The 122118-nt window shown below is 39.2% G+C and overlaps 2 protein-coding genes and 1 pseudogene across 4 annotated transcripts; 1 reads left to right on the forward strand and 2 right to left on the reverse strand.

Annotated features, from left to right (window-relative positions):
• Nucleotides 1-58295: 58295 nt before the first annotated feature.
• LOC115438220 (platelet glycoprotein Ib alpha chain-like) lies at nucleotides 58296-75837 on the reverse strand. Its single transcript, XM_030161664.1, has 6 exons — nucleotides 75670-75837; nucleotides 74742-74837; nucleotides 70872-71063; nucleotides 69512-69607; nucleotides 63662-63841; nucleotides 58296-61831 (listed from the first exon to the last, which is right to left on the reverse strand). The coding sequence occupies exons 1-6, from the start codon at nucleotides 75823-75825 to the stop codon at nucleotides 60542-60544; spliced, it is 2010 nt and encodes a 669-aa protein (XP_030017524.1). The 5' UTR covers nucleotides 75826-75837; the 3' UTR covers nucleotides 58296-60541.
• A 4759-nt stretch (nucleotides 75838-80596) lies between these two features.
• Nucleotides 80597-85998, reverse strand: LOC115438658 (serine-rich adhesin for platelets-like). Of its 3 annotated transcripts, XM_030162422.1 has the most exons (4): nucleotides 85896-85998; nucleotides 84005-85081; nucleotides 83302-83959; nucleotides 80597-81959 (listed from the first exon to the last, which is right to left on the reverse strand). In XM_030162422.1, exons 2-4 carry the CDS (start codon nucleotides 85064-85066, stop codon nucleotides 80698-80700), a joined length of 2982 nt encoding a protein of 993 aa, XP_030018282.1. In that variant the 5' UTR covers nucleotides 85067-85081; nucleotides 85896-85998; the 3' UTR covers nucleotides 80597-80697. The 3 variants fall into 3 exon arrangements, with proteins under 3 accessions (XP_030018282.1, XP_030018281.1, XP_030018279.1); XM_030162421.1 differs by having other exon boundaries at nucleotides 80597-81941; nucleotides 83302-85081; XM_030162419.1 differs by having other exon boundaries at nucleotides 83302-85081.
• An 8387-nt stretch (nucleotides 85999-94385) lies between these two features.
• LOC115438660 (protein phosphatase methylesterase 1-like) lies at nucleotides 94386-113942 on the forward strand (annotated as a pseudogene).
• The last annotated feature ends 8176 nt before the right edge of the window (nucleotides 113943-122118 follow it).

Consider the following 122118-nt stretch of genomic DNA (forward strand, 5'->3'; position numbering starts at 1 on the left):
GGACAGGACAGGACAGGACAGGAGGTCACTATATTTATAGTTTAATGGTTCATTATGTGCCAATCATTTTTAATGGAAATCTGTCCAAGAGATCATGAGATATCAAAGTTAATATTGGCCTCAGAGTAGTACAACAGATAATCCTATCAAGTCATGACAAACCCTGATAAATATGAACAAAACTGTAAACTGATATATGAACTCATAGCCCTGGATCCAAATGCTCTCAGAATATCCCAAAACCTGGATATGACAGTGACAATCCTCTCAGTGAAATCTATAGAAGAATTTGAATGTGAATGTATTTATTTACTGCACACAAATTAAACAGGGGCCTGCTACACTACATGCTGCTTGGTGGTAAATAATTGGCAAATATAGAGCAGCAGTTCTAAACTATTTTGAGGTGAGATCCCACTCACGTTATTCTTAAAGTGCCAAAATGAGTTGGTTTTCTTTTTGTGTCCAATCAGTATTCATATACCTACGCTCTTTGATTCTCACAAATATATTCAATTAATTGTATTTTAAGGCAAAAGATATATCTGGTACAGGCAACATAATGGATAAATATTTTATTTTTTTCTACACAACTATTTGGAGACCCCTAGAAATTATCTTGTGACCCTCTCAGGGTCACCAATCCCAATATGGAGAACCACTGATTTGACTATAGTCATATATATATATACCTTTAGACTAATTTTCAGAGATGGAATCAGTACCAGACTTATTTGTATTGAATTGTGTCTTACTAAATTTCACTGATTTGGTTATGCTATTTTTACAAGAGGATCTGCATTTAACTGAGCTTTAAGCACATGCATATACTGCTGACTCAAGTCAAACAATGCTCTACTGAGCTGGTATTTTTGTATTAGCTTAATCAATGATGTGTGTCCTTAAAGTCATTTGCAATGATTTTGACATTAGGTGTTCATCTGATTCGAACTACTACGATCAACCTCAGAAGGCTACTTGTCCTTAAAATTTAGAATAGCTGTCCGAATAATGTATTATATAATACACACACCCCAAAACTTACTGCAAGCTCTGGAAATATTGGATATCTTACCAAGTGAAGCGTGTAGTTTTTTCCCCATCAAGAGCCTGTCGTTGCTCTGCTGTGGGATCAACCTTGTTCAACCCTCCGGTCAGGTTGGAATTCAGGACATCAACACTAAAGAGGCCCATCAGTAGCACTCGTGCCATCCCACTGGGGGAATTTTGTGCTTTTGCTGTCTCAAAATCAATGGGTTGACACAGTTGTGGTGCCATCGTCCCCCAGTTTCACCTTATTAATTGTGAAAAAAGAAAAAGAAAATACAAAGAAAATCACCACAAGCAACAGAATGCTATTTTGTGGTTTCATTTCTACCCCAAACGTACCAATTGCAAAAAGAGTTACTTCTGTTTGGAGAGTGTCACAGTTTCCCCCTCACTTAGAATCTCAGAGACGTTGAGCTCTTTGGAGGAATTATTCTTTGTGAAAACCTTTCTCATGTCTGTTAACATGACTGGAATCTCTGAAAAAATAAAAAATAAAAATAAAAATGTAATATGATGGAAAAAAGGTACTTCACTTCAATGTTGTACTTTTTGCACACTCCGGCCAGCAAAGGGTATGTTAAGTAGTAAGTAAGTATTTTCTTGCCTGTTATGAGGGTTCAGATCAGGCAATAGCATTTTGTTTTCTGTAAAATTCCCTCAATCAAAAGTTTGGTGGTATCTCACTCCAGCAGAGATAATTAAGTTGCAGTTAGTTAACAAAAATGAAAACATGTAGGTCTTTTTATACAAATAAATATGTAATCTCTTACCCACTCCAGTGTTTCCTGTGGAATTGATCTGCGCCAGTGTAATGTGGGGTGGGGTGGCATACACGTGCGTTTCGGTCAGTAACCACGCACACGTGCATTTCCGTCCTACTTATAATACTATGGGGGTACAGGGTGGTGCAGTCCGTGCTCCCCTCCCCCCGCAGAATTGAAAGTGAAACTTTATGGTCATTTATCTTTTCTCTACCTCCTGAAGCTTCACAAACTTTCATTTGAGGTGGCAGGATGTTTGTCCTGGACTATCACATATGTATAATAAGTCTAATGCAACGGTGATGATTTTTTTTTGTATGAAATGTTTACTGCAGTCAAGTGGCAGCAAAGATTTTGCTGTGACAATGCGCCATGGCAAAACCTTACCAGCAGAAACACTGCACTGTAAAATACATCTAAGATCAAATAAATTGCCAATTACAAACAAGATTAATGTCACATTTAGCATGCTAGCTTACAGTTGAACTTACCTGCTAACTATATCACCACCGCATACTCAACTTGCCATCAGTTGACAGGCTTCTTCGTGTTAGCCATGCGACATTCCACAAGATGTGTCTGAAATATCAGTTGGGTCAAAGTCAATTATCCATTTTGTTGGTGTGATACTACACGCATCCTTGTCTGGTCCATTAGTCCAAGACACAAGGGCATACCGAGTCTTGGGGTGTATTCACACCTGAAAAGTCCTTTGGTCCGCTTATTTGATTCAGATCAAATGCAGACTTTATTTTTTTCATTTGGGTCGGATCGCATTCACATTGCACTTTTTGCTAGTGGACCAAAATGCGTGAACAGAAGCACGCATGTGACGAACTGCGCTAGCATTGGACAGAAAAGTCGGGGGCGGGGTGAATCAGAGACAGCCGGTGTTGATGAAAATAGACGTGGTGCTCCTACATACAGTTATCATTTATGGAATATAAATTGTATGTTTACAGACACCAATTTACGAAAATAATGTTAACACTCAAGAAAAGTTCAGTCAGAGCCAGTTTCATAATACGGGCATCTGACCAAATGTCAATGGCACATTCATTTTCCTCATTGCTCCACGTCTGTCCACAGCTCATAGCTGCCACTAGCAGCTCTGACCACCCGTAAACCTTGGCTACTTCCAGCGGCTACGGTGGCTCGTCAAGCACAAAAAGGCACAAGATTCCTTGGTTTGGTTCAGTTCGAGGTCGGTTACATTCACACCAGAAGTGAACCGGCCCAGAGTCCGTTTGGAAGCGGTCCTTGACCACCTCTTCTAGGTGGTCTGGGTCCGCTTGTTTGGTTCGAATCAGAGTTCGCATGTTTGTATTCACACCTAAAAAAAGTCCAGACTTTCTGGGGAAACGAACTCTGGTCCATTTTAAATGGACCAAACGTGGTAGGTGTGAATACACCCTTGGACAGTTTTTTAATTTAGCGGTCTTTATCCGACCTTTTCCAAAGACTGCCTGCTTACTCCCGCCCTACTGTGCTGTCATTGGCTAGTATTACTGTGCTGTGATTGGCTATCATTCATTAGTTCAAAAGTTTCTGCTTTTGCATTGGCCCATGTGTTGCATTCACAAATACTATACTAGACCAGGATACATACGTCTCAAGGCAGAAAAGAATGCACCGATTGAATAGAAAATATCCCTTTGTGGCTTGCTGTTTGACAGTCTCTTACCAGGTTGAACTGCACTTTTGTAGGCATTATCGGAGTGCACTGACAAGTGTCAAAGTGAATGTGTAAAATTCATATGCACAGCTGTATTTATGAGTAGAAGTTGGAAACTCTACTCTGCCCATAAAGGCATAAAATCACATCTTTTTCATCCTATGTTGCCGAAACGACTAACACGGCATCTTATTGAGCATTTTTTTCAGTTAACACTTTTTTTCATGTACACTATATTGCCAAAAGTATTGGCTCACCCATCCAAATAATCAGAATCAGGTGTTCCAATCACTTCCATGGCCACAGGTGTATAAAATCAAGCACCTAGGCATGCAGACTGCTTTTACAAACATTTGTGAAAGAATGGGTCGCTCTCAGGAGCTCAGTGAATTCCAGCGTGGAACTGTGATAGGATGCCACCTGTGCAACAAATCCAGTCGTGAAATTTCCTTGCTCCTAAATATTCCACAGTCAACTGTCAGCTGTATTATAAGGAAGTGGAAGTGTTTGGGAATGACAGCAACTCAGCCACGAAGTGGTAGGCCACGTAAACTGATGGAGCGGGGTCAGCGGATGCTGAGGCACATAGTGTGAAGAGGTCGCCAACTTTCTGCAGAGTCAATCGCTACAGACCTCCAAACTTCATGGGACCTTCAGATTAGCTCCAGAACAGTGCGCAGAGAGCTTCATGGAATGGGTTTCCATGGCCGAGCAGCTGCATCCAAGCCATACATCACCAAGTGCAATGCAAAGCGCCAGATGCAGTGGTGTAAAGCACGCCACCACTGGACTTTAGAGTAGTGGAGGCGCCTTCTCTGGAGTGACAAATCGCGCTTCTCCATCTGGCAATCTGATGGACGGGTCTGGGTTTGGCGGTCGCCAGGAGAATGATACTTGTCGGATAGCATTGTGCCAAGTGTAAAGTTTGGTGGAGGGGGGATTATGGTGTGGGGTTGTCTTTCAGGAGCTGGGCTTGGTCCTTTAGTTCCAGTGAAAGGAATTGTGAATGCTTCAGTATACAATGGACAATTCCATGCTCCCAACTTTGTGGGAACAGTTTGGAGCTGGCCCCTTCCTCTTCCAACATGACTGTGCACCAGTGCACAAAGCAAGGTCCATAAAGACATGGATGACAGAGTCTGGTGTGGATGAACTTGACTGGCCTGCACAGAGTCCTGACCTCAACCCCATAGAACACCTTTGGGATGAATTAGAGCGGAGACTGAGAGCCAGGCCTTCTCGTCCAACATCAGTGTGTGACCTCACAAATGTGCTTCTGGAAGAATGGTCAAAAATTCCCATGAACACACTCCTAAACCTTGTGGACAGCCTTCCCAGAAGAGTTGAAGCTGTTATAGCTGCAAAGGGTGGACCGACATCATATTGAACCCCATAGACTAGGAATGGGATGTCACTTAAATTCATATGCAAGTCAAGGCAGGTGAGCAAATACTTTTGGCAATATAGTGTATATCGCCATGCATATTTTTATGAAATATGTTATTATGCATACCAAGTAATGCAAATGTTGATAAATATCTGCTTTATGTAAACTTGTGTCAATGGAAAGAAACTGAGTTTCAATAAAACTATATGTAAAAATATAGGGCAGTTTTTGTTCATTCATTCATTCATTTTCTGAACCTGCTTTATCCTCACTAGGGTCACTTGGAGCCTATCCCAGCTACATAGGGGCGAAGGCGGGGTACACCCTGGACAAGTCACCAGTTCATCGCAGGGCTGACATATAGAGACAAACCATCACTCTCACATTCACACCTACGGGCAATTTAGATTAACCAATTAACCTATCAGTGCATATCTTTGGATGGTGGGAGGAAGCCAGAGTACCCAGAGAGAACCCACGCAGACACGGGGAGAACATGCAAACTCCACACAGAAAGGTCCACCCCCCCGTCGACTGGTGTTGGAATCGAACCCAGGACCTTCTTGCTGTGAGGCACGAGTGCTAACCACTGCACCACCGTGTTGCCTATATAGGGCAGTTTTTGTCTTCATTGCAATATATGTTTTATATGTATCAATATATGATTAAAGCATATATTACAGTATATTGGAAAATATATGCACTACTTTCCCATATATGGAAATGTATTTTTTAATATAATGCACAATATTTTTCAATCAATTGCCATATACTTTGTTTCATAAGGGTGCTTATAAGGTGATCTATTAAGATATATGTTTCCATGCCCTAAGTGTATAATCAGAATACAATACTTTTAGTCTGAGCAAAGAAGTGTCAGCGTGCCTGGAATATAAAGGAGGGAGAAGAGCATTTACGGTTGGACCCTTTTAACACACTTCTTTTTTTTCTTTAATACACGTGGACTTCAGAGCTCTCCAGCAGTTTCTGAATTAGTCATTGGTTTGATGGGTTCTGGCTTTGTTCATCTGTCCATTCACCCATAACGGTAGTTGAATGAAACTAACTTGGCTTCGGTTGGATTCACACCTACTTCCTTTGGTTCATTTAAAACAGACCAGAGGTTGTTTCCCTGGAAAGTCCAGACTTTTTTTAGGTGTGAATACCAACATGCGAACTCTCATGCAAATCAAACAAGTGGACCCAGACCACTAGACCCCAGAGGAGGTGGTTTGGGTCCATTTCCAAAGGGACTCTGGTCCAGTTCAGTTCTGCTGTGAACAGAACTGTCCTTCAGCCCAAACCAACCACTGAACCATGAGCCTTTTTGTTCTTGATGAGCCACCATAGCCTCTGGAAGGAGCCGAGCATCATGGGTAGTCAGAGCTAACAGCAGCAGCCATAAGCCGAGGACAGACGTGGACCAATGAGGACACTGAATGTCTCATGGACATGTGGTCACATGTCCATTTTACCAAACTGGATCCAATCAGCTGTTCTGGACAGTTCACAGTATTTATGTAAATGTGTGTCTGTACAAATAGAATACAGATTCTGAAAACCATAACTGCACGTAGGACCTCCATGTTTGTTTTCGTCAACACTGGCCATCTCTGATTAACCCTGCCCCCGACTTTTCTGTCCAATGCCTGCGCAGTTCGTCACATTCTGCTTCTGTCCACTAGAAAAAAGTGTAATGAGAATGCGATCTGACCCAAATGAAAAAAATAAAGTCCGTATTCGATCTGAATCAAATCAGCGGACTGAAGGACTTCCAGGTGTGAAGACACCCTCAGATAAATGAAGCATCAAGGACAGTGTTTAATGCTTCAGTTTATTTTGAACATTTAAAGTCAAAACATTTGAATATGTAGTTTTTCATGGGACACAACCTTTCTAGATAAGAGCATGCGTAGTGGTAGAAGTGTTGAGGAACTCAAAACTGGGTGGAAAAACCATTATAGTCGTTTATGTACTCATTAGTGTACACACAGAATTAATGTCACCAACCAAGGCAGCTGTTAGCTTAGAAATCAACTAATGCCACCAACTGACTAACATAGACTGTACATGTGACACCCCCCCATGTCTGAACTGCTACACTGAAGCTACTTGTTTGCTATTCGGTCATCATCACATTGGCTTTTGGCCATAAGTGATCCTATTTGGACAAAGGGGTGGAACTCTGGAAGCCAGAGGGGTCAGAGGTGAGCTAAAGAGGGAGAATGTGAGAGTGAATGAATAATGGATCCTCTGTACGCGCTTTGAGTATGCATTCATAGAAAAGCACTATATAAATCTAATCCATTATTATTATTACTAAATGCTAAAAAAGTAATTTTCCAGTAATATTTCTGTTTGACCTGAGAGTTGATCAACAGCTTTAAACAGGTTTAAACATGGACACCAGAGCATTTATTAGAGGTTTCACACACAGATGAAAGACTTACTTAGTATTATTAGACAGAAGTTCACTGTAGGCCCGTGGGTGTCAGAGCTTTTTGGAATCAACACAATAAGTTCAAGAAGGACGTGTTCTTAAAGATAAATGAAGCTGAAAACCCCTGAATGAAACTATAAGCCAATGGAAATGTTGACATGTTCTGTCCCTGCAAGATTAGACACTTAGATCCTGCTTATGTTGTACATTTGATTAAACACACTAGTCTGTGATTTCACACATATATTACAGAATATATTTCTTCAACATTTAAAAAGTTGGAGAATTACAAAAATTCTGTGTAAGGGTTGTGGAAATAATTAAACTATTGACTTGGTTCAGATTTCTATGGCTGACAACACCTTTTTACTGAGCAGACCTTATTTACCATCCACTTTCAGCCAGATTCAGTTTTGGGTTTGAAACACTGCAGTTTTCCCGCCCGTTGTAAGAATGACAGAGGTAAGATGTAGCTGCTGGGTAGAGCGAACCATGACCCACTCATTAAGACCACACATGTGTCCGAGTAGTCCACAGCTCCTGACATTTCCACTGCAACACAAAGCAATTGTCCCAGAAACCTAAACAGCAGAGCTCCGGTGATGACCATGATGGTGTGGAATGCCCTCCTCTTTGATTGGTTCATTTTGTCTTTGTCCCCTCCCAATTCACCAGGCCCTGGACGAATAAGCACATAGAGTATGGAGAGGCCGCAGAAGCAGGTAGCGACTAAAGAGCACACCAACAGCACGGCAAACGGGACCACTGAAAAGTCCGGGCTGTACCACGCTGTTAGGCCAATCCATCCCATAGACACCACCCAGACACAGATGATGCAGACGCTCCTTACTGCTGTCGACTTCTTTATCTGTAGGTAGAAGACCGGATGGACGACCGCCAGGTAGCGCTCCACACAGGTGAGGATGTGGAACAGCATCTGTCCAGGTGTGATGATGGAGAACACATAGACCCCCACCAACATTTTCAGCTGGTGCTTAGTGTAGACCCCTGCACAGTAGAAGCTGCAGCCCACCATGCCGATCATCTCCATGACAATGATGTTGTAGGTGTACACGTCGGAGGAAGTAGTCATCTGTTTCTGCCATCGCTGGTGTCCCAGGTATAGGATGAAGATGCAAAGAGGGAGGAAGAAGAGGACGTAGGTGCCAAAGAAAGAGGTGAAAATGTAAGAGCCAAGTGTGGAGTCGAAACAGTTATAGAGCACAAAGAAGGAGACATTCAATGAGGAGGAGGAGGTGGGAGGAGTCAGATCAGAGGAGGAGGAGCTGTTAGTGGCCATGTGTGGCTGATCAGGATCTGATGGAAACAGAAGGACCTGAGGAGGACAAGACGGTGACACAGAAACACCAAATATTACTTCTGCACTGCAGAAAAGGAATATCAGACTTAGATAAACTGACCTGAATGAAGAATATTTATCTGAAAGATCATTTTTTAGATTTATTTACTTATTGAGACTTAAAGATATCTTATGTAGGATTGTGGCTAAAAGTGGTACTACAATCACATTCAAAATACCGTAGAGCGTGGTACCCCCCCCAGACTAGGGGTTACCAGATCCAGCATGAGCGTCAACTACAACGAGTTACCATGGCAACAGACCAGTCCTACACTGGTACTTATACTGGGCCCAGTCTGTTCACCCAGTAAGAGCCTCTGAGGGCCATGGTAGACCACAGGAGAGCCGGGGTCGGTCTTCAAATTCTTCTGCTTTCATCCATCTCCATATTTCTAAACCTTCTCCTACAAATCCTTGTTCTGTTTCTGACTTTGTCCTATCTCTGTGTGAATAATCAGAGTCCTTTACACATATATATGGATTCAGTACATCTGCATACGATCATTACCATAGTTTAAAACATCTTACTATGAAGACTTGAAACAAGAATATTCTACTTAAAATAAGAATCTTGTCATTTTATAATCCTTTGATGACATCGTCTTATTTTAACAAAACCTGATAAGTGCGATTTCTTACTGCGCTGTTAGAAAACTTTACTTGAAATAAGACATTTAACTTAATAAGTTTAATTTTCTTATTTTTGTACAGGCCTTTTTCTCAGTTTGCTTTTTATTTGTAAAAGAGCTAAGACAGAGACAACCAATTTAAACCATAAAAAAATATGTATTTAAAAAGACATATTCAGAAATATTGATGATTTTAACCCTCAAAGACCCAAACAGCTGCCCACAACTAAAAGCATCTGCTGATGTCAAATGTTTAATAATGCTTTAACCACTAATCCCACAATTTATCATCTTTTCATGGTCTTCAGATACAAGCTGTTTGAACATCCAGAGGCTCTGTAGTTACCATGGAAACCCTTTCATCCTCTACAACATTGATTCACAATAAATGACAGTGGTTGTAGATGCTTCTTTTTATGTTCAGTTAATGATGTATTAATCTATTAATGATTTATTTTGCTGAAAAACTCACTTTGTCATCTGTTTTCTCTGTTTTGATAAGACAACCTTTGAATCAGCTCTGACCTTTGATGAACACCTGCATGATCAGTGAATTAAATACAGAAAAGAACCTGATTTTCCCTGAAAAATGCAAAATGTATTGTAGCATATAAGTAAACAACTTGTATGTTATTGAACATCTGGAGTGAATGGATTTTATTCCACCACTTCTTCAAGTCAATGACATGAAAACTAATGAATGACCTGAAATGAAATTTGCAACCTTGTGATATTTGCACAGTTTGTTAGTTAGCTAATTAGTTAGTTAGTTATTTTTTTTGCACATTTTATTTAAATAAATGTGCATCATACTTTACATCTTAGGAATACATCAGAACACAGGTGCTGTGTAAACAAATGGTAACTCGTCAGTCAGTACAGTAGAAGTCAGAGGAAATCCCTCAGTTTTGATCTACACATTCCCCCAAAAAAACAAAAAAACAAAACCAGACTGTGAGACTCACAATTTAATACAGCAGCCTAACAATTATTCAGACATAAAATTTGTCCAACTGAAATGGTTGATTACCGGGGCCCAAATATCACTAAACTGATTACATTTACAATGAATTGAAGCTGTAATTTTCTCCATTCAGTATAAATTCTTCAAACCCTTGGGCCTTTGCTTTAGTGTAAGGCAGGGGTGTCAAACTCATTTTCTTTCAGGGGCCACATTCAGCCAGATTTGATCTCAAGTGAGTCGGACCAATAAAATAATAACATAATAACCTGTAAATAATGACAACTCCAAACGTTTGCCTTTGTTTTAGTGCAAAAAACCACACCATTAAATTATGAAAATACTTAATTTTATAAACTATGTGAATAACCTGAAAAAACTGAAAATTTTTAAGAAAAATAAGTGCAATTTTAACAATATTCTGCCTCAACTTACCATTTTTACATGTGCATTATGGATCGGATCTACAAAGACACTAAACACTGATCAACAGTTAGAAAATTGTTAAAACTGTGCTTAATTTTCTTTAGATATTTCAGGTTTTTCATATTTGTTCAGGTTATTCACATTTAATTGTTACAGGATAGTTTGTAAATGTAAATATTTTCATAATTTAATGTTATTTTTTGCACTAAAACAAAGAAAAAATTTTGAAGTTGTTAATTCAAGATTTTTTGTGTAATTGAAGATTTTTTGCTAAATTTGAGAATTTTTGGCTTAATTCAAGATTTGTTTTACTTCATTGAAGACTTTTTTTTTTTTTTTTTGCTTAATTCAAGATTTTTTTCCTTAATTCAAGCTAATTGTTTCTTTGCTTAATTCAATTCAAGACTGCGGAATTTTTGCACTTGGCAAAAACATCCCTTGGGCCGGATTGGACCTTTGGCGGGCTGCATTTGGCTCCTGGGCCACATGTTTGAGACCCCTGGTGTAAGGGATCGGACTTTGAGCCATGACTTCGTTTTCATTTTCACTGCTACTAATGAAAGAATTAGTACCAGTTTGATATCCTTTTTACTTAGACCTTCTCCCGGGGGTACTCCTATCATACAACTGATGTTTGCACGGTTAATCTGAACACAGCTATTGTAGTTTTAGTCTTTTGTAGTTTACAAATGTAAGTAGGGGTGTAAGAAAATATCGGTTCTGCAACATATCGCGATATTTCATTTCACAATACTGTATCGATATTAAAAAGTACTGTATTGATATTTTTAGGTATTTATTCCAATGCAGATATTGTGGAGTTTCAATTTTTTGTTTGTTTTTCTTTTTTGGTTATATTTTATTTATTATTTAACACTCTTTTGTTAGATAATGTTAGTTCCTTTACTGGGATTGCACAAAAATAATGATACAATGTTAGTTATGAACTAATACAATATAAACATTTGAACAGGATCTTAAACTGTAATGTCTGTAAAACATAATTAAAGTTTTATGACAGGAACATTTTGTGATATAGTATTAGATCCTGTTCTGATTGAATATAAATGTGTTTAGTATTTGTGCATATTTTGGGTGTAATTCAGTTCTTCAAGGAAATAATCATTTAAAAAAAGAAACAAACAAAAAATTGCTTTTTTAACAGTATCGTGATATATCATGTCGTGATCCTAGGATTGTGATTTGTACTGTATCGCCAGATTCTTGCCAATACACAGCCCTAAATGTAAGTAACCTTTATGAATTATTATTATGAATTATTAATTTTGTACACTTAAATGATGCAGAGATCACCTAGAGCCATCATCAGACCAGAACTGTACTTCAAATCAGGTTTGTGACAAAATACTAAACTAAAAATATGCAACAGCTACAGGGAATGAATACTGAACACATTAGTTTTAAAGGTTATATTATATTTAAGACATGTTGGCTCACCTAAAAACCACCAGTCACACCAGAAATCTGGGTGTGGTGATGGACTCAGACCTAAATTTTGAAAAACACATCAAGGCAGTCACAAAATCAGCCTACTATCACCTTAAGAACATCTCAAGGATAAAAGATCTGATGTCTCAGCAGGACCTGGAAAAACTAGTCCATGCACTCATCTTCAGTTGGCTTGATTATTTTAACAGTGTCTTTACAGGTCTACCTAAAAAACCCATTAGACAACTGCAGCTCATTCAGAACTCTGCTGCGAGAGTCCTCACTAAGACCAGAAAAGTGGACCACATTAGTCCAACTCTGAGGTCCTTTCACTGGCTGCCTGTCTGTCAGAGGATAGATTTTAAAGTTCTGTTGCTTGTCTATAAAGCTCCGAATGGTTTAGGACTAAAATACATCAACGACCTCCTGATCCAGTATGAACCCACCAGACCCCTCAGGTCATCTGGATCCGGTCTGTTGTCAGTTCCCAGAGTCAGAACCAGATATGGAGAAGCTGCGTTCAGCTTCTATGCTCCACATGTCTGGAACAAACTCCCAGAAAACCTCAGATCAACTGAAACACTCAGTTTATTTAAATCCAGGTCAAAGACCCACTTGTTCTCGGCTGCATTTCAACAGAGTTTTTTTTTCATCAGTTCAGATCTGTACTGTTCCTTTTAAGCTAAAAGTTTTTATCTGTTTTGTCTGCTTGTCTGTTTTATCTGTTTATTTGTTTTATCTGTTTATCTGATTTTTGTTTGTTTGTTTGTTTGTTTTTCTCATGCCTTCTGCTGTAATGCTTTTAATATTTTATGTAAAGCACTTTGAATTGTCTTGTGCATGAAATGGGCTATATAAATAAACCTGCCTTGCCTTGCCTCATATATAGAAGGTGATATAGATACAAACCTTGTGAGGAGTTCAAAGTCAGGTCTTTTATCCACTTCTTGAACGTTACTGGACTGTGAGCGAGACTGGAGCCCCTTATAAACACATGTCTGTTTACGTATGTGATATGATGATATGTCTTCATGAAGATAAGAACAGGTGAGGGTTTTGCATTTTGGAAAATATATTATGTCACGTAACACAGCTAATTGGAACAGGCAAATGTTTAGGGAGGTCAAAGTGCAGGTCAGAAGTAGGTCCACTAGGTCCATATTCAAACACAACGAATCCAAATATACAGCAGTGGTACAGACACTGAAAAGGAAAAAAGATGGAAGAATGTAAAAGAAAAGAGACTGAAGAACAGAAAAGAAAAGAGACTGAAGAATGTAAAAGAAAAGAAACTGAAGAACGTAAAAGAAAAGAGACTGAAGAACTAAAAGGGAAAGAGACGGAAGAACGAAAAAGAAAAGAGACTGAAGAACGTAAAAGAAAAGAGGCTGAAGAATGTAAAAGAAAAGAGACTGAGGAAGGTAAAAGAAAAGAGAGTGAAGAACATAAAAGAAAAAAGGCTGAAAAACGTAAAAGAAAAGAGACTGAAGAACAAAAAAGAAAAAAGACTGAAGAATGGAAAAGAAAAGAGACTGAAGAAAGGAAAAGAGACGGAAGAACAGAAAAGAGGGTGAAAAATGTAAAGTAAAAGAGACTGAAGAACGTAAAAGAAAAGAGAGTGAAGAACATAAAAGAAAAGAGGCTGAAGAATGTAAAAGAAAAAAGACTGAAGAATGGAAAAGAAAAAAGACTGAAGAATGGAAAAGAAAAGAGACCGAAGAACAGAAAAGAGGCTGAGGAATGCAAAAGAAAAGAGACTGAAGAACATAAAAGAAAAGAGGCTGAAGAATGGAAAAGAAAAGAGAGTGAAGAACGGAAAAGAAAAAAGACTGAAGAATGGAAAAGAAAAAAGACAGAAGAACAGAAAAGATAAGAGACTGAAGAATGGAAAAGAAAAGAGGCTGAAGAATGTAAAAGAAAAGAGGCTGAAGACAAAGAAAAGAGGCTGAAGAACGTAAAAGAAAAGAGACTGAAGGACGTAAAAGAAAAGAGACTGAAGAACAGAAAAGAGAAGAGACTGAAGAACAGAAAAAAGAAGAGACTGAGGAACATAAAAGAAAAGAGATTGAAGAACATAAAAGAAAAGAGACTGAAGAACGGCAAAGAAAAAAGACTGAAGAATGGAAAAGAAAAGAGGCTGAAGAATGTAAAAGAAAAGAGGATGAAGAAAGTAAAAGAGGCTGAAGAACGTAAAAGAAAAGAGACTGAAGAATGTGAAAGAAAAGAGACTGAAGAACAGAAAAGAGGAGACTGAAGAACAGAAAAGAGACTGAAGAACAGAAAAGAAAAGCGGCTGAAGAATATTAAAGCCAAATGGACACACCTGATCTGTTTTTTTGTAGATAAAGGTAACTCTTTGGTTTTATTTATTTTTCTTTTTTCACACACTACAGACGTTGTCTTTTCCTCTGGATTTCCTTCCAAACCCTGAAGGTCCTTCAGCTTTTGTACCTTTTTCGGTGACACACACCATACACACACATGCACACATGGTAAATGTTTTCTGTAACAGTGAATGGTTCACACACATTCAGTAGGAAACACTGGGACTGTAATGTTTCATATATGAAAGTTTATGTGCACATTACAGATACACGCACATAATCAACAAACACATCTAAGAGTTAGGATTAGCCTTACATGTATTATTATTATTATTATTATTTTTTTTTTTTTTATTGTTGTTGTTTTGTTGTTGTTATCATCATTATATTATTATTATTATTATTATTATTATTATTATTATTATTATTATTATGGACCTCCAACACTCAGAGGTGTACTAACACAGCTGTACTCTAACCCTAACCCACAGCTGTACTCTGACTTTATTTCAGGGTTAGGTTGTGGTCAAATATTTCCCATTTATCTTCATCATGTGTCCGTCAGTGTTTGACAGGATGGAAATGAGCTGAAAGTAAAGTCTGGTGCTTATGAAAATCTCAGTGTCATTTAAGCCCTCCACCTGCACAGGTTTACCTTTCATACCCAAACACACTCAGTCCATCTTTAACGGCGGGGGCTGGGGGTGGGGGGGCACAGCTGGTGCAGTGGTGGCCTGTGATGTCATCAGCTTTACCACTACTAAAAAAAACATTCACTCACATTTCAAATATAAATGCTCATGTTTGACAAGATCTACCATAAAAATAATTTATCGGTACAAAAAGCATGTCTGCATTAATATAAGCACGAAATATGAACCAGGCATCTTTAAGCTGAAGTCTGTTTCTGAGAAACAGTGAAATCCAACTGGTTCTGTTTCAGACACAGGAACGCTGGTCTACAAACGTCACAGAACTAATGTTTATATCTGATGTCTTTATTCTTTTAAGTTTGACTGTATGCACTTCAACAATTTTAACAAACTGTATCATCATTTTTTTAAAATTGATTTATTTAGAATATGGAATGATACAAGCTTCCTGTTTGACTTCTTTGCACAAAATAATATAGAAATGAAAATTCAAGGAAGCATAAAATAATAATACACACCAAGGTTATTATCGTTAATGAAAACTAACAAAATGACAAAAACTAGGATCGAAAAAAACATTTTTGTTAACTGAAATAAATAAAAACTATAATTAAAAGAAAAAAACAATAACAAACTGAAACTGTATTGTGTGGTTACAAAACGCATAAAAACTATGGATAAAATTCCCTTTGTTTTCGTCTTTGTCAATGTCGGATTGATATGAAATCAATTTATTTCGCTTTAGCAATTTTGGCAAGTGGCACCATACAACACTTCACAGTCCATCACTTCTCTTCACTTGTGGTTTAGAGTCGTCTTCTGGTCCCCACTCTACCTGGAAACATGGAGACTAAAGTTGGGAGAAAGCAGTAGAGTCCTGTCTGGGATTTATTTGAATACGACAGCGAAGAAGATAAAAGATACAAAAAAGCTAAAATGAATAAAACTGAACTAAAACTAAGCATTTATAATACAATCAAAACTAATAAAAACTTGCAAACCTGCTCTAAAAATGAATTAAAACTAACTGAATTAGAGAGAAAAAGTCAAAACTAAATAAAACTAAACTATAATGAACTAGAAGCACTCGGAGAGCGCAGACCTCCGCCAAGGCTGATCAGTGGCCCCCCCCGTGGGCCCCCCCACCACCGATCACCACCAAAATTTAATCATTTCTTCCTTATCCCATTTCCAACAAACCCTGAAAATTTCATCCAAATCTGTCCATAACTTTTTGAGTTATGTTGCACACTAACGATCAGTGGCCCCCCCCGTGGGCCCCCCCACCCCCGATCACCACCAAAATTTAATCATTTCTTCCTTATCCCATTTCCAACAAACCCTGAAAATTTCATCCAAATCTGTCCATAACTTTTTGAGTTATGTTGCACACTAACGGACAGATAAACAAACAAACAAACAAACCCTGGCAAAAACATAACCTCCTTGGCGGAGGTAAAAATCCAAAACTACTACAACCTTGATACGCACAAAAAGAAAAAGAAAAAAAGTCATATTCGAAAAGCAGTGAGAAGAAAGCTCTCACCCCTTTGTCTAAACCAACAATATGTACATACGAGGGCTGTTCAATAAGTTCACGGCCTCACCCAGAAATACTGGTTGTTCTAATACAGGATGTTACATTCTTTCGTGATGGGATAGTCATGCTTGAACATCGATGGACCAAGTGCATTGCTGTAAATGGAGATTATGTTGAAAAATAAAATATAAATTATCAGTCTGTGTTGTTCTGTTCTGGGTGAGGCCATGAACTTATATACATACATACACATATATACACACATCTCTCTCTCTCTCTCTCTCTCTCTCTCTCTCTCTCTATATATATATATATATATATATATATATATATTTATTTATTTATATATATACACATACACATACATACATACATGTACACATGTATACATATACACATATACACATCCACATATACCATCATATACATCACAGGTGTCAAACATGCGGCCCGGAGCCCAAAACCGGCCCATCAAAGGATCCAATCCGGCCCACAGGATGAATTTGCAAAGTGCAGAAGTTATTAACAGTCAAGGGCGTCAAACTCAAAATAATAGCATAATAACCTTGAAATAATGACTCCAAATTTTCTTCTTAGTTTAATGTGAAAAAAATAATATGACGTTATGCCTATAAATAATGGCAACACAAATTTTTCTCTTTGATTTATTGCAAAGAACATTAAATTCTGATATCCTTTAATGATAAAACATCAATAACTAGAAGCACTCGGAGAGCGCAGACCTCCGCCAAGGCTGATCAGTGCCCCCCCCCGTGGGCCCCCCCACCCCCGATCATTTCTTCCTTATCCCATTTCCAACAAACCCTGAAAATTTCATCCAAATCTGTCCATAACTTTTTGAGTTATGTTGCACACTAACGGACAGACAAACGTGGCCCCCCCCGTGGGCCCCCCCACCCCTGATCACCACCAAAATTTAATCATTTTTTCCTTATCCCATTTCCAACAAACCCTGAAAATTTCATCCAAATCTGTCCATAACTTTTTGAGTTATGTTGCACACTAATGGACAAACAAACAAACAAACAAACAAACAAACAAACAAACAAACCCTGGCAAAAACATAACCTCCTTGGCGGAGATAATAAATAAATAATTATAAATAATATGTGTGCCGAGAAATTTGTAGCTGTGCACTATTTCCACACAGTCACCATTGCTGAAGATGGGGGATGGGTCAGCTCTGCGTTTCCTGATATCCAGTATGAGTTCTTTTGTTTTCTTTGTGTTTAAAATCAGGTTGTTTGCAGAGCACTACAGAGACAAATTTTGGACCTCATCATGGTAGGCAGACTCATCCCCCCCTGAGATGAGTCCCACAACAGTTGTGTTATCTGCAAACTTAATTATGGAGTTGGAGGGGTGAACTGGTGTACTATCAGAGGTGTACAGACAGTACAGGAGTGGACTCAGCACACAGCCCTGGGGGGAGCTGGTGCTGAGAGTGAGGGTGGAGGAGAGGTGAGGGCCGAGTCTGACAGTTTGAGGGTAGTTTGTGAGAAAGTCCATAATCCAGGAGCAGAGCTGTGAATGGAGACCGAGGTGAAGCAGTTTCCTGATCAGAATGTGTGGTATGATGGTATTAAATGCAGAGCTGTAATCGACGAAGAGGATCCCACTGCATGAAAAGTGGGGTTTTCGTCAATTAACGTCCCTGTAAATTTCTGTGGAACTTCAAATTAACGCCTACTGGTGGGAATTTGAAGTCACCACAGAAAATTCTCTCTAACTACCGAGAATTGCCATGAATTCCCCCCCTCTGGTTAGAGAGCCTTGGCAATAACCCCTCCCCAGCTCCTTGGGCTATGTGAGGTTTTCGTTTGTAAATGGTCCTGCTGTGAGGTATACAAATGCAAATGGAGTCGTACATGACACAGCAGTTTACAGTGGAGGTGAGACAACAACTCATTGACTTGAACCAGGCAGACACTGCTGGATGAGCCACCAGACTGTGGACAAGAACCAGAAAAAGGCTTGTGCATGATCCAAAAACTGTGGTAAGTATATATTCAACTAGAAGCACTCGGAGAGCGCAGACCTCCGCCAAGGCTGATCAGTGGCCCCCCCCGTGGGCCCCCCCACCACCGATCACCACCAAAATTTAATCATTTCTTCCTTATCCCATTTCCAACAAACCCTGAAAATTTCATCCAAATCTGTCCATAACTTTTTGAGTTATGTTGCACACTAACGATCAGTGGCCCCCCCGTGGGCCCCCCCACCCCCGATCACCACCAAAATTTAATCATTTCTTTCTTATCCCATTTCCAACAAACCCTGAAAATTTCATCCAAATCTGTCCATAACTTTTTGAGTTATGTTGCACACTAACGGACAGACAAACAAACAAACAGACAGACAGACAAACAAACAAACCCTGGCAAAAATATAACCTCCTTGGTGGAGGTAATTAATTATTTCATGTGTGCTATTTGGGTGGGAATATTATCTTTGTGTGACTTTCTTAGTTAATTGCACAGTGTATGATAGTGTGGTTTGACTTGTGGAACTGATTAAAGTCATGAATCTGTCACATTGACCTGCTTGAACCTGGAGGGGTTTGTTCCTCAAAGTGACGTCGTCTTGTATTTTTTTAGGAAGGTGTGCGCTGTCTGCAAAACAGTGAAGGAAACAACAGATGGTATGAACCAGAGCAAGGGTAAGATCTTAAAGAGCCTGGATCCATTCTGCTCTATAGAAGTAAATGTATGCCTTTAATGTATGCTTTTTCTGAACTATTTCTATTTGGTTTTCAGACTGAGCTCACCCCACAATGAAGCAGTGACTTCTCATTTAATGTCAGCTCCAGCTGCAAGTCCAGGCTTGAATGGAGTCGAAAGTGGAGTCCTGTTGATTAAGTAACTTTAATAGTTTGTTGTGTTTTGTTTCTCTATTGTTATAATCCTATGCATTTATTTTTTTACTCTTCCTAACTTGTATATTTTAATTCCAGTGGTCTGTAAGACATAAAGAAACAGTCCGATGGAACTCCACATACAGCCAACCAGATCTAACAGTCCAGGTAGAAGCCATGAACATTTCAGCCCACAGCAGAGAAGAAAGACGGTAAGATTTATAAGAATTTGTGTTTAATCTGAATCTGACACAAACACCACATTCTACAACTGTTAGCCTCACAGTGCAGCACTGATGGTACTTCTGTCTGTACAGCAGCTGGAGGCAAAAGAGGCTGAACTGGACAACAAGGAGGAGATTTATGGAGGGGGATCATAATGGATATGAGGTCTGATGAAGAAGATGGCACTGCTGATGGGACATCTGGGTTGACTGTAAGGCCTCCATCCTTCCAGAGTCTGGAGCTCTAACCTTTGAGCTGCACTCCAACACACACTACAGCAGAACCAACACATGTTCTACCACCACAAACACTACAGCAGAACCAACGCATGTTCTACCACCACAGACACTACAGCAGAACCAACACATGTTCTACCACCACAAACACTACAGCAGAACCAACACATGTTCTACCACCACAGACACTACAGCAGAACCAACACATGTTCTACCACCACAGACACTACAGCAGAACCAACACATGTTCTACCACCACAGACACTACAGCAGAACCAACACATGTTCTACCCACCACAGAAGACTGGACTGGACCACCCTCAGAGAAGATGGCACCAACACTTGTCTGATGTGATGTTTTTAGGTCAAAGATCAAACTTATTTCATAAGTTGTATAAATTAATTTCATAAGTTACAATAAGTTGATAACAGATAAATCTGTTAAAATCTGTTAAAATGCAGTTGGCTTAAGAATTGATAGGAGTGAGATGTCGCCTCCTTAAGGATCTTTGTGTTTGCTGTGCGCTAAGGTTGTATATAGAGTGAGTGCTCTTTTGCTAGAGATGATCTTTGACGTATATTTGCCGTTCGCTATTTTCTCTGCAGTTAAAGTTCAGAAAAAGTCATGTTCGCCAAGTGTGCTCTACTACTGTGTGCCTTGGAAAATTTTCTTCTTTGTAAGTGTATATATCCGAAAACAACATTAGGTTCTAGATGTTGGTTGATTGAAACTGTTCTGTGAACGTGTAATGAAGCTAACGCTTATGCTATTCAAGCTAGTGATGTGAGTGCATTACGTGTATAGCGTAATTAATAATAACTGTCTGTTAGTAATTTAAGTTGGATGTATTTTATATGTTGCAGTTACAAAAACATTACAGAAAAAGTCAAGTAAAGGAGAACCTCCAACTCAGAAGAGAAAGCCTTGTTTGGACTCTACTGTATTGTTATGGCTGTAGCTGCACAGTCACATGTTGTGAGGACAGCACATCTGACTGGGACTGACTTAAAAGTCTAAGTTTGTTTTAATTTGAAAGTGTTGGCACTGTTTTCTTAAATATGTAAGTGTGCTTTTTGCATTCTGCATTTTATTAAAGCTTGTCTTTATTTTTTAACATGATCTTGGCAGTCGTGTTCTTTCTTAATTGATATTGGTGGTAATGTTTTCAGTATATGAATTATTACCCTGCAACAATAAATAAATATGTAAATAAATATCTGAATAATAAACATAATAATAATAATAATAATAATAATAATAATAAAAACAATAATAATAATATTTTTAATGGGTGGGGCATATTATAATGCTGCACAGATGACCAATCACATGTGAGCTGTCCTTTGTGGATGCCAATGGGATGCTATAAAAAGAAAAAAAAAACAAAAACCATCCAATGGCTGTCTTTGTGGTCGGACATAGCAGGCACCAGTACAGACAGTACCTGGATGTCAGTGTCAGGAGGAGGGGGAAGATGAGGAGGAGGAAGAGATGAATGTGGTGATGTTGAGGTTTTTCCCTCGAAGTGTGCAAAACAGCAGTTTAGCTCCTCTGCCAGCATTGCCTCTGTGTTGAGGATGATGGGCGTGCTGCCCTTGAAGTTGGTAATTTGCTACACTCCCTGCCACGTCATCCTTGTGTTGTTGTTCGTGAGATGCTCCTCAATTCTCCTCTTGTTGGCCCGTTTGGCCTCTTTAATGTTCCTCTTCAGCTCAGCTCTTGCTACTGCATACAAGGCCCTGTCACCTGATTTAAAGGCCACGTCACAAGCTCTGAGGAGGTTGCAGATGTTTCTGGTCATCCAGGGTTTCTGGTTAGGAAAGACCCGGATGATTTTCTTTACTGTGACATTTTCTGTGCAGCTTGAAATGTAGAATAAGACAGTCTGTGTGTATTCCTCTAGATTGTGGTGGTCAAATAGGTCCCAGTTTGTCTCTGCAAAACAGTCTTGCAATTTAGGGAGGGCATCTACAGGCCAGATGCTGACAGTTTTTGTGGTGGACTTTGTTTTCTTCCTGAGTGGGGTGTAGGCGGGTACCAAGAGCAGGGATATGTGGTCAGACAGACCCAGATGTGGAAGGGGTACTGCTCTGTAGGCATGCTTAATATTTGAATATACATGATCAAGTGTATTTCCTCCTCTGGTGGGACATTTCACATGTTGGGTGAATTTGGGGAGAACAGTCCTTAAACATACCTGGTTGAAGTCTCCAGCAATGATGTGTACTCCCTCAGGGTAAGCCCTCTGATGTTTGTTTACAGTGTCATACAGGTGGCTAAGAGCTGTGCTAATCTTTGCATCAGGTGGAATGTAGACAGCTGTAATAACCACATTTGATAGCTCTCTTGGCAGGTAGAAGGGTCTGTGTATGATTGACAAAGTCTCTATATCCGGTGAACAATAGCTGTCAATAATTCAGCTCTGTGAGCACCAGTCATTATGGACATAGATACAGAGTCCTCCACCCCTGTTCTTACCGGAGTCTCCGTTGCGGTCTTGCCGGTGTAGCATACGCCCTGCTAGCTGGACAGCAGCATCGGGGATTGCTGGGTGTAGCCACGTCTCTGTGACTATGAGAAGACAGCAGTCTCAAACGGAGTGGTTTGCAGTGAGCAGCAGCTCCATTTTGTTCACGATGGATCTGGCATTTGAGAGAAAAAAATGCTCGGGAGCAGTGGTTTATGGCGCCGTCTCCGCAGCTTGGCTAGCAGGCCTGCCCGGCAGCCCCACTTTTGCTTCCTCTCTCTACGCTGACGGCACCGCTTAGCAGATCCGATAACAATCCATGGGGATCCACAAGGTCTTGTAATGTCCATGGGAATGTTGTGTGCCCGTCGGAAATCGGCTATGATAGCCACACTGGCTTGTAAGTCCATATGTTATCAGTTCCTGTCGGCTGTATCTAAACTCTGCTTGGTGACCAGACCATCTGTCTGATGGTCTGTCTCAAGCACACAGACAAGCAAACACACAAACAAACACCATACTGGGGATCGAAGATCCGCAGCACTAGTGCGCGCTGCCATCTTGTTGGCTGGTGAAGTCATATGACCCTTGGCCCCAGACTTGGCCCTTTTTGTTTGGATAGTTTATAAAATGTTTTCATAATTTAATGTTTTTTGGGTTTTTTTTGCATTAAAATAATTTGAAGTTGTCATTTTTTATAGACTACTATGCCATTATTTTACTGGTTCCGACCCACTGGACATCAGATTGGGCTGAATGTGGCCCCTGACAGAAAATGAGTTTGACCCCCCTGATATACATCATTTAAAGCTACATTTAACAAATGCTTCTAATAAATATAAATAATGATCATAATTAGACACCATTTGTTTGGTTGTCTGGTCCCGGCTCTTTCACTCCTAATCATTATCATGTTGTGAATGGTTGTTTTTTTTTTTCAGACATGGGTGTTTTCCTGCTCTGTGTTGGAACATCAGCTGTAACACCACTGTGCTGGGCAGAGAGAACCAGACCTCCACCAACCACAGGCCACAGCTCACAGACACACTGTCAACTGATGCACTGACCAGGTAGGACAGCAGGTCCCACCCAAACTTCAGCAGAACACTTACCGTTATGGCTGTGATGGTGTACAAGGCTCTGCGCTTTGATTGGTTGGCCCTCCTCTTGTCTGGGCCCCCACCCCCTGGTCCAGGACCAATCAGGGTGCAGAGAACAACAAGATTACAGTAAAGAATAAGGATAATGGCAAAGAGAAAGAAGCATAATATGTACATGTTTGTTTGATGTCCATCATGTATGATCATCAAAGAACCAGTCTGTGCGAAGCAGAGCAGCCAAACTCAAGTAGAACCGATGTTTCTGATCTGGATCCATCTGAGCGTCTTCAGGTTCAGGTAGGAGACGGGGTGGATGGCAGCCACATAACAGTCCAAACAGGTCAACATTTGAAAGAGGATTTGACCAGTACCAGTGAAGAAGAACAAGCAGATAGTCAACAGGGTCATCAGTGAATGTCCCACGAAGACACTGAGACAGCCGAGGACAGCCGCCAGGACACCGATCAGCTGTAGAATGGACATGTTGCAGGGTAAAAAATTCACTGTGACTCATTGTAATCTGCTGCCACCATCGTTGTTTGGCCAGGCGAAGGACGATGATGGACAGCGGGAGGACAAGGAGGACGTTGGTGATGGTGAAGGCAGTGATGCTGTAGGAGGCAGATGTGATGGACAGGCAGACTTTCATCAGATCATAGAGACCGAGAGGATGGAGAAAGGAGTTAGAGGAGGAGGAGGAGTGCAGAGACATATCTGTACACTGAAAAAAATGACTGTGGTGTAGTAATATTTACTAGGTTAACTGTCACAATTTTAATTTTCTATTTGAAAGTATCTGTGAGAACTGGAATTATTTAAGTAAATCCTATATATGCCATCCATGTAATAAGTAAACTGCGCGGGAAGAGTAAGTTTTATTATGCATTTTCACGTAATATTCAAAGGTTTCATAGTCATTACAATGAACTTAGAAATACCAAGTAGGTTTTAATTGTGCTGCGTGTATATGAGCCCCCGCATGCGCCTTGTGACGCATATTTGTCCGCCAAAACACAAGAAGACAACAGTCAGGTTTAAGGTAAGACATTTGGGATTTTTCTGCATATGTAACTTAACGAGTTAATGTAATAATATGATAATATAAACTGTAATATTTGCCATTATCGTACATCACCTAAATTTAAATTTTAATAGTATTTTGGAGTATGCTTGTGCAAACATCTTGCTAAATTAGCCATTAACAGTCAGACATGCTAACAACCAGCACGTTTACAATGAATACCCCCGGACCGGAGCAACACACAGCCTTCAACAACGATGACAGAGATCATTACAATGCCGAGGTGATTCCTGGTGGACTGACTGCTGCAGCTTCATTACTAAACTGAGAGCTAACTGCAGCTAAATGTAGCCGCGTCGCTAGCATTAGTTAGCACCGTCGGCGCTAATGTTAGTTAGCTCTGTGAGCACTCTCTCTCTCCTCTCTGACTCAGCTGAGTTGTCCGGAGCCAAACTCGGCAAGAAATCCACCTCGGCTCTGTATTCCCTTGTCATCAAATTAACGGCCGTCGTGTTGGAGGCTGTGTGTGTTTTTTTTTTGAGTGGTTTCACGGTCCCTGTCAGAAGATTAAACAGGAGGTGTAGGGCTTGCTTGTTTATGTTGTGCACTGGCTGGCTGTACCATATCGCACTGCCATGACGTCACGAGGCTATGTAGCTGCCGCGGTGGCGTTTACCCCGCCTTCAAAGTAAGGGTGCTGTCGGAAATGCAAGCTCAAATGAGACAAAGCCTCTTCTCAGTCCTCTCGGTGTTTCAGTTATGGAGCAAATCATTAAGAAGAAAATAATCATTGATTTTTAAAATCTTGAAATTGTCAACTTGGCATTCCAACTTCTTGATGTGATAAGTGATTGATACTGTCAAAGTGCACCAGATTAATTCATTTAGATTGCAAATGTTCAAAATTTGGTGGTTTGACAGTGGTGCAGTTTATTTTTGTTACATGATTCTCTAGTTTTAATGTATTATTTTGTCTTTGTTTTTTATCCTCCCCAAAGCAACAACTGTCTGCAGCTGACACAGTGCCCTCTCAAGCAGCATCTACAACAAGCAGTGTCACAAGCAAAGCGATCTGGCTACTCAGGTAAAAATAAATGTGTAGTGCTTTATATATCATAAGTACATCTGTGATATTTTAAAATATTTTGACAGCGGTACAGTTTCTTTTGGTTACAGTACACGATTCTGTAGTTTTAATGTAGTATTTCTTGCAGTGTTCTGTAGTTTTAATGTATTATTTTGTCTTTGTTTTTTATCCTCCCCAAAGCAACAACTTTCTGCAGCTGACACAGTGCCCTCTCAAGCAGCAACTACAGCAAACAGTGTCACAAGCAAAGTGATCTGGCTACTCAGGTAAAAATAAATGTGTAGTGCTTTATATTTCATAAGTACATCTGTGATATTTTTACATATTTTGACAGCGGTAGTTTATTTTGGTTACAGTACACAATTCTGTAGTTTTAATGTAGTATTTCTTACAGTGTTCTATAGTTTTAATGTATTATTTTGTCTTTGTTTTTTATCCTCCCCAAAGCAACAACTTTCTGCAGCTGACACAGTGCCTTCTCAAGCAGCAACTACAGCAAACAGTGTCACAATGTTCTAATAAGCATGTCTTTTAAGATGCACTGAAGATTCCTGAAGCATGTCAAATGTGTTATTTTTTTTCAGGGTGAAATATACCCTGTTGTTTTGCAATGCAAACCCTGTTGGACAATATTTTATTGAAAAAATATTTTTTCACTCAAGAAAAATAAAAGTGTTAAATTAAAACAGTTGCCTCATGTTTTTTTTAAAGTCATTGTTTCAATAAACAAAATAGTATGAACAAATTTAGGCAATTAAAACTGCAGAAAAACTGTGTAAAATGTTGTGTAAATGTTACTTATTTATAGTCCATAAGTAAAGTTTACAAAACTATTTTGAAATTACCTTAAAAAGCCATTGATTTTAGGTGAGATTTTTCAGTTTGAAGCAGTCAGAGTCTAAGTAAAACTTACAAAGAAGGAGAGAGTAAAATTCAATGACCATATTAATAATCAACAGTAAACTACCTGAGGTTTGCGAGTAAAATAAACTCACACCCGCAAGTAAAGTTTACTTGACGATCGCCCCTGTAGAATTTACTTGTAATATGTAAGTGCAAAAACTTTCCTAAGTTTTCTTAAGTAAATACTACCCCAGTTTTTTTTCAGTGTAGGACAACCTGAAGAAGAGAGAGAAGGCAATTAGAGGAGGAGGAGGAGCTCAGAGACATATCTGTAGGACAACCTGAGAGAGAAGGCATTAGAGGAGGAGGCGCACAGAGACATATGTGTAGGACAACCTGAAGAAGAGAGAGAGAGAGAAGGCATTAGAGGAGGAGGAGGAGCACAGAGATATATCTGTAGGACAACCTGAAGAAGAGAGAGAGAGAGAAGGCATTAGAGGAGGAGGAGGAGCGCAGAGATATATCTGTAGGACAACCTGAAGAAGAGAGAGAGAGAGAAGGCATTAGAGGAGGAGGAGGAGCGCAGAGACATATCTGTAGGACAACCTGAAGAAGAGAGAGAGAGAGAAGGCATTAGAGGAGGAGGAGGAGCACAGAGATATATCTGTAGGACAACCTGAAGAAGAGAGAGAGAGAGACAGAGAGAAGGCATTAGAGGAGGAGGAGGAGCGCAGAGACATATCTGTAGGACAACCTGAGAGAGAAGGCATTAGAGGAGGAGCGCAGAGACATATGTGTAGGACAACCTGAAGAAGAGAGAGAGAGAGAAGGCATTAGAGGAGGAGGAGAAGCACAGAGATATATCTGTAGGACAACCTGAATAAGAGAGAGAGAGAGACAGAGAGAAGGCATTAGAGGAGGAGGAGGAGCGCAGAGACATATCTGTAGGACAACCTGAAGAAGAGAGAGAGAGAGAGAAAGAGAAGGCATTAGAGGAGGTGGAGGAGGAGGAGCGCAGAGACATATCTGTAGGACAACCTGAAGAAGAAAGAGAGAGAGGGAGAGAGAGAGAAGGCATTAGAGGAGGTGGAGGAGGAGGAGGAGGAGCGCAGAGACATATCTGTAGGTCAACCTGAAGAAGAGAGAGAGAGAGAGAGAGAAAGAGAGAGAGAGAGAGAGAGAGAAGGCATTAGAGGAGGTGGAGGAGGAGCAGGAGGAGGAGGAGCGCAGAGACATATCTGTAGGTCAACCTGAAGAAGAGAGAGAGAGAGAGAGAGAAAGAGAGAGAGAGAGAGAGAAGGCATTAGAGGAGGTGGAGGAGGAGGAGGAGGAGGAGCGCAGAGACATATCTGTAGGACAACCTGAAGAAGAGAGAGAGAGAGAGAGAGAGAAAGAGAAGGCATTAGAGGAGGTGGAGGAGGAGGAGGAGGAGCGCAGAGACATATCTGTAGGTCAACCTGAAGAAGAGAGAGAGAGAAGGCGTTAGAGGAGCAGGAGGAGGAGGAGCGCAGAGACATATCTGTAGGACAACCTGAAGAGGAGAGGGAGAGAGAGAGAGATTCAAAGGGAGGAAATGGATGAAGTCATGAAACTCTCCTTTCACATAAACTTTTCAAGTGCTCAGATATGAACAGCTGTGTGTTCTTGCATCTTTTAAAGAAAAACTTTGCACGATTTTTTACCTTAATTAAACATTCATTCGTCTCAGGGTGAGCCCCGCCTTCCCCCAAAGGTAGGTGGGAGGGGCTCCAGCACCCCCCAGGACCTTAAATTCAACAGCTTCACAGTCATTGTGAGGGTTCAGTCTCCTCTTACGTTGAGATGTATAGAGTGAAATGATCATGGAAATGTGTGGTCCTCCACACCAAGTTGATAGCTGGCGTACGCACGTTTCTACTGCTTTTGAACCATTGGCGACACTTAGAGGTGAAATTGGGAAACTGTTAATAATGTGAAAAAGGTCATTCCACAGAGCGATGTGCCCATCAGAGATGCACAGATGAACAATGAACACAGCGGAACGTCATCCTACTGCCAGAGGAGCACATCCCCCCACTAGAACCAGACCCTGGACCCATCAACACCAATCCTGCCTGGGAGGACATTAAGCAACATCCATAGGCCACAAAATTCATTGGTTGATAAATGCATTTAATCTAATATTAATGTCTGTGGGAACATTTATTAGTCGGTCCAGTCACTCATTGATGCCGTCAATTGTCCTCACGATGTCCTCTGGTGACTCGGGTGGGTACAGATCCATGCCAGTAAGATGGGCATCAGCAGCTGGCTGGCCAGAGGATCAGCAAAACGCCGGGGAGGCAACAGGAAGCCTCTGTGACAGGAGGTTGATACTGCGTCTCACCATCTCCTGCCTTATGTTGGAAAATAATAAATTGAGTAATTAAACATGAGTCAAAGTCTTTGATGTCCTCTCTGATAACCTGGCATGATTATACATGAACCTTTATCTTGTTTGGCTGTGATCAGACTGTTGTATGACTCGTAGAATGAACACGTGTGAGTTACACAAATACTAAATCTATATTTACCTTGGGGGTGTTCTGAGTCAGCCCTGTAACACCAGTGTTACTCTCAATAGTGGCGACTCTCTGCTCAAAAACGTTTCTAGTGCTTTGGAACCTTTGGCGACACTTAGAGGTGACACTGGGAAACTGTTAATAATGTGGAAAAGGTCATTCCTCTGATTGATGGGCACATCGGAGATACACAGAAGAACAATGAACACACCGGCACGTCATCCTACTGTCAGAGCAGCACATCCACCACCAGACCCAGAACCAACCAGACCAACCAGAACCAGACCAACCTTGGACCCATCAATGCCAATCCTGCCCGGGAGGACATTAAGCAACAACCATATAAAGAGACAAGGACACAAAATTCATTGGTTGATAAATATAGTGTTCATGTCTGAGAACATTTATTTGTCGGTCCACTCGCTCACTGACTCCGCCGATTGTCCTCACGATGTCCTAATGTGACTCGGGTCAGTACAGACCCATGCTGGTCGGATGGGCATTAGCAGCTGGCTGTTGGACCAGAGGATCGGCTAACACTGGGGAGTCAACAGAAGCCTCTGTGACAGGAGGTTGATGCTGCGTCTGACCGTCTTCTGTCTCATTGTTGGAAAATAATAATTTGAGTGATTAAACAGGAGTCAAAGTCTTTGATTTCCTCTTTGATATCCTGACATGATTACTCATAAACCATTATCTAGTTTGGCTGTGATCAGACTGTTGTATGACCCGTAGAATGAACTAATGTGTGACTTACACAAATACTAAATATATATTTATCTTGGGGGTGATCCGCATCAGCCCTGTAGGAAAAGTGTCACAATATCTGCGACTCTTTCCTCAAACAGTCTCAGTTCGTCTCTTTTCTCCTTCCGCCTGTTTTTGCCTCCGCTTCGCGTCCACCTTGAGGTCATGTGATCATGCAGAGAGGGGAATCCCAGAGGGAATCCCACCTGCAGACCCTGTTTATATTAATTTGCATATTTAAATGTGGGCGTGGAGAGGGAGGAGTCAGGTACTCCAACGTTTACGGTCAATTCCAAGCTGATTGGGATATGTAAAGGAAGTGTGCTTGGATTTGGGCATACGCCAGGTTTCAGTATGAAATCCACGCAAGTCTTTATACATGAGGCCCCTGGTCAGAGGATCAGGGAGAGAAACCACACGACTGTACTTCACAGCTTCAGTAACAGATGAATGTAACCTGTCCCTGCTGTAATACTCAGGTCTGTGGTCAAAGAGGAGGATACAGGTACATGGAGAGGTGATATGTGCTGTGCTTATTTGATGTTGTTTCATAGAGAACATATAGAACATGGGTGTCAAATATACGGCCCTCAAGCCGAAAGTGGCCCAACAGAGGGTCCAATTTGGTCTGTGGGATGAATTTGTGACTTGCAGAAATTACACTTAAGGTATTAAGTGAGAAATCATTTTAATTCAGGGGCAACATTCAGCCCAATTTGATCTCATGTGGGTTGGACCAGTAAAATACTAAAATTACATAATGACAATGTTTGCATTTATAAACAATCCTTTCACAAAACATGGAATAACCTGAACAAATACGAACAACCTAAAATGTCTTAAGAGAAACAAGTGCAAGTTTAACAATATTCTGCCTAAATGTTGTGTGTATTTGTAGATCCACTGTGGTCTGTAAGTTGTAATGAACATGTGTAAATGATAAAATTGCACTTATTTTTTTGCAATTTTGAATTCACTCTGAGATTCTATATGAATATCTACATGATCAGTGAATTAAATATAGGACAATACATGATTATCACTAAAAATGCAGAGGATGAAATAATAATAAATGGTGATAAAGTTAGGAAAAGTTAAATGTAAAGAAAAAATAATTTGGAAGTTATCATAAATGTCGTTCTGAGTCTAAGGCATTTGGTCACGGCAACACTCCATTTACTTAGTTACTTAAGTTCTCCATGATGTATTCAATTCCAAGATGACCCAGCCAGCATGTCCATGTGGGCCCCAGAAGGGGCTGCATATAACGGTCCCATGTGGGTTTGTCCACAGTTTGGTGGCCCCACACGTGTTAGCCCATATCAGAATCAGAATCAAAATCAGAATCAGAATCTCTTTATTGTCATTGTACCAGGTACAATGAAATTGAGGCAAAGCTCTCAGGTTCAGTGCAAGAATTTACAGACAGACAACAAATATCAGTAAAACAACAACAAATATCAGTAAAAGGCACAGTTATTTACATTAAAAAATAAAAAAAGTATTACAAACTAAGATATTTGTAAAACATAGAATTTAAGTAGTGTAAATAACATGAGAAGTAGTGCAAATGACATGAAAGATAAATATTGTGGAATAAATAGTGTGAAGAATAAATAATATGATATATTCAGATCTCATTCTGATTCTGATATGGGCAAACATATGTGGGGCCACCATGGAAACTGCGGACAATCCCAAATGGGACCCTTATATGCGGGCCAAATGTAACCCTTCTGGGGCTCACATGGACATGCTGGCTGGGGAGTTTTGCACCAAAACATCATCCACTTTATCAAGTTTATTTTTGTAACAGAGCTGCGAATTACGATGTATTTCTGTAAAGTAATTTAAATGTGCTTTCAGATTATTAAAACTCAACAAATGGTGATCGTATTGTCAATTTGTGTCTCTTTGATTCATAAAACACAATGCATACAACGCTATGCACCGGCGGTACAAAATCGCTACCACCACCCGGATCACCAAAGTGGAGCCAAGTTGTAAAACGAGGTCAATGGCAACAAAGGGAGCTGACCGCTGCTAAACCAGCTTCCCGCATAGGACACCCTATACCTGGACAGAGGAAAGGTGGCAAAACTATCGTGGGTACGGGAGCAGCAGGGAGCATCAAAATGATTAAAACTAAATTGGTGAGTGTCTTTGCATCTAAGTTCTCACCTGACTCAGAGGCGGAAACTCTATGCATGTATCTGAAAGACAAACTCGGGCACAACATCACCTGCACAAAAATTACTACAGTAAACAACAGGTAACCATTCAAAGTACTTGCTGAATGCAGTGAAGTAGATGTCATGTATAACCCTGAACTATGACCGGAGGGGACTTTTGTAAGGTGCTATTATGAGCCGCGGAAACGTAATGATTCCGCTAATGCTGCTACTTTAACTGGAGGAATGAGTGTGCCTGTTGCTGAAGGGAATACAGACAAATAACCATATGGATATTAGAGTCATTTCATATAACTGTCATGGCCTGCGCTTGAGCCAGAGTGCGGATGATAATGCTCGCCGGATTGTTGTTGATCAGCTTTTAGAGCAGTGTGACATCTTGTGCTTACAAGAAACATTTCTTGCTACGCAGGACCTTAAAGGACCAAAACTGCATTCGTGACAGTTTCCTTGGGGCTGGGGAGTCTACTACCGACTTAAGCCTAGGTGTTAAGCGGGGAAGAATCCCGGGAGGTGTGGCTATTCTGTGGAATAAGAAGCTGAGCTCATTGATAAATGTCATTAGACTTGATGCAGACTGGTGTATTGCTATACGCCTGTCACAGCAAAATAGAGAATTTGTGATTTTAAATGTATATGCTCCATATTAATGCATTCAAAATGAAGAAGAATATTGGGAGAAGCTTGGTTTTATTAGCTCTTTTATACAAAATGACAAGTTTTACTAGTGTTTACGTTATTGGCAATATGAATGCAAATATCTTAGACAGTAAATCTGCCTTTGCTAAGCCTTTGGTTCATTTTTTGCACAGATAATAACTTAACTCAGTCCAGTAAAGTACTACCGTCTGCCCACAGCTACTCATACATAAGTGAAGCCTGGCACACTACCTCATGGCTGGACCACTGCATCATTACAGCTGATGCTCATGCAGCTCTGGGAGACATGAACATTCTGTATGAAATGTCCACTGCTTATCACGTACCTATATCCATGTCTATCAGATTTGATCACATACCTGCTACAGCGCAGCCCGTTAATGTAAGAAATAAACATCTGGACTGGTTTGCTCTCTCTACAGAAGACCTTATCTTTTATTATAATCAAACTGATCTATTATTGAGCAATGTTACATTACCAAGAGAGGCACTTATTTGTAAAGACAGGACAAAACACAGGACAGATATTTCATCTATGTATTGTGACATTATCAGTGTGCTGATGGAAGCAAGTACGCCATATTATAAATCTAAAGAGAGAGGTAAAATAAGGCCCCACTTATGTGGCCAAATTCCATGCTGAAGCCCGTGATGCAACACACTCCTGGGTTATAGCTGGTAAACCTCGACAAGGGCATATGAACATAAAAAGACTTCAAATGCTAAATATAAATATGCACTGGGATTTATTTGTAAAAAATGAGCAAACAATGAGGGCTGATTCTATGGCCAAAAAAATTCTAAGAAATGACTGTAAAGGTTGTTGGAAAGAGGCTAAAGCTGTTAACAACTTTAAACCCTCTCTACCTCATACAGTAGATGGAGTTACTGGTGCAAATATGATTGGTGATCTCTGGAGACAGCACTACTGCAAACTTCTCAATTGTGTCCCGAGTGAATTATATTGTGTAGACAATGTTGATTTTGTTGAAACAGTCAAAACTCATGAGGTATATCAAGCAATCAACAACCTGTCAGATAATAAATCTACTGGAGCAGATCAGATATCTGCTGAACATGTTAAATTTGCCAGTGGGAGGCTGACTCCTCTTCTGGCCTTTGTTGGACATGGGTTTATCTCTGACCCCATGATGGCTGTGCTCTTAGTACCTGTGGTGAAGGACAAAGCTGGAAAAGTAGGCTGCTCAGACAGCTATAGACTTATTGCTCTTGCCAGTGTAGTGTCTAAAGTTGTGGAACTTTAGACACCTCTTGACGAGGTTTGATAAGTTTGTCATTGTGACAGACAATCAGTTTGGCTTCAAAGCAAATCATGGCACTGATATGTGTATGTTTTCATTAAAAGAATTACTGACCAAGTACAAAAATACAAATTCCACAGTTTTTATATGCTTTTAAATGCCTCTAAGGCTTTTGATCATGTGAATCACAGAATATTGTTTCAAAAATTGTGTCAAGCAAATGTCCCTAAAAATTTGATCAGATGTCTTTCCTACTGGTATGCCCACTAGACTATGCAGGTTAAACGGGACAACTGTGTATCGGCTCCTTTTCAGATTAGTAACAGTGTGAGGCAGGGCAGTTTATTATCCCCTGCTCTTTTTAATTTTTATATGAATGACCTGTCCAAGCAGTTGAATATGGGCAGAACTGGGTGTATGGTTGGAGGTGCTATAATCAATCATTTAATGTATGCAGATGACCTGGTGGTGTTTAGTCCTAGCTCAGCTGGTCTCCAGCAGCTCTTAAAAGTGTGTTCCGTGTATGGGGAACTGTATGATGTGAAGTAAAACTTGGCTAAAAGTGTAATTATGATTTGTCAGACCAAGGAGGATAGATCTTGGAAGTTTCCTGACTTTAAGTTAACTGGGAATATCTTGAACATATGCAATGCTGTCAAGTACCTGGGTCACATCATTACAGATCAGCTGTCAGATGACGAGGACATACATTGTTAGTGCCGGATGTTGTACGCACAAGCAAACATACTGTCGCGGAAATTCTCGTCTTGTTCTGTATAGGTGAAACTGACTGTTTAGAGTGTACTGCAGCCCTCTGTACACAGCACATCTGTGGGTGAACTATAAAAAGGCCAGCTTCCACAGACTGACAGTGGCATACAATGATGCTCTAAGACTTTTATTGAAAAAGCTCAGATGAACCAGTGCCTGTGAATTGTTTATGTCTAATCATGTAACTTCATTGCATGCTGTGCTGAGAAATCTGATGTTTAAACTTATGTGTCGCCTGAATCACTCAGAAAATACTGTAATTGTATTGCTGACAAATCTTGCATATAGTGCTGTACGTTACATGTCTATAATAATAATGGACTGGATTTATATAGCGCTTTTCTGGACACCCAAAACGCTTTACATTATTGACCCATTATTCATTCGCTCTCACATTCACACTAAATAAATAAATAAAATATTAGATACATATTTAAAGTGAACTCCGGCCCTCGTGGTCTAAATATTATACCGGCCCACCGGGACTTGTCCCACTCCTCCCGATTAGCCAGTCTGGGCCTGCTGGTGGTGGTAAACTACATTTGTAGCCACAGCTGCCCTGGGGCAGACTGACAGAAGCGTGGCTGCCAATTTCTGCCTACGGCCCCTCTGCCCACCACCAAACATTCATACACCAGTGTGGGTGGCACTGAAGGCAGGGAGGGTGAAGTGACTTGCCCAAGGACACAACGGACTGACTAGGACAGAGCGGGATTGGAACCGCCAACCCTTCAGTTATTGGACGACCCGCTCTATCACCTGAGCCACAGCTCAGGGAAGCACTGGTATGACTGCCTCTTGAAAGTATAGAGGTTTTTTTTTTTATGTTTTTTATTGTGTTTGTATTTATCTGTCTGCTTTTTAATGTGGACCATGAGTCTGTAATAAAGCCCATCTATCTATCTATCTATCTATCTATCTATCTATCTATCTATCTATCTATCTATCTATCTATCTATCTATCTATCTATCTATCTATCTATCTATCTATCTATCTATCTATCTATTATATGCACCTATTAGTGCATATAGTGACCACTAGATGTCACTGTGGCCACATTCTCAGTGAGGCCTGAGAAACCATCAGATCCATGATCAACATTATTAGTTTGGTCAAAGGTTTTAAATGTTCAGTTCAAAGCAGCTGGATGTCATAAAAACCCTGGTTTTATAAGAAGGTGAAGGAATATAAAGCACTTTAACAAACAACTTTATTGACGCTGAACATTTATCTGCCCTAAGAATCAATTGACAGTCAGAATAGCAGTATCATCCTGTGCAATTGGGCACAAAATGCTACATTTTAAATTCTAGAGTACGTCTGGTGATACAGCATTTTAATTTTTGTGAGACTGATGCAAAATTAAAGTTGATATCTTAACGTATGTGTATGTGCAAGAATTGAATTTTATTGTTTTAAGATTGTATTTTTGAATTATATTTCAAAATGATCAGTATTTTGTTCGTTTTCTTTGAAACTTAAACAAGTAGTCTCATAGCAATATTGTTGACATTCACCACATTTTTACTTTTTCACCAGGTTGTGGAGACCTGTTTCTTTCAGATACAGTTATAGGTTATGGTGTTGAATTTGAACTTGAACCAGTTACTTAAACTCTACTTTATTTCATGTCTTTGTTAAACATGTTTTGAGCAGCTGATTAAGGAAAACAACCTCCTGTCTCACTCACTATTCTTTTACTGACCCAGTATTTTTATTTTAGACATGTAGGTTGATCTCATCTTCTCATTGGTTCCTTGGATAAGTGTTTCCATTCAGTGGGTTGGGTTTTCTCCAGCGGCTTCACGTTGCTCCTTGTGACTCCGCCATGTAACCTGTTTTGACGACAGTTAAGATGTACACACCCTAGTTCCCCTTATCTAAGCAACATATTTCATGCCTTTGCAAAACCGCTCTCATACTAGGTGGATTGTGTCACAAAAATGGACTGATACTACCTGACTCTAAGGTCAAGCAGATGCTTGACCCTACACTGACCATGTTTACATTTTATCTCCTGTGGTTTACGATTCTGGGTGGACATGTGTATTCAAAAGTGTAGCTAAGGTAAAACCTAAGTTCTGTGATCATAAATCTACCAGTTTAGTATGTTGACCAAGATGTGGCCCACTGCAATCACAAGAACTTTACCAATCAGTAGTGAAACAAAGAAATCTAGTGAAACAAAGGAATTATCTTAAAACATTAACTACTACTAACTAATATGTGATTTAGACTTTAACTATCTAAATTAAAATAATATAAAGTATCTTTTAATATGATTTAATTTTGATTAAATGTTGATTAAATATTGATTAATTCTAAAAATGCAAAGTGTAAATTTTTTTGCTGTTGTTTTCATGTGGTTATGAGAGATTGACTGCTCATCATTGAAACACCCACTTCTTAACCTACACTTAAAACTGCTCATGTGCAGTATGCATATGCAACATGACATGCAATTTGACAGTCTGATGTGTTGAATGTTCGTACTTTTAGCCACTGTCAGGGAGCACCTCCTCCCTGGCTGTAGCAGAGAACAGGGCTGACCTGACTGATGGCTACTGTCAGCTGGAAGGTGCTGAAAAATCTCTCATTAGCAGGTCCAGTAAAGGTACTTTCCACACAAATGACATCTGTCACAATGATAATATACTAAATGAGTGAAAAAAGCATCACAAGTACAGTGAGCAGAGATAGTTTACTTGGTTTTAGTTTTGGTTCATAATCATTATAATGACTAATAAGAACTTAGTCAGCATTGATTTTGTAAATGTTAATATTTCTGCTTGAACTTTAACTCTATGAATGAACAGTTTTACATTTTGGCTTCAAATAATCCAATCTGATGAACGGTTGTAACTGAAAACTTGAGTCAAAGCAGTTGGTAAATCCACCCTGATTTCGCTTCACAAAAGTGTAATCCACTTTATATAAAATCCTTTGAGATTTTCTTTGAGTAAAAACTTGTAAAGCAATTGTCTGCTTTTTACAGGAAGAAACATGAGGCTAAAACGGCCTGACATCCCAAAACCGTGAGTGTGTTTAGTGTTTTAATGAATCATATTGGAAAGTAGTGAAGTGAGTCATTACACTGCAGAGTGTAAAAAATAAATTTTATGCTGTACATGTAGCTTCAGAACTTATATTCTCTTTAATGTCAGGATCAGTGTTGACTTACTGTGACCACTGTTCATTGGCTCACATTATGGTCATGTTGCTTTTTAAAAATATGTTCTAGTTGTGCTCCCAGTGGTCGTGAAAAGATGTTTGAGTAAATCTAATCCCTGATTTTCTCATGATAACTTCAAGTAGTTTTATCTTCATATACATTTAATAATGTTGCTAATTTGTCTGATTTCAAATATTTTATCCCCAGATTCTGATATTTCTGTGGAGATTCCAGATGGTTCAGCAGATGCAAGTAAGTGCTCTGCAACTTTTTTTTTTTTTTTTTTTTTTAATACTTTGTCTTGTAGAGTTGAAATATTAGTTTAACTTAGATAGCTAATGCTCTATACCTAACGGGTTTAGCTAAATGTTATTGTCAGCAAAAACCAGGAACTATCTCTTTAACCTGTTTTAGTTTACCATCATTGCCAGTAGTTGTCAGCAGTTACAGCTCTCTAAAACAGGAAACGTCTGTAACCACTGGGTGACCTTTACCCTTTCAGTTGGAACTGCGTCAACAAAGACAATACACACACACACACACACACACACACACACACACACACACACACACACACACACACACACACACGCACGCACACATGTGCACACACACACACACACACACACTCTCTCTCTCTCTCATAAAATTGCTACATACAGGAAACGAGCTATAAACTGTTGGTTGGCACAACTTACAATAGAGACAAGGTCCCAAACCAGTTTGAACTGAATTAGACATTATGTAATTTAAAGTCCAAATCATTGTACGGGCAAGCCTGCCCACAGGAAATAAATGTAATGCACATTTGACAAGCTGTACTCATTCTTGTTGAGTCCTCAGCACTGAGGACATGCTTTACCTGTGACCACAATAAATTGTCTTAATTGAGACCAAGACGCATCCAGACTCAACCTTGGAGCTTCCAACAAAAGAACATGCTAACAGAGTTGAGGCCCAGGACACCTCAGTAGATACAGGCACATAGAGAGAATATCCTATCCAGGGAAAAAGTAGTGATTTTTGTTTTGATAACAATTACTAACGTTGTGATTAAGTTGATTCACTAAGTTGATTTAAACACTAACAGTTGTGAGATTATGTTGAATGAATGTAAATGACAAGGTTTAGAATATTTACAAAGATGTTGATTCTTAAATGATTAATTGAGATTAAATATGGTTGTCCTAAAGTAAAAATAAAAATCAATAGGGATATAACGATACATTGCGAGACAGTTAAAAATCGATAAAAATGTGTGATGATTCAAATCGGCTGAGATGAAAAATGAATCGCGATGCCCTTTTTAAACAGCAGAGGGTGTACTCTACTCTTGATTTCACTTGTTCGACGTCATACGCCACTACTCGTTCGACATCGTCCATCTTGATCAGATCTTTGGTGAGCTGATTGGATGTGCTCTAGCTCGTGATCTGGTTGGCTGAGGGCAATGCTTGTGCAGCCTGGAGCGATGGACACACACTGCGGGAAGAATACACTTAGACAGGAGAAGTACTCAGAGGGTGGGTTTGGTGGTTAACACTGAGTCACCATGATAATCAGAGAAATATATTTATCCACACACACCAACATTTTTGTGGCAAGGTAAAGTTTTTGGTTTAACTTATTTAAAAAAAAAAAAAAGTTTAAGCCTATGTGTTAATTCTGGTGCTGAGCTGCTGCTGGAACCTTAATTTCCCCAAGGAACCCTACTTAAGGTATCAGTAGGTTTGAAATTTGGAGCTATAGCGCCCCCTACAATTTTACCTTTACGAAAATTACTTCACTTCAGACATACGAACACCAATTTGGCTCAAATTTGAATCAGTTTTCAATCTCCCAGGCCTACACACATTTATCAAAAGAAATTGCCATTTCGCTCAGTAGCGCCCCCTACAAATTTACCTTAACGAAAATTGCATTAATTCGGACATACGAACACCAATTTGGCTCAAATTTGACTCAGTGGTACATCTCACAGGCCTACACCCATTCAATGGAAGAAATTAAATTTTAGCTGCATAGCGCCCCCTACAGATTTACTTATACAAAAATTTCTTTAGTTTGGGCATACAAACAAAGATCTGCCTCGAATTTGAATCAGTTGTCAATCTTCCAGTCCTACACCCATTCATTAGAAGACATTGAAATTTGGTGCTAGAGCGCCGCCTGCTGAATGATGGACATACTTCTACTGGACATGCCCGTGGCGAGGGCCTTTAGATGCTGCTTGTGGCTTTAATTTTTAATTTAAAAAAAAAAATTTTTCTTCTCCTGCTCTTTGAGCTCAAATTCGACCCCCTGAACATTTACGAAAACTCACCAAATTTTGCCCAAAATTCAGAAGTGCGAGAAATTTAATTTACATATAGGTTTCGTAGATGTCGGTAAAGAAATATTGCCGCAGCGCCCCCTTGAAAAGTGGAAATGCATTACGCCAATGGGAGCATGTCCAACATAAAGTTTGTTGTAGAGCCACGAAAATCGGTACACAGATTCATCATGAGGAGACAAACAAAAAATATTATTGTGGCCATGCCCCAAAACCAACCCTTAGTCGGCCATATTGGATTGAAATTTCCAAAATGCTGAGTCAGCGTTTTTGCTGACGTCATATTTGAACTATCTCCTCCTTGGCCGTTTGGCCGAATGAGCTCAAAATCGGTATACAGTATCTAGAGAAGTGGGGAATCAAAAGTTAGCCGAATTTTTTGGATAGGTGTCACCGTTTTTGTGTGACGACGTCGCAAACTTTGCAAAGTTTCTTCGTGAATTTACCATTACAAAAATTGCTTCAGCTCAGACATACGAACACCGATTTGGCTGAAATTTTACTCAGATGTCTATCTCCAAGGCCTACACCCATTTATTAAAAGAAATTGAAATTTTGCACAATAGCGCCCCCTACAAATGTACATTTACAAAAATGAATTCAGTTCGGACGTACGAGCACCAATTTGGCTCAAATTTGACTCAGACAGCTGTCTCCCAGGCCTACACCTATTTGTCAAAAGAAACTGAAATTTTGCACTACAGTGCCCCCTACAAAAATTTTGAATATTTTTTTATTAAAATTTCATCAGTTCGGACATACGAACACTGATTTGGCTCAAATTTGACTCAGACGTCTATCTCCCAGGCCTACACCCATTTATCAGAAAAATTTGAAATTCGGTGCCATAGCGCCCCCTACAATTTTACCTTTACGAAAATTACTTCACGTTAGGCACACAAATACCAATTTGGCTCAAATTTGACTCAGTGGTACATCTCGCAGGCTTACACCCATTCAATGGAAAAAAATTAATTTTGGCTCCATAACGCCCCCTACAGATTTATTTATACAAAAATTTGTTCAGTTCGGACATATGAACACTGATTTGTCTCAAATTTCAGTCAATTGTGTATCTCCCAGGCCTACACCCATTCATTAGAAGACATTGAAATTTGGTGCTAGAGCGCCACCTGCTGAACGATGAGCATACTTCTACTGGACGTGCCCTAGGTGAGGGCCTTAAGATGCCGCTTGCGGCTTTAATTTTTCTTTCTCCTGCGCTTTGAGATCAATTTTGACCCCCTGAACATTTACGAAAACTCACCAAATTTTGCCCAAAATTCAGAAATGTGCAAAATTGAATTTACATACAGGTTTCGTAGATGTCGGTAAAGAAATGTTGTTGCAGCGCCACCTTGAAAAGTGGAAATGCATTACGTCAATGGGAGCACGTCCAAAATAAAGTTTGTCGTAGAGCCACGAAAATCGGTACACAGATTCATCATGAGGAGACAAACAAAAAATATTGTTGTGGCCACGCCCCTTAACCAACCGGAAGTCGGCCATATTGGATTGAAATTTCCAAAATGCTGAGTCAACGTTTTCGCTGACGTCGTATTTTAACTATCTCCTCCTTGGCCGTTTGGCCAGATGAGCTCAAAATCGGTGTACAGTATCTAGAGAAGTGGGGCATCAAAAGTTAGCCGAATTTTTTGGATTGGTGTCACCATTTTTGTGTGACAACGTCGCAAACTTTGCAAAGTTTCTTTGCGAATTTACCATTACAAAAATTGCTTCAGCTCAGACATACGAACACCGATTTGGCTCAAATTACACTCAGACGTCCATCTCCCAGGCCTACACTCATTTATTAAAAGAATTTGAAATGTCGCTCTAGAGCGCCCCCTACAAATGTACATTTACAAAAATGACATCAGTTTGGAGATACGAACACCGATTTGGCTCAAATTTGACTCAGACATCTGTCTCCCAGGCCTACACCTACTTGTCAAAAGAAACTGAAATTTCACACTACAGCGCCCCCTACAAGTTTTTTTTTACATTTTTTTTTATTAAAATTGCTTCAGTTCGGACATACGAACACCAATTTGGCTCAAATTTGACTCAGACGTCTATCTCTCAGGCCTACACCCATTTATCAGAAAAATTTGAAATTTGGAGCTGTAGCGCCCCCTACAATTTTACCTTTACGAAAATGACTTTACTTCAGACATACGAACACCAGTTTGGCTCAAATTTGAATCAGTTGTCAATCTCCCAGGCCTACACCCATTAATCAAAAGAAATTGCCATTTCGCTCACTAGCGCCCCCTACAAATTCACCTTCACGAAAATTGCATCACCTCGGACATATGAACACCGATTTGGCTCAAATTTGACTCAGTGGTACATCTTGCAGGCCTACACCCATTCAATGGAAGAAATTAAATTTTAGCTGCATAGCGCCCCCTACAGATTTACTTATACAAAAATTTCCTTTGTTCGGACATACAAGCAATGATTTCCCTCAAATTTGAATCAGTTGTCAATCTCCCAGGCTGACACCCATTCATCAGAAGACACTGAAATTTGGTGCTAGAGCGCCACCTGCTCAATGATGTGCATACTTCCACTGGACGTGCCCTTGGTGAGGGTCTTTAGATGCCGCTTGCGGCTTTAATTTTTTAAAATTTTTATTAGGCCCGAGCCGAGTAAAGCCGGCGCAGGGCCTATTGAGTCTGCAGTGGGCGCATGGGGACGAAATCGCCAGTGACGCGGTCGCCTTTCGCCACTGTCGCCACTCTCACACATATTCACATTCACGGCACTGAGACCTTTCCGAAGATGTATATGACATGTGCACAAATCGCATATTTACACCTGCTCAGAATGAATGGGAGTCAATGGGACATGCTCAGTCGGGGTCAGTCACATGTGTTTAAGTGCACGACACGTGACCTCTGACCCCACAGACATGTGGGGGACCTCGAGAGCTTTCAAATAAAGTCAAATACGTGGTTGCCACGGAAACGCCTATATTGTTCTTGCTCAGATTATTATTATTATTATAATTTTTTTTTTGTTTTTTTTTTTAGGCCCGAGCCGAGTAAAGCCGGCGCAGGGCCTATTGAGTCTGCAGTGGGCGCATGGGGACGAAATCGCCAGTGACGCGGTCGCCTTTTGCCACTGTCGCCACTCTCACACATATTCACATTCACGGCACTGAGACCTTTCCGACGATGTACATGACATGTGCACAAATCGCATATTTACACCTGCTCAGAATGAATGGGAGTCAATGGGACACGCCCACTCGGGGTCAGTCATGTGTGTGTAAGTGCACAACACGTGACATCTGACCCCACACACATGTGGGGGACCTCGAGAACTTTCAAAAAAGGGCAAATACGTGGTTGCCATAGAAACGACTATATTGCTCAGATTATTATTATTTTTATTTTTTTATTTTTTTATTTTTTGTCTTATTTTTCTTTCTCCTGTGCTTTGAGCTCAATTTTGACCCTCTGAACATTTACAAAAACTCACCAAATTTTGCCTAAAATTCAGAAGTGTGAGAAATTGAATTTACATATAGGTTTCGTAGATGTCGGTAAAGAAATGTTGCAGCAGCGCCCCCTTGAAAAGTGGAAATTAATTGCGCCAATGGGAGCGCGTCCAACATAAAGTTTGTCGTAGAGCCACGAAAATCGGTAGACAGATTCATCATGAGGAGACAAACAAAAAATATTATTATGGCCACGCCCCTAAACCTACCCTTAGTCGGCCATATTGGATTGAAATTTCCAAAATGCTGAGTCAGCGTTTTCGCTGACGTCGTATTTTAACTATCTCCTACTAAGCCGTTTGGCCGAATGAGCTCAAAATCGGTGTACAGTATCTAGAGAAGTGGGGCATCAAAAGTTAGCCGTATTTTTTGAATCGGCATCACCGTTTTTGTGTGACGAGGTTGCAAACTTTGCGAAGTTTTTTCGAAAATTTCCCATCATAAAAATTGCTTCAGCTCAGAAATACGAACAGCGATTTGGCTGAAATTTGACTCAGACGTCCATCTCCCAGGCCTACATCCATTTATTGAAAGAAATTGAAATTTCGCACTATAGCGCCCCCTACAAATGTACATTTACAAAAATGACATCAGTTCGGACATACGAACACCGATTTGGCTCAAATTTGACTCAGACATCTGTCTCAAAGGCCTACACCTATTTATCAAAAGAAACTGAAATTTTGCACTACAGCGCCCCCTACAAAAATTTTTTAATATTTTTTATTAAAATTGCTTCAGGTTCGGACATACGAACACCGATTTGGCTCAAATTTGACTCAGATGTCTATATCCCAGGCCTACACCCATTTATCAGAAAAATTTTAAATTCGGCGCCATAGCGCCACCTACAATGTTACCTTTACGAAAATTACTTCACGTTAGACATGTGAACACCAATTTGGCTCAAATTTGAATCAGTTGTCAGTCTCCCAGGCCTACACCCATTTATCAAAAGAAATTGCCACTTCGCTCAGTAGCGCCCCCTACAAATTTACCTTCACGAAAATTGCATCAGTTCAGACATACGAACACCGATTTGGCTCAAATTTGACTCAGTGGTACATCTCACAGGCCTACACCCATTCAATGGAACAAATTGAATTTTTGCTTATAGCGCCCCCTACAGATTTATATATACAAAATTTTGTTCAGTTCGGACATACGAACACTGATTTGTCTCAAATCAATTGTCAATGTCCCAGGCCTAAACCCATTCATTAGAAGACACAAAATTTGGGGCTACAGCGCCACCTGCTGAACGATGAGCATACTTCCACTGGACGTGCCCGTGGCGAGGGCCTTTAGATGCCGCTTGCGGCTTTAATTTTGTCTTATTTTTCCTTCTCCTGCGCTTTGAGCTCAATTTTGACCCCCTTAACATTTACAAAAACTCACCAAATTTTGCACAAAATTCAGAAGTGTGAGAAATTGAATTTACATATAGGTTTCGTAGATGTCGGTAAAGAAATGTTGTTGCAGCGCCTCCTTGAAAAGTGGAAATGCATTGCGCCAGTGGGAGCGTGTCCAACATAAAGTTTGTCGTAGAGCCACGAAAATCGGTACACAGATTCATCATGAGGAGACAAACAAAAAATATTATTATGGCCACGCCCCTAAACCAACCCTTAGTCGGCCATATTGGATTGAAATTTCCAAAATGCTGAGTCAGCGTTTTCACTGACGTCATATTTTAACTATCTCCTACTAAGCCGTTTGGCCAAATGAGCTCAAAATCAGTATACAGTATCTAGAGAAGTGGGGCATCAAAAGTTAGCCGAATTTTTTGAATCGGTGTCACCATTTTTGTGCGACAAGGTTGCAAACTTTGCGAAGTTTTTTCGAAAATTTGCCATGACAAAAATTGCTTCAGCTAAGACATACAAACACCGATTTGGCTGAAATTTGACTCAGACGTCTATCTCGCTGGCCTACACCCATTTATTAAAAGAAACTAAAATTTCGCACTACAGCGCCCCCTACAAATGTATATTTACAAAAATGACATCAGTTCGGAGATACGAACACCGATTTGGCTCAAATTTGACTCAGACATCTGTTTCCCAGGCCTACACCTATTTATCAAAAGAAACTGAAATTTCGCACTACAGCGCCCCCTACAAAAATTTTGAATATTTTTTTATTAAAATTGCTTCAGTTTGGACATACGAACACCGATTTGGCTCAAATTTGACTCAGATGTCTATCTCTCAGGCCTACACCCATTTATCAGAAAAATTTGAAATTCGGTGCCATAGCGCCCCCCACAATTTTACCTTTATGAAAATTACTTCATGTTAGACATACGAAAACCAATTTGGCTCAAATTTGAATCAGTTTTCAATCTCCCAGGCCTAAACCCATTTTTCATAACAAATTGCCACTTCGCTCAGTACTGCCCCCTACAAATTTACCTTCACGAAAATTGCATCAATTCGGACGTATGAACACTGATTTGGCTCAAATTTGACTCAGTGGTACATCTCACAGGCCTACACCCATTCAATGGAACAAATTTAATTTTGGCTCCATAGCGCCCCCTACAGATTTATTTATACAAAATTTTGTTCAGTTCGGACATGCGAACACTGATTTTTCTCAAATTTGAGTCAATTGTCAATGTCCCAGGCCTACACCCATTCATCAGAAGGCACAAAATTTGGGGTGAGAATGCCACCTGCTGAACGATGAGCATACTTCCACTGGACGTGCCCTTTGGGAGGGCCTTTAGATGCCGCTTGCGGCTTTAATTTTTTTTTTGGTCTTATTTTTCTTTCTCCTGCGCTTTGAGCTCAATTTTGACCCCCTGAACATTTACGAAAACTCACCAAATTTTGCACAAAATTCCGAAATGTACAAAATTGAATTTACATATAGGTTTTGTAGATGTTGGTAAAGAAATGATACTGCAGCGCCCCCTTGAAAAGTGGAAATGCATTATGTCAATGGGAGCATGTCCAACATAAAGTTTGTCGTAGACCCACGAAAATCGGTACACAGATTCATCATGAGGAGACAAACAAAACATATTATTGTGGCCGCGCCCCTAAACCAACCGGAAGTCGGCCATATTGGATTGAATTTTCCAAAATGCTGAGTCAGCGTTTTCGCTGACGTAGTATTTTAACTATGTCCTACTAAGCTGTTTGGCCAGATGAGCTCAAAATCGGTGTACAGTATCTAGAGAAGTGGGGCATCAAAAGTTAGCCGAATTTTTCGGATTGGTGTCACCGTTTTTCTGTGACGATGTCGCAAACTTTGCAAAGTTTTTTTGCGAATTTACCATTACAAAAATTGCTTCAGCTCAGACATACGAACACCGATTTGGCTCAAATTTCACTCAGATATCTACCTCCCAGGCCTACACCCATTTATTAAAAGAAATTGAAATTTCGCACTATAGCGCCCCCTACAAATGTACATTTACAAAAATGACATCAGTTCGGAGATACGAACACCGATTTGGCTCAAATTTGACTCAGACATCTTTCTCCCAGGCCTACATCTATTTGTCAAAAGAAACTGAAATTTTGTGCTACAGCGCCCCCTACAAGTTTTTTAAATTTTTTTTTATTAAAATTGCTTCAGTTTGGACATACGAACACCAATTTGGCTCAAATTTGACTCAGACGTCTATCTCTCAGGCCTACACCCATTTATCAAAAGAAATTGCCATTTCGCTTAATAGCGCCCCCTACAAATGTACCTTTACGAAAATGACTTTACTTCAGACATACGAACACCAATTTGGCTCAAATTTGAATCATTTGTCAGTCTCCCAGGCCTACACCCATTTATCAAAAGAAATTGCAATTTCGCTTAATAGCGCCCCCCACAAATTTACCTTTACAAAAATTGCATCAGTTCGGACATACGAACACTGATTTGGCTCAAATTTGAATCAATTGTCAATCTCCCAGGCCTACACCCATTCAATGGAACAAATTGAATTTTTGCTCCATAGCGCCCCCTACAGATTTATTTATAAAAAAATTTGTTCAGTCCGGACATACGAACATTGATTTGTCTAAAATTTGAGTCAATTGTCAATCTCCCAGGCCTACACCCACTCATCAGAAGACACAAAATTTGGTGCTAGAGCGCCACATGCTGAACGATGAGCATACTTCTACTGGACGTGCCCGTGGCGAGGGCCTTTAGATGCCGCTTGCAGCTTTTTTTTTTTTTTTAATTTATTTTTCTTCTCCTGCTCTTTGAGCTCAAATTTGACCCCCTGAACATTTACAAAAACTCACCAAATTTTGCCCAAAATTCAGAAGTGCGAGAAATTTAATTTACATATAGGTTTCGTAGATGTCGGTAAAGAAATGTTGCCGCAGCGCCCCCTTGAAAAGTGGAAATGCATTACGCCAATGGGAGCACGTCCAACGTAAAGTTTGTTGTAGAGCCACGAAAATCGGTACACAGATTCATCATGAGGAGACAAACAAAAAATATTATTATGGCCACGCCCCAAAACCAACCCTTAGTCGGCCATATTGGATTGAAACTTCCAAAATGCTGAGTCAGCGTTTTCGCTGACGTCGTATTTTAACTATCTCCTCCTTGGCCGTTTGGCCAAATGAGCTCAAAATCGGTGTACAGTATCTAGAGAAGTGGGGCATCAAAAGTTAGCAGAATTTTTTGGATAGGTGTCACCGTTTTTGTGTGACGACGTTGCAAACTTTGCAAAGATTCTTCGTGAATTTACCATCACAAAAATTGCTTCAGCTCAGACATACGAATGCTCAAATTTCACTCAGATATCTATCTCCCAGGCCTACACCCATTTATTAAAAGAAATTGAAATTTCGCACTATAGCGCCCCCTACAAATGTACATTTACAAAAATGACATCAGTTCGGAGATACGAACACCGATTTGGCTCAAATTTGACTCAGACATCTTTCTCCCAGGCCTACACCTATTTGTCAAAAGAAACTGAAATTTTGTGCTACAGCGCCCCCTACAAGTTTTTTTAATTTTTTTTTATTAAAATTGCTTCAGTTTGGACATATGAACACCAATTTGGCTCAAATTTGACTCAGACGTCTATCTCTCAGGCCTACACCCATTTATCAAAAGAAATTGCCATTTCGCTTAATAGCGCCCCCTACAAATGTACCTTTACGAAAATGACTTTACTTCAGACATACGAACACCAATTTGGCTCAAATTTGAATCATTTGTCAGTCTCCCAGGCCTACACCCATTTATCAAAAGAAATTGCAATTTCGCTTAATAGCGCCCCCTACAAATTTACCTTTACAAAAATTGCATCAGTTCGGACATACGAACACCGATTTGGCTCAAATTTGAATCAATTGTCAATCTCCCAGGCCTACACCCATTCAATGGAACAAATTGAATTTTGGCTCCATAGCGCCCCCTATAGATTTATTTATAAAAAAATTTGTTCAGTCCGGACATACGAACACTGATTTGTCTAAAATTTGAGTCAATTGTCAATCTCCCAGGCCTACACCCACTCATCAGAAGACACAAAATTTGGTGCTAGAGCGCTACATGCTGAACGATGAGCATACTTCTACTGGACGTGCCCGTGGCGAGGGCCTTTAGATGCCGCTTGCAGCTTTATTTATTTATTTTTTTTTATTTTTCTTCTCCTGCTCTTTGAGCTCAAATTTGACCCCCTGAACATTTACGAAAACTCACCAAATTTTGCCCAAAATTCAGAAGTGCGAGAAATTTAATTTACATATAGGTTTCGTAGGTGTCGGTAAAGAAATGTTGCCGCAGCGCCCCCTTGAAAAGTGGAAATGCATTACGCCAATGGGAGCACGTCCAACGTAAAGTTTGTTGTAGAGCCACGAAAATCGGTACACAGATTCATCATGAGGAGACAAACAAAAAATATTATTATGGCCACGCCCCAAAACCAACCCTTAGTCGGCCATATTGGATTGAAACTTCCAAAATGCTGAGTCAGCGTTTTTGCTGACGTCGTATTTTAACTATCTCCTCCTTGGCCGTTTGGCCAAATGAGCTCAAAATCGGTGTACAGTATCTAGAGAAGTGGGGCATCAAAAGTTAGCCGAATTTTTTGGATAGGTGTCACCGTTTTTGTGTGACGACGTTGCAAACTTTGCAAAGATTCTTCGTGAATTTACCATTACAAAAATTGCTTCAGCTCAGACATACGAATGCTCAAATTTTACTCAGACATCTATCTCCAAGGCCTAAACCCATTTATTAAAAGAAATTGAAATTTCACACTATAGCGCCCCCTACAAATGTACATTTACAAAAATGAAATCAGTTCGGACATCCGAGCACGAATTTGGCTCAAATTTGACTCAGACATCTGTCTCCCTGGCCTACACCTATTTGTCAAAAGAAACTGAAATTTTGCACTACAGCGCCCCCTACAAAAATTTTGAATATTTTTTTATTAAAATTGCTTCAGTTCGGACATACGAACACCGATTTGGCTCAAATTTGACTCAGACGTCTATCTCCCAGGCCTACACCCATTTATCAGAAATATTTTAAATTCGGTGCCATAGCGCCCCCTACAATTTTACCTTTACGAAAATTACTTCACATTAGACATACAAATACCAATTTGGCTCAAATTTGAATCAGTTGTCAGTCTCCCAGGCCTACACCCATTCATCAAGAGAAATTGCCACTTCGCTCATTAGCGCCCCCTACAAATTTACCTTCACGAAAATTGTATCAATTCGGACATACGAACACTGATGTAGCTCAAATTTGACTCAGTGGTACATCTCGCAAACCTACACCCATTGAATGGTAGAAATTTATTTTTAGCTGCATAGCGCCCCCTACAGATTTACTTATACAAAACTTTCTTTAGTTCGGACATACAAACAAAGATTTGCCTCAAATTTGAATCAGTTGTCGATCTCCCAGGCTGACACCCATTCATCAGAAGACATTGAAATTTGGTGCTAGAGTTCCACCTGCTGAACGATGGACATACTTCTACTTCATACTGGACGTGCCTGTGGCGAGGGCCTTTAGATGCCGCTTGCGGCTTTAATTTTTCTTTCTCCTGCGCTTTGAGCTCAATTTTGACCCCCTGAACTTTTATGAAAACTCACCAAAGTTTGCCCAAAATTCAGAAATGTGCAAAATTGAATTTACATATAGGTTTCGTAGATGTCGGTAAAGAAATGTTGCTGCAGCGCCCCCTTGAAAAGTGGAAATGCATTGCGCCAATGGGAGCACGTCCAACATAAAGTTTGTCATAGAGCCACGAAAATCAGTACACAGATTCATCATGAGGAGACAAATAAAAAATATTATTATGGCCACGCCCCTAAACTCACCCTTAGTCGGCCATATTGGATTGAAATTTCCAAAATGCTGAGTCAGCGTTTTCGCTAACGTTTGTATTTTAACTATCTCCTACTAAGCCGTTTGGCCAAATGAGCTCAAAATCGGTGTACAGTATCTAGACAAGTGGGGCATCAAAAGTTAGCAGAATTTTTTGGATCGGTGGCACCGTTTATGTGCGATGAGGTTGCAAACTTTGCAAAGTTTTTTCGAAAATTTACCATCACAAAAATTGCTTCAGCTCAGACATACAAACACCGATTTGGCTGAAATTTGACTCAGACGTCTATCTCCCAGGCTTACACCCATTTATTAAAAGAAATTGAAATTTCGCACAATAGCGCCCCCTACAAATGTACATTTACAAAAATGACATCAGTTCGGACATACGAACACCGATTTGGCTCAAATTTGACTCAGACATCTGTCTCCCAGGTCTACACCTATTTATCAAAAGAAACTGAAATTTTGCACTACAGCGCCCCCTACAAAAATTTTAAATATTTTTAGGCCCGAGCCGAGTAAAGCCGGTGCAGGGCCTATTGAGTCTGCAGTGGGCGCATGGGGACAAAATCGCCAATGACGCGGTCGCCTTTCGCCACTGTCACCACTCTGACACATATTCACATTCACGGCACTGAGACCTTTCCGAAGATGTATATGACATGTGCACAAATCGCATATTTACACCTGCTCAGAATGAATGGGAGTCAATGGGACACGCCCACTCGGGGTCAGTCATGTGGGTGTAAGTCCACGACACATGACCTCTGACCCCACAGACATGTGGGGGACCTCGAGAGCTTTCAAATAAGGTCAAATATGTGGTTGCCATAGAAACGGCTATATTGTTCTTGCTCAGATTATTATTATTTTTATTTTATTAGGCCCGAGCCGAGTAAAGCCGGCGCAGGGCCTATTGAGTCTGCAGTGAGCGCATGGGGACAAAATCGCCAGTGACGCGGTCGCCTTTCGCCACTGTCGCCACTCTCACACATATTCACATTCACGGCACTGAGACCTTTCCGACGATGTATATGACATGTGCACAAATCGCATATTTACACCTGCTCAGAATGAATGGGAGTCAATGGGACACGCCCACTCGGGGTCAGTCACATGTGTGTAAGTGCACGACAGGTGACATCTGACCCCACACACATGTGGGGGGCCTCGAGAACTTTCAAAAAAGGGCAAATACGTGGTTGCCATAGAAACGGCTATATTGTTCTTGCTCAGGTTATTATTTTTATTTTTTTTTGTCTTATTTTTCTTTCTCCTGCGCTTTGAGCTCAATTTTGACCCTCTGAACATTTACGAAAACTCACCAAATTTTGCCTAAAATTCCGAAGTGTGAGAAATTGAATTTACATATAGGTTTTGTAGATGTCGGTAAAGAAATGTTGCGGCAGCGCCCCCTTGAAAAGTGGAAATGCATTGCGCCAATGGGAGCACGTCCAACATAAAGTTTGTTGTAGAGCCACGAAAATCGGTAGACAGATTCATTATGAGGAGACAAACAAAAAATATTATTATGGCCATGCCCCTAAACCAACCCTTAGTCGGCCATATTGGATTGAAACTTCCAAAATGCTGAGTCAGCGTTTTCACTGAAGTTGTATTTTAACTATCTCCTACTAAGCCGTTTGGCCGAATGAGCTCAAAATCGGTGTACAGTATCTAGAGAAGTGGGGCATCAAAAGTTAGCCGAATTTTTTGAATCGGCATCACCGTTTTTGTGTGACAAGGTTGCAAACTTTGCGAAGTTTTTTTGAAAATTTACCATCATAAAAATTGCTTCAGCTCAGACATACGAACAGCGATTTGGCTGAAATTTGACTCAGACGTCCATCTCCCAGGCCTACACCCATTTATTAAAAGAAATTGAAATTTCGCACTATAGCGCCCCCTACAAATGTACATTTACAAAAATGACATCAGTTCGGACATACGAACACCGATTTGGCTCAAATTTGACTCAGACATCTGTCTCAAAGGCCTACACCTATTTATCAAAAGAAACTGAAATTTTGCACTACAGCGCCCCCTACAAAATTCTTAAATATTTTTTATTGAAATTGCTTCAGTTTGGACATACGAACACCAATTTGGCTCAAATTTGACTCAGACATCTATATCCCAGGCCTACACCCATTTATCAGAAAAATTTTAAATTCGGCGCCATAGCGCCCCCTACAATGTTACCTTTACGAAAATCACTTCACGTTAGACATGCGAACACCAATTTGGCTCAAATTTGAATCAGTTGTCAATCTCCCAGGCCTACACCCATTTATCAAAAGAAATTGCCACTTTGCTCAGTAGCGCCCCCTACAAATTTACCTTCATGAAAATTGCATCAGTTCAGACATACGAACACCGATTTGGCTCAAATTTGACTCAGTGGTACATCTCACAGGCCTACACCCATTCAATGGAACAAATTGAATTTTTGCTCATAGCGCCCCCTACAGATTTATATATAGAAAATTTTGTTCAGTTCGGACATACGAACACTGATTTGTCTCAAATCAATTGTCAATGTCCCAGGCCTAAACCCATTCATTAGAAGACACAAAATTTGGGGCTACAGTGCCACCTGTTGAACGATGAGCATACTTCCACTGGACGTGCCCTCGGCGAGGGCCTTTAGATGCCACTTGCGGCTTTAATTTTTATTTTTTTTGTCTTATTTTTCTTTCTCCTGCGCTTTGAGCTCAATTTTGACCCCCTGAACATTTACGAAAACTCACCAAATTTTGGACAAAATTCAGAAGTGCGAGAAATTGAATTTACATATAGGTTTCGTAGATGTCGGTAAAGAAATGTTGCAGCAGCGCCCCCTTGAAAAGTGGAAATGCATTACGCCAATGGGAGCACGTCCAACATAAAGTTTGTCGTAGAGCCACGAAAATCGGTACACAGATTCATCATGAGGAGACAAACAAAAAATATTATTATGGCCACGCCCCAAAACCAACCCTTAGTCGGCCATATTGGATTGAAATTTCCAAAATGCTGAGTCAGCGTTTTCGCTGACGTCGTATTTTAACTATCTCCTACTAAGCCGTTTGGCCGGATGAGCTCAAAATCGGTGTACAGTATCTAGAGAAGTGGGACATAAAAAGTTAGCCGAATTTTTTGAATCGGTGTCACCGTTTTTGTGTGACGAGGTTGCAAACTTTGCGAAGTTTTTTCAAAAATTTACCATTACAAAAATTGCTTCAGCTCAGACATACAAACACCGATTTGGCTGAAATTTGACTCAGCCATCCATCTCCCTGGCCTACACCCATTTACTAAAAGAAATTGAAATTTCGCACTATAGCGCCCCCTACAAATGTACATTTACAAAAATTACATCAGTTCGGACATACAAACACCGATTTGGCTCAAATTTGACTCAGACATCTGTCTCCCAGGCCTACACCTATTTGTCAAAAGAAACTGAAATTTTGCACTACAGCGCCCCCTTCAAGTTTTTTTTAAATTTTTTTAATTAAAATTGCTTCAGTTCGGACATACGAAACCCAATTTGGCTCAAATTTGACTCAGACGTCTATCTCTCAGGCCTAAACCAATTTGTCAGAAAAATTTGAAATTTGGAGCTATAGTGCCCCCTACAATTTGACCTTCACGAAAATTACTTCACTTCAGACATACGAACACCAATTTGGCTCAAATTTGAATCATTTGTTAATCTCCCAGGCCTACACCCATTTATCAAAAGAAATTTCCATTTCGCTCATCAGCGCCCCCTACAAATTTACCTTCACGAAAATTGCATTACTTCGGACATACGACCACCGATTTGGCTCAAATTTGACTCAGTGGTACATCGTGCAGGCCTACACCCATTCAATTGAAGAAATTTAATGTTAGCTGCATAGCGCCCCCTACAGATTTACTTATACAAAAATTTCCTTACTTCGGACATACGAGCAATGATTTCCCTCAAATTTGAATCAGTTGTCAATCTCCCAGGCCTACACCCATTCATCAGAAGAAACTGAAATTTGGTGCTAGAGTGCCACCTGCTGAACGATGGGCATACTTCCACTGGACGTGCCCTTGGTGAGGGCCTTTAGATGCCGCTTGCGGCTTTAATTTTTCATTAAAATTGCTTCAGTTCGGACATACGAACACCGATTTGGCTCAAATTTGACTCAGATGTCTATCTCCCAGGCCTACACCCATTTATCAGAAAAATTTGAAATTTGGTGCCATAGCGCCCCCTACAAATTTACCTTCACGAAAATTGCATTAATTCAGACATATGAACACCGATTTGGCTCAAATTTGACTCAGTGGTACATCTCGCAGGCCTACACCCATTCAACGGAAGAAATTTAATTTTAGCTGCATAGCGCCCCCTACAGATTTACTTACAAAACAATTTCTCTTGTTTGGACATACGAACACTGATTTGTCTCAAATTTGAGTCAAATGTCAATCTCCCAGGCCTACGCCCATTCACCAGAATCAGTATCTAGAGAAGTGGGGCATCAAAAGTTAGCCGAATTTTTTGGATTGGTGTCACCATTTTTTTGTGATGATGTCGCAAACTTTGACAAGTTTCTTCGCGAATTTACCATTACAAAAATTGCTTCAGCTCAGACATACAAACACCGATTTGGCTCAAATTTGACTCAAACGTCCATCTCCTAGGCCTACAGCCATTTATTAAAAGACACTGAAATTTCGCACTATAGCACCCCCTACAAGTGTACATTTAAAAAAATGACATCAGTTCGGATATACGAACACCAATTTGGCTCCCATTTGACTCAGACATCTGTCTCCTACGCCTACACCTATTTGTCAAAAGAAACTGAAGTGTCGCAATACAGCGCCCCCTACAAGTTTTTTTAAAAAATTTTTCAGTAAAATTGCTTCAGTTCGGACATACAAACACCAATTTGGCTCAAATTTGACTCAGATGTCTATCTCTCAGGCCTACACCCATATATCAGAAAAAAATGAAATTTGGCGCTATAGCACCCCCTACAATTTTACCTCTACGAAAATTACTTTACTTCAGATATACGAACACCAATTTGGCTCAAATTTGACTCAGTGGTACATCTCGAAGGCCTACACCCATTCAATGGAACAAATTGAATTTTGGCTCCATAACGCCCCCGACAGATTTATTTATACAAAAATTTGTTCAGTTCGGACATACAAACACTGATTTGTCTCAAATTTGAGTCAGCTGTCAATCTCCCAGGCCTACACCCATTCATCGGAAGACACAAAATTTGGGGCTAGAGCGCCACCAGCTGAACGATGAGCATACTTCTACTGGACGTGCCCTTGGCGAGGGCCTTTAGATGCCGCTTGCGGCTTTAATTTTATTTAAAAATTAAAATTGCTTCAGTTCGGACATATAAACACCAATTTGGCTAAAATTTGACTCAGACGTCTATCTCTCAGGCCTACACCCATTTATCAGAAAAATTTGAAATTTGGAGCTGTAGCGCCCCCTACAATTTTACCTTTATGAAAATTACTTTACTTCAGACATACGAACACCAATTTGGCTCAAATTTGAATCAGTTGTCAATCTCCCAGGCCTACACCCATTTATCAAAAGAAAATGCCATTTCGCTCAATAGCACCCCCTACAAATTTACCTGCACGAAAATTGCATTAATTCGGACATACGAACACCGATTTGGCTCAAATTTGACTCAGTGGTACATCTCACAGGCCTACTCCCATTCAATGGAAGAAATTTAATTTTAGCTGCATAGCGCCCCCTACAGATTTACTTACACAACAATTTCTTTAGTTTGGACATACGAACAAAGATCTGCCTCAAATTTGAATCAGTTTTCAATCTCCCAGGCCTACACCCATTCATCAGAAGACATTGAAATTTGGTACTAGAGTGCCACCTGCTGAACGATGGACATACTTCTACTGGACGTGCCCGTGGCGAGGGCCTTTAGATGCCGCTTGCAGCTTTAATTTATATGTAGAACTGTTATTCCAAACCCCGCCTTACAATGAGTCCTCAATTTACTATGGCAGGGAGGATGTCTCTGATGAAGAACAGATGAAAATGAGCCTAAGTTTCATTGTCTTAAGTCCATTAGGCTAATTCCTTAAGATAATCTGTCTTCATAACTCATTTGCAGAGGATGTCCCTGCATTGACCTGATACCAACCAATCAGCATGGTTGTTCAGGAATTTGGTTTGACCCGGACAGAGAGGTGATCTGATTAAGAGTTTTTAATCTGTCCTTTGTTCACTGACTGCATGTCATGAGGCTACAGGGGCCTGGATACTAAACTGTCCTTCAGGAACAGGACAATTCTAAAAGTAGAATACTGTGAATGCAGAAGGCTGAAGCAGCTCACGCTGAACTGTAAATGCAGAATGATGAAGATGTTGAATAACTGAAGTCATCTATGAAAATGACTGAATACTTTGTGGAAAAGCTGGTGCATCTGTGAGTAACACTTCGGAGCTCCTGAGTAGAAGAGACATACAAGCAAGAATTGGACTTCCAGTTTGGTTTCACTTTCATTTTCACGCCAGTTACTAAACTACACTACAAATGGACTTCATGAAGTTTGCTAGTTGTCTCATTTCAAATGTCACTTTGCACCTGCAAGTTACTGTCTGGAAAAAAGAAATGCAGGGTTGCAAAGAGGATCTGCTCTTCAGTCATTAGGATGAGGGGTCGTATGGGACATTATTCAGAATTACCATGCCCACACGCATGTGAAATGCATTCACACACACGTGAAAATGCACACACACACACACGAAACATAAAAATACACATATGTAATGCATTCACGCATACATGTAAAAATGCACACATACTACGGTTGGGAATCTTAGTTGTAAGGCTGATACAATACGCATTTCAACACAGCATCTCTGATCCGATATATTAAAGATGCGTGTATGGCATCTCACGATGAGATGCAATACGATTCACACCCAAATCACTATACAGAGCAATTAAGCACATTCTGATTGAACACATTCATTCTGGAAAAAAAAATATGCACTGCAATTCAATGAGCTTGATTAGTTATTTATCAAATAAGACCATGACTTTTTACAAAGTGGCTTCAATATCAGAACACATGCCTCACATTCAGTCAGGTGAAAAAGGTAGGACTTTGTTTCCAAAGTTGTTTCTCTGTATGTTTCTAACACTCAACTTCTTGCTCCCTTGCCAAATCAATTTGTAATGTAATGTATTTGTAATGTAGGTAAAACAGAAAAAAGCTCTGTCACTTTAAGAGATACCTGCGCAAGGTATTCTGAGATACACTGTTGGATCTGTATGACACTGTTTAAGGAAGTATCTCGGGTATGTACAGCAGTATTCAATGCAGTTGATAATAGTAAGAAGTACACGTTCAGAAACGACATGTGGTCACCTCCCTTCTAAGTCTGTCAGATTCAGATACAGACATTACAGTATTCACTGGTGGCGCTTGTGCCACAGTCCATCCATGGAGCTCAGACTGTTTAGTGTGCAGTGTACACATCCATGAATCCGCAGCGCACATCAACGTGGGTCTGAAGGAAAGAAAAACTTTACCCAAATATATAGTAACACTTTTAAATGCAAGTAAAAATATTTTCTATTGAACGGATCGAATTTTATTGATATAAACATTCCATAACCAATGCATCACAATATCATTCCAGACTTTTCATTCACTCGCAGCTTCTCTACTGGTGCACTCAGACTGTGTGTCGGCGTATCGATGCATATCGGATAATCTTCCCATCCCTAATGCATACACATATAAATGCATTCACACATACATGTGAAAATGCACACACACACATATGAAAATGCACACATACACATATGAAATGCCACTTTCCTCCGACAAAAAGAGGAGTAGATGGCTGAAGTTGATAAGGTAAGTTGGATCTCAAATAATGAACAGTACAGCTTAGTGTAGGCTAGCGTCAGTAGCTAACATTAGCTACTAGTACTAGTGCTAAATGTTAGCTTATATAACGTCACTTGTCTATATGTAACTTTAAAGCAAAATTGTGTGTGTTGTCGGTTACGTTGTCAACTAACCATATGGTACTTATTCTAATTAAATGCTAACGTAGCTTTATTGCTAACACCTTTAAGTTCACTAGCTACTTGATCTCACTTATGCTGATTGCTTAAACTAGCTCTTATAACTAACTCAATTATCAGAGTTAGTTTAATGCCAGGTGGAAGTCTGACAGGAAAAGTTCAGGGGTCAATGAAAAAGAGGAGCTATGAGGTTGAAGTGAGAGCAAGTAGCTAGCGGACTTAAGGGTGCTGGCATTGGCAATAAAGCTAACGTAACTGTACCTGGGTAACATTAGCGTTTAATTAGCTATATTCAAATAAGTACCATGTGGTTAGTCGACAACATAACCAACACACATAATTTTGCTTTAAAATTACATATAGACAGGTAACATTATACAAGCTAACGTTTAGCACTAGAATTAGTAGCTAATGTTAGCTACTGACGCTAGCCTACACTAAGCTGTATTTATCATCTTCGGACCCGTAGACAACTGCCTAGCAACATCCAGGCATATCTGCAGATTAAGGTAGAAGGACATCCCCGTGGAGCTGTGGAGCCGTTGCCAGCTTGACATGAGGGAAAAAGTCTTGTTAGGTGGTTGTCTACGGGTAAAACCGACTGTGACAAAGTAGTCGGTTGCTGGCTGTCTGTAGACCTATTTGTCAGAGTTGTCAGTGGGTGTGCAGTGGCCAACAAATTAGGGGGCAATGTCGCTGCTTCAGATAAATCATTTGCTGACATCAATACGAGGTGGGCCTGCAACTGTTTAATCTTCTGCTAGCCGAATAAAACAGGAAATACACCAGTAAACAATATAAAACTGGGGGAGGGTATTCTGGTTTCCTCTCCTCTGCCTTCCTGTTCAAGTGAAATGCCTTCCTGTTCAAATGAGATGCCTTCCTGTTCAAGTGAAAAATATATGTTTGAGAGATTTCATGGGCCATGATACATTATTATGTTGCTGTCATGTTACTGAGGGATGAGGGTTACATAAACAAGTCTGCCACATGTGTAGTGGACAGTTGTAACAGAAGGTAAAAGGTTATTGCACTGATAAGACATAGACAGATAAATTCTGTGTGCTAGATTTTGTAGAAATAGCAAACACTTAGACAATATACTCAACAGTTTCCTACACAAGATCATTCTTTATTGTAACATATTTTGAGTGGAGGTGATTATATTATAATCCTGGCCTGATGGCACATGAAACATTTGCTTTACAAATTAATAATAAAAAAGAATGTATTGAAATGCATGACAACAAAAACCCAAACCCTGTTTAAACCCTGTCTTTGAGATCAACCTCATAGATATTCTAATATTCAAGAACAATATATCAAAAGGGGATGTTGGAGGGTTGTTAGATTGAAATGAAGTGGTAATTGAATTCATAATCATGATAATATGTTAATTGTCTGAGACATACATTGTACAGCTGTATATGAGCATGATGTATCTGTGCTTATTTGGCTAACTGATGACATCTCTGATCTGCCTCAACCTCAGGAGGTATAGTTACTCCCCAGGGCATGCTGGGTAGGCAGTGAGCCAGCCATTCCCCCCAGCTGCTCCTGGGCTCTTCATCTCTCCCCTCTCCACTCTTTTTCACTTCCCACCCCCCCACCACCCAGTCCAGCTCCTCTTTGTCTCCACTAGCCACCTCCCTCTCTTCCCTCAAAATCACGCTGTACCGCTTTCTGGAAACTCCTCCCCCTCCTCCTCCTCCTTGTTCTCCTATCTTTACTCCATCTCCTGGACTACACTGACACTCCTCCATCACTTCCCTCCACCCCTCTATCTCCTCCTGTTTGCTTATCAGACGGTACAATGTCTTCTTGTACACTCTTCTCTCCTCCCTCTCAACTCCTTCCTGTCTCATCACTGCTCCTCCTCCTTCTTCTTCTCCTTTGGACTCCAGAGTTAGCCTTTCCCTCCCTACTTCACCTCTTTTACCTCCTTCCTCTTCATTACCCCTCTCAACACCTTCTCTTCCGTCTTTGGAGATGAACAGCACTGACCGATACAGCGCTAACACCCCTTCACTTCCTCCTCCGCCTTCCTTCTCCTCCCTCCTGGTGCATGTTATTAGCCTCAGTCTCTCCTTTCCTCCTGCCGTTCTCCTCTTTAATATTTTGTATGCCCCCCTATACAACAAAAACAGCCTCACTACAGTCATCACAGAGCATGCCGCTGACATTACACAAAGCAAGAGGTTACCTGCAAATAACCAAACGCAGAACACTCCTGCAGCTCTGGCTGTGGCTACCTTACTCTGCCACTTAAATTGTGTGATGTTATTGTTCACTGATGAAGTGGTTATAGGTGTGGTTACCTCAGTGGGTGGGTTTAGTACCATTACTTGTGTGGATGGTGTAGGGGTTTTAGCAACAAGGCTTTGCAGTGTAGTTGTGGTCCCACTGTCAGGCAGGTCAGTGGTTAGTTCTATGATTAGTGGTGTAGTGACACTAGAGGCTGGACTGGTAACTGTAGGGTTAGATGTAATAGTGACAGGAGTAAGTGGAGTCATGGGTTTGGATGTAGTAGATGTGATCGTGGGAGGGGGCGTAGTAGGTGTGGTAGTGGGAGGGGGTGTAGTAGATGTGGTTGAGGAAGGGGGTGCAGTAAGTGTGGTCGTTGTGACAACTGGCTCATTGTCTCCACGTGGACCGGAATCTGGCTGAGATGAGCACAGATCAGACTCCTCTAGGCTTATCACAAACTGACCCTGAAGCCTGTTGGGAGAGTCACACACCTGGAAACAGATACAGACAAAAACAAAATCAGGTGCAGCGTCATGACCCACTTTTTTGGTTTGGTTTGGTTGTCTTCTGTTTCCTCCCCTCCCCCTCTGTGATTGACCAGGTAATGGCACACACCAGGAGCTGATCTGCAATCAAGCTCTCCTGCTTATAAGCCCTGCAGCTCCTGTGCTGTGTGCCAGAATGTCTTTGCTTCCATGCTGGTAAGGTGGTTTCTCTCATTTTGGTGTACTTTGTATGGTGGTTTCCTGGTGCTTGGGTTTTTGTTAATTGAGTCTGTATCTGAGTTCAGACCGTTGCATATATCTACGTTTGGTTTACATCCTGTGATCTTTTCCTGGTGTGTGTGTTTAAGCTCCACACTCTGCTGTGTTTCAGGTCCGGTTCCCTTGGTTTAGTTCATGTTTATCTCCTGGTTCGGTGACGCCCTTGGTTCTCCTTTGTCAGAGTTTGTTTTCCTTATATATATATATATATATATATATATATATATATGTATATGTATATATATATATATGTATGTATGTATGTATGTATGTATGTATGTATGTATGTATGTATGTATGTATGTATGTATGTATGTATGTATGTATGTATGTATGTATGTATGTATGTATGTATGTATGTATGTATGTGTGTACAAATAAATTTTAATTTGCATTCACACTTATTCGAGTCAGTCTATCGTTCACCACACGCTATTGGGTTCCACTTGTCTCAGATTGTAACATGCACAACCATCCATGTGGTTTGTCTCCACCATAAAGTTTATACAAAGAAAGACACCAAAATCCAAGTACAGGATGTGTAATAATATGGATCCGGTTTTTATTTTTCGAATAATTTCTTGTTTGTGCTGGAGAATAAATGTTTTTACACACTGGCAGCACACATAATAAATATTTTAAGGAAAACTAGTGTTTCTTTTAACTATTGCACTGTGACTAAAGGCATTGACCAATTATGGACATTATGTCAAAACAACCTGTTGATTTCTATTCATCCTGTTTTTTGTGACAAATTATATATAATATTCAGGAAATGTTATGGACTGAAGGACAAATCCATGGAGCAGCGCCACCAAACAACTGGATGATAAGGATTGTAGCATCAATGTCATAGGAATCAGATCCACTTTGCTCTGTGTCTGTTTATTTGGACAGTGCACACAGACTGCAGATGAGACACAACATGTGACAGTGACTCCATTACTTACCCCGATAAATGAGCCAATGTGCTGCAACTGATGGTTATTTTTCTCATTGTTAATAGTAATTGATTTTGTGTAAAGTATCTGAGGCTACCCTCAGATACTTCACATCTTACACTTTTGTACTGTTTAAATGTAATGCACATGTTACATAACTCTGAAGTAATTTAACAGTTACATTACTTATTAGACTAAACAATTAGTCATCAATCATCTTTCATGAGCAATGATCAGGTGAGGGGAGCTCACTTTCACTTTCTTACAGCTTTATCTACAGCTATATAATCCACCATGTCCTCCACACACAGGGCAGTCGCATTACTTTTAGAATTACCCCCCCCCCAAAAAAAAAAAAAAAATTGTGGGCATGGGGGGCCGCTAGTAGGCTCATGGTGCTGTTAATGAGACATGGTTCAAAAAAGATTGAGAAACCCTGTCTAACTGATTTCAGCTATCTGATTGTAGAAATAAAATATTTATAATGTTATATAATAGATTTAACAAAAATTATTTTTCATACCCAACTTTTTTTTGTTCTCATTAATGATGATACATTTCCATTTTTCTGGTTGTCCTTTAATGGTGCTTCAACTGTAACACAGGCTGGACTCACCACACTCTCAGCATCACTCCTGATGATCAGACCGTCCCGGACATAGATGTTGAATTCATAATTGTCGAGGTATCTGCGCAGGTAATCAAGGGAACAGGAGCAGGCCCAGGGATTGGATGACAGGTAGAGGTATGGCACCTCCTCTTTCTTGCTGAACCAGTCATTTGGCATCACCGTGATCTATAATTAAGATAAAACCTGTAGTTTTAAACCCTCACCCCTGACAGGTAAGCAAGATAAGGAAAAGTTACTGAACCAGAGGGAAAACATGCTTCTGTTCCTGTAGAATGAGCCGAGGCGAGTTTCTTTTATAACTCGGCTTTATTAACTGGCCACTCATTCAACATACAGTTCGTACAACACAACGTGTGGCTTCTCTCATGCCAGGTTCCATTCTTCCGTAAAGCATGTTGTAACACTGCTGTAACACACTCAACTTGGAGACCTGCTCTCTACATATATGCATATGTGACATCTCCCTGTTTTTCAAAGTTATTTTCAATAACTACAAAATGCATATAAACTTAAACAGTGACAGCTCAATAATATCAAACAGTACCTCTAAACTGTTTTAACACACAATTGTTTGGTCTTCTAGTCAAACTAGAAATGTCTTACCCATTCAGGTTTACTTCACATCTCTTGTTAACTTAGATTTCTCTATAAAATAAACTCAGGGTGCAATTTCTCTTTGCAAAACATTGGCAAATCTCACTTTAACTCAAATTACTCAACATGACTCATATTACTTAATGCTTCATGTAATTACTTTTGCCCCCCCCCCCCCCAAAAAAAAAAGGCTTAGATACCTTCTTTTCACCCGAGTGTTAATTGTCATTGTTAAAGACCCATAAAACCTTTTCCCTTGTCCAATTTAACAACTGGCTTACTGACATGTCCATATCTGGTGAGGGTCCGTCTTGGTGTGTGTGTGTGTGTGTGTGTGTGTGTGTGTGTGTGTGTGTGTGTGTGTGTGTGTGTGTAGGGTTTGTCACCTCACATGGTTTAGAGGGGACTGTCTCTAGAGTGGTGACACTGGCAGACAGGGAATCACCACTGCACTCTCAGTGGAAGCAGGTTGGTAGATCATTGTAGGTCGAGGACTTGGCTCTGCCCGGAGATGACGTCTGTTCCGCTGCAGCATCGCTCCTCCCTGCGTGTCAATGAAGTAAGACCTTGGAGTGACAGCCTCTTTTAAGATGACTGCTGGTGTCTTCCAAGCCTTTTCATGGTTCAGCTTTGTGTAGACGGTGTCTCCCGGTTGTAAAACTGATAGATGTCTGGCACCATGCCAGCGATTGTAATAGAAAGCTTGTTTAGCCTTCTCCCTAGCATCTTTTTGTTTGACAGTCTTTCTGTTCGGCAATTTGGGCCTTAGATTTTTCTCAAGCATAGGGAGCATTGTTCTTATTTTCCTCCCAATCAGCAGTTCCACTGGGCTGACCCCCGTGGTGGTGCATGAAGTTGACCACACATGAGGGCAACCAACTGGTCTTTCTGCTGAAGGATTCTCTGTGCGGTCTGCACTGCCCTTTCAGCTTGACCATTTCCCTGAAGGTGGTGAGGCCTAGACTTGATGTGGTTGAAATCGAGCTTTTGTGCCAGCTCCTGGAATTCCACACTGGAAAACTGAGGTCCATTGTCACTCACCACTTCATCTGGGATTCCAAACCTAGCAAAAGTCGCTTTCAGTTTCTGTATAACTTGAGTGCTGGTTGTAGATGGCAGATGTAATATCTCTAGGAATTGTGAATAATAGTCTGAAATCACAAGGTTGTTGTGTTTATTGTGTTCACAGAGGTCAAGAGCAATCCTTTTCTATGGATGATCGGGCAAGCAGTGTGGAGATAAGTGGCTCCTTCTGTTGAGCTCTGACTCTACAGTGTTCTTAAGTTCTACAAGAGAGTCCAGGCCACCAAATTGATGCATTGGCTGTATCTCTACACTTACTTTTTTAGTCCCTGGTGTCCCTGGTGTATCTTCTGCAAGATGTCTGCTCTCATTGACCTTGGAACAACAATCCTGATTCCTCATATGATGAATTCATCAGCTTCTGATGGCTCATTTTTCACTTTCATGTAGTATCTAATGTATGGTGGAACATTGCCACCATATTCAGGCCATCCTGATCTAATGAGCTTAGTGACAGCCTGTAGCTTGTTGTCAGCTGCTGTTGCCATTCTGATACTCCCCATCTTAGTTGGGGATGCTGGGATGCCTTGCAACACTGTGGCTACGTAACATGCCATGTCATCTTGTGTGTCAGTCCCATCCTTTACAGGTGTTTGAGGGCTGCGGGACAGGGCATCTGCTACAACAAGGGTTTGTCCTGGTACATATTGTGCTACTGGATTGTACCCAAGGAGTCTCATTAGTAGACGCTGGCATCTCACAGGGACGTTTTCCAGGCTTCTGTTGTTGACAAGTGGTACCAATGGCTTGTGGTCAGTCTCTAGCCTGAACTGACCCAAGCCACATAGATATTTGTCAAACTTCTCACAGGCCCATACGCCTGCCAGGCACTCTTCTTCTATCTGTGCATAGCGCATTTTGGCTTCTGTGAGACGTCTAGAAGAGCAGGCTACTGGTTTCCACTCCTCTCCATGGAGCTGAAGGAGTACACCCCCCAGGCCATAGCTGCTGGCATTAGCAGACACCACTATAGGTTTAGTAACATCATAGAAGGCGAGAACTGGTGCTGTTGTCAGCATCTCTTTAATGGTCTGAAAGGCTGACTGCTATGAGTGGCTCCAGGTCCAGATGTTCTTGCTCTTCAGTGGCTGACCTATTGTGGATAGATTAGGGACATACCTTCCCAGGTAGTTCACCAAGCCCAGGACTCTTTTTAGCTCACATTTTCTGGTGGCGCCAGCTGACGAATGGCTTCAACTTTTTCTTGGTCAGGCCTGACCCCTGACTGGTCCATGAGATGTCCCAGAAAGCGTAGCTGGCCATGTCTGAATGAACATTTCTCTTTGTTGAGTTTCAAAACCTGCTAACTCAACATGCTGTAACACCTTTTCAAGTCTAGTGTTAGGATGTTCCATCGTGGTCCCATAGATAAGGATGTCATCCATAAAAACTTCAACACCTTTCAACCCTGCAGAGCCTCTTGCATTTTCCTTTGTAAAATTTCAGGTGCGCTGGAAATCCCGAAAGGTAATCTTTTAAAACAATATCTTCCAAAAGGTGTTTTGAAGGTTGTTAACTTGCAGCTGTCTGGATGCAGTGGGATCTGCCAAAATCCACTAGTGGTATCAAGAGAAGAAAACACAGCTGCTCCACTCAGCTTGGCAGTTATTTCATCTGGGGTAGGTAAAATGTTCCGCTCTCTTTTTACTGACTCATTTAGTCTTTTTAAGTCCACACAGATTCTGGCTTTGTCGGTGTTTTTCTTTAGAACTGGCACCATGGGTACACACCATTCCGTTGGCTGTGTCACCTGCTCATTGACACTACTCTTCTCCATCCTGTGCAGTTCCTCCTTTACCTTTTGTAACATTGGGAAGGGACAAGGCACACAGTGAGCGGTGTGCACAACATATGGTTGAGCATCATCTTTCAGCTGGATTTTGACTGGTTCAGTTTTAAGAGTGCCATGCTCACCAAAAGCTTGCTGAAATTGACTGGTGGCACGTGTCCTTTCATCAACCCATTGTACTAAGTTCATTTTCATTGATAGAGGTCAGCTAAACAAGTTGCTGACAGCCTGGCCATGGACTGCATGTGTGTCTAATGGGTATTTCTTTCCCTTGTAGGTAACTGTAGCATTGATACAGCCAAGACACAAAAGCTCACTTCCTGGGCTGTCCAATGAAATGTCAGCTGGTTTCGGGGTTCTTGATGGAGTGAGTTTCTGAAATGAGTCCTCACTTAACACACTGTAACACACTGACATCAGCTCCTGTGTCTATTTTAAATTCCATCTGGGTGGAATCCACCTGCTCAGTTTCTGTGATTTCATTCGCGGATCTGTTGCGGCACATCCTGGCCCAGTGTCCCATTTTATGGACGTGGTGGCATGTGGTTTTCCCTGCAGAGCATCTTCCATCTTTGCTGTGTTGTGCTTTTCCACATTAACCACATTTATTGTCATTTCCTCCCCCCTTTCTGCCTTTTGACTCACCTTGTTGTTGCTTCCAGTTACTTTTATTCCATTTGTGTTGTACCTCATGTACTGATCCCGTTGAGTCTCCTTGTAGGTTCACTTGAGCTGCAACCTCCTCCGACTGCCTGACGGTTTGTATCGTCAGCGCGAGCATCAGGTCCGGCATCAGCTGCAGCCTGCGTGAGAGCTCCTTGTCCAGTATCCCGACGACTATACGGTTGTGGATATTCTCCTCCCAGCTTGTGCCAAACTCACAGTGCTCTAATAGATCATACAGGGCCCAGATAAAACACTCCGTTATCTCCCCTGGCCACTGGGTATGCTGGTGGAAACTCGTGTATAATATTCCTCCACGGAAGAACGTAGTCATCAAACTTTTTCACCACGATGCCAAAATCATTCCCGTACCCCTCATCAGCAAAAGTAAATGACTTGTATATATTTTCTGTGTCATTGCCCATGGCGTAGATTAGGCAGCTCACCTGGACTTTGCTGTTTTCTTTGTCCAGTTTTGTGGCGAGTCTGAACTGCTCAAAGTGCTGTCTCCAGCCATTCAGTAGGCTTATTGTTACGGTGGTGGAAAGGAGAGGACTCACATGCTCAGTGCTGAAGTGAGCTACACAAATTTATTAACATAGAAAACAATTTATATAAGGAATAAACAATAATCTGAGTCAGAGTCCGAGTGGGTAAATGTCCGGGTTATGGATAGTTTGTAGATGATGAAATGGATCAGCATCGTGCAGCTGCAGCACCAAGCCTTTAATAGACTTACTGGTAATGTGCTGCAGCTGCGTGACGCTCAACAGGTGAGTCAGATCATGGGCGATGAGGCGATGAAGTGGAGAGGGAGGAGCCGTGGGTCCCACCAGCACAGACTGTGACACTTATCAAAGGAAAAACTGTCCAGGGGATTGAACTTCGCCATCAAGTACGTAATTCTTGACTCTTTGGTGACTCCGGTTTCTTCTGACACCATGTAGAATGATCCAAGGTGAGTTTCTTTTATAACTTGGCTTTATTAACTAGCTACTCATTCAACATACAGTTTGTACAACACAATGTGTGGCTTCTCTCATGCCAGGTCCCATTCTACCACTATCGTAACACTGCCATAACACACTCAACTTGGAGAACTGCTCTCTACATTTATGCATATGTGACAGTTTCTACATTTTTTCATTTAAAAATCCCAGACTTTCCAGTCGAATTTCCAGCTTCTTGGATTTTTTAGACCATAATCGACAGCTTTGAGAAGCTCAAAGTTTATTGTGCAAATAAACAGTTTTAAGATCCAGCAGTGTATGTCACCTGCTGCAGAATGATGCTTCTATTTTCTTATAATGAGCTGTTAATACGGAGGGAGGGGGGGAGCATGTTTTTATAGTAACAGTTCCAACATTAAGGTGTATCACTGTCATCTACAATATATAAAACTGAACCAGAATCAATATCCTCTTAATGTAAATGTGCAGAATTAACAAAGCAAACTATACCTGTTGCAAGTGACTTAATGGACAGGTTGGTGAAGAAGGTATTCAGCTGGTTGCCATCTGCAACTTCACCATTAGATATGGCTAATTATCACTATCATTTTCAGTAATTATTTTAGATTTGGTAAATTATTCTAAAATTCCATATTTTATAAAACCAGACCTTGAAATGACTGAAATTCCATACATTTACATTTTTCCTCAAGCCTGGTTTTCATTTAAACATGTTTAACCTGTGTGCTCTCCCACCTTGTTGCTCTCCAGGTACAGGGTCTCTATGGTAACGAGGGGGTGGAGCATGAGTTCAGGAAGCGCCAGAATATAATTGGATGACAGGTCCAGGATCTAAAGGGTAGATCAAAAAGAGACATGGGCATTGATGAGTGAAAACAGATAAATAAAATAAATAATAATAAAATAAAATAATAAGAGAATAATAAGAGATAATAAAACTTGAAAGCATTTCAAAGATCAGTACTATGATTCTTTAAATTCAGTGTCAACCAATACTATGAAAAAAACAAAACCAGTAAATTAATTCATCTTTCAAATGATACTGTCTGTGTAACTATTTACCATCTTCAGAGGCTGCAATCTGTTGAGCAGAATTCATGTCCATCGTATGTATGCGTATATATATATATATATATATATATATATATATATATATATATATACATACATATAAATAAAATAGGGAGCCTCTATTTTACTTTGGAGGTATTTGGATAAAAACTAGTGTTCCCCTCAGACAAGGCTCAGTAATGTGTCCCACTGCACAAATTACATAAACCGGGTTACACATACTTGAACAACACCATTTGTAGGATGAATTCATTCTATTTATCGTGAAAATTCAAAATAAAACAAAGTGGTGGATGATTTAGTTTCATATTCAATCTGAATGTGATAAAATCATGGTGAATGTTTGTCCTCTTCTGCTGATCTTATTTGTGTTTTACAAGGTAAAAAACCCACAAAAACACATCTCAGTTGATTTGGTCATCATAACAGCAGAGCTATTTTATGAACACCCAGTGTTTGCACCTTCTTGAGATTAGTTCAAGTCATTGCTTTAGTATGAAGTGCTTTGAGTGGAAAGGGTTTTGTCTCTCCACCGGATTCACTGATAAAACAATGTGCACGCACTTGAAAACCCTCGGCCTGACTTGTCAGTGTATGGCAAAGTTTTTGGACAGACAGACGGATGGATGACCAACTAATGACAATACGCTGCGGCCAGTGTGGCTGAGGGTAAAAACAAAAGGACATAACATCATCAGCAGACCCTTTAACAGTCAGTCCCTGTAACAACTATTTACAAAGCAGTACCTTGTTAAATAACAGAAGATCTTTAGAGTGTTTTTTAATATTAATCAAGTATGCATTGCACTATGCTCCAGAATGTTTTAATTCTTCATAATCAAACAAATAAAGAAGAGTGTTATACATCATAGAAAGCATTTGTAAGAACTGCTGAGGATGGAAAGACTGATACCATTTGCTGAGTTTACTGCTCTTGTTCATTGGAGCAATGTGAGTATATGTGTTTTCTTTTACTGTTTGATATATTGTACTTCATCAAATATATGTGCCTTTGCATACTGACCTCCAGCTTGCTCAGTCCAGAAAAACTGTTATCACTCAGAGACCTGATAGCGTTGTCATGTAGATAGAGTTCAGCCAGAGCAGGACAGGCGGAGAAGGAGCCATCTGAGAGGGTAGTCAGATGGTTCCGTCCCAGTCGGAGAACCCTGAGGCTGGGAAGGATTGGGATAGCGCTGGGGGTGACCTCTGGAACCTTGGGACAGTGAGAGTCAGGTTATCAGTGTTACACTGCAAATTATTTGTGTCACATCCCTGTCTGCTCTGCTGTCTCTCTCTCTCTCTCAGCCACACTTCTTCATCACTCTCTCAGTCACACCTCCTTATCAGTTAACTCCGCTCACCTGTGAGCTGAGCTGGAGCTCATCAGGCTGGGCATATATATTCACCCCTCTGCTCTCTGCCCATTTGCCAGATTGTTCTCTACCTCGTGTGTGACTATTCAGCGTTTATTCCTGCCAGATTCTTGATCCTGACCGTCTCTGACCTGCCCCACCTGCCGCCTGGATATCCACCTGCCTGCCTGTCCGACCATGTCTGCCTGTCTACTCTCCGGTAACCCACCTGCCTTTGCCTGACCATGTCTCTCTGCCAGATCCCTGGATGACCGACCTGCCTTCCGTCCCTGACCACGTCTCCTGTCTTCGTCCCTTTGGCTTCGTCTGGCTTTCCTGGTTACCAACCCTTCACCTGTCCCCGACTCACCTGCTGCCTGGTCCTTGTCTGTTGCTTGTTTGCCTGAGAATAACGACTGTTCATACTGAGCCCCTGTATCTGCACTTGGGTCCTCTGTTGTACTCATTACAATTTGGTTCTTACCAAGATAAAAAAGACCCTTAGATTTAGCAATGTTAGAGAATTTATCTTGTTTTAAGAGTTTTAAGTGTTCATACATCTGTAGACATGCTTATTTCTACATTTAGCAATCTTAATTCAAGAAATCTTGTCAAGTGAAATTATCTTGCTGTATGGACAGATATTTCACTTGTTTTGAGTACCTCTTTCCTCAGATTAAGTGTTTTTATCTTGTCTTCAGACACCCTTTTTTGCAGTGTTTTATTTAACCCATAAAGACCTGGTGCTACTTCTGTGGAAGGTCCCAAATGAATTTTTCACTATTTCTACCTTTCTTAACTGATTTATCACCATTTTTTTTTACATAATATTATCCTCTGTAGTTTGTATTTTTTGGTGTAAATCATGTATTTGTCTATTTTAATTCATAGATCATGTAGATGTTTATAAAAACTCAGAGTAAATTCTGAGTTAATTATATCAGCAACTATATTGCTCCATGGGTTTTACTGGTGAATCAATGTTGTAGAAGATGACAGTGTATCCACGTTCACTATGGAGCCTCTGAACATCCAAATGGGTCATATCTGATGACCCATTTGGATTGTGTAACCCTAACCCATTTGGGTTGATAGTGTAACTGAGTACTGAAGTACTAAATAAAACACAATCAACACTGGGTGTAACTCCAACGTGAGTCCTGTTTACTGTTTTTACTTCTCCTCTCACTTTTTTTTTTTTTTTACAACACCAACATACTTTTCGGCAGTTCAACCGCAAGTCCCAAGGGACCAACTTATCAAAGCAAACGAGCATAGAACTATGTGTTACATACGTCCCTCTCCCCCAAACAAAAGTCCTCATTTCTGCCAGAAAACAAAAACCAAATTAAAAAAAACAAAAAACAACAATAACCCCATCAAAGGAATCTGCAATAGTCAAATACAAACATTACAAGAACCCACAGAAACGATACACCCTAAATTACCCATCACACCCCCAACATTGGCTAACACATGGCCCTTCTAAACAAAACAACAGAGGCAGGACTCAAAACAAAACAAAGTCCTGAAGATGAAGAGGTGGGCGAAATGCACGACCGGTGCGCGACTGCACCAACTCTGGCTGTGACAAGCACCCAGGTCCTGGATGCTCAACAGCTGGCGGAGACAGGGGAATGGGTGAGGCCCCCTGAACAGCAGAGGTTGGGATGTAGGGCACAGCATCAGGGATAGAAAGGGGAGGAAAGGGGAGGAAAGGGAGGCAACGGCAATATGTACCTCTTTTCCCTGTCATCCCCTGATGGGAGAATCTGCACAACCCTGTATGGGCCCTTCCAATGTGGTGCAAGCTTTGTTTGGCTCTCGGTGGGGTTATTCAACCACATTAGCTCCCCCACTTTATATGCCTAGTGCCTTACCTTCCCATCATAATACAGCTTTTGTCTCTCATGAGCCTCCCTGGAATGCAGCCTGACGGCTCCAAAGGACAACTCAAGTTTCCCCAGCACAGTGGATGCATACTCTGGGAGAGGTTCAGCACCTGAAAAACCCACATCGGGGGTGGGCACAAGGATGTTGGCAGGGACCCGAGCTTCTCGCCCATGCATGAGAAAGAATGGTGTGAACCGTGTGCTAGCATGGCAGGCAAAAGTGATCTGCTTCACATTAATATCCCACTCCCCACCATGGGCGAGCAACATCTTGGCTAATTGGTCAATTACAGTCCGATTATGGTGCTCCACCATGCTGTTTGACTTTGGATTGTAGGATGTAGTACGTGTCTTTTTATAACAAAGAGAAGACAGAGGCGCTGAATCACCTCAGCCTCAAACTGATGCCCCTGATCACTATGCAGCATCTCAGGGACTCCATGTACTAACACGTAATCCTCAAAAAGGCACCTGGTAACAGTGTGAGTGGTCTGATTAGGTAAAGCATAAAGGTTCACAAATTTAGTGAAATAGTCTTCTACCACCAATATGTACGTATTCCCCTGAGATGTCATAGGGAGCTCTAAGATATCAGCGGCAACCTGCTGCAATGGACGGTCCACAAGAGACCCCCTCCATCAGAGCCCTCTTCTTAGGAACAGGGACCTGCGAGTCTGGCAGGCCCAGCATTGTTCACACCGCTTCCTAATGTCCCTCAGCATGAAGGGAACTGAAGGTCCACTGGATATACAGGGTGGGGAAGCAAAATTTACAATGAACATTTTTTTTTTTTTCTCAGCAGGCACTACGTCAATTGTTTTGAAACCAAACATATATTGATGTCATAATAATAATAATAATACATTTTATTTATAGGCGCCTTTCTTGGCACTCAAGGACACTGTACAGTAAAACAGGAGAGTTAAAAACAAACAATAAAGCAGAGTAAAAATAAAATAATCATACATAACACTATTATCCATACCTTTTCAGAAACTTTTGCCCTAATGAGTAATCAGAAAAGCAAACATCAAAGACTGTGTGATTTGCTGAATGCACTCGTCACACCAAAGGAGATTTCAAAAATAGTTGAAGTGTCCATAAAGACTGTTTATAATGGAAAGAAGAGAATGACTATGAGCAAAACTATTACGAGAAAGTCTGGAAGATACTATTAAAGAAGAATGGGAGAAGTTGTCACACGAATATTTGAGGAACACTTGCGCAAGTTTCAGGAAGTGTGTGAAGGCAGTTATTGAGAAAGAAGGAGGACAAATAGAATAAAAACATTTTCTATTATGTAAATTTTCTTGTGGCAAATAAATTCTCATGACTTTCAATAAACTAATTGGTCATACACTGTCTTTCAATCCCTGCCTCAAAATATTGTAAATTTTGCTTCCCCACCCTGTATGTGCTTGTGGTAAATAAAACACAGTCAACACCGGGTGTAACTCCAATGTGAGTCCTGTTTACTGTTTTTACTTCTTCTCTCACTTTTCTTTTTTTTTACAACACGAACATACTTTTCGGCAGTTCAACCACAAGTCCCAAGGGACAAACTTATCAAAGCAAACGCGCGCAGAACTGTGTGTTACAATAGGTTAATCAGCAAATATGAAATATAGCCCTTATACACCCAGACACCTTGTTACTGGTGAGGTCGATCTCATAGATGTTTGTGAAGACCTTGAAGGAAGACCAGGACAGACTAGAGAATATGTTGTTGGGGAACAGCAGAACCTAAGAACAGAAGAAAAAAAACAGTTTCCTGTCAAAGTGTTATCAGCCTGAAACAGGAATTGTATGGTCTCCTCCTGTCACTGTCAATTATCAGGATGGAGTTCACCACTTGTGCACTCATGAAAGACAAAATAAAAATAAAACCTAATGAAAATTTCAATCTGAATTCAGTAACTGCCATCCCTATGTTAGCCTCCTGAAGCACAGCAGTTTTACTTAAATGAAGTTTTTTCACCATCTGAGGCTATAAACATATTATCTGACTGTAAATGTTCTGACAGAGAATATTTGTATTATTTTCTTAGACTTGAGATGCAGAAAATCCACTGTCATATCAGGGAGAAGCTTCAAAACCCATACTTTTGTCAGGGAGTCAAAAAGGCTCAAAAAAGTTTCTTTATTAGGTTTGACCATATCATAATAATACTATAATAGAATTTTACTTGGTTAAAACTGCCCTGGAATTTTTTTGAATTTTTATCCCACTTTGGCTTTCAAAGTTTGTCTAAATTCTTCTACATCTAAATTAGACTGATCAAAATGATTCCTATGAATTAATGTTTTTCTCCAGTCTTCACATGACATTGAGTCTAAACAGTAAAGCTCTTTGTAATTCAATCAATCAGTCAAACAAATTTCATTTATGTAGCGCCAAAAATCATCTCATGACATTTTACATATAGAGCTGGTCGAAACCAGACTCTCAAGCAAATTTACAGAAACCCAACAGAATCTTTCCAGAAAATGTAAAGACATTGTGTATTTTTTCTGATGAGAAGGAAATACTTTTCAAATTTAATTGTATGTAACTTGTTTTCTCTGTTTTCTGTACCTGAGTTTTTGGCTCAAATCCTGCTGGGACCTCACTGAAGTCAGCACCTGAGCAGTTCCTCCTCAATCGGTGGTCCTTGTCCCTGTCACTGAGGCAACCTGGCACTGCCATAACTGTGGCAGCACAATACAGGAGGATGATAACAAAGAGATGCATCCTGAACTGTGCTCTGCTCCACAATGAGAAAATAAATATTGATGGACACAGTAAGTATATGCAGTGTGTTTGATAGACAGCTGGTTAGCTGGAAGTCCAGCTGCTTTTCTCCTGATAAGTGACTCTCACCAGTGGCTGAATAACTCATTTGTCAAGTAAGAAGTTACATACTAATATCACTAGCTTAGCTTCAAGTAAAAATTCTCAGACAAATTTACTAAGTATGAATAGTAAGGCTAGAGGCTCATTTTGCATTAAAATGGTCTCTGTTGATGTTTGACCAAGTATTCAGAGACTTTACTTGAGTAACTGCACACATATCACAGTGTAAATACTGCAAATCAATGGTCCTTGAAATTTAAAAGTGAAAGTAGTCACTGTGCGGTGTTTTACTGTTTAACATAGTTTTATTCTGCTGTGTTTGTGTATATGTTGCATTTTACTGTTGTACATGTTAAGGTTGAGCTAATTTGAAACTATTTGATACTTTATACAGCAATTCATCAAACCCTCCAAGATGATCTGTTCTATGTCAAACACCTACTGTCTTTCATGAAACACAGGCCTGTTTACAGCTTTGTGGCAACCTATTCCCAGCAAATCCCAGAGATTTTTTTTAAAGCACTTATTTAGTTTGAGAATGAGGAGAATGTCTCAATACATAAAGGAATCACTTAATCCTTCAGTTTATCACAGTCCAAATCTACACTTTTGGAGATACAAGGTTTTCACAACAACCACTGATCAAAATAACAGTAGGTGACTTGTGGTATGAATCATTTCACTCTGAGCAGTCTGAAAAGTACACAGTTTGGAGATAGAGTTTGACATGAGTCCTCCTACATCATGGAGGACATCCACCATGTGCTACTGTCTTAAAGTTGTAATTCTGCTGATGACCACTGAGAGTGGTTACAAAAAGGCCTGGCTCCCATAGACTAAGATTGAACTTGTCTCTAAAAACACTAGGTTAGTAACATCTCATTCCAGTATTGTCCATGTTATTTGGATCCTCTATGTTATGTAATACAACCTGTTATGTATTCTTTGTACTCTTAAACTGAAGGGTCTAAACAGGATGTTCACTAAAAAAAGTAACACGAGCTCAGTGAGTTCCAGTCAAACGTTACCGGTGGATAAAAATAAAGATTCCTTCCTTCTTTTTGTCAGACAACATTAAAAAAAAAGCTGATTTTTTACCTTAAAGACATAAAATGGAATGATCTGTGTGATCAATCCATTTTATGCTGCTTTTCACATTTCACTCTGTGTAAGTGCTTCAGTTATTTTTAACATTCCGATTTTACATAACATTACAGTACACTGACCATCCACTGTATTAAATAAATTAGCCAGTGAGTGTATACCCTGCTGCTTATAGCTTATCTATTTCAAGACTCAGTGGTTATTTCAGTTACTGGTGCTGTTCTATCAGTTCCAACCTGCCAGGCCATTCTTTTCTCACCTCTGGCTTCAACAAAGCACTTTCACCCAGAGAACTGTTACTAACTAGGTATTTTTTGTTATTGGATATTTCCGACCATTCTCTTTAAACTCTAGAGATGGTTGTGTATGAAAATACATATACGTTGAGATATTGCCATTTGATTGACCTGCTAGATATCTGCGTTAACATGCAGTTGAACAGGTTTACCTCATAAAGTGACCAGTGAATGTCTAATACAATGAGCTTTTCAAATACAAGCCACAGATTATACATCATACATCAGTAGTTTCTTTTTTTGTCTTCTGACAAATTACAAAAAGCAGTGAGTAGTCTGCTCACATTTCATGTCAGTGTTAATAACAGAACCACCAAGTGACTTCTCCCACTAGACTTTCCACATGGTTTCTTTTAAATAACTGTTCAAATCATCCAAAAATCACCAAAAATCTAAGACAGTCTTAAAACTGAAACTCAAACTAGCTCCAACAGCTCCAACAGTAACATGCTACCAAAAATGTTCAAACCAGTGCTATTGCAAGAATGATGATAAAGAATGATGCTGGTAAAGAGGAACAGATCATCTTTGGTGATGTTTTATCGCCAAGATTTATAAGGACAAGCAAAAATAAATGTCTTGCTGTGAGACAGTGTTAACAAGGCTGATCTCCACTCCACGTAGAGACTCTATGACATGAAGCTCTTCACTGAAATGTGTGCCCTCTGTGTATTTGGAGTGCAGTCTTAATAAAACATGGCAGAGAGATTCTATTGTTTTACATCAGCACGACTTGGGTGTTTCTGAATAATTCAGAGGCGATCCTGAGCTCCATCAACAACGTAACTCCAGTACAAGAGGAGGAGGAGTGAGACAGATAGAGAAAGAAATAATAGAAAGAAAGTGACCAGGCAATAAATTACAAAATACAGTTACTCAGAGTTAATTTATTCCTCGTGTAGAGAATTTATGCCAGTGTGTCCAGAAATATGACAGACAAAAAAAAGAGAAAAAGACATATGTAAAGATACAATAACTTTAATACGATATTGGTACATTCTTTAGCATAATTTGATGGTTGTCCTAACCTCAGTATTTAACACATGCAGTGATTTGGTGTGTGTCACCCTCTATGGATGGAATATTTGTACTGCATGTATCAATGAAATGACCTGTGAAGGCAGAAAAGAAAAAAAAACTGTAAAAATGTGGGAAAGAAAGACATGAGAAGGAGGAGAAGAAAGCTATGTAGAGTGAAGAAAATAATGTAAGGAAAAGGGGAAATGAAAGGAAGACAAAGAACAGAAAATATCAAAAAGAAAGAAAATGCACATATAGGAAAGAAAAAATAAGAGAACAGAGATGAAAAAACAACAAGATCCACATTTACCATCTGGGAAATTTGCAGAATACGATCAAACTCATTCATACTCATGGCTGTCTGAGTTTGCGAGTGCTTTCATGCAGCATTTCATTAAAAAAAAAAAGAACTGGATGAAATATTTACTACCAGTGAAGAGCAGAAAGCTTTTGCCACCCCACCCCCCCCACCCCCCCACACACACACACACACTACACCAACAAAGTGTGACATTTACAACAGAACCAGAAACTAAAACATTGCCATTCCCCAACAACCTGAGGACAAAAACAGAAAGTGAGCATCAAACACAACATTATAAAAACAGATACTGTGATGCTCAAGCACTAATACATAATGACAGGAACAGTAATAAAATAGGCAGAAAAGGCAGAAAATAGTAACAGCATCAGTAGCAGCTGAGGAAAAATTAATAACAACATCTCTAATATAGTTAAAACATGTTTAAGAGATTCATTGCCATCAGCAAGCAAATGTGTCACCATCTCAGCATAAATGTGTTTTAAAGTAAATAATATATTATGTAGCTGTCATAAAACAGCTGTGTTACTAGACTTACTATAATTGCCTCCAATCATAAAATACATTAAGTTAACATTTTTCATGCATAAATCACCTATCCAGCAGACAGGAGTATGACGTGAATTGACATAAAAATAAATCAACACAAAACTGATGAACAATTACAGTGGTAGATTTGTCAAATCTTCTACTGTTTTTCTGGTTTCAAATACTACTTGTTTTCGATGGATGAGGTTGACTGTCTTATATTTCTGACGTAGTGCTATGTTTCAAGTAAAGCAGTAATGATACTGATTTCAACCTCTGCATAGTGAAAAATACAACCCAGTAGATTGAATAAAATTTTGCCATTGTACATGTCTGCAAACCAAATTTATGTATAATCTTGAACTTTAAGTTGCTTTGCTTATGCAACTATTTAAATAATTTTTCAGTTAAGCTTAGATACTGGGTGGACCAAGGTAAAGTTATCTCAAAATACTAGGGCATGGTTTAATACGGAAAAAGTCAGCAAAGATGGGATGAAAATTAATTTATATATATTAATAGTCAAAAACTCCAGCAGCTCTTGTCATGTATAACAACTTTATGTCACTCATTTATTTAGATCAACATCTGGAAAGGGCACAACCTGAAATGCATTGGTCTAAATTTAACATATAAGTCATTAAAGAATTGTGTCCCACCCAATACATCATCCTACGCAACATCCTCCTGCCCACTGGGGGGAAGGTAAAACAGTAATGGATCTTTCAATGACAACATTCATTCAGATTAGACCACGCACTGTGCATAACTGGACAGAGCCAACACGATGTCATTGGTTTCTGAAGTTTCCATTTTAGTCAAACAGGGGTGAGCTAATGCTAAATGGCAGCTTACTCACATGGTAAAATTGTAAACGTCAGTGGGGTATATAAACCACCACTATGGCAAGACTGTCAAGAAAATGTTTTATTCAATTAACAGAAGCTCCCTCATCTGTCCAAAGTCCAAAATATGACAGAAACCTTATGGTGTATGAGATGGATCTAAATTTAATGAGACTACAATAACTCTAGATTATTCTAGTCCCTAAAATATTTTTAGGGAGATGGTACATGTAAGTTTGTGGGAGCTGGGCCATTTTTTCTTTTCTTTTTTTTTTTCAGAATATGTAATGGATACTTCTGCAGTGTCTTTACTTTCAAGTTGAGGTACTTACCCTTTGGATTAGACACACCTGTGATTAACAGGAGCGTACACTATCTTGAGTTTTTTTCTGGTGTGTTGCTTGAAGCAAATGCATGCCTAACATAAGTTTAAGGAATCGAGTGATCAGTAACCAGTAGTATAGACACCTTTGTTTTAAATGCTTGGGTTTCACTGCTACATTTACTTAGTTAATTAGTTCTTGATTCAAAGTGGATTAGTTTAGCTCTTTTGAAAATGTTTTGTCTCTCATCCAAGAGACTTCTTCAGTTTTGAACCAAGAAGAACGACGAAGAACATTGACTTAGGCAAATGAGAACCTATACAGACATCTTCTCAGTCTGCAACTGGAGATGCCTTCCTGCAACATCCTAGGATACCTCCTTTTCTCTTCTTCCCCTTCTGTATCTTCCATGCTCTGGGGCTGAGGTCAGAGCAGATGGACTTCCGCAGAGTCCTTATGTGTTTCTCTTGCTCCCGTATTTTTGACTCGAGATGAGACTGGATTGCAGTGCCAAGGGACTCCAGGTCCACCGAGGCACCGTATATCTCCCACGTCATTCCCTGCTCGTCCCACACCACATTTTGTGGCTTCACCATTTCATCTACCTTCTTTTTGTCCTCTACCCCCTCTTTATTTGTCCCTTTGTCTTTCTCCTCCTCATCCTCCAAGACACTTTTAGCACCCATGTTCCTGTCTTTATTTGGTCCACGACTCAGTTTTGGCATGAGTGCAGGGCTCTTCTGGAAGCTGTATGTACGGAAACAGGAAGGGAGAGAGCTGGCCTTGTCACCCAGAACAGAGGGAAGCACTGATTGGCTGTGGAGCTCGATTTCAATTTTGCATATGTGCTGGAAGGGGGGGGGCTGACTAGCAGGGATGCAGCATAATGATGGGACCATGGGTGAGGTCAAACTACCTGACTGACAGCTAGGGGAACCAATCAGAGAGGAGGTCAGAGCTCCTTTACTCAGGTTTGGGCTGGTTGAGGCAGAACACTCAGTCATCTCTATCTCCACCTGGACCCCCACCTCTTTCTGTCTCACACTGGAATCTGTCATGGTTGCAGCCTCGTTGACTGTTATTCTCTTAACTGTGTTTGCTGGATGACTGCGAAGGGAAGGAGAAAGAAGAGCACTCCCCGGATTATTCCTCTGTTTAACTCTGTCCTGCTGCTTCTTGTTGTCATTTGCTGTCTCCACATTTGTTGTTTCAGATGAGTGAATGTTGCCACCTGCAGCGATGGCATTAGCATCTCCCAGGTTAGATGGTTTCCTTAGCTGAATGTCTGTGCTGTCAGTCATATCTACCCCCCTAACAGCCCCCTGGGATGGAACAGGTTCTCGTAGTGCTGGTATTTTACACTCTGTCACTTTAATGTTATCTTTCTCATTGTCAGCCACTGTTTTTCCTGGTGTTTTAGTGATTGAATCATAAGGTTTCAGATTTGTATTTTTGGGAACGTGGCTGGGTTTTGTTCCATTAGTGACAGATGTAATTGGCTTCATTGTGGATTCTCCCATTACTGTTGCTACAGTGATGGTTTTGGGGCTGGAGGTGGCCAGAGGAGTCAGCAGCCCTGTAATGGCACCAGAACCTGAAGTCAGGAATTTTATGTAAGAAAAACTTACAAAAGTTTTGAAAAGTTCATTACATTTTATTTTGTTTAGTCTTTCAAACTTAGGATTTGATCTCAATTTGTATTTGACATACAAGAATTCATTTTTATTTGGAGGAATTGACTACTTTATTTTTTATGAATTTTTTTTTGGTTTTCAGGAGCCCTGCAATGAACTGGCAACACATCCAGGGTATACTTCACCTTCGTCCATAGGTTGAAGGGAGAGGTTGCAGCACCCCCTTGACCCTCACAGGGACTAAGCGGATCAGAAAATTAATGGTTTTATGAATAATTTTTCATGCATTATGAAAGATATGGAATGAACATCCGACGTGGACGGAATGAAAGAATGCCATCAAATATGTTTAAAAAACACAGTGCTTCATTAATTATTACCTAGATTTTGCAATTTAAATAGTATAAAAGGAAAACAAAGTGGATTCCATGCAAATCAATCGTTCTCTTTTTACTGTAACTCTTTGGCCCAATCCCAATTCACCAATTTTCGATGAGTCATAGGAGAAGGGCTAAGGACGAGGGCTGTTTGGCTCTTGAAACTGAGATTTTTCAGGACTGTACTACAAATGGAGGGGTATGAGAAATCTCCCATAATTCTGTTCGAATCACCAGCAAGATGGAGGTAAACACTGCACAAAAGTGAGGCAGTGTGATGAAAGAAAGACACAAATGTATGTATTCTCTTTATAAACCACTTAATCATTTGATTGACCGTTTAATGCCATTTCAGTGTGTTGTGAAGAGCATTTCTGCATATTGTTGTTGATAGCCTCAAAAAGATGGGCAAAGCCCATGCAACAGAGACAGCTGCTGACAGCACGGTGAATTCTTTTGAAAACAAAGTTGTTGCATCTATTGTTGATGGCTGCTGATGACGGAACAGGTCTTGAAGGGTTGTCTCATTTTATAAGGGAATGTTTCAACCCTTACCCCTTGCAACTCCATTTCAAGGGGTAGTGTCAAGTGCAAGGGCCAAGGGGGAGGGTTAAGGGGGAGGGCCAAGGGGTGAATTGGCATAGGGCCTAGGTCTTTGTTTTCTCATAATAGCTTAATTAGTAAAGGGGCCAACTCTGTAGCAATACATCTGCCAAATTATACACCTGAGAAAACATTTATGTGGAGCCAGATTATATTTATAGTTTGAATGTGCTGAAATGTTATTAGCTGAATTTATTTAATTATCAATGACAGAATGACATTAAATCCATTTACATTTAGTATAAAAAGTTGGAAAGGCAAATTTTGAAAGTTTTCAAAAAACAACAAAAACAAAAAAAACAAACTCTGGAAAGATAATTACCTGGAGCAGAACCAGGAGTCCTTTGATGCTCCCATTTACCAACACCCCTAGTTGGTGATCCAGTTCTAGGAGAAGCTTCTGACAGTGACGTTGAACTAGATTGAACTGGTCCAGCATTGGAGGTATCTGAACTTGCATTTGAACCAGGGTTGGATTTAGTATTGGAGCCAGATGTCTTTAGGTTGCTGTTTTTGGACCCAGAGTCCAGCAGAGAATCCTTAGAACCTGTATTACATCTTGAACTGATTTTGAGACTGGAACTGCATTTCGGGGCTAAAGGGATCTGAGATTTAGGGTATAGGTCATTCTTTGACTCTAAGTGAGATTTAAAAACCACAACCATCTTATAATCAAAACTTGTTTTAGAAGCAGAATTTCCTTTGACCTCAGAGACTGTTTTAGAAGCAATAGTGTCTCTAGACCCTGTCCCAGATTTAGAACGACAACTGGGTTTCGGATTAGACCCAGATTTAGAGTCCAAATTGTCCTTTGATCCCCAACTGGTCTTGGAATCAGATCGACTTTTTGATTCAAGGCTGTCTTGTGACCCCATTTCAGCTTTAGTACTGGGACTTGTTTTGCCTTCCAAACTGGCTTCAGACAGAAGGCTGTCTTTGGACGTTGGTGTTTTCAAATTTGAACTACATTTGGAACTGGTTTTGGATTGAGAACCAGTACTTATTTTGTTACTATCAAGACTGTCCTTGGACCCCGATGCATTAGTGTTAGTGTTTCTAGCTGTGGTAGCTTTCTTCTGTGTGGATGGATTTGGACTTAAAGAACCTTGTTGAGTGGTCCTAGTATTTAAAAATGACATTTCACTCTGGCAGTGCAACTTTGAATCTTCCGATGATTTCAGCAGATCAGAAAGTGGAGTTCTTGACTCATGGCTGGTTTGTTCATTTGACTTTCTAGCTGTACTTTCTGGATCTGCTTTACTGATTTTGGGGTTAGCTGTTGTTGTGGCTCGATTTGCCAGTCTTGGAGTCTTCACATTTGCATCTCCTCTGTGGACTTTTGAACTTCCAGAGTGGTGAAGTATTTGTTGTGATGACTCATCTATAACCACATTTCCACTATTGTTTTTATTGTTCGTTTGCACTTTCAGGCTCTCTGAGGAACTCTCAGGGATTTCAGTTGCAGTTTTGCTTGTTGATTCTGTTTTTAGGACAATTCTGGGTATAACACTATGATTGATGGTGGACTCTGTTTTCTGTGTTTGTATTTTTATTTGCTCTGTGGTTTTGGAACTACTGTCAATAGTTGTTTGGTCCAACTGTTGTGGTTTTGGACCTGCCATCATGTTGTGAGATTGCATCTTGGGGCTGAGTGTTGAGGTATGTTTTGGGTTTGGGGACTTTAGCCTTTGCTCGCCTTTGGTGTTCACTGTCAGTGAGTGGGACAGTCCAGGAATTCTACTTCTTTGCTGAGGTGGATCCTCTTTCTCACCCGATGACAGCCCAGGAGTTGCACAAATATCTGTGAACTTGCTTGTTTCAGCTGCTCCTTTGACCCCAGATTTTCCACTTTTTTTATTCCCATCTTTTCTGCTTCCTCCATGTTGCTTTGTGGCTTCTAATAACGAGCGAGGGTTACTTGGTGACATCAAGTTAAGATTGAGGTTAAAATTAGGCTCTGTGCCCCAGTAGGCATTGCGTTCTGGGTTGCTCAGAGCAAAAGGTAAAGTCCCTGCCTCTCCTGTAATGGTGGAGTCTGATTGGAGAACATCCTTTTTGCGTTTAGAAACATTTGGAGAGGTTTCCATGATGACGATAAGTGTCTGGAATGCAGGAAAAACATGCAATTTTCAAGTATAGGATGTGGCAAAAGTCAAAATTCAACACCACATGGGACATAGAGTATGAGTTATACAACTCAACTATAATAGTTAAACTATGAGTATATTAAAAAAGTAGAATACCAATGAATATTGTTCGTAAGAATTTGACCACATGTTATACACACGTTATAATATAAAATCAAGGAAGAAAATTCCATTTTATACCTTTTTTGCCAAACAGATGAATCCTTTACTGATTCATTGTCTCTGATTTGCCTTTCCCAGCACCAAAGATCAAAGAGGAATAAAGACAACACAGAATATTGAAATTTAAAAGGCCAGAATTGGAACATTTTAATGTTAATGGTTAACTGTCAAGATAATTAATAAATTACTCAAAAACTACTCAATGAATAGTTTCAGCTATCGTCAGCTTTGGGGAAAAAAAACTGACAGTGCCTTATTTTCCTTCTGATATCAGGTCTAACACTACTGAACAGCATGAAGCTCGTTTGCTATCAGTTAATATACAAATCTGAAATGATCAAATGTTACAAAGAAACTAGCAATCTCTAAACTATTATATTTTAAAAGTAGCCTTCACAGCACTGTCCATTAACAATACCAATACTATGAAAACAACAGTCACTATAATGTAAAAATAATGTAAATAATAAAAGGAATATTACAAGTAATACTAAAGCTAGCAGGAATACCCTCAATAATTATGAGAACACTAATCTTTGTTATCGGTCTCTCTCTCTTATGTTATAGCAATGTTAAGGTTTAATTGTTATTCCTGTGATCTCCTTACCTGTTAAGAGTCAACAGGCACCAACATCAGAAGGAAAATATATGGTCTATGCCTTCAAACTGGCGGCTGATGAGGAGAGGACTGCTTTAGCTGCTCCCTTTCGCGTACCTCCTCTTGTGCACTAACGGAGGATGTGTTTATGAATAAATAAGAGGAAAGAGGGAACAAGGGGGGGAGAGGCTGAGAGCAATGCCATTACGTTTTGCTCTGTTTCCTATTCTTATCCTGATTGAATCAGTTTTAGTCTTCCTTCCATGTTTTCTTTTATTTTCATAATATTCTTGTATTTCTTAAGTAAATTTTTTTCAAAAACTCAAATAATTATTTTCCTCCAATCTAACTCGACATTGTTGTCGTTTTTCTGCCTCTTCTCTTTTAAAATCCTCCACACTCTAGCAATGCTTTCTGATGGCATCAGATTACTGAATAAAAGGAAAATTCACATAATCTTTATATACATTAATCCCATAGGATTACATTAAAGGATGTAGGTTATCGTGACTATTGTCTTTTGCTGTTCTAGACTATCGTTATTATATCACCCTTTAAATATCATAAAGGATCTCATTATTATATAGTATGTAGACAGTATGTATTGACAAACCCCTTGAGGTCAATCTCTGCTTTGTGATATTATTCTATAAAAATAAAACTGAACTGAATAAACCTGTAAAGTAGAATGTAACAGCAAACTAAACCAAGGAGAGCTGTCATGTTGTCAGACAAGAACACCAATGCTGGAAAGTGCTTCCAATATTTGCCTCTGAAATCTGAAACATCACTGTACAGTATTAGTTTAAACACATGATTTTATGACTTCTCTACTTTATTGTCCAGTTTAAAACATAAAAAAAAATGTTCATGTATAATCACTTAAAGCAGTGTATGACTTTCATGACAATTTTTCCTTCAAATGTCTAAAACCCCAGGGATAGCCTAATTATCACTAATCCATTTGTGTTTTTATGCATACGCACCTGGGACCCGTTTCTGCACTACCTTGTTAAATCGTTAAGCCCAGCACAACACAAAATGCATCCATTTCACGCATTTTGCACAATCCCATTTCTGGGCTTGCTCTTTGTTTGTTAACAACCAACGCAATGCAAAATGCATTATCCAATTCGCACGTTAGTTCGTTAACCCCAACGCAACACAAAATGGGCAATCCCGTTTCTGGGTTAGTTGGTCAAAAGTGTGCACTCGCCCAGTTCCGCAATTCAGGGCTGATTTTAACATGGACCTTGGAGGTCCACGTTACAGAATATAAATATATATATATATATATATATATATATATATATATATATATATATATATATATATATATATATATGTACACACTGTACAGTGTAACACTGTAACAAATTTTACTGTTAAATAACAGTAAAATACTGGCAGCTAGAGTTGCCAGCATGTTACTGTTATTCTACAGTAACTCTGCTGTAATCTACAACTACAGTTTCTTACTGTAAAAAGTTATATGGTACTGGGCTGTATTTAATGTACCTTTTACAGTAAAATACTGTTAGCCACAGCTACTGCATTTTACAGTAACTACCGTATTCCAAGACACAATATATTACTGTAAAACATATTTAATGTAATATTAACAGTATAATACAGTGAAAAGCTAGGATTTTAACATTTCACATTACATTTTAAAATACAAAATCATGAACATTGCTCGAAAAAGCTCAAACAAGAGATAACATTATAACATATCACCACGTAAATTGACACGCTATTTAGTTTAACAGTGTCCACTTCGCAGCTAGCTAGTATGCTTCAGCTTAAATTAGCTGCATGTTAGCTACATACGGCTAACACCCCGAAATATAAACAGTATTATCACATGTGTTATACTGTGCAAGTTGCATCCAGTTTATGGAGGCAGTTTAATGTTTAATGAAGCCAAAATGCCACAGTTACGTTGATAAAATCACAATTTCCTTGATAAATGAACAACTGGAGCAGGATGGAGTTCTGGCAGTGTTGGTAGAAGCATCAGGTGGTTCTGTTCCCTGCCTGTATGGGGTTAAGTCCAGGTGAAAATAGTCATCTTCAGTTATTTCCTCTTTGTAATTTACCCTTCTGCTTCAAAAAGGAACCACTAACCTTTGATGCAGCAAGTCTATAGTTAACAATCGTTGGATTGAATCTTTTCTAAATGAGCTGGTGGGATTTGATGCCAGATGACTTTGTTCAGAGCAGTTCTGGGCGGACAGCAGTGGAGGAACTGAAGAAAATACTGTAGAATACTGTCAAATTTTACAGTAGCCTACTGTTTTAAATTTGCACCTTAAAGACCTCATTATTTACAGCATTATACTGTATTTACAAATAACAGCATGATGCTGTACAAAATTTACTGTTTTTTTACAGTAATTTGTTACAGTCTATATATGTATATATATATATATATATATATATATATATATATATATATATATATATATATATATATATATATATATATATATGTGTGTGTACACACTATATTGCCAAAAGTATTGGCTCACCCATCCAAATAATCAGAATCAGCTGTTCCAATCACTTCCATGGCCACAGGTGTATGAAATCAAGCACCTAGGCATGCAGACTGCTTTTACAAACATTTGTGAAAGAATGGGTCGCTCTCAGGAGCTCAGTGAATTCCAGTGTGGAACTGTGATAGGATGCCACCTGTGCAACAAATCCAGTCGTGAAATTTCCTCGCTCCTAAATATTCCACAGTCAACTGTCAGCTGTGTTATAAGAAAGTGTAAGTGTTTGGGAACGACAGCAACTCAGCCACGAAGTGGTAGGCCATGTAAACTGACGGAGCGGGGTCAGTGGATGCTGAGGCGCATAGTGCGAAGAGGTCGCCAACAGAGTCAATCGCTACAGACCTCCAAACTTCATGTGGCCTTCAGATTAGCTCAAGAACAGTGCGCAGAGAGATTCATGGAATGGGTTTCCATGGCCGAACAGCTGCATCCAAGCCATACATCACCTAGTGCAATGCAAAGCGCTGGATGCAGTGGTGTAAAGCACGCCGCCACTGGACTCTAGAGCAGTGGAGGCGCGTTCTCTGGAGTGACGAATCACGCTTCTCCATCTGGCAATTTGATGGACGGGTCTGGGTTTGGCGGTTGCCAGGAGAACGATACTTGTCAGACTGCATTATGCCAAGTGTAAAGTTTGGTGGAGGGGAGATTATGGTGTGGGGTTGTTTTTCAGGAGCTGGGTTTGGCCCCTTAGTTCCAGTGAAAAGAACTGTGAATGCTTCAGCAGACCAAGACATTTTGGACAATTCCATGCTCCCAACTTTGTGGGAACAGTTTGGAGCTGGCCCCTTCCTCTTCCAACATGACTGTGCACCAGTGCACAAAGCAAGGTCCATAAAGACATGGATGACAGAGTCTGGTGTGGATGAATTGGACTGGCCTGCACAGACTCCTGACCTCAACCCCATAGAACACCTTTTGGATGAATTAGAGCGGAGACTGAGAGCCAGGCCTTCTCATCCAACATCAGTGTGTGACCTCACAAATGCGCTTCTGGAAGAATGGTCAAAAATTCCCATAAACACACTCCTAAACCTTGTGGACAGCCTTCCAAATACTTTTGGCAATATAGTCTATCTATCTATCTATCTATCTATCTATCTATCTATCTATCTATCTATCTATCTATCTAGATATATACAGGGTGGGGAAGCAAAATTTACAATGAATATTTAGTTGTTTTTTCTCAGCAGGCACTACGTCAATTGTTTTGAAACCAAATATATATAGATGTCATAATCATACCTAACACTATTATCCATACCTTTTCAGAAACTTTTGCCCATATGAGTAATCAGGAAAGCAAACGTCAAAGAGTGTGTGATTTGCTGAATGCACTCGTCACACCAAAGGAGATTTCAAAAATAGTTGGAGTGTCCATAAAGATTGTTTATAATGGAAAGAAGAGAATGACTATGAGCAAAACTATTACGAGAAAGTCTGGAAGATACTATTAAAGAAGGATGGGAGAAGTTGTCACCCGAATATTTGAGGAACACTTGCGCAAGTTTCAGGAAGCGTGTGAAGGCAGTTATTGAGAAAGAAGGAGGATACATAGAATAAAATCATTTTCTATTATGTAAATTTTCTTGTGGCAAATAAATTCTCATGACTTTCAATAAACTAAGTGGTCATACACTGTCTTTCAATCCCTGCCTCAAAATATTGTAAATTTTGCTTCCCCACCCTGTATATATACAGGGTGACCAATTAGTTTATTGAAAGTCATGAGAATTTATTTGCCACAAGAAAATTTACATAATAGAAAATGTTTTTATTCTATGCGTCCTCCTTCTTTCTCAATAACTGCCTTCACACGCTTCCTGAAACGTGTGCAAGTGTTCCTCAAATATTCGGGTGACAACTTCTCCCATTCTTCTTTAATAGTATCTTCCAGACTTTCTCATAATAGTTTTGCTCATAGTCATTCTCTTCTTTCCATTATAAACAGTCTTTATGGACACTTCAACTATTTTTGAAATTTCCTTTGGTGTGACGAGTGCATTCAGCAAATCACACACTCTTTAACGTTTGCTTTCCTGATTACTCATATGGGCAAAAGTTTCTGAAAAGGTATGGATAATAGTGTTAGGTATGATCATGACATCAATGTATGTTTGGTTTCAAAACAATTGACGTAGTCCCTGCTGAGAAAAAACAACTAAATGTTCATTGTAAATTTTGCTTCCCCACCCTGTGTGTGTGTGTGTGTATATATATATATATATATATATATATATATATACACACACACACACACACACACACACACACACATATATATATATATATATATATATATATATATATATATATATATATATATATATATATATATATATGGTACCAAATTGGGTACACGTTTGTACACCGAGTGACAGAAGTATAAACCAAAGGACAAGGGAGCAGTTATTGTACCATACCAGAACAACTACTGTCATTTGGTTTTGGGAGTCCCACATATACACATGCTCACAGTCAATCTCCTCAGTGGCCTGTAAAATCTGTTTTCTTTTTAAGATTTTCTCTATGTGCATTTGCAAATGTCTTTGCAAATAACATCTGTCGTCTTTCCCATTAGATCGTATGGTTTTATTCATGATGTAGTAAAACATCAGAACAACTTAGTCGTCCTCCAAGTTAGGTGTATTGTGTCGCACAAACAATGATGCCTGCTTGTCAGACGCTGTTTATGGTATCATCGTGTTTTTTGGGCCTTCACCTTCTTCTTCTTCTTACTGCCCCTTACTGGTCTGGAGGTGTAGTGCAGTTTCTTGTACCACTCCCCCATATGTCATCAGCATAATTTGAATAAATTATCTGGAACTTAAAGCACACAGATTACCAGGAATTCTTTTACCCAGGTAAATAAGTTCCTGGTAATAAACATTCCTGGTATTTTGGTGGAAACGGGCCTTATGCAAATTTCATCAAGCACTGTGTAAAAAAGTAATTTTATTGCCTTGTTAGTGGAATCCCTTTAACCTTCAATTATTTGAAAAGAATCTCTGTACAACTTGATATGCAACGAGGTGCATTGGCAAAAGGTAAAATCTGGAAACAGGAAAAGCATCCATTTACTGTCTTCTTCTGACTTCTCTTAACTTTTAAATGATATTTCAATGCTTTCCAACTTCAGAATAGTCAACTGAGTACTAAGTGTGTGTAGGATGCCCAAACTTTTGCAGATACCACAACTGGGTGTTCATTTTTTAGTTTGGCTTTTATTGTGCATTCAAGTTTTTGTTAAGTTTATAAAGTAAGTAACTATGCATTAATGGTACTGGTATTTTTCCCCCTAAATGCTACAGAGAATGTGTTTACATCTTTTCAATAAAAAAAGATCACCAAATTATGCAATTTTACAAGCAATCACCAAATTTTTGCATATATAGTAGGTATAAACCTTTTTCTTTGATCTGAATAATTGGAGATGGTCATTGTGTTATCCTGATAATTTATCATGTTCTGATTGATGACTCATCTTATTCACAACACAGGGCTGGTTGTCATGGATACCATAGCTGTCTGTCACTGCCACCTGAGGGCTTGGTGTGTGTTAATGTTTGTGTGGCTCAAATAGCAACTTAATACGCCAACTTGAAAACATTTCTTTACTAACATAAAAACATGAAATCATATGTTATGTCATACATTTAATTCATAAAATCAGCATAGTTTGATTTTGGTAAAAAATATAATCTGTTAGCAGGTTAACCATGCACTGGATTTAAAACTTGAACACAGGGTAAGAAATGTGTTTATCATGGAGAAAACCACAGCATGACTACAGCTGAAAACAGACTTGTTTGTTACAAGATGGTCATTATTAATACAGGCAATGCCAGAACTGTAGTCACTTCCCCTCCCTTTTTTTTTTTTTTTTTTTTTTTTTTAAGTTTTTCTCAGTTGTAAAGTAATGTTGAATACAGGTCAAAGTTTAATGGAGAGAAGGTGAGGAAAGGACTATGAGAATTATGTTGTACAAGTATAAGACACTGATTATTTACTAAGATCTACTCTATAACAAAATTAGAAAAGACACTGTTCGACTTACACCTTGACCGTCCTTTTCTGTTTTTTCTTTATATGACATGGTTTGATTTCATTTGAATTGACTTCCACCTTGGCTGTGTTTAATTGTAATTGTTTAATGGATATATGGTATATGGACTGCACTTACATAGCGTAGGTGGCTGCTGCCATACCATACCCTACAGGGAGCAATTTATGGTTCAGTGTCTTGCCCACTTCAACATGTGGGCAGTCAGAGCCAGGATTCGAACTGCACAGTAACTGTTTGCCCTCAAGAAATTGTTACTTGTGGTATGCAGTTTTGTCTATATATACCCTAGAAGAAATAAAAAGAAAATCTTACTATGAAGACTTGAAACCAGTATTTTCTGCTTAAAATAATAATTTTAGCATCCTATAATCCTTAAAATTTTCTTATTTTAAGAAAACTTGATACATGTAATTTTCTTACTGCATTGCATTGCTACATTTTAACTCAATAATTAGTTTAATTTTCATATTTTTGAGCAGGCCTTTTTACCAATGTATAAAGTTGTAAAAGTCCAACAAGCTTAACTTTATCAAGTATAAATGCTCTTTTCTGTTAACTCCCCAAGTGAGTCTGTGTGAATTCGGTCTTGGACATAATATATTTAGACAAAGATTAGTATTTGTAACATTTTAGCAGTTCAATACTTAATTTGTAAACTGAATCTTGTGATCTTAAAATTAATCATAAATTTAAGATTTCCAAATATTACAGTTTTTTCCTTAACTGATTCATAAGGGGGCATAAAAGCTATTGATTAACAGATTATCTGTAGGTATTTTAATTAATCTGCAGACAAACCAAAACAACTCAACTGTTGGATATCAACTAGCAGTGTACACCTGTCTCAATAGTCACAGCAATATACAATTTAAAGCAAGAAAATTATCTCAACCACAATCTGTAAGAGTAAGTGTTGCAAAATGGAAAGTACCATCAGATGGACTGAATTATTTTGTGATGATCAAAGTGCTTTCGTTGTGAGTCGCACAATTTATTAAACCACACCATTTCCCTCAAACACAACAAGAACAGCCCTACTAGTAAGAGGATAAATATTCTTAAATATAACAAAATTGTTTTATATTAAGCAAAAACATTTGTAATATGCTTTAAAACTAGAAAAAAAAAAAAAAAAAATCTAGTTACTAAAAAAAATCCACAAAATAATTAATATCGTTAAAATGAGAAGAAGGGTAAGTGCTCCTTACTAGTTATTAATTATTAGTTGGAATGTCTTATTAAGAGACATTAAATAACTTTTTCTGCATTGTATCTCTTGTATTGTTCTCAGATGCATTAAATGAAAAAAAAAACTCAGATCAAGACTATGATAACAACAATGCTGAACAGTTTCATCACACTTAGATATACTTTGTCTCTATTGGACAAACACAATAAAGAGCCAGAAATTTCGCTAGAGTTTTTAAGTGGGACAACCTGCCAATAGATAAATGATGCAGCTGAAGCTTGTGTATTAAATTAGATTTTAAAACAAGGACTCACATCCTTGAGTGTCTTGTCTATGAGGCATGAAATGCCCACTTAAGAAGCCTGAGCCAATCAGGTTCTGTGACAATGATGCTACCTGACAAAAGCAGCTGACTAGGTATTGTGCTGCTGTGTACGAATGCGAGTGAATTTGCATGTTTGTATTTACACCAGCAGTCCGAGGCTCCCTTGTTACTTGGTTGATGGAGGTGGAACACAGCGGACAGGGAGGGCTCCTTTTGGTGTGCAGATCTTAAGAAATAAATACCTGCAGCTATATAGATCACACACATATAAGAACACGTCTACACACTGCTGAGCCACAAGATACACACCAGATTGAAGACAACCTGCTGTTATTCTGACATCTGCCTGCTGAGACGGAGCATGTGGGAGGAGAACTTTGACACAGAGCAGTAAGTCATCTCTCCATGACACTTATTTTTATCTACTGCCATCACTTAAAAAGCAGGTAGGAACTTACAGGATACTAATTACCAAACTCCATTTTTTTCTAGGCATAAAATCAGTAGCACAGGTGCGTAGTTTGTAGAGTATTCAACTTCATTCACTGTTGTCAAGTCTGTACATTATCTCAAATGATCGAAGTATCAAAAGGATGAATATTTTGATTTGTGAATCAATTCTAGAGTGTAAAGATCTGGTATCAGAGATATCAGTATTTCAGTATTGATCCACGTATCACTACTTTAAGGTTTAACTTTGTCGTTAGTGATGCAAATAGTATTACTTCAACTAATATATGTACTATTCATGCTATGATAAAATCATGAAATTAATTCCAGCAATTTCTTGGATATTTTCCATATAGATTATTGAAATGGTGTAAGATAAGACAAACAAGGTGTGTAGCTGAGCAAAAGTACACTAATGTTTTACATAAAGAGAAAGGATGATGCTGGAATTATCTAAGAAGTCTGAATCGCTAATCCTTTGCATTTACCTATAGGTTTAGTTCAGCAATATTCTGGTTGATTTCAATTCACATAAATAAACAACAGTAAAACCATCCTTTCTATTTTTAACAAAACCATTTTGGATTGCTATGATAGCTAAGAGAAATTAGCAAAAGACTGTTATGCTATGAAAGCAACAAAATGAAACAAGAGCAGAATGGCACTTGTTTCTTCATCTTCTTCAAGCATGAAAAAGTGAAAAGCAAATACAGGATCTGAAACTTTTGGTGAAGAGGTTTTTTTTTTTTTCCACAAAATATAATGGGTTCCTCCTCAGCTCATGACATTACTCCTTGGCCAAGTCCCAGAAAATCTACCCTACACTGCAAAAATCAAAATCTTACCAAGTGTATTTTTCTCATTTCTAGTCAAAATATCTCATCACACTTAAAAAAAAGACATAATCACTTAAAGAGTAACTTTAGTAAGAGAGATATAAGAACTTATTTTTAGACAATAGATCTTGAAAATCTCATTTCAAGAAATCTTACCAAGATAATTTTCATTTGTTCCATTGGCAGACTTTTTTTTTTTGCTTAATTCAAGATTATTTTTTTTTGTTTAATTCAAGCAAAAAAAAAATAAAAATCTGCCAATGGAACAAGTGAAAATGATCTTGGTAAGATTTCTTGAAATAAGATTTTCAAGATCTATTGTCTAAAAATAAGTTCTTAGTAGTGTAGTAGCTTTCATTTAATTTCAGTTCACTTTATTTTCATTATAAAGACCTCAGAGTGCATGTAATGGAAAATGTGACTCAATTAATGCAGAAACAATAAAGTCAAGCAATTTATTTGCTAGAATAAAAAAAAATATATATGGTAAGAATAAGGTAAGAAAAAGTAATTTATGAGTAATAGTCACTGCCCAGGAAAAAAAAAAAAAAAAAGCCACTTAAATTTAACTAAACAGATAGTTCCAGTCTTTCCATTGGATAGTTACTGTATGTCTGGGAAAGTTCAACTGGACTGGAGGAGCAAAACCAGACCAGTTGAACTTTGAAATCTACTAGAAAATTAATTATTGTAATGATTTATATGTAAAAGAATTGTTTAACTGATGCGGTAAGTAGCTTCTCATAAACAACTATCATTTTGATAGAGAGCATAGAGATTGGACTGTGGATTGTGGTCATGTATTCTGATGAGTCCAGATTGACCCTATTCCTGAGTGATGGGTGCATCAGAGTGAGAAGAGAGGTGGACGAAGTGATTACCCATCATACCAAGTGTCTACAGTACAAACCTGCGGGGTCAGGGTTATGATGTAGATTTGGTTCAGCTGGTCAGGTCAAGGTTCTGTCATTTTGAGAGGTGTCAAAAATATTCACATTCATTACTTATATAGATACTACTACAACTACTACTACAACTAGGACCCTGCGATGGGGCGGGTGTCCCGTCCTGGTGTGTTGAGCCGACCAGGTGAACCAGTGTTGTCCATCGCTGGCGGTCTTGTTCCAGCTGCTCTGCGTCCTCCATGGTAACTCCATGTTGTTGGAGGTCGCCGCAACGACGTCGAGCCATCGGGTGCAGGACTTGCCTTGTGGTCGTCTCCAGCTTGCGGCCTTTGGGTCAAATTCAAGGATGGCTCTTGTTGGATGGTCAGGAGGGAGGCAGAGGACATGACTGAACCAGTGGGTGCGACGTTGCGTGGCCAGGCTGGATGCTTTGGGCTGGCATGTGCGGACTCGAAGCACCTCATTGGAAACCCGCTGGGGCCACCTAATGTTTTCGATGGTTCTGAGAGCCCTGCTATCAAAGCCATCTATTCTGGCAGCCAGAGTCTTGTTTAAGGACCATGTTTCCGAGCCATAGAGCAGGATGGAGAGGACAGCAGAGTTGTAAATCCGGAGCTTCGTCCTGCATGAGATGGTCTGGTGCCACCAGAGTGGTTTCCAGAGAGACTGCAGAGCTGATGCTGCCAGGGCTCTTCTGTGGGCAATCTCTGGTTTTAGGTCCCCGTTGTCTGTCATCATGGACCCCAGATACACAAAGCTCTTGACAGGTTCTACAATGTCATTACCAAGCTGCAAGGGAGGTGGATCCGGCCCATCACCGACATGCATGAGCTTGGTTTTTGTCCAGTTCACTTGGAGGCCAAGCTTCTCTGCCTCTTCACTGTACATGCCCAGAGCAGCTCTCAGCTGACTGTAGGATGTGCTGAGCAGGATGGTGTCTCTAGCGTACTCCAGGTCAGTCAGGTGGTAGCTGCCAAGGCACACTCCGGGGACCCTCTCACAAACCCTAGTCATTAGATGATCAATGATACAGGTGAAGAGGTCGGGAGCAGCCACGCAGCCCTGGCGAACGCCACTGGAGATGGAGAACCAGTCAGAGTGTTTGGCATTGATATGGACACAGCTCTGTGCGTTGCTGTAAAGCACCTTGAACAGGGCAACGATCTTAGGTGGTGCTCCGAGGGTCTGTAGGATGCTCCACAGTGAAGCATGGCAGACGGTGTCAAAGGCAGCCTTCAGATCTATGAATCCGATGTAAAGATTGCGATTTTTGCGGAATTCATAAGTCTTCTCTATCAGCAGACGAACAGCGGAGATGTGGTCTGTTGTGGAGCGGTTAGGCATGAAGCCAGCCTGTTGGGGACGGCGGCTGCTTCTGATGGCTGGGAGAGCACAGGTAAGCAAGATCCCGTTGAAGACCTTGCCTGGGATGGATAGAAGGGTGATGCCTCGGTGGTTGCTGCAGACTAGCCGGTCACCCTTGCGTTTCCAGAAGGGTAGGATGACTCCTCTGGTCCAGTTGCTGGGAAGCCTCTCTGTCTCCCACACCTGGTTTATAATTTGGGTAAGCCACTCGATGATGCTGTCCCCGCCAGATTTTAATATCTCAGTGGTTATTGCACAGATGCCGGGGGCCTTCCTGTTGTTGAGTTTTTTCAGGGCAGCTCTGACTTCCTCGGGTGTAACAGGGTCTGTACTACAGGCGTCGCTAGGGGCTGCAGCGTTTGCAGCCGGTAGCATGGTGGGATCAGCCGGGATGGTACCGTGGTGCAGGAGGAGGCTGAAGTGCTCTTTCCAGCGTATATAGATACTAGGGTTTAAAAACATTTCTTTAGAAGCTGAAGTATCAACTCAAGCTTGTAAAAGTACTGGTTTCAAAACTACTTAAAGTATAAAAGTAAATGTAAAGGGGGGGGTGCTATTAGGACAAAAGCTTTGGCTGTACCACAGGGACCTATAGTGCACTACCCCACCTCCCCAAAAAACATTTGTCTAAAGGCCATAATGACTATAATGTTATATTAAAATGTTAATGTTGAAAAATTTGGGATGCACTAGACTACCTGTTTCAGCCACATATATGCCCATTGAAAATGAACGCATTTTTGTACAGTGCAAATGGATTAAATTACCATATATGTGTACTACTATGCATTGACATGTGTTTACAAATGATAATGAAAATCCTTGGCAGAGGTAAAAGGTATGTGGTTGTGAAGCATCTTTAAGTGTCAAAAAAAGTGCTATATAAGTGTGATGTATTATTATTATTATTATTATTATTATTATTATTATTATTGTTATAGGTCAATAAACAGGGATATACTTTTTGTCTATTTTTGAGAGTTATCTGTTTTCAAAAATTGCTATAAAATTCTCAACTTTTTAAAATACAGCCTTATACTGCAGTTTGTGTTGGTAGTATACAGTGTGTTTGTGTGTGTCTACATGTCGTCCAGTGAGGTTGGTCAGAAGCTGGACTACTCGCCAGTGTCGTGGCGAGAGTATTTTGACCAGATGGAGGACGTCAGTGTGGGGCCAGCTGACAGCAGAGATGTCTTCAGGATTTATAAAGCAGGAAGTGATGGGCCTCTGCTGGTTCTGCTCCATGGAGGAGGTCATTCAGCCCTTTCCTGGGCTGTCTTCACTGTGAGTGTCTTAGCACCTGTCCATGGGTGGCTTTTACATTGGTGTTAGAATAGGTTGTTCAGTTAATTCGTGGTTGCTACATTTCAAAATAGGACATTGCCTTTGTCTATCATGTTAGACGGCCATTTCTAGCAGAGTGACCTGCAGAGTACTTGCAATGGACCTCAGGGGTCACGGTAAGGCAAAAACTCACACTGATATCCAAATACATTATGATTTTGGTGCTCGAATGTCTTATTTCAAATAATTAGAGAATTTGTTTCCTGTTTATCAAGGTGCCACCATGGTTCGTCAATCAGATGACTTTTCAACTCAAACCATGTCTAGGTAAACAAATAAAAGCAAATAATTGTGCATATTTTGATCATCCTGCATACATCTAAAAACATACACAAAAACAAAATACATAAAGGTTTTTTTGTCTGCACTGGATGCATATCCAAACAATTTGTATTACTGCTAAGTGCAATGAAACGGCAAATGCTATTAGTATTTGTGTGTTTAAAGAGTCCACTCCCCTGCAGAAAACTCCATTTTGCTCTAACTGGTCATCTCCACCTTTGGAGCAACAACCCACAATGAACCAGTAATGACACACTGGCACTGGTCAGACCTTGCATTAAGTGCATGTCATGTTAGTTTTGAATGACAAATCCATATGACTGGATCTCACTTTTGTACTTGATAAAACATAAATGAACAAATAAAATAAATGATCTTTAGACAAGAAGTCACAGTGAGCTTGATCTATGGTGATCAAAATGGATTAATTTCATCCTTGCATCCCATCCTTGCATTTTTTTTTCTTTGTCAAGCGACCTTGGGTACCATGAAAGGCACTATAAGTTCAAGTTATTATTATTATTATTATTATTATTATTATTATTATTATTATTATTATTATTATTATTATTATCATTATTATAAAGCTGCTACAGCATTATTGTCACTACCCATCACCCTCATTGTTTGCAATACCAACCCCCCAGCGATGTAGCAAATGTGATTCGCGCCTGCTACGGTGAGACTGCGCCCCCTATCATCCTTATTGGCCATGGGGTTGGTGGAGCTATTGCAGTGCATACTGCCAGTAACATGCTACTGCCATCTACCATGGGTCTGGTGTCAATAGATGTTGTTGAAGGTAAGCACAGCTTCATTCTTATTATTCACAATCATTTAAAGTAGGGACCGAGTGGGCTTGAAATCATCATGTCTTCTTGTTTTTTTCTTATAGGCAGTGCGATGGATGCACTCCACAGCATACAAAACTTTCTAAAGGGAAGGCCCAAGTCCTTCAAGTCCATGGACCATGCTATAGAGTGGAGGTGAGGCAGAAATTTGCTCCAAAATTATGTACAGTAAATCAGCCATGTGAGTTATAAGGTTTTATGTATGTACAAGTAGTTACAGAGTTGCAGAGTAATCTTCTGTCCAAATCACTTTATACTGAGAGGAAGATGAATGTGCAACATTGGAGTGATCCACTGGCAACAGAAATGCCAAATTTGTACTATTACCCATTATATATCATTATATATTATTGGTGATTGTAGTATGAATTTGTCATATGATCTCTGCTATACTGACCAATGATATCACAGTTTTCATCTCTCATATAGTATACTAGCACATTGACTCATGGGGGTTCTATGGTAGTTTTTATGCTGTTGTATATTCATGCATGCTGTACTGCATTTGTCCAGCAGTCACCGCCCAAGCATTCTGGGGATAGCAACGTGATTGGTTTGGCTTTTGTATTCCAAAATTAGTAATATCCCCCAAAATATTGGTCCTGTCAAGTTGCTGTTATTGCTAGTCTGTTCCTTGACCAAAATTACTTAAGTATGACAAACTTCAGTAGTCAGCTCTTTAAGGATTTTATATGAATCCTGAGACACATATACACTCACACAATGCATAGGCCACTTGGCTTTTATAATATAAATAATATGAGATTGCTCACATTTTCCTGATTAGACTGTGGGGTTTTTGCAGATCACTAAACCCTTTTTCCTTGTTAGTGTCAAGAGTGGACAAATCAGGAATCTAGAATCTGCCAGAGTTTCCATGGTTGGTCAGATCATAAGGTAAGGTTGGCTAAGAGTGGGAGGTTTCAAACTTTATCACTGGTGTTCTGTAGTTTCATCAGTACTTGCTATTTTGTGAATCCATAATTCATATGTTTAAAGTCTATATTCTTGTAATCCAACAGTTGTGGGATTCTCAGCCAATGTGATGTTTAAAATAACAGTTTGGCCAATAGCTGATGCTCATGGCCATGGTTTTGTTTGTCACATTCCTTCTTTTGAGTTTAGAAAAAATCAATCTAATCAGTTTTTCAGTCTTTGCATGAGCAAGAATTCTACCACAATTTATCAAACAACCTACAATTATTATTTAAAAAATGTACTATTCCATTTCGATAATATTTTCATACACCTCTAATACTGCAAATACAAGATGAACTAGAAGCACTCGGAGAGCGCAGACCTCCGCCAAGGCTGATCAGTGGCCCCCCCTGTGGGCCCCCCCCCCCCCCGATCACCACCAAAATTTAATCATTTCTTCCTTATCCCATTTCCAACAAACCCTGAAAATTTCATCCAAATCTGTCCATAACTTTTTGAGTTATGTTGCACACTAACGATCAGTGCCCCCCCCCCGATCACCACCAAAATTTAATCATTTCTTCCTTATCCTATTTCCAACAAACCCTGAAAATTTCATCCAAATCTGTCCATAACTTTTTGAGTTATGTTGCACACTAACGATCAGTGCCCCCCCCGATCACCACCAAAATTTAATCATTTCTTCCTTATCCCATTTCCAACAAACCCTGAAAATTTCATCCAAATCTGTCCATAACTTTTTGAGTTATGTTGCACACTAACGATCAGTGCCCCCCCCCATGGGCCCCCCCACCCCCGATCACCACCAAAATTTAATCATTTCTTCCTTATCCCATTTCCAACAAACCCTGAAAATTTCATCCAAATCTGTCCATAACTTTTTGAGTTATGTTGCACACTAACGGACAGACAAACAAACAAACAAACAAACAGACAAACAAACAAACAAACCCTGGCAAAAACATAACCTCCTTGGCAGAGGTAATAATTCAGTATTTTTTTTTTTTTTTATCTTATCCACTGTTACACTGTAAATAGGAGTTTTTACAGTAGCACAAACACTACTTACTAAAACCAAATAAAATTGAGCTACAGTAAGTATGTCATGTTGGATTTCTGCTGCAGGTGTGAGGTGGAGGAGGCTGATACTCTGGAACAGGCCAGCCCCGTGACTGATGTTGTTGTTGAACGCAATGAAGAGTTTTACGATCAAAGTTATGTCAGTGACAAAGAAAACACTACCTCAGAGGTGAGCCTCAGCAAAGGCCAGGTATGAAAACGACAGTACAGACACAATGACCAAAAATTTATATTCCACTGCCTTGCATAAATTGCCAAACACCCATTTTTACCTTCATTTAACTGTAAAAATCCTGCTATTCTAATATGTTTATACCTATATCATTATAAATATCAAAGTCTGAATGTGTAACAAATGCATTATGCCTGCACATAACTATTCTTTCACACAAACACATATAAACACATTTAAACACATACCACTGCACTGCCTTATTTAAGATGTACCACTGACTTGCACTCATTCCCTCAGCTCTGAACTTGAACACAAAATGCTGTTGATAGAGTTGGAAAAAAAATACTCATAGATGTTGCAAAGAGGCTGTGCCAAATTCCTGGTTAAAGTTATGTCAGGGTCAGGCACAAAAACAACTTGAGTTCTGTCCCCAGTCGGCTCCTCCAAAGGATTGTTCCTATTGAGCTTGCCTGTGATTTTTTCTTTGTTTCTGCATTTATTCATGTAACCACAAGAAGTCACCAAACAATATAGAGGAACGTAAACATAAGTCATTTTAAGTATTTAAGTACAAAATGGTGCCTGTAGTGAATATTCATTGTTAGCTATTTCAAAAGATCATGTATAATACTAGCGGTTTTGTCAGGTAACTTTCATCACAGCCTGTTGTCAAGTCTGTGCAAATACTAAGTCACCGCTCCATCATTCAGGCACCGTCAGCGACATGTTGCCTCCTTCATGGGCTGTTCCAGCACCAATAGTGACGCAGAATTGTTATATTATCTGATTAGCTGGGCTGCAATGGACTGGTCACTGACCCTGTGCTGTAGACAACAATCTAAGATGACACATTACACTGGTCTACAAGTAAAATGCTTTCAGAAAAAAAGTTGAAAAGTTAAACTTTATAAAATTTTGGTCACTAATAAAGAAAAATTAAGTCAAAAGTGCTAGTTGGTTGTAGTTTCTAAGATATAGTCTTGGGCCAAAATGTGATATTCTGAGAATTAATGAGAGAATGGGTTTTATTAAAAAGGAATATTTGCCCCAGATCTACCTCAAAACACTGTCTGCACATTACAATACATTCACTTTCCAGGTTCTTTCTAATGGAACATTTATAAATCCACTTTATAAATGTACATAAAACAACATATATGTGTAATCATATATATTGGAAACATGAGCTAACCAGCCCTTTTGTCATTTGTTTTCGGATTCATCTTATTAAAATATGTAAGTGTAAACTATGGTGGTTTTTAATTAACATATGTACAAGTGTTAATCACAATCCACCAAATACTAAGATTTAAGTTCTTTGTGAACGAAGGTGAGCAGTACTTAATAACCCAAACACAAGTCATAAAGAAACCATTTAAGGCGCAAAACTAGATAAAAACAATAACAGGTTAAGGGCAATGTCTTTTCTGTAAAATGGGGGAATCTCCCTTTAAAAACAAAATTAAAACAATGGAAAAACTTCAGTAGTTCCAAGATCTCACAACCATGCTCCAGTCTTTTTGTCCTCCACGCGCCATCTCTCCTGCCACACCAGTTAGCCACTGCCAGTTTCCTCCACTCAGTTTAGCCTGAAGATCTCACTTCTGCTGTGCTGTTCCCATCCTTCACCCTGCCTCCACTTGGGCTGAACCTCTCTCAGCAACACCCGCCGACCTGGAACACAGATGGCAGCAGTCCCTACAAACACAGGGTGCACCTTCCCTGATTTCAGGGTCATCACAGCCTGCAGCTAACTGTATGGGTTAGGGAGAAGCTCCTGATTCTGCTACTTCACATTCAGAAGCCTCCAATACAATGTTGCTGGTGTCTGTCTTTGGCCCTTGAGGTTCTCCGCCGATGCTGCTCCCCAGTGTGCCTGGGATGCGTCTGTAGGGCAAAAAAACAACTGTGACGTGTCTGTAGAAGAAAGCACCCCTGCACACATCTGCATCCAACAACCTGGCCAGCTTATCAACCACTCTGTGAGCCTGTTGTACCAGCCAATTGGCTGGTGCAGCTGTCAGTCAAAAGGTTGCACTCACTACCTAAAATCATATTCGGTCATTCTAAAGCATGCTTGCAATCAAATCAAAGAAACATATATTAAATCAATACTGAAAAAAAAAAAAGTCCAAAACACAAAGAGATTAATAAACAAACATGCAATTAAACCAAATACACAGCACATAAAATAAAACAAATACAAACAGCAGTGTTTGACCTCAGCATGACATAAGATTTAACACATTTAATGTCTGCAGCAGACAGTTTCTAAGAAATTGTTGAGTAGTGTTATCGGCCAGTCCAGGGTCACATCTCTAGGACAATGGCAGAGTGTAAAGCTTACAGCTGCACAAACAATAAACGCGAAGATGTGTTTTCCACTCACTCTTGCTCACTGACTGCTGCTTGTTTACTTGCACTTGATCACCCACAATCAATAATGGTGCGTCACTTTTGGCCAGTGATGGAGGCTCCCAACAGGTTCTGCCCCTGCACGTAATTTAATAAATAAATAATAATAAAGTCCAGTGTAGTGCATTTATGGTGCTTTGTTTTTTTTATTTTTTTATTTTTATTTTTTTTTACTGAATTTGCACCTCTCTCACTAATAAGTAACACACAAAGCACAATTAATGTTGCAAGCACGACCAGTACAGGTACACTTTAAGTCACAGAGACTGGCCCATACTCTCATTTCACCTGATGAGGTCTGGATAAGAATAAGACGGACAAATAAATACACACCATGATGGTGAGATTATGATTCACTGCAAAGCAATATATTATGATATTGTAAATAAGGTTATGTGTTATCTTAGGAAAACTGTCATAGTTGAAAAAGAACACACTGCCATATGCATAAAAGCTGATTAAAAAACTTTATGTATACAGAACAATAACTGGTTCACCCTTACTGTATGTTATTTCCTGACTGAACTCAGACTGCCATCACCACTTTGAAGCTGGATTACAATAATACTGATGGTGGCTGATGGTTTAAACAACACAAAATAACCACTTTATGCCACCAGTTCATGTAAATTCTTAAAAATCATTAAGAAGATAAAATCATCCTTCACCACTAGCAGCCAACACAAGTAGATTAAATCAACTCAGTAATTCGCGTCACACAACCAAGTTAATTCCTTGATTATTAAAAGATCATTGACTGAACATCTTTTGTCTGTATCTGAACGCATACCAGAGTGTGTACAAGTGGCGCATTGACCTGTCAAAGTCAGAAAAGTACTGGGACGGTTGGTTCAGAGGAACCTCCAACCTCTTTCTTGCCTGCAACCTTCCAAAACTCCTGCTACTGGCTGGTAGGGATTGCTCACAGACATATGCAGACCTGTCCTACATAGGATATAAAGTCTAACCTGGTGTAAAAGAATACTGTCTAAAAACTACTGTCTGTTTCCAGGAATCGACCGGCTGGATAGAGATCTGACTATTGGCCAAATGCAAGGTGGGATACTGCCTCAATAAATGCAACATACACCTCAGTTTTCTTCCTGTTTTACATTCAAAATATACAGTGCTGAACAGCGACCTGTGTTTCAGAAACATAATTTTTGATACTTGCTGAATATTGCCATCACTTTCTAATATTTCTTTAACCCTTTCATGCATGAATTATGAAAAAAAGACTCTAGATTTTATTTAAAATTAGGCTAAAGTTGAAATGCATTATGATTTTTTTTTTTTTTTAATATGGTTTTATTAAGAGGATATTTAACCTCCTGAGACCCAGGAAAGTACAAGTTTTGGCTTTTTAATAATTAAACAATTGCCTATATTGGAAACATCTTGATACAACAGTTTTCATAGATGCATTTTAATACATTTTTATGGAATGTTTCTTGCGGTAAACACTTTGGGTGTTATTTGGGGAGGGGGTTGTATGAGGCTGTGAAACTCTTGTCCACGAATGTGGACAGAAAACCCCTGGGTCTTAGATGGTTAACTTTATGAGATCACAGAGTAGTCAAAATCCTAAAACTAAAGCTATGTTCAGACAGCAGGTCTTAAACAAATCCAAATCAAATTTTATTTATATAGCGCCAAATCATAACAAAAGTTATCTCATGACGCTTTACATATAGAGTTGGTCGAAACCAGATTCTAAACCAATTTACAGAAACCCAACAGAATCCTCCAGGAGCAAACACTTGTGACTGATGACAGTGACGAGGAAAAACTTCCCTTTAACAGGCAGAAACCTCGAGCAGACCCAGAATCCTGGAGGATGGCCGTCTGCCTTGACCAGTTGGGGTTAAAGAGAGAGAGTAAAGGAGGAGAAAAAGAGAGAGCAATAGAGATAGAGAGAGACTGGGGGAGAGGGGAAGAAGGGTGGAAATAGGGGGAGACACATGGATGCAGTTGATGCACAGATAACTGAACTAGAACTGTCAAAAGTAGATCAGCTGGTGTTAGTATAATTACTAGGAACCAGAACAAAGGTCCATGACTGTTAATACTACTACTACAAATAAAAGTAATAACAGTGGATATACTACTACTACAAATACAAGTACTAACAGTGGATATACTACTACTACTATAACAGTTAGTACAAATAATACGAACCTCTACCATCTATGGAACTATATTAATAAACACTATCATAACTATATGGATAAGTGAGTGATGACAATGAAGGAGGAGAGAGGCAGGACCACAGCAGCAGGTTCAGAGATGATCCAGGGAAAACCTGTGATGATCCTGGGAAAACCTGTGAGGCGATAAAACACAGAGACTCCAGGGAAGAAGTCAAGTCAGTAACATGTATTCACTGGGGTGTAAATAGAAGAGAAAATTAGGAGAGAAAAGGACAGGGAGAAAGAGGAGCAGAGAGGTGGTCAGAGAGGAGGAGGAGCAGAGAAGATCTCAGTGTATCAAGATGAGTCTCCCAGCAGTCTAAGCCTATAGCAGCATAACTAAGAGCAGCCTGAGCTGCCCTAACTATAGGATTCATTAATCCTACTCTTAAACATAGAGAGGGTGTCTGCCTCCCGTACCAAGGCAGGGAGGTGGTTCCACAATCGTGGAGCTTGACAGCTGAAGGCTCTGGTCCCCGTCCTACTATTGGAGATTCTAGGGACCACCAGTAAGCCTGCATGTTGAGAGTGTAGTGCTCTAGATGGATTGTATGGAACTAAAAGCTCTGGCCATGAAGGGCTTTGTAAGTGAGGAGGAGTATTTTGAAGTCTATCCTAGCTTTTACAGGGAGCCAGTGCAGAGAAGCCAACACAGGAGAATTATGGTCTCTGATACGTGTTCTTGTGAGTACACGGGCAGGAGCATTTTGGATTAGCTGAAGGGTCTTTAAGGACTTTTTGGGACAGCCTGACAGACGTGAGTTACAATAATCTAGTCTGGATGTAATAAAAGAATGGACTAATTTTTCTGCATCGTTCTGTGTTAAAATATGCCTAATTTTTGTCATGTTACGCAGATGAAAGAAAGCAGTTCCAGAAATCTCTTTTATGTGAGAGTTAAACAATAGATCCTGATTGAAAATAATACCTAGATTCCTCACAATGGTTTTGGGATCCAGGGTAACACCATCCATGGTGACTACTTCGCTGGACACTGCATCCCTAACAGTTTTTGGGCCAAAATCAATGACTTCAGTTTTGTTTGAGTTTAACAGCAGAAAGTTGTTGGTCATCCAATCTTTAATATCTTTAATGCACTCCTGTAGTTTGGCTAGCTGATTGGCTTCATCAGGTTTAATGGATAAATATAATTGGGTATCATCAGCGTAGCAATGGAAGTTAATGGAATGTTTTCTTATTAAGTTACCTAAAGGAAGAATGTATAGGATAAACAGTATTGGTCCAAGAACCGAGTCTTGAGGTACTCCATAACTAACTGTAGTACACTGATTCATTATTAATGTTAACAAAGTGAGAATGATCTGTTAGATAGGATTTGAACCACATTAATGCCAATCCTTTGATACCAATTGATTGTTCCAAACGTTGCAGAAGGATGTGATGGTCGACAATGTCGAAAACCGCACTAAGGTCTAATAAAACCAGTATAGAAACCAGACCCTTATCTGAAGCAGTGAGAAGGTCATTGGTAACTTTGACCATTGCCTTTTCTGTACTATGATGTTCCCTAAAACCTGACTGGAAGTTCTCAAATAAACTGTTGGCTTGAAGGAAATCACAAAACTGATTGGCTACTATTTTCTCCAGTATCTTAGATATGAATGGAAGGTTCGATATGGGTCTATAGTTAGCTAAAACTGCAGGGTCGAGGCTGGGGTTTTTTAAGAAGAGGTTTGATTGCAGCTACTTCAAAGGACCATGGTACATAGCCTGTTGATAATGACAGGTTAATCATATCAAGGAGGTGGCAGCTAAGTAAAGGTAAAGCATCTTTGATGAGCTTTGTTGGAACTGGGTCTAAGAGACAGGTAGACGATTTAGATGAAGAGACTATTGAAGTTAGCTGACTGATCTCAATGGGAGAAAAGCAATCCATAAAGCCAGATGGCTCAACAGCCAACTCTGTGGTTTCTGGGTCTGAAGGATTTAAGGGTGGACTATAATTTGTAGAGGATAAGAGGCCATTAATTTGATCTCTGATGAGCAAGATCTTTTTATTGAAGAAGTTCATAAAATTGTTGCTATGGAAGGTAGCAGGAATACTAGGTTCATATGCACTGTGGTTCTTTGTCAGTCTGGCTACAGTACTGAACAAAAACCTGCAATTGCTCTTGTTTTCCTCTATTAATGATGAATAATAGGCTGCTCTAGCAGAACAAAGTGCCTTCCTGTATTTATTTAGACCATCCCACCAGGCTGAAAGGTGTTCTGTTAATTTAGTAGAACGCCACTTTCTCTCAAGTTTTTGGGTATGCTGCTTTAATTAGCAAGTATGAGAACCGAACCAGAGAGCACACTTCCCTTGTTTTATAATCTTATTTTTAAGTGGAGCGATTAGATCTAATATTTTTTGCAGACAGTCTGCTGTATTATCAACAAACTCATCAATTTGAGATAGATTAAGACTGACTGAACTAGGGGAAGAATCCACTGTGTAATTCAGGTGAGGGATTAGATTGAGAGCTGCTGGGATTTCCTCCTGAAATTTAGATATAGCATGGTCTGATAAATGTCTAGTATAAACATTTTTGTCAGGGAGGGAGTCACTGAGTAGCATAAATTCAAAGGTTATTAAGCAGTGGTCAGAGAGGAGAGGATTTAGTAGAAAGACTACTAAGTCTTCAAATTCCACACCGAAAGTCAGGACTAAGTCAAGGGTGTGATTAAAGCGGTGAGTAGGTTTAAGCACACATTGACTAAAGCCTATTGAGTCTAATAATGGCATAAATGCATTACTGAGACTGTTGCTTTCCTCGTCCACATGAACATTGAAATCTCCAACAACAATGACTTTATCTGTTTTAAGGACTAGACTGGCTAGGAACTCGGCAAACTCTGATAGAAATTCAGTGTATGGACCAGGAGGACGATACACTATAGTAAATAGTATTGGCTGGAGCGGTTTATGGATTGGGTTGGATAGGCTAAGACTAAGACTTTCAAATGAGTTAAAAGTAGCCTTAGATTTGGGATTTATTTGTAGACATGATTTATTTGGAGACTCCGCCTCCTCGGCCTGAGCCTCGAGGAATCTGATTATTATGGTGAGTAGGAGGAGTAGCTTCATTTAAGGACATATACTCCTCCTCACAAAGCCAGGTTTCCGTCAGACAGAATAAATCTAATTTATATGATGATCTAATATGATATCATGAATTAATAAAGCTTTGGAAGATAGTGATCTAATATTAAGGAGGCCACATCTTAATGTGCAATTAGGATTTTTTGGTGAAATCTGATTTTTTTTGTGTGCTCGTTCATATTATACATTAAATGCAACTTCTGTCAGTTTTGAATATGAACTGACTGCGACCCTGAAGTGACCCACATGCACAAAAGAGGTCCTGACGTAATATGTGACCACGCAGGCACGCGCTGTGTTTACTGAAGTAAATATGGAGGGATATTTGTTGCATTTCAATGACATAGAGTATGGACAAATGTGACCTGGCCGTTCAGAATGAAGTCATATTGCAAAATATCAGATACATGTCAGATTTAGCACCATATATGAACGTGGCCTGGGTTGGATTTGAAAAAACTGGTTTTGTGCTGTTCAAACTGTCTTTAATAGATCGGATACAGGTCACTTATGGGCCAAAAATCAGATTTAGGCAAAATTTTCCGACAATCTGAACGTAGCCTTAGATTATACTTTTTTTCATTGTATTGTTTAGGGTCTATAGAGACTGCCCCCATGAGGTTTGGAGAGTATTGCCTTTATAACCCTTTGGAAAGTGAGCTTAAACTATGTGTCCACAAATGTGGACGTCATGCATGAAAGGGTTAAACTAATTTGCCTAATACACGAGGAGCTGAATTGGATCTACAATCTTTCATTCAAGATGTCACTGCATACAACTGGTACGTAATCTGAGATGTTCTTTTAGGACAGGTTTGTCAAAAACACTACAGTGAAATGAACATTGTTAAAAACATTTTGCTATTGTTGTGGAGCTTAAGTTAACAATACTCAACTGTAAAAAAAAAAAAAAAAATGTGTAAATAAAATGTTGTGTTGTCAACTAAAATGTGTTATATTCATAGCAATATGACCTGGTGTTTTGTGTGACACCACAACTTGTATAATTCAACAACATTCATGGGTTGAATAACTGTCTTATCATTGCTTGTGAAAAGCATAACTTGGTTAAATTTTGGCCTTGAAAAAAAGGTTCCCCTTGTTAAGAAAAATGTGCTTGCCCTATCGGCTAATATTGTTGTTAATATACGATAACTTGGTTATATTTTAGGATGTTTGGCTACTTTAGGGCTATATTTGCATCAGCCACAGACCAACTGTATTTTTCTAATTCCTTGTTTCTGTCTAACCTTGGCATAGAGATGGGTTTATTCCAACCAGAGAGAAACAACTAGATTAAGTCTTTAAATCAGGGGTGTCAAATGTGTGGCCCGAATGAATTTGTGAAATGCTAAAATTACACTTAGTATATTGTCAATCAAGGACATTAAAATTATTTCTTAAGATATTTCAGTTTTTTCACAATTCTTCATGTTATTCACATTTTTTAAAGGATAGGTCGTAAATGTAAAGTTTTTCATTGTGGTATTTTACTTTTTTTCACTCTAAAACATAGAGAAATGTTTGGAGTTGACATTATTTCTATATTATTACGTTATTATTTTACTGATCCGGCCCATTTCAGATCATATTGGGAAGATGTGGCCCCTGAACTAAAATGAGTTTGTCACCCCTGCTTTAAATGGTTAATAATTTTTTTCAAATGAACAGAAAATCAAAGGTTTACACCACACTCTCTTCAGACTGCAGTGTTTTTATTCGCACTGGGCTGTTTGTTATTATTAATATTGTTTTTATTATTATAAGTGACATATTAACTTTTGTGTTAACACAGCTATTATGTGTCTTTGTGGCTTGTAAACGAGAAAACAAAGGTCATCTTCAGTGTTGCAGAGATGTCCCTAGAGAGTCAAACACAGATAACACACACCTTGAGGCGGCAGTTCCTCTCCAGAGACAGCTGCCTCTGTCAGTCAATGACCACACTGGAAGTGACAGCCCAGGAGCGTGTGTCCTGTCTGTTTGGTGTGATGAAAATGGCAACAAGGTAAATTGTATGTGTGTAAGACAGCTCGAAAGACTTGCTTACCTGTCTCCCTGTCTTTTTACAGGTAAATTCATGATGCAGGTGCTGCCCCCCTGTGGACATGCAGTGCAAGAAGACAAACCAGACAAAGTAAGAGATGGTCCAAAAAAGTTTTGATTTTTGCATGAATCCTGATACATAATTCAAGTACAGAAGACATGTGCAGCACCTTTTTTGTTCATTTTCAATCTAACTATTGAATGGTGTAGAGATATTTTTGTTCTTATTCATTACAAAGTAAAAGTAACTTGTAGTACCAGAGGGACTCTAATTGTATGTTGTCCCAAATAATGGTAAAAACTGATTAAAATATGTAGCCACTAGACTGTCAGCAGTTTTTGACAAGGATAGTTTAAAGGGTTATCTCTTAATAATTCAAGCCAAGTCAAGTGAAATCATTTTATTTATATGGTACTTTTTAAACAACAGACATTGACCCAAAGTGCTTTACAGACAAAGGTAGTAATAACTTTTTAAAAATCAGGTTAGAACATGGGCTACAGCATGAGAAAGGCAGAGAATATAATGCAACTTAAAAGCAAGTTAAGACTCAGGGATAGGAATCATCAATAAACACATAAGTTAAAATAAGTAAATAAATCTCTATCATAGAAGTAATGTGTATATTCAATTTTATGAGCGTGCATTAAAAGTTTTTTGTCGCAAACCAAAAACGAATAAACAGACCTTAGCTTGACAAAAAGCATAAAATATAGTGATATTACAGAAAGAATTCTTTTATGCTGCATTTAATTCTATAAATGTTTGCTTTGTGTTGGCAGGTGGCTGAAGCTGTGGCCTCCTTTCTCTTGAGACACAAGTTTGCTGAAACTAGACGAGAATCTAAGAGGTAAAATAATAAAACTAATGAACACAGTAAACTGATGGTCTAATGTTAGCAGGGTTCGTACATGTTTTTCAAGGTCTAATTCAAGCACTTTTCAAGCACTTTTAAGGGTCATTTTAAAATATTTCCAGTACAGCACCTTATTGCTGGGATAAAATACATATTTACAGGAATATATATACTCATGATTATTTTTTTCCCCTTTTTATCATGATGTACATTGTATTATGCTATAAACATCTAAAATTATATTTCATAATATCAAAAACTTAAGAAATTAAAGGAGAACACAAAGTTTTATCCAAAAAAGGGAAGCCACTTGGCGTTCTTCAGACGCACTCGTACTGAGACATAGATTAAAATAAAATTTACCTGGATTCGACATGAGAACAGCCGCTAATTTTCTTTTTTGACATAAAGTTTTATTTTTCAAAATGTATCACCTCAATGTAAGTAGCTTTGGCAAAGTTAATTTTAAAAATAAATAGATAAATCACATCACAGAGTTATAATTGCAAACACTTTCAGGAACCTAAACTAAAATTCCATCACTTTTCAGACCTTGAAAACACAACATTAAAAATTAAGCATTTTCAAGGATTTCAAGCACCTGTACGAACCCTGTGTTAGTGTCTACACAGTTCTGATCCCTGCAGCATTTCGAATAAAATATACCGCATGCTGTAAATAAAATGTTATTTCTCTCACTAGCTCCAACTCCTTTACACGATGAGGTCTGTAGGTAAGACGTTGCTACGTTGTTGTCATTTATCTAAAGCAGACATTCAAACATAAAATTGAGCAGGATTATCATATTTTTAATCCTACTTTTTCCTCAGATTCTCTCTCAGATTCACTTAGGAACCACAGATTCAAACAGAACAGCATCGTCATTTTGAAGACCAGTACAAACATCTTTTTTTTGTTTTTGCTTTGCTGTCATCTTTCTTCTTTTTAGTTAAATGTCTCTAGTGTGAATGCTTATACTGTAAATCTAGTCGAGTCCATGTATAATTTATGACTGTTACTGTAATCTCTGGTCTTTTATGGCTGATTTCATTTAAGTTTGCATCCACTCTTAACAGTCAAACACAAGTCACATCATTTAGACTGAGCTTGACTGAACCGTAACTTTTTCTAAAGCTATATGTGTTTTTATTTCGCTTTGTTTCTGTAATTAACAAACATCACATTTACCATATATATTTTTGCCAAAATCGCTGTCTAGTAGCCCAATGCAAAAATATACAAATATTCGTCATTGCTGATGGTAAATAAACAATTGTGATCTGGCGCAAGCAAGACCAATTAACCCATAAAGACCCAGTGCTACTTTCGTGGCAGTTCTCAAATTAATTTTTCTTTCTATTTTACCTTTCTTAAATGATTTATCACCATTTATTATATTATTATCCTCCATATTTTTATTTTTTTTTCACTGAAATTCAGGTATTTTCCTATATTTGATTTACTGTTTATGTAGATGTTCATAAAAGGTCAGATTAAAGTTTAGAGCTATTATATCAGACAACCAGAAAATTTACTTTTTCAGCAAAGATATCATTAACTGAACATAAACCAAGCATCTCCAACCACTGTCACTGATCCAACTCCATGGGTTTTACTGGTGAATCAATCTTGTAGAACACTGGTTCTCAAACCTTTTACAGTGGAGTATCCCTTGAAATATACTTTTTGGTTAAGTACCCCCAACTCTCGCTTCAGCATTTTTGATTGAAAAAAAATTGGCAAAATTTGTTCATGTCCCAAAGGTGTCTGTTTATATTTTCAAAACTTTGTAAACAAACAACATATATTTAACTGTAATATATAAAAACATAACAATTTTTTAAGTAAATTTTGTGAGCAAAATATAAACTGAGAAGTGCCCTCTTTCATTGATAAGAAAAATAAATCAATTGGCCATTAATTAATAAATGAACCTTTCATCAACAAAAAATAATTACTAGCTACTCAGATATACTCATTTTAATAATCTAAAATAGAAATGTTCTTAAAATGTTATTAAGGCAGAAACAAGATGATTGATAATAAAACTATTATATGAATGTATTTATTGTGTTTTATATTTCAGCACTGATTCTCATTATTTATTTTATATTTGGTACGTGATGACTTATTTAATGTATTTTTTCCAAAACAAAAATAGACCTCAATCCCCTTGGCATCTTCAAAGTACCCCTGGGGGTACACGTACCCCTATTGTAGAAGATGATTCTGTTTCCATGTTCACTACAGAGCCTCTGAATGTCCAAATGGGTCATATCTGATGACCATGAAAAGATGACAAACTTTATTTTACACCAATTATTGACATAGATTGATAGGATTAATGGATCAACAGCTATCAGATCAGTACATGGTTGTGATCGATGTTGGATGTTTGGGTCTTTATGGGTTAAATATAACTATAAAAAAAGAATAAAAACAACAAGGTGGACAGATGGAAAGGGCAAAAACATTGACTGAAATATTCTCTTGGTTTTTTAATGGCTCAAAAATATTAAGAGACCACAAACGTTTTGGCTTGTACCATGTATGGGTTAATATGGCCACTAACTAGAAATTAGGACTGTACAATGTTGGGAAATTGGCATACTGAATGATATTTTTCTGCAATATGCATTGTAAGGCACACAAACAAATAAAAACATGAAATTCACATTAGGTGACTAGTATACCTCAATTTGGAGGGACTTGGCTTGTGTTATCAATCTTTATTTTGATGTGCTACTGCAATGTTGTAAACAAATGCATCTAAATCGACTGAAGACAATGATCAAAGCTGAGAAAATACTTTTTATTCTAAAGCTTTAAGGGGAAACAGGTTATTTGAATCCACTGGTTGATGAACTGTGAAGGCAATGTGTCAATACCTGTACACGGTCAACATCATTTCTTTTGTAGCTGAATGCATTCCATTCAGTGATGATTTTTTTCCTACTTTAATCCTCCTTTTCTGTCTCCTAATCAACACCTGCTGGGAAATTTCTTTCTTTCTTTCAATATTATTATTATTGAGCAATAACCACTGATTTGTCATGAATCAGTGAGAAAATACATTGACAAAAAAAAAAGTTCTTAGTGGAACAGCAATTTGGGATGGACTTTCATACTGGACAAGGTTTTAGATCGATAGATCGATAGACAGATACTTTATTCATCCCATAGGGAAATTTACAGAGCATCTAACAGGACAATAAACACTTAACATAGATCAATTCTGAACGCACAGTTGGCAGCAAGTAATAGTAAACATGTCAGGTTGCAGGGTTTTTTTTTTTTGTGTGTTTTTGTGACACTTGATTAAAAATGTCCCAATTCCATGCTCTAAATTGTCTCATTTCTTATTCAGCTATTTATTAATAGTATTTAGGAATTATTTTTAGTCCTTTGATCATCCTTTGAATGTTTAAAATATCATTAAGCGTTTATTTATTTTTTGCTTTTGCTATGACTTTAAAGTAGCGTTAGCATTTAGCTAGGTGCGCAGTACAAGCTCCAATGCTTTAAGCAAGACTTAAGCTGCATTTGCTACTCTTTAGCTAACACTTATGTGTTAAATGACTAAATAAAGACTTTAAATAATCTTCTTGCAGTTTGTTTAGAAAAAAAAACCCAAAACACTTAAATATGAAATGATATGAACCTTATTTGCTTTGTCCCCCATATTTCTTCATATTTGCTGTCTTAGGCAGTGAAAATTACCTGAAATGCTGCTCCTGCTTAGAGGAAAACGCAATGTCGATGGAATGATCACTTTTTGTCAAAATAATGTGTCAGGATTATTTAGTATTTAGCCAAATGCTATTTTCAAATTTCCAGAACTAATGTTATTAATTTGTTCATAACTGTTGCCTTTTAATGTCCACAGTGAGAAGTTTCTTCTGTAACTAAAATAGTTCATATATATATATATATATATATATATATATATATATATATATATATATATATATATATATATATATATATAAATATGGCTCATTTCAGAATTGTGGGTACATTTCACATGGAGAGAGAAAACAAAAATTACCTCCGCCAAGGAGGTTTTGTTTTTGCCAGTGTTGGTCTGTCTGTCTGTCTGTCCGTGTGCAAGATAACTCAAAATTTAGGGACGGATTTAGATGAAAATTTCAGGAAATGTTGATACTGGCACAAGGAACAAATGATTTAATTTAAGTGGCGCAACTGATCTGCCTTGGCGGAGGTCTGCGCTCTCAGAGTGCTTTTCTAGTTTTTTCATTTAACTTTTTTATTTCATAGAACACACATAAATTTTCTAGTATCTGCTGAGCTTAAACCTGTAACATTTAAAACTTTTAATATGAAAAACAATGTAGTTGCAGAAAAATCTGTCAACTCTATTACAGCCAAATTGGGTAGAATACATAAAAGTAACAAATGTCAAACAATTTAAAAGATTATTTTTCCTTAGAGACATTGTGTCTCCTAATCCATTAAGTAAATTTTTGGTCTGATTAGATAAAACCTTTTTGTTTTGGGGTAAAAATATCAACACATTTAATTGACATATTACTGCAAGGGTGTGCATTTTCTTTAAACATACGTGTAAAAATTAATTAAATACTTTGAAATTTAATTTAGGAAGAGTGGTAGTTAGGACACAGCTTCTAACAAGTTTGTTAATAATAAAACATATTTGAGCATTATTTTTTACAGCAAAACCTTAAACGGAGTTGACACTGATGTTCACAGTTGACCACCAATAGTTAAAACCAACAGCAATAACATTTCTGCCTGACTCTGAAACCTTTAAAAACATTTAAAAATGTAGAAATGATTATTTAATCCTAACAAACACATATTAATTATGGATATTTTATGGATTTGAATTATAACTGTATTATGTCTCCATTTCTAATCTGGAAAGTAAAATGGTTTTCAAAAGATTTTTGACTGATCATGTTCTGGCAAAGTCAGTGACAGCCAAGAGTTGACTCTGGTTGCCCTGAACAAAGGCAAGAACATAAAACAACTAACTGGCCCACTTATTAATCAATGGTTGGAGAACCTACATATCCATGGCCTTCTTGCTAAACATTCAGAAGATGTGGCCCATATGTTTCATCCAAGCATCTCACTCACAATCTGTTCAGTCGCTGGTGATTTCTGCCCATATTTCCTTGTCTATTTCTACATGACGACTATTTTTCACCTTATGAGAACATGGCCTAACTAGCTTAAAGTCACACTTCTTCATCAATGAGGTATATTTTTCAAGAAATTAGTATTTATTTATAAAGGTGCTCTATGCAGCTACTTTAAAATCATATCATCAAACAAAGAAGATAGAGGTTTTGATAGAAGGAATAGCAAAACAGGCTTGTCTTTAGAGTTATGGTGGGCATCATATCAATTATGGTGAGAACGAAAAGAGAACATTACCCATGTAGAAGTCCAAAATTTTTTACCAAAATTTGTTGCTAAAAAGTGCACCTTTATTTAAAACCATGCATAAATTACAGAATGTGCCTTTAAGACACAACACACTGGACAGTTCAGTTACATAGTATCATACTGACAACCCTACTGAAAAAGTTTGTCTCAATCAATCTGTGACTTACTGTACAGTTACTTTATAGAATATAATTATAACTTCATGGACCTATGTAGCCATCTAATCATGTACTAATCTAACCTGGATAGCTGTGGTTCAGGGTCTGGTTCTGGAATTGGTGGGGGTGTCATCTCTGAAATTCTCTGCCTTCTTGCTCTGCACCTCTGCTAAGCCTCTCTCCAATACCTGCGTTTTTGTCTTTGCTCCCTTTGACTCAAATCTGCCACTCTGCTTCTCTGCCCTGCATTTCTTCTGTTGTTCCATCTATCTCTGTCTTTTTGCTCATTTTCTGCTCTCCTTACAGGGTTGGCATCTTGCCTTGCCCTGTATTGCCTTTCTGCTGCTGACAGCTTCATCTTCATCTACCTACAACATATGATTTAATTTCGTTGAACTGGAAAGTTATAGCACTGAAAGTAAATACCTCAAAATAATATTTGGAGCATCTGACTCTGTAAGTCACTGTCAACTCTGTTATCATTAAACCATTAACAGAGTTGATATAACAGAATTGACATTTTCTTCCATTTTTTTTACCTTAACTCCATGTGCTAGATGAAAATTAGATACCACATGACATGTCTAAAAATAGAGTTTTTATAGATTTTATCATGTTATTGGTTTTTAAAAGTTTCATGACTGATTCACTAGGATTTAACAATAGGAGAGTTGGCAAGTAATTAATCTACTACTGGTGTATCCTAAACATTTTGTACAAAAAATGGGAGAAGAAAAATTATATCCCTTACTGCCTTCAACATGTTTTCTGCCAGAGGAAGTGACATCCCAGGATGTAGGTCTCATGTTTTTATATGAATGCTTTGGAGATTTTTTCCGAGTTTTATAACAGAGATAACAGAGTTGACAAGAATGTATAGACAGACAAAAAAACATTTAATACTGAAATTTCATATAATACAGACAAGGGAGTAGGTTTGATTCTGACATTGGTGGGGACACAAATGTCTGGTCTAGTTTCGACCAACTCGATATGTAAAGCGTCATGAGATAACTTTTGTTATGATTTGGCGATATATAAATAAGATTTGATTTGACAAAAGTGCTCCAAGGCAGCACTCGTGAAAGTTGATGTTTTTTTGCATTTACAATCATAATTTCACATCATGTAGAGCTGATCAAACAAGCAAACAATCATAGTCAGTTGGTTCTAGCCATTTTGGCACCCTAGGCGAGATATGAATTTGGTGCCACCCCTTAAAAACATACACATGCACACAAACACACATACATATGGGGGGGCATGAAGAGGAGATACATGAAGCATGAGAGGAGATGCACAAAGAAACACATATAAATCAGATAGAAACATTTATGAACCACATAGAAACATATCAAACAGCCAACTAGCAGTAAACCTTATAGAAACATAAATGAATTAGAAACATTTATAAACCAGCCAACTAGCAGTAAACCACACAGAAACATATAGAAACCACATAGAAACCAGCCAACCAGCAGTGAACCATATAGAAACACATATAAACCACGCAGAAACATTTATAAACGACATACACATATAGAAACCAGCCGACTAGCGGTAAACCATATAGAAACAGATATAAACCACATAGAAACATGTATAAACCACATAGAAACATATATAAAACAGATAGAAACATTTATAAACCATATAGAAACATATATAAATCATGTAGAAACATATATAACCCAGTTCAGCAGCTGTAACTTAGACACCTTAGCAGATATCGCATATCTTAATCATCTACAGTTCCATTATTAGCCAACTTTGCTTCAGTTCAGTTCAGCTAGCTGTAACTAGTAACATCAAACGTATTTTAACATTATAAAAGGTTACATACCTATGCCTAATTGGATTATTTTTCTGCCTCCTCTTTTCTCCTCTTTTAAACTGTGCAGTTAAGGCCTTGGAAGGCCTTTTCATGGTGATAAACTCTCCAGCCTTTACCTGAATGCTTAGTTCCACACTTGACTGACTGTGATTCTGCTCTGCTCTGTCTCTGTCACTCATACACACAGTGAGCACAGGGTCTGGGGAGCTCACCTGAGAAATTACGGGGGGTTGTTTTTTTTCCTCTCATTTCTTTATTTTTAAGACAATTAATGAGAAATGATCATGTTATCAGTTATCAGCCTATGCTACTAACCGGCCCTGCATGCACCGACACACATACGCATGTGCATGGAGGCAAACAGACACATGTACAAATGTAAATGTAAATGACACCTCTGATATTCAAATCCGTCTAGCTGACGTGACCCAGGCTGAACAAATGCATACATGTTGACCACTTACCGTAAGCGGATGGAGAGACGAACTGCCTCCTGTCCTGTCCAACTTTTTTTTTTTCCTGTCCAAGGAGCGGATAACTGTAGCGTTTACAAGTAGATGGAGTAGAAGCGGGGACGGCCAATCACATGTACGATAGCAAAACCGCAGAGCCAATCGGAGAGTGAGAATTAGGTTAGAAGCGGGACTTCTAGCAGAGACAGACTATTAACCCTTTGTCTGCCATAATCATTGACTAAACACTACAGACAGCGGTAATATTGGAAGGGACAAAACAAGTAGTGGCTGTATATTGGTAGGGACGTGTTCCTAGCGTCCCTATGCAATTCTACACCCCTGAATACAGAAAATAGATATTCTGTGCAATTGATTTTCAATGAATGAGTCCAATGAATGAATCCTGAGCTGAAGACAGCCAATTTTGGATGGGGTGGGACTTCTTAGGCTAATATTTTATGGATATATTTTGTCAAAAATATATAAAAAACATTATTATTTGTTAAAATTTAATTCAATTAGTAGTATTACTAAAAACAGATTCAATAAAGATTTGTCTGGGAAGAATAAACAAAGGGTGTATCTTGGAGACGCGAAATGTACCCCCAATTCTGTATTGACCCATATATCTATATCTATATATATCTATATCTATATCTATATCTATCTATCTATCTATCTATCTATCTATATATATATATATATATATATATATATATATATATACAGGGTGGGGAAGCAAAACTTACAATATTTTGAGGCAGGGATTGAAAGACAGTGTATGACCAATTAGTTTATTGAAAGTCATGAGAATTTATTTGCCACAAGAAAATTGACATAATAGAAAATGTTTTTATTCTATGTGTCCTCCTTCTTTCTCAATAACTGCCTTCACACGCTTCCTGAAACGTGCGCAAGTGTTCCTCAAATATTCGGGTGACAACTTCTCCCATTCTTCTTTAATAGTATCTTCCAGACTTTCTCGTAATAGTTTTGCTCATAGTCATTCTCTTCTTTCGATTATAAACAGTCTCTATGGACACTCCAACTATTTTTGAAATCTCCTTTGGTGTGACGAGTGCATTCAGCAAATCACGCACTCTTTGACGTTTGCTTTCCTGATTACTCATATGGGCAAAAGTTTCTGAAAAGGTATGGATAATAGTGTTAGGTATGATTATGACATCAATATATGTTTGGTTTCAAAACAACTGACGTAGTGCCTGCTGAGAAAAAACAACTAAATGTTCATTGTAAATTTCGCTTCCCCACCCTGTGTGTGTATGTGTATATATATATATATATATATATATATATATATATATATATATATATATATATATATATGCATATAATATTTTCCCCTTGGGGCTAGAC

This window comes from Sphaeramia orbicularis, chromosome 18 (genome assembly GCF_902148855.1).
Source record: "Sphaeramia orbicularis chromosome 18, fSphaOr1.1, whole genome shotgun sequence".
In the NCBI taxonomy this organism is placed as follows: domain Eukaryota; kingdom Metazoa; phylum Chordata; class Actinopteri; order Kurtiformes; family Apogonidae; genus Sphaeramia; species Sphaeramia orbicularis.

Excerpts from the sequence above, each read along its gene's own strand:
- LOC115438220 (XM_030161664.1), bottom strand. The coding sequence starts at position 75,825 with ATGCATCTCTTTGTTATCATCCTCCTGTATTGTGCTGCCACAGTTATG. Across the intron at positions 74,838-75,669 it reads GATTTGAGCCAAAAACTCAG|GTTCTGCTGTTCCCCAACAA; the intron begins GTACAGAAAACA and ends TTCTGTTCTTAG. Across the intron at positions 69,608-70,871 it reads CTGGACTGAGCAAGCTGGAG|ATCCTGGACCTGTCATCCAA; the intron begins GTCAGTATGCAA and ends TCTACCCTTTAG.
- LOC115438658 (XM_030162419.1), bottom strand. The coding sequence starts at position 85,066 with ATGGAAACCTCTCCAAATGTTTCTAAACGCAAAAAGGATGTTCTCCAA. Across the intron at positions 81,960-83,301 it reads GACTCCTGGTTCTGCTCCAG|GTTCTGGTGCCATTACAGGG; the intron begins GTAATTATCTTT and ends TCCTGACTTCAG.